The following is a 129,379-nucleotide window of genomic DNA, read 5'->3' as shown; positions in this document are numbered from 1 at the left end:
CATAATCAAGCAAGCCGGTTTCTTCGCTATTTTCTCTTCCTCAAATATACCTCCATTATACTCCTTTGGATATCTTGTGTTCAGAACCATCAATGCCCTTTCCAGCCATAGTTCCATATGATCCTCTTCATGCTTCAGTAATTCCCCACCAACCCTCTCTCTCTTTTTCGCGAAGGAACAACGATCTTAACCAACGACAATCCGAAGGAAAATATTAAATCAATCCCTCTCTCCTACCTACGTACTGGAAGGAAGGTCATTCCAGAATCTACTATGTCCTGGAAGCTACAAACGCGCCCCTAACGTGCCAAACCTGGGAACTAGTACCTCTGGTATGTGAATTCCAGTAGCCAGCGCCAGTTGCCCTTATCTACGTGCCAATGTGGGATTTCTGCACGTTTTTGTCAACATTGGTAATCACTGGGACTAAATGAGGCATGTCCCGACAGTTTTATGATAATAGAGCTGGGCATAAGTCCGGCGGAATCTTTATGTCGAGATAATCAAGGGTCGCCGAGGTAGGTAGATTCGAGAATAATGCAAACCAGGTAGATAAAAAAATGAAAAAAAAATGAAATATATCTATTAGGTGGCCAGGTAGAATATTCTGGTTTGAGATTGAAGACAGATGCCACTGGAGCAATATTTAAAATTATGAATGCTTAATCTACGAAATGCTTTCATCTGTCCTTATGTTTTATTAAGCTTAGGCATCACTGAAGAATTTATACCGGAATGGTGAGAATTTGTAGGGGAATGATATAGCAGAAATGTTTATAACAGTTTCATTACTTAACAACTAATAAATGCGACCGGTAATACTCACAAATATACAGTATATGTTGATAGTGAAAGAAGGTATGTGAATTAGTAGTTTGAGATGCCAAAGAAGGCTCATTAATATATGGTTTTACTGTAGTCACAAAGTCAACGTTCGTTTTGCCTGATGCAGTTATAAGCGTTTCAGGTACTGCAAATTGCAGTAGTGATCTGTGATTTTTACTTGCTCAGAGAAATAGGATTAAATCTCCACAAATTGTGTTTGTGATTGTGTAAAATTTTTATTTAAGCATGGACGAAATTATTTCACATCAAAGCAAACCTAATATAAGATATCCAGTTTAAAGATGTAAAGACATTTTTACGGACAACCAGGATTTTCGTGCGACGGAGAGAGAGAGAGAGAGAGAGAGAGAGAGAGAGAGAGAGAGAGAGAGAGAGAGAGAGAGAGAATCAAGCTGCATCTCTGATAGAAATAGATAATAATATGAATGCAAAACAATTTTTATCAGTCATTCAAATATATCCAAGGAAAATGTTGAATTACGGAAATATAAGATATATGAACTTTTATCAATTTAAAGAGAAGTCTGAAGTTCAAAATATACTATCGAACAAGTAAGGACCTTTAAAAGATTTCACATTAATTGTCGTATCATAAAATGTGTAGGAGTTTGTTTATTCAAACCTTTTCCGTGTTTAAATACTAGCAGAAATTGATAGGAGGGGATTCATAGCGCTGGCAGATGTTCCAAGGACAGAATAAGCTTAGTGTTGTCATATTTAGAAGTCGACTTACTCTTATGCTGTATAGATGGCGTTGGTTTAGCTCGCATAAGCAAGCGAGTGTCGTTGGAATTTTGAAATTGACTGTACAATGTTTTATTATTATTATTATTATTATTATTATTATTATTATTATTATTATTATTATTATTATTATTATTATTCGTCGGAGTTCCGATAAGTTTTGAAATTAACTGTACAATGCATTATTATTATTATTATTATTATTATTATTATTATTATTATTATTATTATTATTATTATTATTATTATTGGTCCGATGAATGAAGAAATTGGTTTTATACCACCGTTTGACGTTGAATCTAGAGATTATGAAGTTTATTCCATTTTCAGATTACTCATATTATTATTATTATTATTATTATTATTATTATTATTATTATTATTATTATTATTATTATTATTATTATTACTTGCTAAGCTACAACCCTAGTTGGAAAAGCAGGATGCTATAATCCTAGGGGCTCTAACATGGAAAATAGCCCAGTGAGGAAAGGAAATAAGGAAATATAAAATGTTTTAAGAACAGTACGTTGCATTTTATTCTGCATTTTAGCAATGCCAGTGATATATATATTGCCTTACAGCCAAAGGGACATTCTCAATCTATGTTTTTTTTTCTTTTTTTTTTCTTGTACTGTAACTCTAATTTACTTTGATTTCATCCATTGCTTAAATGTTCGTCTCTTGCATATTAAGGACTTACGTAAACTGACTGTAATATATTGATTACAATGCAAAATGAAAAGAATATTCCATGATTGATAAAAACAGTTGATTTATAACCGAAGAAAAAGTTATTGTTCATTTTACTAGTAAAAGAAGCAAGTTGGTTGTTGTACCCTATAAATTCTCATCATTCCGGTATAAATTCTTCAGTGATGCCTAAGCTTCATAAAACATAAGGACAGATGAAAGCATTTCGCAGATTAAGCATTCATCTTTTTAAATATTGCTCCAGTGGCATCTGTCTTCAATTCTTTTTTTAGAATGATTTGTTGTTAATTTTTTTCTCATCGTTTATTTATTTCCTCGTTTCCTTTCCTCACTGAGCTGTAGCTTGGCTAGTAGTAGTAATAATAATAATAATAATAATAATAATAATAATAATAATAATAATAATAATAATAATAATAATAATAATAATAATAATAATAATAATAATAATAGTAGTAGTAGTAGTAGTAATAATAATAATAATAATAATAATAATAATAATAATAATGACAACGACAACGACAACGATAATAATAATGATAATAATAATAATACGTAAAACAATAGCTACTCATGTCGAATTAAAATCGATACACATAGAGCGCGGTTTCTGTAAATTGAAAATGCACTTAAAACTTCAACCTCCCCGCACACTAGAAACTATTATTAGTCGCAAGATAGGCAGCCAACTTTTTTCCCATATCACTGTAGTTTCCCTAAGTAAGAGAATGATATCGTTGACTGAATAAACACACAAGATCTAATCCTATTTTTTCATACTCGCTTCGCCATTGCCCATTGTTAAGCAATCCATTCTTGCGCGAAGAAAGAAATAAACCAGAATGATTATTCCGGATTGTCAAAACGTTTCTACCTTTTTGTTAAGGTTTCAGAAACATGCAGACATCGTATCGTTAAATACACGAAGAGAGAAAAAATTAAGAGGGAAAGGATTTTATTATTTCGATGTTTTTGTGTCGACATCAGTTCTAGACAATCTGATGATTTTTTGGCTCCTTAGGGTGTTTGAGCATCCATTCAGAGGCTTCTTGTCATAATTTTGTATACCGCCAGCCCCAAATAATCATGTTTATCTCTTGGTAGTCGATATCTTTTATCTATTGTCGACTTTAGTACTGAGAGAAGTAGAATCTGTTTGTATTTTTTCTTTTCCTTTTATTTGCAATTTCACGCATCGAAGAGCAAAGCTGAAATCTAGGACTGAAAATTAATATGAGTAAAGCTGAAATGTAGGACTGAAAGTAAATATAAGTAAAACTGAAATGTAGGACTGAAAATGAATGTGAGTAAAGACGAAGTATAGGACTGAAAATAAATATAAGTAAAGCTGAAATGTAGGACTAAAAGTAAATATAAGTAAAACTGAAATGTAGGACTGAAAATGAATGTGAGTAAAGATGAAGTATATGAATGAAAATAAATATGAGTAAAGCTGAAATGTAGGACTGAAAATGAATTTGAGTAAACTAAGATAATGTTTAATGAAATTGCAGAGACAGCAAATAAGAGTTATGGACGAACCTCTAGAGATTGTTAATGATTAATCTGTCAAATTATTTGGATAAAAATATTGGACTCTTTGAAATGAGAAAGAACGCAGGATTCTTAAAAGTAGAAAAGGGCTTTGTTGTTGAATTCTAGAAAATTTTCTTTCCTATCATTATATTTTTAGTTGCCAGTTGAAGCTACCTTTACACAAGAAGGCAAAGTAACCCCTGATTATATACTGTACATAGATACATATATATAACCTAAGCCTACTTATAAATTCACCTTCGTTTAATATTAAGTGATTAGCTAAAAGTGATCTTAGTATGAAAAATCTTTTCATTTTACCTTTCCACAAGCAACTCATGAATAATCCTAAAGCGAAAACTTTTAATGTGTATTTATAAATAGTACTATGAAGAATGTAGGCTATTAATTAGAAATTCACCTCTACTAAACAATGCATATATTTGAGATTTCATGCAATCAGTATAATCTCAGAAATGTCGGACAGACTGAAAAAGCTCTCGGAAAAAAAATATTGAAACAACATGAATATGTTCGAACAAGAAACAGAGCAAGTAGTTTATTTTAGCTTCAGATTTATTGTAATCACACTATCAATTGGAAAGGGTAATGGAGATTCTATATTTTAATGACAACAAAACACAATATTGTAGAATTCTGTATTATTAAGAAAAAATTATGTATTATTCAACAACTGCCCAGGGATGCATAACTTGACTAACTGCATATAATGTATTCAGACAATTATTATTATTATTATTATTATTATTATTATTATTGTTATTATTATTATTATTATTAATGATTATTATTTATTTATTATTATTATTATTATTATTATTATTATTATTATTATTATTATTATTATTTTGTAGGTAGTAGGTTGGCCAGGGCACCAGCCGCCCGTTGAGGTACTACTGCTAGAGAGTTAGGGAGTCCTTTGACTGGCCAGACAGTACCATATTGGATCCTTCTCTCTGGTTACGGTTCTTTCCCTTTGCCTACACAGACACCGAATAGTCTGGCCTATTCTTTACAGATTCTCCTCTGTCCTCATACACCTGACAACACTGAGATTACTAAACAATTCTTCACCCAAGGGGTTAACTACGGCAATGTAATTGTTCAGTGGCTACTTTCCTCTTGGTAAGGGTAGAAAAGACTCTTTAGCTATGGTAAGCAGCTCTTCTAGGAGAAGGACACTCCAAAATCAAACTATTGTTCTCTAGTCTTGGGTAGTGCTATAGCCTCTGTACCATGGCCTTCCACTGTCTTGGGTTAGAGTTCTCTTGCTTGAGGGTACACTCAGGCACACTGTTGTATCTAGTTTCTCTTTCTCTTGTTTTGTTGAAGTTTTTATTGTTTATATAGGAAATATTTATTTTAATGTTACTATTCTTAAAATATTTTATTTTTCCTTGTTTCTTTTCCTCACTGAGCTATTTTCCCTGTTGGGGCCCCTGGGCTTATAGCATCCTGCTTTTCCAACTAGGGTTGTAGTTTAGCATTTAATAATAATAATAATAATAATAATAATAATAATAATATTATTATTATTATTATTATTATTAATTACTAATTATTATTATTATTATTATTATTATTATTATTATTATTATTATTATTATTATTATTACTTGCCAACCTACAACCCTAGTTGGGAAAACAGGATGTTATAAACCCGAAGACTCCAACAGGGAAAGTAGCCCAGCAATAGAGGGAAAAAGATAAACTATATAGGCTATAAGAAGTAAAGCATAACAATATGAAATATCCTAATATTAGTAACAACGTTAAAATAAACATATAGATAAACAATGAAGAGAGAAATAGTGTGCAGGAGAACTCTAACCCAAGACAGTGGAAGACCATTCATACTATAAATGTATTAGCTGTGTATTAGTTTTCACGATTTTGTATGCTTTCTTTGAGATTTTGGAGTTTCTAAGAAGCATAGATTTAATCAATAGAATTTGAATTTTTATTCAGAGCAGCCAATTTTATCTAATCTACTTTTCTTATCACTTAAATTTCCTTTTGTATATCAACTATATTATTGGTAAGAGTCCAGAATTTTCTTAAGTCTTTAGAAATTCTGTATATATATATATATATATATATATATATATATATATATATATATATATATATATATATATATATATATATATATATATTTTATATATATATATATATATATGTATATATATACATACATATATATATATATATATATATATATATATATATATATATATATATATACATATATATGTGTGTGTGTGTTCGTATACAGAGAGAAAGAAAGAGGCACTCGAAAGTGTGTGTATGAGAGAGAGAGAGAGAGAGAGAGAGAGAGAGAGAGAGAGAGAGAGAGAGAGAGAGAGAGAGAGAGAGAGAGAGAGAGAGAGAGAGAGAGAGAGAGTACTCAAAATTTATCATCAACAACTCTCAACAAATATAGGCCTACTCATTAATCTTTTTGACATGAGGCTGTTAGCACCGTGACCTACTGCAGTCAAATGCCGTCCCAATTAAAAAATCACTGCAGAGATTAATAGATCAATTTTTAGCAGTGAACCGGGTTCAAAGATATACAGTCTCATCACCACTCTCTCGTGGGATCGATCTCAGAATTAGGAAGTACGGAGTACATAGTCCAGCACAAACTGAACGTAACTGCACCGCAAGTGTGTCTATGTTTGTTTGTTTGTTTGTGTGTTTACCTCATATATATAAATGTGTTAGAAAAGAACAAAAAAAAAATATTATTTATAATGAGTTAATTTAACATTTAGTTCAACCTTTAACTAGAGAGAGGAAGAGGTGGGTCGGTAGTGGGTGGAATGGGAGAATTATAATAATTACAGACATAACCAAGGTCAGCATATTGTTCTTTTTATTTATTTCTAACCCACATTTTCCCCTGCTTCTACTTAAAATTGAATGTGTTTTTTTGCATTTTATGTGTGTTCTGTCCGAGCAACACTGCGTCATGAGAGTTTGTAGTAATTATGTAGTTATCCCTTAAAATAAAAAACCTTCAAGACAAAGAATATTTATTTATAGAAAGTGTAAACAAACCGTGAGAAGTTTTGGGGTAACTAAAGTAAATTATTATTTTGCTGTAGATTACAATACTGTAATTGTTTTTACTATAATTCAAAAGGCGATTTTTCAAACTGTTACACGATATCATTTCATGGCTTTTAATTTTCAAAAGACGATTTTATAATTTTATAAGATCCTTATAGATGCAATGATGTTTGGTTTGGTAATAATGAAATAAAGCTTTTGACTTTAGCAGAACGATAAATTTCCTGAACTTTTCATGTTATTTTCTAACACCTTTGCATATGTTTAATCAATCTATATTTTAGTGTGTGTCTGTCAAGCGGAAAATTTTGTCTTCTATTAATTTCCTTCTCAACTTTCATCACTTTTTGCCATATTAAGTATTGTATATTCAACAGATGAATCTTAAAATTATTATTATTATTATTATTATTATTATTATTATTATTATTATTATTATTATTATTATTATTATTATTATTATTATTATTATTATTATTATTATTATTATTATTATTATTATAATCTAAGCTACCACCCTAGCTGGAAAAGCAAGATGCTATAAGCCCAAGGGGAAATGAAACAAGGAAATAAATAAACTACAAGAGAAGTAATGGACAATCAAAATAAAATATTCTAAAACCTGTAACAACATTAAATTTGATCTTTCATATATAAAATATAAACGCTTAAAAAACAAAAGGAACAGAAATATGATAGAATAGTGTGTTCAAGTGTACCTTCAAGCAAGATAACTCTAACCCAAGACAGTGGAAGGCCATGGTACAGAGGCTATGGCACTACTCAAGACTAGAGAACAATGGTTTGATTTTGGAGTGTCCTTCTAGAAGAGCTGCTTACCATAGCTAAAGAGTCTCTTCCACCCCTACCAAGAATAAAGTTGCCACTGAACAATTACATTGCAGTAGTTAACCCCTTGGGTGAAGAATTGTTTGGTCATGTCAGTGTTGTCAGGTGTATGAGTACATATGAGAATGTGGAAAGAATAGGCCAGACTATTCGGTGTACGCGTAGGCAAAGGAAAAATGAGCCGTAACGAGAGATGGGTATCCAACTTGTACTATATGGCCAGTCAAAGGCCCCAATAACTCTATAGTGGTAGTATCTCGATGGGTGACTGATGCCCTAGCCAACCTACTACCTCTGGTCCAGTTGATAACCACCCAATTTTCATATTGGTAGTATCTCGATGGGTAACTGATGCCCTAGCCAACCTACTACCTCTGGTCCAGTTGATAACCACCCAATTTTCATATTGGTAGTATCTCGATGGGTAACTGATGCCCTAGCCAACCTACTACCTCTGGTCCAGTTGATAACCACCCAATTTTCATATTGGTAGTATCTCGATGGGTAACTGATGCCCTAGCCAACCTACTACCTCTGGTCCAGTTGATAACCACCCAATTTTCATATTGGTAGTATCTCGATGGGTAACTGATGCCCTAGCCAACCTACTACCTCTGGTCCAGTTGATAACCACCCAATTTTCATATTGGTAGTATCTCGATGGGCAACTGATGCCCTAGCCAACCTACTACCTCTAGTCCAGTTGATAACCACCCAATTTTCATATTGGTAGTATCTCGATGGGCAACTGATGCCCTAGCCAACCTACTACCTCTAGTCCACTTGATAACCACCCAATTTCCATAACTCATATTACTGTATATGTATGCTGAAGACAATCATCTGATCACTTGTTTGCAATTTGACCTTAAAGGCCTTGGAGCATATGATGGCCTTTTTACAATCTCCAATGCAGTACAGAAATCCCACAATTGTGGTCGGAAATTTCGTATGATTAACCTTGATTTTAGTGCTGCCTTTGACCGTGCTAATCATGAGGCCCTTGTTTTCAAATCAAACATTTGGGAGTAGGTGGGTCACTTCGTAGAATCCTTATTAATTTTAATTAATAGACTGTAAAGAGTTGTTGTTAATGGGCACCATAGTGTAGGAATGTGATTTCTGGTGTTCCTCGTGTGATGTGTGGTTTGGTCTAGAGAACAAGCTCGTTGCATATGCAGATGATGCTACTGTTTGCAACAATTCCATCTCCCGGATGTATATCTAGGGTTGATGAATCCCTTGATAGAGATCTATCTAAAACGAGTGCATGGTGAAAATTATAAGGAATGAAGTTAAATACTAACAAAACTCAAAATATGATTGTAAGTAGGTCGAGAACAGTGGCTCTTCAACATCTAGATCTCTGCATTGATAATTTTTCTTTAATTCTATACAACTTTAAAATTTCAGGTGTGATTCTTGGTTACAAATTTTCTTTAGATGAACACATTCGGTCTGTTTCTTATTCAATTGTGCAAGAAATGGGATAGATTAGAAAGTCTTTTTAATTTTTCGATGATCAATCTATTCTGAAGTGTTTTAATTCTTTCAGTCTGCCTTTTTCGGATATTGTTTCCCTGTGTGGTCTTCAGCTGATGAACTCGTTATATTTTTTAGACCAGAACTTACGGTCTCATAAATTTCTCATTCCTGGTCTAGATATTAATCTCTGGCACCGCCGTTCAGTTAGTGCATTATGCCCGTTGCATAAGATTTTCTACAATTCTCACCGTTCTTTGCATTCAAGTATTGTCAGACTGTACAATCCTGTACGTAGTACTCACGGTCCAGATACAATTGACCTTTGTAGTACTGTACTAGGTACGCGTATGCAGTTAGTTCATTCTAATAACCATGTCTTCTTCATTATAAGGCTCAATACCACACAGTGTTCTAGAAGTTTTATCCCTGCTGTGATTAGATTATGGAATGATCTTCCTAATTGGACAATTGAATATGTGTAGCCAAAGAAGTTACAAATTATAGCGAATGCCTTTTTTAAAAAACAGGCTAACATGTCCCTCTTCATAATTTATAGATGACAGCTCTATTTTAACGTTATTACGGATCTTTAAATATTTTTATATCAATTATTCGTTACTTTTCATCTAGTTTATTTATTTACTTATTTCCTTTCCTCACAATTCTATTTTCCCTGTTGGATACCTTGGGCTTCCAGCATCCTGCTTTTCCAACTAGTGTTGTAGCTTAACAACAACAACAACAATAACAACAACAGCAATAATAATAATAATAATAATAATAATAATAATAATAATAATAATAATAATAATAATAATAATGGTGATGATAATAATCCCTGGTATTCTCTAAACAACCGTTCACTCTTAACCCTATCCATACGTTGCCTCTCATCTGTGATTTCCACATCGTCTAAAACCCTGTTGTTTTTCTTTTTTTCTTTTCCTATATCTCTTTAACTTCTTCCTTAATATGCTCTAATGGCATGTTATCTTACATTTTCAACCCTTGTATCCTTGAATTCTACCATTTCATCCTCTAGGGACTATCGCATATCTGTGGACAACTTCATGATCACAGTCTCACAGAAAGCAATTGAGCTCCAACAACCATACGAAGAAGATAGCTCACAAACAGTTGGAAAATTCCTTTTTTTGTGAAAATAATATTGAAAATAAGAAAAGTGTACTACAACAAATGTGAATGAAAAGAGAAAAACTAGTGAAAATAAGGAAAACACAAAACTAAAAGACACAGAGGTGCCGTTGCATAGCGATGCCTCAACGTGTGAATCTAATCTGATCTGCAGATGTAAACAAAGTTGAGATTACAGACGCCATTTGTCGGTAAATTGAGGCCACATCAACCATTAGTTTTGGGCAAAGAACCTTATTTGATATTAATGCCACGACTTGTTATCAACGTAAAAGAGTGTGACAGGTAATGAAATGACAAATTAAGTTTGGTATACGTTGGAAATGTGTTCATTGCTAAAGATAAGAACGCAAGACAGTCCTGTATTCCGAAGTTTAGAATGTAATTTTCGAAGATTATGGCTTTCATTTCAGTCCTAATTTAGTAGTTTTACAAATGGCCAAACTCGTTCAAAACAATGAATCATTTAGGGAGAAGCGAGTTTTCTAAGTCAACTTCGTTGGGGCAGATAAAACAAACAGAAAATGAGGAAATATAACAATGGGGGTGTGTATGTATGATGACGGTTGACTAAAAATACGGCAATGTAAGGGGGTGTGTCACAGGGGGCCATTAGCCTCTACGTTAGGTAAGTAGGTAAGGGCACAGCTTGTAGGTTATGTTAGGGGGGGAAAGTTTATGTTAGTTTGTATCCATATTTTATGCTCGCTAGAGGAACTGCCCGCTGATATACAAAGGTTCCGAAAATAAAGTATCATATTACCAATAGTCATTTTGTTGGTAATTTTGTAGTGAATTACATGGCAATGTAACCTAGGAAAAAAAACTACTGTTTCTAATAGAAAAAATTACGATTTCTTCAAAAATGACACTCGTTTCCATCGCAAACGAATAGTTTCAGAAATATATATACATCTATATCCTACGATAATGGGGGACCCCCAGTGGGAACTCGGGGTTTTGGGTGGGGAAAACATACTGGGGAAACAAAATATAATTGTTTTCCTATAGTAAATAACGTGAATTAAGCGAATTTGATGTTCATTTCAATCGGAAACAAACAGATTAACCAATTCGGATAACTTTGAGATGCACGGTGTCACTTCTCTTACGAACGAACGATAACATTAGCAACGTTACCAATAATACACAGTGTTACCAACGATGACGAATGGTACACAGAGTTACCAACGGCACGATGACATTACTAAAGATAGTAATGATAGATATTTCCATATATTAAATGATTTCTCCATATAAGTTTTACTCAATATATAAAAAGTACAAAAATGGCACAGAACCTAACAAACCCACCTAACCTAGCCTAGTAGTATGACAGGTCACAAAATAACATTTGATCTACATCGGACGTTGGCAGTACTGGTTACTGTATTTTTTCATGCCACAATCTTTGTAACGGCGCCTCCAAAGTTTATCCAGATATACTGTTTTGTATTTTCCTCCGGTTATTATAATTTCAAGAAGGTAATGTATAGAGAAGAAAAAGCTTGTTTTACGTTTATATATCGATTCCCCAGTATGTTTTCCCCACCCAAAACCCCGAGTTCCCACTGGTGGTCCCCCATTATTGGAGGATATAGATGTATATATATTTCTGAAACTATTAATTTGCGACGGGAACGAATGTCATTTTCGAAGAGAGCGTAATTTTTTCGATTAGAAACAGTAGTTTTTTTCCTAGGTTACATTGCCATGTAATTCACTACAATGAAACCGTTTTGTTTACCTTAGTCTGAAATATAACATGAAGCTAGCTTCAAGATTAAGAAATAGGATTTAACGTTACTTTCCCAGGAATGAAGCTGGTTGGAAAGCAAACAGAGGGTTGAGACTAGTCTTAGGGTAAGCTAATGATATGGAAGGGGGTGTATGTATGATAACAGACATGCCCATATTTCCTTTTTTCATACCTGTCACTAATAATAAGGCAGTCTAAGGGGGGGGGGGTCGTTATCCCCACCGTTAGGTAATTAGGTAAGGACATGGCTTGTATGTTGAGTTAGGTGTTCTATACATGTGTTCCTGTCCATCATTATACAAAGGAAGGGTTGTATGTATTATTATGTCTAACTTAGAATACAACAGTGTAAAGGGGGTCGCTGGGGGACGTTAGGTAAGTAAGTAAGGACACGGCTTACAGGTTAGGTTAGGGGGGAAAGTTAGGTCAGTTGACGTTCATTTCTAATGAACGTGTCAGGAACTGACCGCTGATATACAAAGGCTCCCAAAGGATCATGTGGCAGTCTAAGTGGGGGTCGCAAGTAGGTAAGGATGTGGCTCCTAAGTTGGGTTAGGTGGGAAACCTTTGAATAGGTGGTGTTCTTATGTTTGTTTCACTTTTAAAATGTGACTTTTCAATCATAACTTTTGAAATTTAACATCAGGTCTGTCACTACGAACTACAAAGGCTTCGTATCATATAATTACCCTTATTTTCTAGCCAAATACATGAACCATATATTTTTCCTACTCGTTATCTTGTGTTTTATTCATTTCTGACCACAATTATTGGGGCAAACCACCCGTTTGTAAGTTTTTGGACTCCCTTATTTAAAGATAATTAATGGGGGACCCCATTGGCAGTAATAGTGGTCATAAATGCAAAATAAACATAAGATAACAAGTTTGAAAAATATATGGTTCATGTAAGTGGCTTAAAATTAAAGTACTGTATTACAATTATGTACGATTCACTAAACGTCCTTCTAATGCATTTTGCTCCACCGAGGTACTGCTCCTATATACTGGCAACTCATATGCTGAGCTGCACTCACCTGCCCTGTTGGTTGTTATTTTTTTGGCCATTATTTCAGGGATATTTTTAAAGAATTCTAAGGGTTTTTGCTACGGCGGGGCTCTCTTTGCTCGAAAAAAAAAACATCACTGCTCCTATGCTTTGGCAAGCAGTAGCCTACATATTGAGCTGCACTCACAAGCCCTGTGGATCATTATTTCAGGATTTAATTTTTACTCAACCATAAGTATCTATAGCTATACTCAGAATGGAGAGCTTTTTCATCCTAATAAATTGCAGATAGAGATGAAATTGCATTTAATTTCAAAATAGGTTGTACTTCCTTTAAGTTCCCTTTTGGAGACGTCTTTATGTGATGGTGGTGAAACTAAAAGTGAAGGGGAGGGTTAAAAAAAAAAATGGCTGGTATAGAACAACATCCAGAAACTTATTCATAAATATTTGATAGCGAATTTCAGTCCTGCTTATAATTATATTAACCCAAGTAACTCACAAGTAAAATAGATTTGATAAGTAATAAGAAAGTCTATGCTTATCCCAATGAATTACATTCACCCTTATTATACTATAATTGGAGCCATTGTATAATGATGGACAGTTCCTCCAGTATGCATAGGAAGCGGAATTGTTCTAAAACTAACACAAACCCTACACTATTCTTCTTTTGGCAAAGCTGGAAGACTAGCCATTAAGACTTTTAAGCGAGGTGACAACCCTCGAAGCCGCTATTTAGTAGGGGGGGGGGGGGGGGGGTTAGTGAGGTGTTGTGGGGGCTGCCGTGTAGGGAAGTCTTGTTTGACGTTCTGAAGCTGGGGCCCCAGAGAAGGCCTTCTCCGGCATCCTTCGACGTGATGTCTTCTATTTTAGGGCAGTGTCATCAACACCCTTGCTGTTGCGAGGCCCATCTCCCACCTTCTCCTGCCCCTACAAATCCAGTGCGCCAACAAGACCAGAGCACACACACTCCTCCCCAACGCAGACCTTCTGCCAATGACGAGACCGCTCGCCATCACAGGATCTCCTTATCCTTCAGGGAGCGTAGTCCTCTGTGCGTGTCTAGACATTTGCCTTTGCCCTCTGTCAGGAAACAGAGCTCCACCTCTTGGGATTGACGATCATATCGCCACTTTCCTGCTTGTGACCTCCGCTCCATCTCTTACGATTAGGACCCGAAGAGTGTGGGTCTGTCTCCAACGATGACATGAAGGCCCCGCATGCGGCACCTTCATGCCCTGGACAGATTCGCATGATAAAGGCAATTGCAAGAGAAAACACGCACACCTGAAAAGAGAAAGCAGAATTGAAAAAGTCTAATGACAGTCAGGAGGAGAGCGGGCACGTCCGATCTCTACGGAGCCAAAAGGAAAAGTGACATCTCTCACTGCTGTGAGAGTACATACAGTATAGAGGCAGCTGGGTACCCCCAGGCGGCAGGGCTGCCACCTCGTAATTAAGGGATTTTGACAAAGGAAAAATCTATTTCTGGGGAGAGACCTGTGGCGCCCGGTGAAAAGAGTGAAAAGAGTCCTTCTTATATATCTTTTCTGATAAAACCTTCCAATTATACCAGAGAAAGATAAAAGCATGGAATGCTGGGGTTACAACCCTCGCGCGAGCACCTTTTGGGTGTCGTGTATAAAGCAAAGGCGCGTGAAATCCACTATTCACAGGTTGTCTTCCATTTAGTTAATTCCTTCGTCAAAGGGATGGGCCGATACAAAGGCCCTAGCCAACCACCAGTGCCACACCACCCACGCCACGACGCGAGCGCCATCTGAACATCATCCTTCTTTTTGGGACTGGTTAGTTTGGAATTGTTTTGTGGTGCTCTCGACCTTTTTTATCATTCGTGGATTTATTTCGTCATGTCCGAAGCTCCATCTTCACACATTCCAATGTTAAGTACCATAGTTTGTTTGGACAGCTTTTTATAGTACCGGGCTTTTGTTTTATATCCAGTATAGTTTGTTTTATTATTCCCGTCTGGCCCTTCACGGCGGCCATTGTTTGTTCACTTGTTTGTGAATTCTTCTTTGTCTGCCCGTTTAGTACTCTGTCACTTAGGTTCTTGGTTAAGTCCCTGGCCTTATGCCTTTAGAACCGTTATTATTTTTGTGTTATTGTGCTCATGGTACTTTTTGCTAGCAAGTCCAGCCTACGAACGAGATAGCGATCTACCAGCTACGCTCAAAGATAATCCACATAAATAACTCCAGGTTTGTATTAGTTAGGAAAAAATATATAAATTATCTCTGAATTTGTCATTTTTGTTAAGTTTTCCCCCTGAACAGGTAGTCTTTGTTGTGAAACATCGGATTCTTAATTCCCTCCTAATCTCCTATAGTCCGAGAAAAGATCCTGGGAGAGTTAAGTTATTTCCTAGGGTTCTTTCTCAAGGTCTGTGTCTTTTCAAGGTTTACTCCCCACCTCATCCTTCCCACAAACCCTAGGCTGGAACTTCAGGATGGTATTTTGGGCCATGTGGAGAAATGGGCTAATCCCCTCTTCTCCCTCACACTCCCGCTAGTCTCTCACACAGGATGCGTCATTTTTCTCACAGCCTGGTTAGCATAGCTGAACTTACTCTTATTTAAAAGGATTCGGGTTTGTATAGTTAGGAAAGATACAAATTGCTAAAATTTGTAGTTTTCCCAAAGGAAAGAATAGTTATCAGTGAAACTATGGTTGTAAAATACTGTAATTCTTATGAAATGGAATGAGTATTAGGTTTTTCCAAATTATATTTCTTATATTCCTTTTCATTTTATGTTGTGTTCAAATTCATGTTAAATTATATTATGTCTTTTCAGGATCAGCTGCAAAACATTATAAAACTAAAGAAGTAACAAAGAAGTCACAGCTAGATTCAGTTCTTAATGAAGTACGTCACTGAAAAATGATTAAAGAATTCACTGGCTATTACTTTTACAAGTACAGTAATGTTTTTAATGAATGGTACAAGTTGTATTCTAATGAAATGAGTATCCAAATTATCTTATGAAAGGGGGCCTTTATGTCTGATAATGAAGAATACAGTGTTAACCGAGTACGTTTTAAGGTCATATGTGAACTAGTGATTTTGAGCAACCTCAATCATAAGAAAAATTTGAAGAAACTTCCCACCAAACAGGATGATGATGATTTAGTGAAAAGTGCTTGAAAAGTAGTAGCCTTTCAAGATTCGGAGAAGATATGAAAAATCATTAAGAAGCTCCAAAGATGTATAAGGTGAGGACAAATGTATACATAATGAATTTTATTTGTGTAAAAAACAGGACAAAGAAAAAAATAAAAAAAATTCAGAAAGAATGAATATGGCCGAAGAAGATATTTCTCACAAGCGTAAAAGCTAAATAGAGGGGAATGAAAATTCTTCCGTTATAATTGTAAGCGCTTCTTGGTACAGTACATCTCTTTGTTTTACATTTGCCATAGCTGTCATGTAATGATTATGAATATAAATTATAAGATTTTCTCTGCTTGTTTATAGTTGTAGTCAGTTGGGTTGCACTGGCTCTTGTGAAAGGAAAGTTACAGCAGAACTTTAAGAGCTAGTTATTCTACTGGCCATGCTGATATGTTAACAGATTTCAAGCATAGAGATAGTGGCTGTACTGTTTTACAGTATATTCCTACGCATATGCAACACTTTAGTCCTTCAGTAGCGCTGGAGCGACGATTGAATCATTAAGACAGTAGTAGGTAATAACAGATGGTGGTAGGGGGAAGCTCTGCCATCCTGCCTGTCACACAATAGCCTCTTATGTCTTTGGCTGCAACTTGTATAGGTGTTACTGTTGCACTGCTCTTTAGTCTGTTGAATCTTTATACAGGACATTCATTTGTGATAGATGTCTGATACTCTCACTTGTATGTGGAAGCACACAGAAAGGTAAGCAAGTGAAGTCAATTTTGTTCCCATAAGGATATAATCCTTCAAAACCCCGTATGTTGTTTACATTTAGTTTCGTACGTGGTCGGTAACAGCATGAGCTGAGGATTCAAGGAGTTGGTTACGTGGGGTTAACGATTCTTTGTGGCCCATTGGTCCCCTACATGGTCAGTAACAGCATGAGCCAAGGGTTCAAGGAGCTCGAGTGCTCTCTTTTCACATTCGACAATGGACTAAGTCATCTGTCTTTCTTCTTTCCCTAGGTGCTTTGGTACCTCCAGAAGAGAAGATATCACCTCTACATACTGTTACTGAGGACAGTATTGTTAACTGCCACACCAGGCTTTCGAACACTGATCCCAGTCGACCACACAAGCATTTTGGTGCCTACCATTGTTTCCAAGACATGAGTTGAGGTTGTTCATAGCCTAATTTGTCATTTAACTCTTGATAATATTTTCCCAAGAAGGAAATAAACTCGTAAAGGGTTGACGAGTATTTAGTCTTAACACCTACTGGCTACAGAAACAATACTGTCCCTGTTGTTGCTCTAAGGATTGGATAGACGCTGAACTTCTCTACTACCTCTTAGAAGGGTAATGTCGAGGTAGCGATAGAAGGGGGTAACGTGTATTGGTACTCGTTCATTCAATGTGTGGTATTCCTCAAGGACCCTGATCTTTCTAGGAAGATCACGGCCAAGCCTCTAGTGTTGCCCATGTGATTCTGATTCAGCTTGGGTTTGAGGAAGGTCCTGGCCTTCTACAAATCCAGCAATGACCACCACCAGCTTCTTCCTCTTGAAGGGTTTAGATACTGCTCCACCCATTCTTACTCTTCTAGGCTTTGTCCAAAGAGGTGTTAAGAGAAAGAAGAAAGGTGGGACCAATAGCCTACAGAGGTAAGTTCCCTTGCTGTCAGTAAGGGGATGCCTAGTCTTGCACATTCCCTCCCTCTTCCATCCAAATCTGTTCATACCTACCTTCCAGATTCCACCTCTGGACATATGAAAGGTGTAGAATAATCCTGGAAATCTACGCCTGAAGTCTTGTACAACTTTCTCCAGTCTTCTTTCATCAGGACATCCCAAGTCATTGAAGGAACTTAGCACTAGTCTAACCTCATCTCGGCTGAATCAGTCCTGTTCAGTAGAAACTTTTATTCCATACTCATCTTCAAGAGGGGAAGACTTCGTACTTTGGATGACTCAAGGAATTTGTAGTGCATGCAGGCCTTTAGTTGTTTTGAAAGTGCCTCTTTTGTTGCTCAGGTGTTTTCATGAGTGTCCACCTAAATGTTAAACTTGGGCAGCTGGAAATGACCTCTTCGAAGCATCTTCATGATGAGTTTGAGACTGCAGTAATCCCTTACTACATCATTGGTTACCTATTGCACCCTCAGTACATAGTTTTTTTCTGGCTAATACACACAAATTTATATCATGGACTCTTTGAGTATATTGCAGGTTTCTGCGGCTGATTGATTCTAAGTCGAATATTTGTGTATCAACGGCCACAAAAATAGCCATTTTGGATTGCACGCAGACCTTTTCAGGTATTTTAATATGTACATGTAAAAGGTCTTTGTTCCGTCAATTAATACAAACCAACGCTATTTATAGGGGTATTACTTTTGGTGAAGCTGAAAGAGGAGTCATTAGATTTTTAGTGAGGGTTAACCACCCACATGCTAGTTAGTGGGGTTGTGGGGGTCATAACTACACACCTGGGCTGTGAGCCTCACTTTACTTTTGGCTCAGGTGGAAATCGGATGTTACCGCTCTTCTCCCTCAACAATTATTGACTTGCCTTTTGTAATATTTGTTTTGTTTTATCTTTTCAGTGTGTGTGTGCTTCTTGGCCATTGTTATGTGGACCTGCCCAGGACCTGAGGACCGCTCCTGTGGGACTTTCATGTCCTCTGTGGACACTGATCTTCACCAGTTATGTCCCACTTGTAGAGGGTAACGGTGCGATAGTGATAACATCTGTCCTGAATGCTGGGAGTGGTCCGCCTACCCCAGTGGGAAAGGTTTGGGTGCTGACGGAAGAAGGCGGCTAAAAGAGATTCGTTGCCTTCAGGGTCTTCCTCGAAGTCGAAGAATTCCAAGGCTTCTTCTTCCACCCCCTGACCTTCCTCCGAAGCTCCTGTTTGGCAGGTTCCTCCGGGGAACTATCTAATAGTAGCTCAGGCCATTTAACGCCAGGAAAACCCCAGTCCTTGAGAGACGTTCCTGCTTCCCCTAGCGAAGCGACCCCGCCTCTCCCCCCGGGTTAATCCTTATATTTCTGTGATGTTTTTCAGGTGTGGCCGTCCCTTGGCTTGACCGAACTCTCTTCGAAGAAGGGGCTGTTGCAGCTCCTTCCTCTCGGTGCTGAAAGGTAACAATCTTCCTCCTTACAAGGTGGATTCGTCACCCTTGGTGAGTGTAGACCTTCGCACATTGGTCTCCAACTACTCATCAGTCCCCGTCGACACTTCGTTCGCCAGGGACTCTTCGTTGCTCTCCGTTCGCTAGCTCGCCAATCCCCTAAACGATCGAAAGTATCACGCGTAACAAATGTTTGTAACCCCCTTTTTGTTGTCATGTGAACGATCTCTGCCTGCTGGCTTGGCTTTGGAATACACGCTACCTCAGCTTCCATCGGCGACGGAGTTCTGTTGCCCTCTCATATCTGTTGACGAGGACTTTTTGCTGTCTCCTCTTTGTTCTTACAGATTGTGTGGGAAAGCTACAGCCAGGAGACCAGTAATATCCGCTTGGTAACAGAACGGACTCCTACCTCGACACCCCTAGGAAAGATTGCATCTACCCTAGGACGCCAAAGGACCATGTCTTGAGAGTTTACCACACCTAGATTTAGTTCGAGGAGAGGCAGGAACTCTGCCTGGTTTCCAAGCCTTTAGAGGAAACCGTTTTGCTTTCTGCAGGCAAGAAACAAAGGGAGGACCCTCCAAAGTCTTCATTCCTGGAAGTCTTTTTTCCTCTAAGGAAGGAATCTAAAGACTTGAAGACCCTTCTGAAGTTATCAGCCCCAAGACCAATGCAGCCTTGCCCTGGTCTCATGGTCTGAAGAGTGCCTGTCGAAAGGCGATCACACAAATCACCAGCTCCTCCAGCTCCCTTCAGGCAGGATCATCTTCAAAATTCCTCCCTTTGCCATTTGTGCAGCAGAGGAAGTACTATGAGGTCTTCAATGAGCCTCATCTGGCACTTCCTCTTCACCACTAAAGAGGAATTGACCATTTGGAACTCTCTGGAAAGATTTCTGGTCTACAAGTCTCATTTTCCGCGGCCGAGATCCTCAACCAGGAAATGTTGGCGAAGTATGCCTCGCCGGCTACTTCGTGGCTGGACCTCTGATTAGTGTTGGTGGGACACCTGATAAAGACTGAGGACTGGTTCAAGGAGAACTCCAGGACGGCGGAGGAAACCTTTCTGCAGTCGGGAACTCGAACCATTGATTTCCTTGCTCACAAAGTTGTGAACTTGTGGGCAAACACCATCCTTAGGCGAAGGGGCTCGATAACAGAAAGGTTTCACCGACAAGTCCCACAAAACGAAGTGACGAGACTTAGGAACTCCTCTGTTGAGGGTTCTTCCTTGTTTGACCCAGAAGCTGTTGATCGGGCTGCAGATAGATGGAAGAAGTCCACCCAGGACTCTCTCCTCCATAGAGCCTTGACATCCAGGCCCTATAGACCACCTTCTCCGCAGAAGAAACAGCCGCAGAAACTGCCAATGAGCAAAACAGCAGCCAACCAATCATCGAAGGTGTCTAAGAAGCATTTTCCTGCTAAGAGGAAAGGTTCCAAGTCCTCTTGCGGAGGGAAAATCGTAAAGGAGACGGCCGAGGCCACAACCGCTAGGATGGGCAATCCTCCCACTTGTCCATCAGTGGGGGATGCCTGCATCACAGCTGTCAGAGGTCGATACAGCTTGGGGTCAAACCTTGGACAGTCTCCGTGATTTGTTCAGGGTATTGCGTCCTGTTCACACAATCTCTCCCTCCACGGACCAAAGAGTCAGTTCCATCGAGCTCCTGTGCAAAGTGATCCACAAAGGAGCTGGCCCTCCAGGCCAAAATCCAGACCATGTTTGAGAAGGGCACTCTCTAAGAGGTTCTTGACTACTCCCCAGGCTTCTTCAGTTGACTCTTTCATGGGGAAAAGGTTTCTGGAGGCTGGATCAGTCATCGACCTCTCAGCTCGGAACAAGTTTGTCAAACAAACTCCGGTCAGCATGGAGAAGGCAGACACGGTCAGAAAAGCAGTAAGACCACAGGACTTCATGCGTACACAGGACCTAAAGGACACAGATTTTCAGATTTCAATCCATCCATCTTCATGGAAGTATCTGAGAATCATACTAGACAACAAGAAATACCAGTTCAAGGTGCTGTGCTTTGGTCTTTTTACAGCACCTTAGGTCTTCACTAGAGTGTTCACTCAGTGTCGTCTTGGGCTCACAGAATCGTCATCCGTCTCCTATGCTATCTGGATGACTGGCTGATTCTAGCAGACTCGGTGGCGACCCTTTTTCAACACCGAGACATACTTCTGAGGTTTTTCCAAGATTTGGGGATCATGGTATATGTCAAGAAGTTATCGCTGCTTCCCTCTCAATATGTTTAGGTATAATAATTCTCCAGAAAGTCTTCCCATCGGACGACAGGACAGTATGGCTGAGGAAGGTTGTAAGACCATTCCTCAGATGAGAAGAACTCCCAGCCCAGAGATGGTTGTCTCCTCCAGTACCTATCATCCTTGGCCCGTCTAATTCCCAATGGCCACCTAAGGATACTTATCTCTCCAACGGCGGCTAAAGTCCAGATGGAATCAGGCCATCGATTCCCCGAACATTCTAGTCCCTATGGGACAAAGAAAAGATGGACCTCGAATAGTGGGTGGCAGACGAAAATCTACTCAGGGTGTTGCCCTTCTCGTTCTCCCCCAGGACTTGATGCTCTTTTCAGATATATCAAAAGAATGGTGGGGGTCCCACATGTTGCACCACACGACCTCAGGCCTATGGTCAGAGTTCGAAAAGTACCAGCACAGTTTCTTTGAGTTAAAGGCTGCCTACCTGGCCATTCAACAGTTCCAACAGTTCCTGGCAGGCCACTCACTGATGCTGATGTGGGACAACACCACAGTAGGGGCTTAATCAACAAACAAGGAGGTACGTTTTTGCAGCCCCTATCCTATCCGACAGTTGAGATCCAGAGATGGGCAGAAGACAACTCGGTGACCCTATCAGCTCGCTTCATTCCAGGCAAGAGGAATGTGCTCGCGGACAATCTGAACAAGGTGACTCAGATAGTGGGCTCCGAGTGGTCTTAGAATCATCTAGTAGCCAACAAAGTCCTGACTTTGTGGGGTTCCCTGACTGTGGACCTGTTTGCAAAATCCCTGAATATCAGACAACTGCTGTAATGCTCCCCAGTTCCGGTTCCCAAGGCTTTTTGGCAAGATGCATTCCAACAACCGTGGGACAATATTGTTTATGCCTTTCCCCCATTCTGTGTGATTGGTGAGTATTCAACAAGACCAGAACATCCGTCATTCTCTCGATGACCCTCATAACTCTGTTATGGCATCATGTAGAATAGTTTTGCGACCTTCTGCAGCTCCTTAGAGCTTCCAAAAGAGCTCCCTCCACGACACGATCTACTCAGACAACCACATGCCAGCATCTTCCACAAAGCTGTAGCTTAGCTACGACTTCATTTTGGAGACTATCCATCACCTCCTCACTCAGAGAGGATTTTCACAACAAGTTTTAAGGCGGATGGCTGCACATATGCGAAGATCATCAGCTTCAGTCTACCATACAAATTGTAATGTCTGTTGTGGTGTGGCTGCACATCTGCGAAGATCTTCAGCTTCAGTCTACCATACAAAGTAGAATGTCTGCTGTGGTATGGCTGCATATCTGCGAAGATTATCAGCTTCAGTCTACCATACAAAGTGGAATGTCTTCTGTGGTTGGTGTCATGGAAAGGGTATCTCTCCCCTCGATGCCACTATTCCAGCAATAGCAAAGTTTCGACAGTAAAAGGTTACCGCTCAGCCTTGAGTCTGGCCTTTAAGCTGAAAGTAGATATTTCCTCTTTGCTGGAACTTTCTCTCCTCATACAAAGTTATGAACTTACCTGTCCCTAATCGGAAGTGAGACCTCTTCCATAGAATGTGTTTTGGGTCCTTCAGTCACTGAAGAGTCCTCCCCACCAACTATTAAGCCGGGCAACAGATCACCACCTCACTCTGAAGTTGGTGATCCTACTTGGCTTCAGGTCACTTAGTGAACTTCATGGTCTCTCTTATGACATTGCTCATTCAAGGGGATGGGGAGAGGTAAGCCTCAGCTTCGTCCCTGAGTTTGTTGCAAAGACTTAGAATCCTGGGGGAGCGGATCCTAGATTCGATTCCGTCCAGATAACGAGTCTCCATTCTGCAACCGATGACCCAGGTCAAGTGGTACTATGCCCAGTAGGGAGTTTGAGGTATTACCTCAAAAGGACATCTGCAGCTCGCCCCCTGGTGCCAGTACACTTTGTCAGTGTTGGGAAGGTCAAGAGGAGGATCACGAAAAACTCCATCTCTGCCTGGATTTACAAGGTCATTCACCTGGCACTGAATCCTGATCCTCCTCCGACACGTCGACCCAGAGCACATGGCGTCAGGGGCATTGCTACGTCCATGGCATTCTAACTAAACTACTCTGAGGCGCAGGTTCTTGAAGCAGGTGTGTGGAAGCGTGAGACAACCTTCACCACCCACTACCTGCATGATTTAACCCACAGGAACATGGAAACTTTTTCTATTGGTCCTGTGGTGGCTGCACAACAACTGGTTTAATACCTCAAGCTCCTTTATGGACAAGTAGCAGGAGGTTGAGGGCATATTTTATCTGGGATTAGTCTGAATGAATGATTAAGAATGACTGGCTCCTTCTTTTCTTCATCCTTCCCTCTTTTTGGGAAATCTGTACCCAAGGTCCTCAGCAAAGCTGACCTCAACCAACTACAGGTAAACCATTGTTCCCTTGTGTAACCTGGTATTGTGTCAATACTGTCACGTCCCCATACCCTATCAAGGGAGTTATTGGGTACAGTATGTCTTGGTGACCTGTGAAGATTCTTATGACTCAGAAGTATTCTTTTATCGACAGTCACATTGCTAGTATCACGAACACAGCTTGTATAGGCCGCGGACCATGCTTAGCTCAGTTTTATCGATGTGTAGGGTTTCCACCTATTATGTCCTAAACACACAAAGAGGAATCCCCTCGTCAAAGCCAAAAAGTCAGATTGGGAAGGACTTTCACCCTCCTAAAGGGTAAGTCAACCCCTATAAATAGCGTTGGTTTGTGTTTAGTGACGGAACAAAGGACAAATTTGGAAGTAATTTGTATTTTTCGTAACGATACAAACCTGTAGCTATTTATACAGATTGGCCCGTCAGCACCAGTTCCCCTTGAAGTCCTACCTCCAAGCAAAGTAAGGCTCCCAACTCAGATGTGTGAGTGAGAGGGGTAGTTATTAAAACCCACCATCCCGCTAACTAGCGGGTGGGTGGTTAACCCTTACTAAGATCTAATGGGTCGTCTTTCAGCTTTGCCAAAAGTGATACCCCTATAAATAGCTACAGGTTTATATTTTTAGGAAAAATAAAAGTTACTTCCAAATATGCCATGTTCCATTGCTAGACAAAATATTATGCTATTTGGAAGCTTCTTTATAAAAGTGTTGTAACATTAGGCTGGCCTTGAACTTGCCAGTCACTCATTACATGCAGTATATGATAAAAAGGCTTTGTTCCTTCACAGATAAAAACCCTTTGCTATTCATAGGGATATTACTTTTGGTGAAGCTGAAAGACAAGCCATGATAATTTAGTGAGGGAATACTACCCCAACCGCTATTTAGTGGGTGCGGTTTTGGGGGTAGCCCAGCTACCCTGCTCTCTTGCACACCTGAGTTAAACAACCTCTTTGCTCTCTGGCTTGTTAGAGGACAGCCACACTGCCGCTCTCTCCCGCATTTTGACTTGCCTTGATATTAATCATTTTCTCTTTTCCTTGTAGATTGTGTGTGTGTTTGGATTCCCATGTGTATTTTCCCTTGTTCAGTAGGCCGCTCTTCTGGTACCTTCATGTCTGCTGTAGAGACGGATCCCCACCTACTCTCCATCCTGGCGGGTCCACCTTTGTATCAGGGACGACACTTGTGATGAGTGTAGGAATGGTCTGCCTCCCAGTTGGAGTGGTTCGTGCTACGGAAGAGAAGTCCAAGCATGATTCTTCATCTTCGGGGTCTTCCTCGAAGTTGAAGAAACCCCGGTCTTCTTTTTCTACTCCCCAATCTCTTTCTAAAGCTGCTCCTCCACCAGTCTTTCCTGAGGAAGGCCGCATAGCAGCACAGGCCTGGTTACTCCAGGTCAACCTCGTGGGTCAGGGGATGGTGCTGACTCCCCTAGTGAGTCAGCCATACCCCTTACCTTTCCTCAGGGAGCGCCTGCTTTATGACTGATCTTTTATCTTTTTGGCCCTCAATTGGCCCTGGTGGCCCCCCTTTGAAGGATGTTCTCTTTGGATTCTTTCAGTTGGGGGTGGAGAGGAGGTGGGTTTCTTATTTCTTTTCAGAGGTTGAGCCTCCTTCTGTGGGCGCCAGCGCTGCAACCAGTTGGTCGGACTTTTGGTCCCCCGTGACCGACGCCGAGGATGTTGTTGATCCACCAGGGACGGCGGCAGAACATAGTCCTAGGCCGGGTTTCCCTTCGGGGGAACACGTCTCTCGTCCGCGAGAGTTGCTAGTGGGCAGTGACTCTGTTGCGCTTATGCTTCTCCTCCAAGGGTGGAGGTAGACCGTTGCCTTGCGTAGTTCGCCTTCGGGTGAGCGTTCCTTCCCCCTGGGGGTGGCAGTTCTCAAGCTGGAGCATTCTTCCTCTCGGGCAGATTCTGCTGTACATTCCATACGATGGATCGTCTGGTGGAGGAGTTTGTGACCCCTCTCCATACTGGGCATGTTCCTCCTCGTGCTGTTGGGAGACGTCTCTTTGGGCCTTCGGGCTCTGGTTATGTTGACCCTTCGGGAGTCTCCGGACGGTCGTGCACAGGGCTTACGAGACCAAGGACCTTCGCATTCTCGTCATGCTGAGCCTTCGGGCTCTTGTGACGCTGGGGGACCTTTGGGTCCTGGACGCGCTGAACCTTTGAGTTCTCGAGACATGGATTGGTGGTTACGCTGAGCCTGTTGGCTTTTGTGCCACCAGTCATGCGAAGACTTCAGTTTCTCGTGACAGGGAGATGCTGGTCTACCATTGCATTGATCCCTTGGGATCTCGCAACCCTGGTTACAATGAGCCTTTGGGCTCTCGTGCCACCCGCCACGCTGAGCCTTCGGGCTCTCGTGGCAGGGAGACTTCGGTCTCCCGTTCCATTGATCCTCTGGGTTCACGCAACCCCGGTTATGCTGAGCCTTCGGGCTCTCATTCCGGATGTAATATTGAGCCTTTGGGCTCTCGTAACTGGGAGTCCTGTCTCCTGTTATGCCGATCCTTCGGGTTCTTGTGACACTGTTTTCGTTGAGCCTTCGGGCTCTCAGTTCATGCTAGACCAGAAGCATTACAAGTTAAAGGTGCTGTGTATCGGTCTCTCCACAGCACCTCAGGTGTTCACGAGGGTCTTCACCCTTGTGTCATCATGGGCTCACAGATTTGGCGTCTGTCTCTGAAGATACTTGGATGACTGGCTGATTCTGGCAGACTCGGCAGCAACCCTTCTTCGCCACTGAGACGAGCTTCTAAGTTCTTGCCAAGATCTGGGGATCATGGTAAACCTCGAGAAGTCTCATCTGTTTTCCTCTCAGAAACTGGTATACTGTATCGGAGCATGCTATTAGGCACCGTAAGGCACAAAGTATTTCCATCAGATGAAAGGATTCAGAGGCTGAATTAGGTAGCACGGCCCTTCCTCAGACGAGAACTCCCAGCACTGAGCTGGCTACGCCTGCTCGGTCACCTTTCCTCTCTGGCCCGTCTAGTTCCCAACAGTCGCCTCTGGACGAAATCTATCCAGTGGCGTCTTAAATCCCAATGGAATCATTCCACCGATTCCAGGGATTTCCTAGTCCACATGTGACAAGAGGAATGTACAGACCTCAGATGGTGGATGCAACGGGGTCAATCTTCTCGTTCCTCCCCAGGAATTGATTCTCTTTTCAGATGCGTCAAAAGAAGGGTAGGGGGCTGCACATGCTGCACCACAACATCTCCAGCAATGGTCTGAATCCGAAAGGTCCATCCATCCATATACCAAAGGCACTTCCCCCAATTTTGGGGGGTAACCGACATCAACAAGAAACAAAACAAAAAAGGGGACCTCTACTCTCTACGTTCCTCCAGCCTAACCAGGGACTCAGCCGAGTTCAGCTGGTACTGCTAGGGTGCCACAGCCCAACCCTACTGCTGCTACCTCCGCGGTCATCTAAGGCACCGGAGGAAGCAGCAGGGCCTACCGGAACTGCGTCACAATCGCTCGCCATTCATTCCTATTTCTAGCACGCTCTCTTGCCTCTCTCACATCTATCCTCCTATCACCCAGAGCTTTCTTCACACCATCCATCCACCCAAACCTTGGCCTTCCTCTTGTACTTCTCCCATCAACTCTTGCATTCATCACCTTCTTTAGCAGACAGCCATTTTCCATTCTCTCAACATGGCCAAACCACCTCAACACATTCATATCCACTCTAGCCGCTAACTCATTTCTTACACCCGTTCTCACCCTCACCACTTCGTTCCTAACCCTATCAACTCGAGATACACCAGCCATACTCCTCAGACACTTCATCTCAAACACATTCAATTTCTGTCTCCATCACTTTCATTCCCCACAACTCCGATCCATACATCACAGTTGGTACAATCACTTTCTCATATAGAACTCTCTTTACATTCATGCCCAACCCTCTATTTTTTACTACTCCCTTAACTGCCCCCAACACTTTGCAACCTTCATTGACTCTCTGACGTACATCTGCTTCCACTCCATCATTTGCTGCAACAACAGACCCCAAGTACTTAAACTGATCCACCTCCTCAAGTAACTCTCCATTCAACATGACATTCAACCTTGCACCACCTTCCCTTCTCGTACATCTCATAACCTTACTCTTACCCACATTAACTTTCAACTTCCTTCTCTCACACACCCTTCCAAATTCTGTCACTAGTCGGTCAAGCTTCTCTTCTGTGTCTGCTACCAGTACAGTATCATCCGCAAACAACAACTGATTTACCTCCCATTCATGATCATTCTCGCCTACCAGTTTTAATCCTCGTCCAAGCACTCGAGCATTCACCTCTCTCACCACTCCATCAACATACAAGTTAAACAACCACGGCGACATCACACATCCCTGTCTCAGCCCCACTCTCACTGGAAACCAATCGCTCACTTCATTTCCTATTCTAACACATGCTTTACTACCTTTGTAGAAACTTTTCACTGCTTGCAACAACCTTCCACCAACTCCATATAACCTCATCACATTCCACATTGCTTCCCTATCAACTCTATCATATGCTTTCTCCAGATCCATAAACGCAACATACACCTTACCTTTTGCTAAATATTTCTCGCATATCTGCCTAACTGTAAAAATCTGATTCATACAACCCCTACCTCTTCTAAAACCACCCTGTACTTCCAAGATTGCATTCTCTGTTTTATCCTTAATCCTATTAATCAGTACTCTACCATACACTTTTCCAACTACACTCAACAAACTAATACCTCTTGAATTACAACACTCATGCACATCTCCCTTACCCTTATATAGTGGTACAATACATGCACAGACCCAATCTACTGGTACCATTGACAATACAAAACACACATTAAACAATCTCACCAACCATTCAAGTACAGTCACACCCCCTTCCTTCAACATCTCAGCTTTCACACCATCCATACCAGATGCTTTTCCTACTCTCGTTTCATCTAGTGCTCTGCTCACTTCCTCTATTGTAATCTCTCTCTCATTCTCATCTCCCATCACTGGCACCTCAACACCTGGAACAGCAATTATATCTGCCTCCCTATCATCCTCAACATTCAGCAAACTTTCAAAATATTCCGCCCACCTTTTCCTTGCCTCCTCTCCTTTTAACAACCTTCCATTTCCATCTTTCACTGTCTCTTCAATTCTTGCGCCGGCCTTCCTTACTCTCTTCACTTCTTTCCAAAACTTCTTATTCTCTTCAAATGACTGACCCAGTCCCTGACCCCACCTCAGGTCAGCTGCCCTCTTTGCCTCACGTACCTTGCGCTTTACTTCCACCTTTTTCTCTCTATATTTTTCATACTTCTCTATACTATTACTCTGCAGCCATTCTTCAAAAGCCCTCTTTTTCTCTTCCACTTTTACCTTCACTCCTTCATTCCACCATTCACTGCCCGTCCTCATGCTGCCTCCAACAACCTTCTTGCCTCATACATCACTTGCAATCCCAACAAAATCTCTTGGAGATGAAGGGAGCCTTCCTTGCCCTCAAACAGTTCCACCAGTTCCTGACGAGGCACTCCGTGGTATTGATGAGCGACAATACCATGTTAGTAGCTTACTTAAATAATCAAGGCAGTACCTTTTTGCAGCTGCTGTGCCATTTAGCAGTAGAGATACTCAGATGGGCCAAAGACAACTTGGTGACCCTATCGGCTCGCTTCATTCCAGGCAAGTGGAATGAGCTAGCAGACATTCTGAACAGAGCTGCTCAGATAGTGGGCTCCGAGTGGTCTTTGAATCATCTTACAGCCAACAAAGTTCAGACTTTCTGGCGTTCTCCGACTGTGGATCTGTTCGCAACGGCCCTGAACATCAAGTTCCCGTTGTATCGCTCCCCAGTCCAGGATCCCCAAGCTCTGGCAAGATGCATTCCAGCACCGGTTGGAGAACCTAGACGTGAACGTGTTCCCCCAGTTTCGTCTGTTGAGAAAGGTCTTCAACCAGGTCCGAGTAAGCAAGAACTTACGAGTGACTAATAGCTCCGCTATGACATCATACAAAATGGTTCCTGGCCCTTTTGCAACTCCTCATGGAGGTTTCGAGAGAACTCCATCCACGTCACAATCTACTCAACAACCAAATGGCCAACATTTACCACAAAGACGTAGCTTCGCTTCAATTTCACGCCTGGAGACTGTCTAGCACCTTCTTACACAGAGAGGCTTTTTGCAACGAGTTGCAAGAAGAATGGCTGGACACCTTAAATGCGCCACAGCGTTAGTCTACCAGGCGAAGTGGTCAGTTTTCAGTGGGTGGTGTCGGGAAGGGGTATCTCTCCCCTCGATGTCACTGTTCCAACCGTGGCAGTTTCTTGTACACTTTTGGAAAGAAATGGTTCTCTTGGTTTTGTCAGTCACAGGCTATTGCTCAGCCTTGAGTCTCGCCTTTAAACTGAAAGGAGTGGATATTTTCTCCTCGGAACTTTCCTTACTCATACAGAGATTACTTGCCCACAGTTGGAAAGTAGACCTCCTCCTAGGAACGTGGTTCAGGTTCTTCAGTCTCTGAAGGGTCCTCATTTCAAACCATTACTCCAAGCAACAGATCGCCACCTCACTCTGAAAACGGTGTTCCTACCGAGGCCAAGAGAGTTAGTGATTTGCATGGTCTATCTTCCGACGTCTCCCACTCTAGGAGATGGGGAGAAGTAATTCTCGGTTTCGTCCCTGAGTTCATTCCTAACTCAAAATCTGGGTGTGCTGGACCCTAGTTTTGGCCCAGTCCGGATAGAGTCTTCGTTCTGTAACCGAAGATCCAGACCAACTGGTACTTTGCCCAGTGAGGAGCCTGAGGTTTTACCTTAAAGGAACGGCAGCAGCTTGCCCCCATGTGTCAGCACTGTTTGTTAGCATGGGGAAGGTCAAGAGGAGAATCACAAGGAATACCATTTCCTCCTAGATTCGGAAGGTAATTGAGTTTGCTCTAAATCTAGACCATCCTCCTTCCAAACGATCTAGATTTCATGATGTCCTGGGCTTTGCAACGTCCCTAGCATTAAAAAAGAACTACATTACTCTGGCGCAGGTACTACAAGCGGGCGTGTGGAAGTGTCAAACGACCTTCACCGCCCACTACCTGCAAGACGTAACCCACAGGAACATGGATACGTTTTCCATTGGTCCTTTGGTGGCTGCACAATAAGTGGTCCAAACAACTCAAGCTCCTTGGTGGACAAGGGTTGCTAGTTTCACGAACACACAAGCTTCTGCAGGCTGCTAATAGTGTAAAGCACTTTATTTTAGCGACGTTAGGGTTCCTGCCACTTCAATTCCATATCAAAATAGAAAAGGACCCCGGGTCATTACCAAGGCCAGTCGGTAAGGACTTCCTCCCTCCAAGAGTGAGTCACCCCTATGAATAGCAAAAGGTTTATATTGGTGCAGGAACAAATGACATTTGCAAATAATTTTATTTTTCCTAACATGAAAACCTGGAGCTATTTATACAAATTGGCCTGCCACCCTGTCCCCCAAGAAGTCTGCTAATAAGCAAAGTGGATTAATAATATTAATAATAATAATTATATTAATATTAATAGTGTAATATTATTAATTTGTTCCGTAACCGAAATACAAACCACGCTATTTACAAAGGGTATTACTTTTCGCGTAGCTGAAATGGCGAGCCATTAGAATTTAACGAGGGTGTATTACCCCCGCGCTAGTTAGCGGGGGGGTAGGGGAATGGTAGCTAGCTACCCCTCCTCCCCCCTCACACACAGGTGAATACTCACTTTAACTTTTGGCTCGGACTGTGACAGACGTCTCTGTCTTGGTCCTCGCTTGGCAGCCATTGTCTGTTTTGTCTTTACTTAATCGCTTAATTTTCTTTTACTCAATATATATGTAAACATGTTTTCATGTTTGTATATATATTTGAGTATAGAAATAAGTAAGTTTCCTTTTCAGATGTGTGTGTATAGTGTATGATATCTACGTGGAGGCCTCGGCAGTTAGGCCACCACGGCGTATTTTATGGGTGGCGATCGAGTTTGACTTATGTCTTTCTCTCTCTCTCTCTCTCTTGAGGTTGTTCACCCTTTTACTACGTGTTACTACGCCCTTGTAGCCTAGCTTCCTTTCCGTGTGGGGGGTTGCTACGCCGTACGTTTGTATCAATTAGTTATGAATCTAATTGTAGTTGTTTTTTGTTTTTCAGCTTCTAGAACGATTCCTTTCGGGGTTTTCGTTCTTTCTTCAGTGTTCATTCATTTTTAAAATTCTTGTTCCTTTCCCTCGGGATTCCTCTTCGGAGCCTTCCCGGGGGAATGAATGTGTACTAATATTATTTGTTTTATTTTTTTACAGTTACCGATCTAGTTCGTTTCTGTAATATAGCAACGGTGTGAGCTGTCTGGTTGAGTCCTGGGGATTCGGCTGTTGCTGCCTCCCCCCTTGTATTTTTGTCAGGGGCGTGTCTCCTTCTACTGGTAGTACTCCCGTGTCGACGGACAGCTCTCCAGTTCTTTTTAGAACAGTCAGGAGGCTTGCCTCCTTGGGCGGATAACTTTCCTTCCGAGGGAAGTTTTTCCTGTCCAGGCTTGAGTTTTTCCCCTTTTGGGGGGTTCTTTTGCCTTTTTTTTCGTGCGACTATGCTCTTGGTGCTGAGCGGTCGCACCTGCAGTTTCGCTCAAGGGGCTGGGCAACTGCAGGAGCTCCTCTTCGGAGGATTGCTCCTTTTAGGTCACTGGCTGACCAGTCTCTTCCACGAAGTGTTTCTCTTTCGTTCGCGAGAGAGTACACTCATAGAGACTCCTCTTCGGAGGTTTCTTCTGTTGCGGTTGGCCTCCCTCGCCGTAAGGCCCACCGTCGGCCTCGTCGTAAGGGCCTCTCATCTCCCTATAAGGATGCTTGAGGCGTCTTTTTGGATCTTCGTTTGCAGCCTACAACTCCTTTTTCTCGATCTTCCGCCTTGGTGCAGATGGACAGCAGTCTGATCTCGTCTTCCCGACGGACAACGGTCTGCCCGACGGACAGCGGTCCTCCGACGGACATCAGTCTCCCGGTGGACAACGATCCCTACGGGGCAAAGGGTTGCCCCCATGGGGGTTCTTCCCTTGCGTGTCAGGGTTTCCCTGCGCGCCCTTCTGCTCATCAGCGCTCTCCTGTTCGTCAGCGCTTTCAAGATGATCTTCCCTGCGGTTCCTGTTGGTTCCTGTTACGCGCCCTGTGCGCCCACGTTCGCCCTCGCGATCTAGAACTTCGGTTCAGGTCGTGGTCAAGGACTCTTCTTCTTTGCGCAGGCTTCCACGCTTAGCCTTCTGCTCGTCAGCGATCATCAGCTCGTCAGCGATCATCAGCTCGTCAGCGATCATCAGCTCGCCAGCGATCATTAGCTCGTCAGCGATCATCAGCCCGCCAGCGATCATCAGCTCGCCAGCGATCTCCGGATCGCTCACGTGTGTTACAGCCGGCACGCCAACGTTCTCCAACACTTCTGAAGGAACATGGTTCGCCAGCTACTATCTCACCTGCGCATGCTGATCGCCATCGCGCGACCCTCAACTGCGGATGCTGATCGCCATCGCGCGACCCTCAACTGCGGATGCTGATCGCCATCGCACAACCCTCAACTGCGGATGCTGATCGCCATCGCGCGACCCTCAACTGCGGATGCTGATCGCCATCGCGCGACCCTCAACTACGGATGCTGATCACCATCGCGCGACCCTCACCTGCGGATGCTGATCGCCATCGCGCGACCCTCACCTGCGGATGCTGATCGCCATCGCGCGACCCTCAACTGCGGATGCTGATCGCCATCGCACGACCCTCAACTGCGGATGCTGATCGCCATCGCGCGACCACACACCTGCGGATGCTGATCACCATCGCTCAAACCTGCGCATGCTGATCACCATCGCGCGACCCTCAACTGCGTATACTGTTCACCATCACGCGATCGCCCACCTGCAGATGCTGATCGCCATCGCGCGACCCTGGCATGCTGACCACCATCACGCGACCCTGCGCATACTGATCACCATTGCGCGACCCTGCGCATGCTGATCACTGCTCGCGATCGCTCACCTTCGCATACTGCTCGCCATCGCACGATCGCTCACCTGCGCATACTGCTCGCCATCGCACGATCGCTCACCTGCGCATACTGCTCGACCATCGCGTCGGCATATCACAACGCGCCATCGCCAACCTGCGCGTTAGCGCTCACCAGCTCACCACCGATCGCTTGTTGATCCATATCGCCAGCAGTCCTCCTCGCCCACGTGGCAGCGCGTTTCCTCGCCATCGCGCTAACGCTTGCGTTCGCCGCCTCGGACTCGCTCTCATCCACCTGCCCACCCTCACGACCGCTCGCCTGCGCGCCCACTCGACCGCGCGACCACTTGCCCGTGCAACCGCGCGACCGCTTGCCCGTGCAACCGCGCGACCGCTCGTCCGTGCAACCGTGCGACCGCTCGCCCGTGCAACCGCGCGACCGCTCGCCCGTGCAACCGCGCGACCGCTCGCCTGCGCGCCCACACGCCCACGTGCCTGCACTTCTACGCTCATGCTCTCCAATGTTCGCCCACGCGCGAACCAACGGTTTTTTTCCATCGCACAGACGGATGGTGTTCCGTCGCGCGAACCTACAGTGTTTCTTCGCACAAATGTCGGCTTATTTCTTGCAGTATCCATTGCTCGTCTATGGGTTATCGCCCGCCGACCACCAGGAATTCCCGTCGCGCGAGCTCCAGGGCAATTGCGACCACGATTCCCAATGGGGCTTTCCGTTCGAGATTTCTCCATCGGACAAGGGGTGACTGCTTACCTCTTCCTCTGGGAGCTTACCAGGTTCTTTCCCTCCTCGGTTACGGCCCGAGGTTTGGTTCAAGGAAGCTACAGGAAGATCAAGGGTACTTTCCTCCTCTCGAGCTCAGGCACCTTGGCCTTTCGTCGTTAAGTATCTAACTTGCGGACAAGCTCGATGTTGTACCATCTGGACGCACTGACTGAGGGCTTCCTTCGGGTGTCTCATCTGTGGAGGTCGACGACCTCAGACACCCTTCCATCCTTGAGAAGAGTTTGTTTGTGCCCAAGGACAGAGTGTTTGTGCCCAAGGACAGAGACTTAGACAGCTGCTGTGCGGAGTAAATCGACTTCCGGTTTCACTCCTCCAAGGCGCTTTCTTCCAGACTCTGCAGGTCTCCAGCGCCTTTTCTTTCAACCACGTCGGCCTAAGTTATCGGCTACGACAACTGGGACAAGGTGTCCAATTGCAGTTTTCTTCTGTCAGGAACAGATGGCACGGGAGACTCCCCCGGGGGGGCATAGTCCTAAAAGGACTTCACGAACTCTAGGATTGCAGGTTTTTCGCTGGGAGGATGCTTAAGGTTACTCATCCGTATGACAGCTTCCTGATGCCCATTCCCGCATATTCTCTGTGAGTAGCCAAGGATATCGCGCCTGCCGTCTCTGTCAGCGAATTCAGTGTCTCTGAACCTCTATGCCATAGCGTCAGCAGAGTTGCCCGGTTGGGCAGAATGATCCATACCTTAGGCGAAGGTCTTCCTTAGGATCATCGACGGCTTCACCCCCGGCCCCCTCAGTCGATCCTTTCTTGTAAGGAAGGATCTGAGAGGGGATGTCCATAGTCGACCTCTCAGCCCCGATCAAGTTTGTCGAACAAACTTCGGCCAGCAGAATCGATCAGACTGGTAACGAGGCGACAGGACTCCTTAAACCCTGGATCGGAAGGACGGGTACTTTCAGTTTCCATTCCATCCATCTTCCAGGGTGCTCGTCGAATTCAGCCTAGACTGCAAGTATTCCTGCTTATGATGCAGTGTGGCTATCCCGCCGTGGCATAGCAGGTTTGTTTCCCCAGAGAACTCTCCCTGCCTTCCTCTTGGCCGCTCAGGTGCAGGCTTCCGCCTCCTCTGCTGTTTGGAGGGCTGGTCAACTCCGGTAGGCTCGGGTTTCGACCTTCTTCAGCGCCGGGACAAGCTTCCGGATGCTTACCATGAGTGTGGGCTCATGGTATTTTGCTTGGAGCCTTCTCTTCCTCTGCCTCAACATCTGGAGTATCTGGCCATGATATTGAGTCAACCGCCTTACCACATTGGAAACCCCGCTTCTTGTCCATCCAGCGAGGTTAAGCAACGTCAGTACTTGGATGGGTGACCACCTGGGGACGCCAGATTCTGTTACCACATCCTCCGAGCCTTCCTTTCGGTTGACTGTGGCAAGATTGAGGAGAGTCGCAGTACCTGTTCTCAGTCAAGCAGAGCTTTCAGCCCTACCTTGGAACGTTTCCTAGTTCTTCTTTCCTCATTGACCCGTCTATAGTCCGAACGGTCGCCTCAGGATAAGTTCCATGTGGGGCGATCCAAGTTCCGGTGGCTTCAGGCAATGTTTAACCGGACTCCCTGGCCCTATGGGACCAGCGGAACTATTAGACCTGCAATGGGTGTTGACCTATGGAGCCTCTTGATGGTAGTGGATATTCTCGTCCTTTCCCCACATTCTGGATGCTGTTCTCGGACTCGTCAAAGGAAAGGGGGGGAGGGGGCATGTTCCGGTCCAGGCCTATGGTCAAGACCTGAAGGATACCTCTCCATCATTCAGGCAGGCTTAGGGGCCTTAGTCTGTCCCCTCTTCAGATCCTACAGCTCCTGCCGAGTCTCCCCGTTGCGCGTCGACTTCATTCTAACCAGCAGGGGACGTATTTTCACACCTTCACATCTTGCAGTAGAGATACCGGGATGATTGAGATTCTCTCAATACCACCATCGGCTCTCTCATTCCAGGCAGGGGAATGTTTCTCTCAGACTATCCGAGCAGAGCCTCATAGAGAGAGTGTACCTAGGGGTCTTTGACCTTGGGTAACCAGCAAGTGCTGGTCTGGGGGACCTGATCGCGACAGCTTGGAACCTCAAGCTTCCGCTAGTCTTCCCCCCAGTCTCAGACCCTGAGACACTGGCAAGATGCATTCCGGTGATGGTGGGACAACTTCGACGCCTGCGTCTTCCCCCCTTTTTGTCTGCGGACAATGGGCCTCAACAAGACCAGGTTGTCTGTCAACCTTTCAATGGGAGAGCTCCACTGGGACTACGCGCAGAACGGTTTCTGGACCCTCTGCTTCCCCTGACGGAACTCCCGGGAGAGCTTCTCCCACGGAGCAGACTACTCAAGCAACCACACTGCGACATCTCTCCCGAACCGGGGCGTCGCTTCGGCTTCATGCCTGGATACACTACGCTTCCTCCTCTAGAAGAGACAACCCGCTACAGTCGCGTCATCTGCGATAGTCATCCACAGGGGTCTCCCAGGCAAAGTGAAGAGTCTAAGGTGGTTGGTGCCGTGGGAGATATACCTTGAGGCCTCTTCTCCAGCAATAACGGTCTTATTGCCTTTCGGCGGGAGGAAACTCCCTTCCGCTCTCGGCAATGAAGCCTGTCGCTCAGCCTTTCCCTGACCTTCAGGCTTAAAGGAATAACTTTTTCCTGCCCGCTGGATCTATCCTCGCTCATGCGAAGCTACGATCGTCCCTGCCCTAGTCGGAGGAAGACCTCCAACTTGGAGCATGGCTCGGACTTTTAGTCCTTTAAGAGATCTTCTCAAGACCCTTTTACGACAGGCCTCGGATTGTATTCCGCCTTGGGTCTTCTGCTCACTCTGGCCACGGCCAGTGGGTAAGCAATCTTCTTGGTCTCTTACTACTCCCCCCTTTCTAAGGAAGAGGGGAAGGCGAAATTCAGGCTCGCTCCTGAGTTGTTGGCTAAACTCAGAATCTGAGGGTCCCGGCCCTTCGGTACGATTCATTCAAGATTTCGAGTCTCCATTCTGTGTCTGATGTCCCAAGACCTTCTCTTTCTTGCCAGTAAGGAATCGAGAGGTTAGCGCTGGGAACAGCTGCAGTTTGTCCTCAGTTGCAGCCGATTTGGGAACACAAGAAGGATATGGGGGGAGAGTCACCAGTATACCTCTTCAGCCCGGACTCAAGGACATTCATCTCGTCCTGTCTTCAGACCCTCCCCCGTCACGTCGCCCTACAGCACGATGTTGGATACATCGCAGCGTCCCTCGCCTTCGAGTAATACTACTCTGTGACGCAGGTGCTACAAGCTGGAGTCTGGAAGCGTCTGATGAACTTCGCAGCCCGCTTCCTGCAGGGCGTGACCCACAGGAGTCTCGATACGTTTTCTATCGCTCTGTGGTGGCTACACAACAGCTGGTCTAACCTCAGGCTCCCTTTTGGACAGGTAGCAGAAGGTTGAGGGCATTGTTATCAGGTTTTAGTCTGCATGAACGAAAGAAGTATGTCTGGCCCTTACTTCTTCTTCATCATCCCCTCTACGGGGAAGCAGCATCCTGGTCTCTGCATAGCTGACCTCGAACCTCTGCAGGTAAACCATGCTTCCTTATGTTCCGAGTATTGAATCAATACTGTCGCGTCCCCCATACCCTGACGAGGTGGTATTGGGAACGTCCTAACCCAGAGTTCCTTCTGGAACTCCAGGTCAACTGCCTAGGATGAGTCACACTTCTTCCTTCACACACAAGCTTACATAGGCCACATGGTTCCTTGCGGAGCAAGGAACTTGTGAGGTGCAGGGACTCCTTTTCTCGAGTGCGACTCACTCGGATTCTGAGTCCCCGGGTAAAGCCAAAGCCAGTATGGCTGGGGACTTTCCACCCTTCCTAAGGGATAAGTCACCCTTTGTAAATAGCGTGGTTTGTATTTCGGTTACGGAACAAATGACAAATTCGAAGATAATTTGTATTTTTCCTAACCATACAAACCTTAGCTATTTACACATATTTGCCCGCCAGCCCTGTCCCCCAAGACAAGTCCTACCTCTAAGTGAAAGTGAGTATTCACGTGTGTGTGAGGGGGAGGAGGGGTAGCTAGCTACCACTCCCCTACCCCCCCCCCCCCCGCTAACTAGCGCGGGGGTAATCTGTACACCCTCGTTAAATTCTAATGGCTCGCCATTTCAGCTACGCGAAAAGTAATACCCTTTGTAAATAGCCAAGGTTTGTATGGTTAGGAAAAATACAAATTATCTTCGAATTTGTCATATTATTGATATGAGTGAGCGAGGTAGCCGCTAACTAACGGTTGGGGTAGTTTATCTCTATCAAAAATTATCATGGCTCGTCTTTCACCATCGCCGAAAGTAATACCCCTACAGTATTAATAGCTCCAGGTTTGTATGTAAGGAAAAATATAAATTACTTACAAATTTGTAATTTTTCTATAGAAAATTTTGGGGTTCACCCTTTACATGGGGTCATCCTTTACACGAGGACAAACGGTAACTTGTTGTAGAACCCCGAGGAAGGGTTTAAGATCTATTTTGTCACATCCTTCTCTAAAAGTTTCACAATTCTTAGTTACAGTAACTTAGTTTTTCCTGTATCGGTAAGATAACTTGAATACAGAGCCGGTTTCTTCAATAAAAACGGGTTGGTAGTTGGTGGTATTCGGTAGCTGCTCTGACCACAGCCAATGCTCTAATTTCTAAGCGTCCAATTGTTTAGGTTGAACATCCTCTTTTGAGGTGTATGGTGTCTTTTGATATCAGTGTTATTCATTAAATGTGTGATCACCCCCTCCCCCTTCAAGGAAGTCCTGGTTGCAGTCAAAGTGCTTGGGATCACTGGTGGACCAACGTATATACGGGGCTGCCTCTTAGCGGCCCGCCAGTGAACTTCCAGCTGGTAAGTTTACACCTCGAATAAGATATCAACTGCCATGTTCCAACATTTACTGTATTTCTACTCCTATATTAAAGGACTCAGGTTTGTATTATAAGGGAAAATGCAAATAGTTTTAAAATTTGTCATTTTATTATAAATCATTCTGACTATTATATTGGTGAAATTTTTTTGTTTTATCATTCTTACAGAAAAATAATGTTAATGGTTCGAGACAAGATTTACCTTCTAAGGCATCTAGGAAAAAGGACCATGAAAGATCAAACTCGAAATCAGAAAGAATCCTCGATTCAATTTTGCACCAGTTGGAAAGCCTTCCTTCTCCCCCACTCAGAAAAACTGCAATTATGAGGAAGGTATGTTCAATTTTTTTACCCTATGTGAGTTTTAAGTATTTTTTTATTGTTTGTTCCGTAACTGGAATATAAATTATAGGGGTATTACTTTCGGCAAAGCTGAAAGGACAAGCTATTACAATTTAGCGAGGATTTAACTACCCATCCACCAGTTAGCGGGATAGGGGGTTAGTCAGCAAAACCCCTCACTCACACACCTGTGACTGAGCCCCACTTTGCATTTGGCTTGGGTGGAGAATGGTTGTCACACTCCTCCGCCTCTCCATTTTGGAGTGCCATTAACTTTTTTTTTTTCTTTCTTTTCAGTGTGTGTTTGTGTGCTGTGTTTCTTCTACGGCCGTGCGAACTTGTACTGGATCAGAGCGCCGCACCTGCAGGAAGTTTATATTTGCTGTGGAGACGGACCCCCACAGTCTTTGCCCTGTCTGCAGAGGACAACGCTGCGTCGTAAACAACAAATGCAATGAGTGTCGGGAGTGGTCTGCCTCCCAGTGGGAAAGGTATGGGCGTAAACAGAAGAAGAAGTCTAAGTGGGATTCTTCTCCTTTGAAGGGTGCTTTGAAGCAGAAAAAAACCCAAAGCTTCTTCCTCCACCTCTCAGCCTTCCTCCAAAGCTCCTATTCGTACAGCTTCTTCCGGGAGGCCGATAATTACTAGAGTGGACCATTTAACTCTTGGCCAACCTCGGCCCTCGAGAGACAGTGCTTCCTCCTCTAGTGGGGTTGCCCCGTCTCTCCCCTGAGCGAGGCCGTGTCTCTTTTCTCCCTTGTTACAGATGTGGCCGTTGTTGCGTTTTCCCGGTGCTCCTTCCAAGGAGGTGTTGCTGTAGTTTTGCACTGGGGTGCTGATCTTCAGCTTGCTTCAGCGTCAGACGTTGACCACATGTCTGTTGTCGATGATGTTGTTTCGGAGAGCTTGTCTGCTCCCCTGCCAGCTACTCCTATGACTACGTCTTCTTCTCCATCTCCCGCCGCCAAGGTCTGCGCTTCTTCCCCTCACGAACATCTTTTGGGGTGGGGTGGGGGGGGGGGCGGCAAAGTCCAAGGCACGTCTCTCTGATGAGTATTTCCCTTTCCAGTAGAGGGTCTCACATAAACTCCTCTTCGGAGGCCTTCTGACGATCAGCTTGCTGATCCCACGGTTGTACATAGTCGTGTTGTAGAAGTTTGCGGACTGTGGCCAGTTGAAGCACGCAGACTGGCTAGTGTCCTGGTGGTACAGAGTGCCCAGTTCTCTTGACTGTTTACCTTTTGCCCAGATTTCTGGGTATTACATCATTTTCTCATTTTGTGTAGTGAATGTTGGAGTGTAGTCAGCATTCGGACACTAGGCAGTCTGCGTGCTACATCTGGTCATAGTCCGCAAACCTCTACATAGTTTTTGGTGCCCAGACCCGGGAAACACCTACCTTTTAGTCGTGGCATCTTCATCGACCAAGGGCCGAAAGGCTAAGAAGAGCCTAAGTCGAGATGTGGAGGGGCTCATCTCGATTGTCAGTAACCTGGCAATTGAGGTGAAGTCCCTGACACTTCAGGTGGCAGTGCTAAAGAGCGTTGTGCTGTCACCAACATGCCACATTGCCACTGGGGTCACAACCATAGTCACACCATCACCACCAGTGCTCCTTCTACATCCCCGGCTTGGCCGAATGTCAATGGTCTGGTAATCCTTGCAACAGGAGCGAGGCCAGTGATTGGAGGTCTCCAGCCCCCTCCAGGGTTCTCACTGTTACTCCCACCTGTACCAGGCTTCTGGGAGTCTCCTGTGTGGAGTGGATCTCTTGCCTCTTTGCCTTTTAGGTCAACCAACCCTTTTAGTCCACCAGAGACTTCCAGCAAGTGAACAAGGGGTGCAGATCTTGGTTGACCAAGCAATGTCCGGCAGACTGGAAAGGGCTCCAGCAGCTACAGCTGAGGTAGTCCTAGCCAAGACAGAGGCCATCCCAAAGCACAGGCGCCAGGCCAAGGAAAAGAGCAGACCAGCTATACCAGAAATGACGCCTTCGTAACAGGAATCTACCGGTGAAGATTTTGGGAGGGAGACTTCTGGGGATAGCTCCAGCTCCTGTCCCAGAGTCAGCTCAGCCGACAATGTCTCCAACGATCATGTCCGTTCCCTCCTGTCAGATCGCCGGCTGTCTGACCTGCTCAAGGCCCTTGATTCTTGGGAGAGCCCCAAGACTGGAATCTTCCAGCTAGAAACTGGCCAGAGTTTTTTGCCCAATTCCCGAGATGGGTAGAAGTCCACTCGATCTCACTATAAGCTCGCTTTATTACAGGCAAGAGGAATGTGCTCGCTGACAATTTGAGCAGAGCATCACAAATAGTGGGTTCTTAATGGTCTTTGGATCATCTAGTAGCCAACAAAGTCCTGACTTTGTGGAGTTCTCCAATTGCGGACCTGTTCGGAACGGCCCTGAACTTCAGACTCCCGTTGTACTGCTCCCCAGTCTCAGATCCCAAGGTGCTCTGGCAAGATGCATTCCAACAACGATGGCACAACATCGATGTATACACATTCTCACTGTTTTGTCTAATGAGAAGAGTACTCAACAAGAAAAGAACATCAGTCAATCTTTCAATGACCCTCATACCTCCGCTATGGCAACACGCAGAATGGTTCCCGGACTTTCTGCCGCTCCTTAGAGAGCCACCAAGAGAATTTCCTCTACGACATAATCTACTCAGACAACCACATGTCAACATCTCCCACAAGGCAGTAGCTTCGCTACGTCTTCACGCCTGGAGACTATCCAGCATCTCACTCAGAGAGGATTTTTGCAACCTATGGCTGGATACCTGTGAAGGTAATCAGCTTCATTCTACCAGGCGAAGGGGAACGTCTTCTGTGGTAGGTGTCGTGGAAGGGGTCTCGATTCACTCGATGCCACTATTCTAGCAATAGCGAAGTTTCTCTGTATTTGCGGGAAGAGATGTGCCTTTCAGTTTTGGTGGTTAAAGGCTATCGCTCAGCCTTAAGTCTCGCCTTTAACCTGTTAAACTGAAAGGAATGGACATATCCTCATCACAAGAACTTTCCCTCCTCAAACAAAGTTATGAACTCGCCAGTCAGAAGTCAGAAGTGAGACCTCCCCCATGGAGCGTGGCTCGAGTTCTTCGGTCCCTAAAAAGACCTCCATATGAACCATTACATCAGGCAACAGATCGCCACCTGACTTGGAAGACAGTGTTCCTGCTCGCCTTGGCCTCAGCCAAACGAGTAAGTGAACTTCATGGTCTCTTATATGACATCTCCCATTCAAGGGGATGGGGAGAGGTAAGCTTCAGCTTTGTCCCTGAGTTTGTTGCAAAGACTCGGAATCTGGATGTTTTGGGTCCTAGATTCGAATCTTTCCGGATAAAGAGTCTCCGCTCTGTAACTAACGACCCAGATCATCTGTTACTATGCCCAGTAAGGTAGTGGGTGGTAGGTACCCCAATCACTCACACACCTGGCTTAAGAACCAACATTACTTTTGTCTCATGTAGAGAGTGGACGTTACTGCTCTTCCCCCTCTCCAGTTATTAACTTGCTATTACTAATTGCTTTTGTTGTTTTTCTTTCCAGTGTGTGTGCTCTCTTCTTGGTCACTTTCATGAGGACCTGCCCATGACCTGAGGGCCGCTTTTGCGTGAATTTCATGTCGTCCGTTGATACGGACCCGCATCTGGTTTGTCTTGCATAGCGTGGGCAACGTTGTGACCAGGACAACACCTACCCTGAATGCCGGGAATGGTCTGCCTCCCAGTGGGAGAAGTTTGGGAAACGGCATAAGAAGTCCAAAAGGGATTCTTCACCTTCGGGGTTTTCTTCAAAGTCAAAGAAAGCCAAGGATTCTTTTTCTACCCCTGCCTGCACCCGAAGCGCCTGTTCTGTCAGTTTCCCTTTCGGAGCCGTCGAATAGGAGCGTAGACTAATTGACTCTAGGTCAATCTTCTTTCTCGATGGACAGTATTGCTTCCCCTAGCGAAGCGGTCCCGCCTCTTCCCCCTAGTGAGACCTGTTCTTTTTCTGTTGTGTTTAAGGCCTGTCCGTCCCTTGGTTTGACCGGCTCCCCCTTTAAAGAAGGCGCTTTTTGAGCTCCTTCAACTCTGTGCAGAGAGGAAGCGGACACCGACTTCCTCGGAGATGGATCCCTTATTGTTGCTGAGTGTGGGCTCGTGATCCTGAGGTGCTGTAGACTGTGCTTCCCCCCTTGCTGAGCCAACTCTTCCATCGTGGGCGGAGCAAAGTTCATGGCAGGTCTCCTGTGGATGGGCATCTCTCTCATCCTATTATTACTATTATTATTACTTGCTAAGCTACAACCCAATATGGAAAACTAGGATGCTATGAGCCCAGGGGATCCAACAGGGAAAATAGGAAAGGAAGCTAGGAAAAATAGAACATTTTAAGAACAGCAATAACACCAAAACAAATTTGTTCCGAACTGAAATACAAACCACGCTATTTAATATGGGTAATTACTTTCGGCGTAGCTGAAACGACGAGCCATTAGAATTTTAACGAGGGTTTACTACCCCACCGCTAGTTAGCGGGGGTTAGGGAGGGTAGCTTGCTACCCTCCCCCCTCACACATCTGTGTGGTAAGTTCACTTTGCTATCGGCTCGGGTGCTAGACGGACGTGTCCGCTGTCACCCTCGCCTACACGACAGTCATTATTAATCTTTATTTGCTTTTTTTTTTTTCTAGAGTGTTGTGAAGTTGGCCTCTACAATGCGGAAGTGTCCTGGGTTGCCTGACTGCCCTTGTGGGACCTTCATGTCGTCAATAGACACCGACCCGCACACCTTATGCCCTTATTGTAGGGGTCAACGGTGTGATAGTGGTAATGTATGTATTGAATGTAGGGAGTGGTCTACCTCACAGTGGGAGAGGTTTTCCCGGCGCCGGAAGAAGTCCAAACGGGATATTTCTCCTTCAAAGGTTTCTTTGAAAAAGGAAAATCCTAAGGACTCTTCTTCCGTGGCCCAACCTCCTCCGAAGCTCCCACTCGATCGGCTTCTCTTGAGAGGCCGTCGAGTGGTAGCGTAGGCCGTAATGTTGTTGACCTATCTCGGGGTTTGGGAGAGGGAGTTGCCTCCCATAGCGAGGCAGCTCCTCCTCCTCCCCCGGGGGAGGATTTAATTGTTTCTCCTAATGTGAATGTGAATAATAATGATCTTTTACAGCTTTGGGTTTCTTTGGGCCTTCAGGGCTCGCCCTCCAAGGAAGCCCTGTTTGACATGATCAGGTTGGGAGCAGCTGTCAAAGAGTCACCGGCGGTAGCAGAGGTTGACCCTCTGTCTATCGTCGAGGCTGTTGTGGCAGAGGCTTCCAGTGTGAGTGTTCAAACCTCTGCTCCTATTGTAGCTGAAGGCTTAGCTCCCCCCTCCGAACATCTTTCGAGGGAGGAACTTAAGTCCAACGCGCGCTAGGGATATTTCCCCTGCGCGCACACGCCCTTACGGGCCCTTCGGGATCCTATGGCTACACACCGTCTGAGGTCCTGGAACACGTACCTGCGCGCCAACGCGCCCCTTCACCTGCGCACCCACGCGCCCATGAGCGCCTTCTTCTGTGCGCCATCGCTCGCCCACGCGCTAACGCGCGCCCTCTCCCACGCGTCAATGCTCGCCTGCGCGCCATCGCTCGCCCGCGCGCCCTCGCCATCGCCTTCGCGTACGAGCGATCGCCCACTCCCGAACCAGGCAATAACCTATCGCGCAAACGCCAGCGCGATTCACAGCGCGTTCCCACACGAGAGCCTGCAGGACAACGCGCGGTCAGGTCGTCCTCATCGCGTTCCCCCCCCCGTAAGCGCAGGACAGCGCGCTCAACGGAGGGAGGGAAATCTCCGGACAGGTCCAGGAACGTTTCTTCTACAGCTTCTTCTTTTCAGGCAGACCCTGTTGTAGTTTCCACTCCTAGGGATCTTACGATCCCCTTCCCTCCAGAGGGTGTCTCTGACAGTGCTGCTGTCAGTCGGTAGCCCTGGTTTGGGCCCTTGATCAGAGCGGTTGCGCAGGCTTTCAAGCCTGCTTTCTCTGAACTAGGCCTCAAATCAGCGGCAATCTCGGCCCCCCTGAAGAGGAAGAGAGGAGTGGACGACGTGGTAACTTCTCCTAGGGCGAAACTGGCTCCTCGGAAGTCTTTGAGGAAGGCTCCCTCCCCCCCTAGACTTTCTCTCCCTCCCCTGTGAACGAGGATTTCCCGTCCTCGAGATTCACGTGAGGTTAGGCGTTCTCCCATCGCACCAATGGGAGAAACCCCACCTCGCGCTGAGAAGTCTTCCCGGGTGGAGGTGGAGAAGAGCCCCCACCATCTTTGTTGGAATCCTGCATCCCTCCCAGGAGGGAGTCGAAGGACTCCAAGACAATTCCGAAATCTTCTTCGAGGATCAGACCAGAGCCAGCTAAGCCCGCAGAGAACGTCCACGAGTCCCCCCAAGAAGAGCCTTTGGGGACTGGAGATTTTGCTGCTAGTCCATCAGGAGGAGAGCCGCAAGAGTCGGAACATGCCTTCTGGCAAGTTCTGACTCTGATGAGGAACCTTAATGGATTCGCGGATCCAGAGATTCCTCCTCAAGAGGGCAAGGACACGTTTCTGGACCGAGTCTTTGGTACCCCGAGGCCCCCTAAAGCCAGCGCGGCTTTGCCTTGGTCCCAGGCGGTTAAGAGTGCCAGAGATAAGGTCGAGAGCCAGCTCTCCGAGCTTGCCTCCTCCAGCCGTTCCAGTGCCAAACTCCTCCCACCTCGTGTCCACCAGAGGAGGTACTTTGTGATCATGGAGGAGTCCTGTATAGCTCTTCCCCTCCACCACTCGGTGGAAGAGCTCTCCAGGGGAGTCCCTCTTGAGAGAGACTCCAACCGGCCAGTGTCGTTCTCGGCCTCGGAGATCCTCAACCAGGAGAAAGTAGCGAAGTGTGCCATGCAGGCAACTTCGTGGCTGGATATCTGGCTAGGGTCTCTTGGCATCCTGATACGATCCAAAGACTTGTCTAAGGAGAGTATCAGGAAGGCCTTGGAGACCTTCCTTCTTTCAGGCACTTGTACCATCGAGTTTCTAGCCCACCAAGCCTCGAACTTGTGGGCTAATTCTATCCTGAAACGCCGAGATGCGGTGTCTTAAAGATTTAACTCGAAGGTCCCCAGCACTGAGGTCAGTAGGCTCAGACATTCCTCCCTATTGGGGGGGTAGTCTGTTTGAGCCGAAAGATGTAGAGCAAACGGCTGAGAGGTGGAGGAAGTCCAACCAGGACTCCCTCCTCCATAGGGCTTTAACATCAAAGCTCTATAAACCTCCAGCACCTCAACAACCTCGCCCTACAAAGACGACGAAACCACCAGTAGCAGCAAAGGCAATGGTGTCCAAGCAGCCCTTTCCTGTCAAAGACAAGAAAGGCAAAAAGTCCTCCAGGGGAGGGAAAAATCCTAGGGGGAGTGGCCGAGGCCGCAAGCACTAGGATTGGCAATCCCCCTGCATGTCCACCGGTGGGTGGATGCCTTCAAAGATAAGCAGACAGGTGGCAGCAACTTGGGGCCGATTCCTGGACGATCTCCGTGATCAGTCGAGGATATCGCGTCCCGTTCATAACATCTCTAGACAGCGAATCCAGTGTCGTTGAGCTCTCTTGCCATGGGATCGGCAAGGGGGTAAGCCCTTCGGGCAGAAGTCGAGACCATGTTGAAGAAGGGCGCTCTCCAAGAGGTCGTCGACGGGTCCCCAGGCTTCTTCAGTCGACTCTTTCTTGTAAAGAAGGTGTCTGAAGGCTGCAGACCAGTCATCGACCTCTCAGCTCTGAACAGGTTTGTCAAGCAGACCCCGTTCAGCATGGAGACGGCAGACACGGTCAGACTCGCAGTGAGACCGCGAGACTTCATGTGTACACTGGATCTGAAGGACGCGTACTTCCAGATCCCAATCCATCCGTCTTCAAGGAGGTACTTAAGATTCAGCCTAGACAACAAGATCTACCAGTTCAAGGTGCTGTGTTTCGGTCTCTCCACAGCACCTCAGGTGTTCACCAGTGTTCACCCTGATATCTTCGTTGGCACACAGGATCGGCATCTGTCTCCTCCGTTATCTGGACGACTGGCTGATCCTAGCAGACTCGGAGTCAACCCTTCTTCGACACCGAGACAAACTTCTGGGACTTTGCCAAGATCTAGGGATCATGGTAAATCTCGAGAAGTCTTCTCTGCTTCCTACCCAAGGACTGGTATATCTAGGCATGATATTGGACACCAATCTCCACAGAGCCTTCCTATCAGACGACAGGATAGCAAGGCTGAGGAAGGTCATAAGTCCTTTCCTCAGATGAGACGAACTCCCAGCTCAATTGTGGTTACGTCTCCTCGGCCATCTCTCATCCTTGGCCCGTCTAGTTCCCAACGGTCGTCTCAGAATGAGATCTCTGCAATGGCGACTCAAGTCTCGGTGGAGTCAAGGACACGATTCCCCGGACGTCTTGATCCCTATGGGTCTCGCGGAACGGACGGACCTTCAGTGGTGGGTGGCAGATGAGAACCTACGAAAGGGAGTGGATCTTCTCGTTCTCCCCCCGGATTTGATGCTGTTTTCGGACGCCTCAAAGAAAGGGTGGGGGGCCCACGTTCTGCACCCCAGGACCTCAGGCTTGTGGTTAGAATCAGAAAAGTGCCTCCATATAAATCTGCTAGAGATGAAGGCTGTATTTCTGGCCCTTCAACAGTTCCAACAGCACCTGGCGGGTCACTCTGTGGTGATGATGAGTGACAACACCACAGTAGTGGCTTACATCAACAAGCAGGGAGATACCTTTTCAGAACAGCTATCCCATCTTGCAATAGAGATACTGAGATGGACCGAAGTCCACTCGATTCCACTATCAGCTCGCTTCATTCCAGGCAAAAGGAATGTGCTCGCCGACAGTCTGAGCAGAGCGTCTCAGATAGTGAGTACCGAGTGGTCTTTGGATCATCAAGTAGCCAACAAAGTCCTGACTTTGTGGGGTTCCCCGACTGTGGATCTGTTCGCGACAGCGTTGAACTTCAAACTGTTGCTGTACTGCTCCCCAGTCCTGGATTCCAAGGCTCTGGCAAGATGCTTAACAGCTGGTTTAAACCTCAGGCTCCTTAATGGACAAGTAGCAGAGGGTTGAGGGCATTGTTACCCAATTTTAGTCTGCATGAAAGAAAAGGTATGTCTGGCCCGTATTCTTTTCTTCATCCTCCCCTCTCTTGGGGAAAGCAGCATCCTGGGTTCTCTGCACAGCTGACCTCAAACCACTGCAGGTAAACCGTGTTCCCTTGTGTTCCTAGTATTAAGTTAATACTGTCGCGTCCCCATACCCTGACGAGGTGGTATTGGGGGAGTCCTAGCCTAAAGTTTCCATCTAAAGAACTTCAGGTCAACTTCCTAGAACGAGTCACACATATTCCTTCACACACAGCTTATGTAGGCCGCAGCCCTTGCATAGCAAGGTGCGAGCGAGGTGCAGGGACTCTTTATTGTTGAGTGCTGACACACTCAGATAATGAGTCCCCGGGCAAAAGCCAAAAGCCAGTATGGCTGGGACTTATTCCTCCCTTCCTAAGGGTTGAGTCACCCATATTAAATAGCGTGGTTTGTATTTCAGTTACGGAACAAATGACAAATTCGGAAATAATTTGTATTTTTCCTAACTATACAAACCTTAGCTATTTAATCAAACTTGCCCGCCAGCCCTGTCCCCCGTGAAGTCCTACCTCTAAGCAAAGTGAACTCACCACACAGGTGTGTGAGGGGGGAGGGTAGCAAGCTACCCTCCCTACCCCCCGCTAACTAGCGGTGGGGTAGTATTAGCGGGGGTTAGTAAACCCTCGTTAAAATTCTAATGGCTCGTCCTTTCAGCTACGCCGAAAGTAATTACCCCTATTAAATAGCTAAGGTTTGTATAGTTAGGAAAAATACAAATTATCTCCGAATTTGTCATATTTCTTATATGAACTATAAAAACTTTAAAAAAAACAAAAGGAAGAGAAACCAGATAGAACAGTGTGTCCTCTGAGTGCACCCTCAAGCAAGAGAACTCTAACCCAAGACTGTGGAAGACCATGGTACAGAGGCTTTGGCACTACCTAAGACCAGAGAACAATGGTTTGATTTTGGAGTGTCCTTATCCCAGAAGAGCTGCTTACCATAGCTAAAGAGTCTCCTACCCTTTCCAAGAACAATTATGGTGCAGTAGTTAACCCCTTGAGAGAAGAAGAATTTTTTTGTAATCTCAGTGTTTTCAGGTGTATGAGGACAGATGCAAATCTGTAAGGAATAGGCCAGACTATTCGGTGTATGTGTAGGCAAAGGGAAAGTGAACCGTAACCAGAGAGAAAGATCTAATTTAGTACTGTCTGGCCAGTCAAAGGACCCCATAACTCTCTAGTGGTAGTATCTTGATGGGTGGCTGGTGGCCTGGCCAACCTACTGCCTAGAGTGAGATTACCCCTAGAGACCCCGATCCAGAGGTCTTCCAGAGGTCTTTTTGTTGAGCAGTCTTCCCCTTCAGAAGATCTTCGCCGTCCTCATTGAGCTAGCAGAGTGCGTGATCCTCTGTGTCGTTTCAGAGGCTCTCCTTCGCCTCCAGCTAAGAGATGTCTCTTTGGCTCACCTCCTTCACCCGTCGGACGATCCCTCTCGGAGGATCGTCACTCGCCAGGAGCTCTCCGCTCGCCCACTCCTCACCACTCATCTCCTCGGCTGCAGATCTCTCCTAGAGATTGCCTTCATGACGAATCTCATCAGCGTTGCCAACTGCCTTCCGGTTCCCAACGCTCATTTGCCTGATCGAACTCTTCCCAAACTCACTGTTCACCCGCCTTTTGGCATTTGCCTGTCCACCATCACTCTCTGACCTCTCGCCACCTAACAGCTGTCCGTGGTTTGCCAACTGCCATAGAATATCCGGATTCTCGGAGTGCTCGCCGAACATCCACAGCTTGTGGTTCGCCGACTGTTCTCAGTCCTTCAGCTTCTCGCCAACCGCCGGCTGTCCATCATTCTTCGGCTTCTCGCCGATCGCCAACGGTTCGCAATTCACCAGCTATTCATCATTCTCTGATAGCTCGTCTTTCACGAACGTCTTGCTGATTTACTCCTACTAAGCATTTGGTTGTTACCCATCATTCTCTTTTTGCTCGGCGCTCGCCAGCAGCTCGTCATTTGAAAGCTGCTTGTCGCTCACCAGCCTTGCTTAGTTCTCCTGTGACTCGCTGCTTGCCAGTTCCCAGGCGTTCGCCAATCAGCCATCGTTTGCCAGAACACCATCGTTCACCAGTCAGCCATCGTTTGCCAGAACACCATCGTTCACCAGTCAGCCATCGTTTGCCAGAACACCATCGTTCACCAGTCAGCCATCGTTTGCCAGAACACCATCGTTCACCAGACCGTTGGCAATCTTCTGTAGATCAGAAACAGTCGTCTAGACATTCTCCTCGTTTGTCAGGGCATCGGCACTTGCCAATCTGCCTTTTGCCAGCACCTCGTAGAGGTTCTTCTTGTTCTCGGGCCCACAAGCACCAACCATCAGAGTCAGATCGCTGTTCGCCTGTTGAGTGTAAATCTGTCCCACAGATCGACCCGTGATCACCTCGAGCTCCTTGATGGACAAGTGGCAGAGGACTTAGGGGAAAGGTCACCCTGGATTATTCCGAATGAAGGATTAGGAATGACTGGCTCCTTTTTATTCTTCATCTTCCCCTCTCTTGGGGAATCAGCACCCTGGGTCCTCTGCAAAGCTGACTTCAACCACCTGCAGGTAAACCTTCGTTCCCTTGTGTAACCTGGTGTTGTTCCAATACTGTTGCATCCCCATACCCTAACGAGGGGTTATTGGGTATGTCTTGGTAATCTCTGAAGATTCTTATGATTTGGAAGTACTCTTACCTAGACAGTCAAATTGCTAGTATCCCGAGCACACAGCTTGTGTGTGTTTGGACCATGCATAGCACTGTTTTAGCAAGGAGTAGGGTTTCCACCAATTATGTGCAAAACACATAAAGGGAAAACCCCAGGTCAAAGCCAAAAAGCCAGTTAGAAAGGATTTTCACCCTCCTAAAGGGTAAGTCTTCCCCTATAAATAGTGTTTTTTTGTATTTGGTGATGGAACAAATGGCAAATTTGGAAGTAATTTATATTTTTCCTGACGATACAAACTTATAGCTATTTATACAGACTGGCTCGCCCGCACCAGTCCCCCTTGAAGTTCAATCTCCAAGCAAAGTGGGTTTCAACCCAGGTGTGTGAATGAGCGGGGTAGCTACTAAACCCCCCCTTCCCTACTAATTAGCGGGTGGGTGGTTCACCCTCGTTTAAAATCTAATGGCTCGTCTTTCAGCTTCGCCGAAAGTAATATCCCCTATAACTAGCTTCAGGTTTGTATCGTTAGGCAAAATTTGTCATTTTGATTTTGCTGTGTAAAGAGTTTTAATCTAGTGTTAAGTTTGTATAAATGGTACCAAATATATCATACTTTTTAGAATTCTGATAGAGCACCCTTATATACTCAACAGAGTTTTTCAGTATTAACTCTCATTTTATTAGATGTTTTGTTTTGGGTAGTAAATTTGCTTTGATTTATTCTGACCACATTCTGATAGCTTTCTTTAAATCCATGTTTATTGTAGCTCACTATTATGTCTTAAAACCAAATATGGTTTATTAGAAGGCCCATGGTCATATAAGAAAAATATTTTCTGTATAGTAATACCCAGCCTCAAGTCATTTTGTGGTTCCAAGAGACCCATGGTAAGTAGGTTTTTGACGTAGTCAAATTTTTGCCATATGAATTGTAGTATACATTCCCTATACACATACTCAACACAATCAATTTCTTAAAACCTGCTATCATTTTATAAAAACTAGATACTTTCATTAATAAGCTACCACATTAAAATGTTATTTTCATTAGTAAAATAAATTTTTGAATATACTTACCCGATAATCATGTAGCTGTCGGTACGGACGGGATACGCCAGAGATCGCTATACAAGAGGGGGGTGTACTCACCAGCGCCACCTGTGGCCAGGTACTGCAGTACTTCTTGTTGACACCACCTCAATTTTTCCTCGGTCCACTGGTTCTCTATGGGGAGGAAGGGTGGGTCAATTAAATCATGATTATCGGGTAAGTATATTCAAAAATTTATTTTACTAATGAAAATAACATTTTTCAATATTAATCTTACCCGATAATCATGTAGCTGATTCACACCCAGGGAGGTGGGTGAAAACCAGTGTACATGTTAATCAAGAAGCTAAGTATCCCGTATTTCATATTATCAGTTATTCAAAATAACAATGAAATTATAAGTACCTGGTAAGGAAGTCGACTTGAACCATTACTCTGCCTTTAATAAGTTCGTCTTCCTTACTGAGCGCAGCGTTCCTCTTAGGAGGCTGAACAACTCTAAGGTGCTGAAGTATAAAGGGCTGCACCCCATACTAAAGGACCTCTACACAACCTCTAACCTAGGCGCTTCTCAAGAACGAATTGACCACCCGCCAAATCAACTAGGATGCGGAAGGCTTCTTAGCCTACCGTAACAACCCAAAAACAACAATAAAAGCATTCAAGAGAAAGGTTAAAAAAGGTTATGGGATTAAGGGAATGTAGTGGCTGAGCCCTCACCTACTACTGCACTCGCTGCTACGAATGGTCCCAGGGTGTAGCAGTTCTCGTAAAGAGACTGGACATCTTTGAGATAAAATGATGCAAACACTGACTTGCTCCTCCAATAGGTTGCATCCATAATACTCTGCAGAGAACGGTTCTGTTTGAAGGCCATCGAAGTAGCTACAGCTCTCACTTCGTGTGTCCGTACCTTCAGCAAAGCAAGGTCTTCATCCTTCATGTGAGAATGAGCTTCTCTAATCAGAAGCCTTATGTAATACGAAACTGCGTTTTTGGACATAGGCATCGAAGGTTTCTTAATGGCACACCATAAGGCCTCTGATTGTCCTCGTATAGGTTTTGACCTTTTAAGATAATACTTTAGAGCTCTGACAGGGCAAAGAACTCTCTCTAGCTCGTTACCCACCATGTTGGAAAGGCTAGGAATTTCGAACGATCTAGGCCAAGGACGTGAAGGAAGTTCATTTTTTGCCAAAAACCCGAGCTGTAAGGAACATGTAGCTGTTTCGGATGTGAATCCTATGTTCCTGCTGAAGGCGTGAACCTCACTAACTCTTTTGGCTGTTGCAAGGCAGACGAGGAAAAGAGTTTTGAGAGTAAGGTCTTTGAAAGAGGCTGACTGGAGAGGTTCAAATCTAGGAGACATAAGGAACCTTAAGACTACGTCTAGATTCCAGCCTGGAGTGGACAAGCGACGTTCTTTAGAGGTCTCGAAAGACTTAAGGATGTCCTGTAGATCTTTGTTGGAGGAAAGATCCAAGCCTCTGTGGCGGAAAACTGTTGCCAACATACTTCTGTACCCTTTGATCGTAGGAGCCGAAAGAGATCTAACATTCCTAAGATGTAACAGGAAGTCAGCAACTTGGGTTACAGAGGTACTGGTAGAGGAAACTGCATTGGCTCTGCACCAGCTTCGGAAGACTTCCCACTTGGATTGGTAGACTCTGCGAGTGGATATCCTCCTTGCTCTGGCAATCGCTCTGGCTGCCTCCTTCGAAAAACCTCTAGCTCTAGAGAGTCTTTCGATAGTCTGAAGGCAGTCAGACGAAGAGCGTGGAGGCTTGGGTGTACCTTCTTTACGTGAGGTTGACGTAGAAGGTCCACTCTTAGAGGGAGAGTCCTGGGAACGTCGACCAGCCATTGCAGTACCTCTGTGAACCATTCTCTTGCAGGCCAAAGGGGAGCAACCAACGTCAGCCGTGTCCCTTCGTGAGAGACGAACTTCTGAATAACTCTGTTGATGATCTTGAACGGCGGGAATGCATATAGATCGAGATGAGACCAATCCAGCAGAAAAGCATCCACGTGAACTGCTGCCGGGTCTGGGATTGGGGAACAGTACAATGGGAGCCTCTTGGTCATCGAGGTAGCGAACAGATCTATCGTTGGCTGACCCCACAAGGTCCAAAGTCTGTTGCACACGTTCTTGTGAAGGGTCCATTCTGTGGGGATGACTTGACCCTTCCTGCTGAGGCGATCTGCCGAGACATTCATATTGCCCTGAATGAATCTCGTTACCAGCGTGAGGTTTCGACTTCTTGACCAAATGAGGAGGTCCCTTGCTATCTCGTACAGCTTCCTCGAATGAGTCCCTCCCTGCTTGGAGATGTACGCCAAGGCTGTGGTGTTGTCGGAGTTCACCTCCACCACCTTGTTTAGCAGGAGGGACTTGAAGTTCATTAAGGCCAGATGTACTGCCAACAACTCCTTGCAATTGATGTGAAGCGTTTCCTGTTCCTTGTTCCATGTTCCCGAGCATTCCTGTCCGTCCAAGGTCGCGCCCCAGCCCGAGTCTGATGCGTCCGAATAGAGATGAAGATTGGGGGTCTGAACAGCTAACGAGAGACCCTCCTTGAGAAGGATGTTGCTCTTCCACCACATGAGAGTAGTCTTCATCTCTTTGGTAACAGGAATAGAGACCGCTTCGAGCGTCATATTCTTGTCCCAGTGAGCTGCTAGATGGTATTGAAGGGGGCGGAGGTGGAGTCTCCCTAACTCGGTGAACAGGGCTAACGATGACAGGGTCCCTGTTAGACTCATCCACTGTCTCACCGAGCATCTGTTCCTCTTCAGCATGCTCAGTATGCACTCTAGGGCTTGGTTGATTCTTGGGGCCGACGGAAAAGCCCGAAAAGCTTGACTCCGAATCTCCATTCCCAGGTAAACGATGGTTTGGGAAGGAATAAGCTGGGACTTCTCTAAGTTGACCAAAAGACCCAGTTCCTTGGTCAAGTCCAAAGTCCATCTGAGACTCTCCAGACAGCGACGACTTGTGGGGGCTCTTAACAGCCAGTCGTCTAAATAAAGGGAGGCTCTGATGTCCGCCAAGTGGAGGAATTTCGCAATATTCCTCATCAGTCGCGTAAACACCATAGGTGCCGTGCTTAGGCCAAAACACAGGGCTTGGAATTGGTACACAACCTTTCCAAAAACGAATCTCAGAAAAGGTTGGGAGTCTGGATGAATGGGGACGTGAAAGTAGGCGTCTTTCAGATCCAACGAGACCATCCAGTCCTCCTGCCTGACCGCTGCTAGGACCGACTTCGTCGTCTCCATAGTGAACGTCTGCTTGGTGACATAAGCATTGAGCGCACTGACGTCCAGCACCGGTCTCCAACCTCCTGTCTTCTTGGCCACCAGGAAGAGACGGTTGTAGAAGCCCGGGGATTGATGATCCCGGACTATCACCACTGCCTCCTTCTGTAACAGGAGCGACACCTCTTGATGTAACGCTAGCCTCTTGTCCTTTTCCTTGTAGTTGGGAGAGAGGTTGATGGGAGAAGTGGTCAGAGGGGGATTGCGGCAGAATGGTATCCTGTAACCCTCCCTTAGCCACTTGACAGACTGGGCGTCTGCACCTCTTCTTTCCCAAGCTTGCCAGAAGATCTTGAGTCTGGCTCCTACAGCTGTCTGGAGAGGAGGAGAGTCAATGTTTGCTTTTCGAAGACTTGGTACCTTTCTTGGACCTGCCCCTGTGACCGTCTGGGCGGGTACCTCCTCGGCTGGGGGCTCTGCCACGAAAGGGCGGAATAAATCTGGTAGCAGGAGTATCAGCCACTGGGGTGCGGTAAGTTCTAGGAACTGAAGGTGCAACCTTAGCCTTCCGTGCTGAAGAGGCCACGAGGTCATGCGTGTCCTTCTGTATAAGAGCCGCAGACAATTCCTTGATAAGATCCTCAGGAAACAGGAACTTAGAAAGAGGAGCAAAAAGTAACTGTGACCTTTGGCAAGAGGTGATACCAGTGGAAAGGAAGGAGCAAAGTTGTTCCCTTTTCTTGAGGACTCCCGATACAAACATAGAGGCAAGTTCGCCGGAACCATCGCGAATTGCTTTGTCCATACAGGACATGATCAGCATGGCCGAGTCTTTGTCAGAAGGGGCAGTCTTCTTGCTCAAGGCCCCCAGGCACCAGTCGAGGAAATTAAAAATTTCAAAGGCGCGAAAGACTCCCTTTAAGAAGTGGTCCAGGTCAGAAAAGGTCCAGCAGACCTTAGAGCGTCTCATAGCCGACCTTCGTGGAGAGTCAACCAAACTTGAGAAGTCAGCCTGGGCAGAGGCAGGGACCCCCAAGCCTGGTTCCTCTCCCGTGGCATACCAGACGCCCGCCTTAGAAGTCAGCTTAGGAGGAGGAAACATAAAAGACGTCTTTCCCAGTTGCTGCTTGGACTGCAACCAATCCCCTAACATTCTCAAAGCTCTCTTTGATGATCTAGCGAAGACGAGCTTAGTGTAGGCAGACTTAACAGGTTGCATGCCTAGAGAGAATTCGGATGGAGGAGAGCGAGGGGTAGCAGAAACAAAGTGATCAGGGTATAACTCTCTGAACAGAGCCAGGACCTTGCGAAAGTCAATGGAGGGTGGCAATGACTTGGGTTCCTCCACATCAGATGAAGGATCATCCAGGTGAGCAGCTTCATCCTCAGAAACCTCATCACCTGAGGGTTGAGAAGCGAGAGGTAAAGTGAAAGCGGTATGCTGAATGGCTGAATCCTGAAGAGCGGGTGCATGCGCACTTGCGGATTCATCCTCAAGTCTCTGCTGAAGAGGATGAGGGCTGGTAATGACAAAGTCATGAGACTGGGATGAAGGAGGTTCTGCGGAGGTCTGAGGAGCAAGCGTGGTGAGAGGCGACTGTTGTAAAGCATGAGGCTCATGCTGCATAGACTGCGGTTCAAGTTGAATGGGAAGAGGCTCAAGCTGAGGAGAAAGTGGTTGCTGCATGCGTTGAGGTGGCTGTCTCATAGCATGAGGTTCCTGCCTCAAGAGTTGCGCTTGCCTCAAGGGTTGAGGTGGCTGCGCAGAGAGAGGCTCTTGTCTCACGAGTTGAGGTTCTTGAGGTGCTTGCCTCGAGAGTTGAGGTTCTCGCCTCGAGGAAAGTGGAGGTGGCTGCCGCGAGAGTTGAGGTGGCTGCCTCAAGGATGGTAGAGGTTGTCGTACCTCAAGAGGTTGCTGCCTCGAGGATGGTTGTAACGCAAGAGGCTCCTGCCTCAAGGGTAGGGGAGGTTGCTGTAAAGCATAAGGCTCCTGCCCCCAGTGTTGAGGAGGTTGCCGCGTGGCAAGAGGCTCCTGCCTCAAGGAAAGTGGGGGTTGCTGCACAGCGCTGGTATCTGGCAACTCCCAATGCGGCAGCTCACGCATGGAGGTAGCTTGAGGAACCTCAACATCATACGTCTGGCAGGTTGGACTGCGCAGAGGAGGAGGAGCGCTCGCAGGAGGAGGTGTATTAACCTTCTCTGCCTGAAACTCCTGCATCAACACCGCAAGCTGCGACTGCATATTCTGCAGCATAGCCATCTTAGGATCAACAGAAGTTGAGGTCTGTTGAGGCATAGCTTTAACAGAAGTTGAGGTCTGTTGAGGCATCGCCTTACCTCTCTTAGGAGGCGTGCAGTCATCCGATGACTGCGGCGAGTCCGAGCTAGCCCAGTGGCTACACCTGGGCTGTTGGACTCGCGCGGTCTGGACTTTACGCTTAAGAGGCCTTGAGACCTGAGTCCAGCGTTTTCTCCTGGAAAAATCTTCTGCAGACGAGGAAATTAAGGGCTCAATCGTCTGAGAGTGGAAGTGACGATCTCTATAAGATACGCCCGCAACCACTGAGGATACTACTGTGCGCCGATCAAGGCCTGCCGAACCCTTTTGCCCTTCGACATTGCTTCTCCCCTGGGCTTGGGAGCTTGCAAGAGGTCCCGGACTGGGAGGACGACTGGCACGCACAGAAGTATCCTCATGCGCAACACTGACACTGACACTAGGCACAGCACTGGCACTACCACTTCCCACTGCACTTTTCACTTTAAGTTCCTTGACGTCTGCCAAGAGGAACTTGTGGTCACTCACTACCGACTCCACCTTATCACCTAAAGCCTGAATGGCACGTAAAACATCCGACATATCAGGCTGAGCACTAATAATAGGTTCGGGGGTAGCCACTACAGGGGGAGGAAAAGGATGAGGATCATGGGGGGAGGAATAAAGCAAAGAGCGAGCAGAACTCCTCCTAACTCTCTCCCTCTCTAACTTAGTCGTATATTTGAGGAATTGAATAAAATCAAATTCCGAAAGACCGGCACATTCCTCACATCGATCTTCCAACTGGCAGGATTTTCCCCTACAGTCGGAACAAACGGTGTGAGGATCAACCGAGGCCTTCGGAAGACGCCTAACACAAGTGCTAACTCTACATCGTCTTTGGGTAGGAGCTTGTGAATGGTCGGATATCTTGAATCAGAGAACAGTCAAGGGGGGTTTCCAAATTAAAGCAAAGATCGTTATACCATTAATCAAAATTAATCCAAAAGCTATCTAAGCTAAGGGAAAAGCTTCCTGTATAGCGAAAGCTGAAATCTCAGAGCAATACTTCACCAAAACCGTGAACAAAGACTCCAAAATTATAAGCGTATCCATGTAGGTCTTGCCGGAAGCACGACAGAGGAAAAATTGAGGTGGTGTCAACAAGAAGTACTGCAGTACCTGGCCACAGGTGGCGCTGGTGAGTACACCCCCCTCTTGTATAGCGATCGCTGGCGTATCCCGTCCGCAGAATTCTGTCGGGCAACGGAGTTGACAGCTACATGATTATCGGGTAAGATTAATATTGAAAATACAGTATTGTACTGTACAGTTGGGTTCTTAATTATTATTGTATAACATGGAGATACACGTGAGGTGGAGTAAATTCGACATAACTAAAATTTTATTTTTGTTTGTTCCTACACGAATAAAAACCTTTTTCCCTTTAATAAGAGTATCAGCTGGAAACTCTGCTGTTTAAATTTTATAAGTAGGTTTCAGCAGTCACCAGTAGGTAGCAGAAAACACCCTTGCCTGTTAACTGAGCAGCCACCTTTTCAAATGGCAGATAGTACAGACGTAATCCCGGATCCCTCAACTGGATGAAAATCTGAAGACTGAATCTACTTTCCTGAAGATTCTGTCCTTAAGGAGGCAGATCTACAGCCTGGGAGAGGCTATAAGAGCACCAGTAAAAGATGGAAAACGTCCATTGACAGGCTCTTCGGAGCACCACAAGGTTTCAGACCCTCCTTTCAGCTTCCTAAGTCAGAACTTTGGTGCAGACGTAATAGTTCGTCCTTTACCTAAACCAGATGGGTCTCCAAAGAAAAAGGCAAGCCTTCTGGCTAATGTGTGTGACAGTAAAGTCGGCCACACACATAAAGGACTGGCAGCGGGGTTGTCCCACTGGACTGGATGGTCGCTCCAGTCAGGTAAAGAGTAACCCATACAAGCTAGTGACTTGCCAGCAAGGTCCTGGGCAAACGCTGACCTGTGGCCAAGAGTCGTCATCACATGGTGGCTTTATTAACATATATGGGAATTAAATAATTAACACTATTTTCATCTTCTGTGTAATTAGATGGTTATGTTTCGTACAGTTTTGATTTTTCTGGGTTTCTCGGATGGTGTCTCTTTTCCTGGGCTTGTAATAAAAGGATCAGCATGTCTAAAAGATTAAAGTCATAAAGAGCCTATGAAATTCTATAATTCCATTCCCCTCCTTGTTTTTCCAAACTTCCATTGGGGTACCTTTTATTCATTCGTATCCGCATTTAATGGCTTCACAAATAAGTGCAAAAAGATTAAGTTCTTTAACAAATCATCAGAAAACCTTGAAGTCATTACCAGTGAAAATGAAAGCTCATGGTATTAGAGCAGTAGCTATTAGTTTAAATTTTACTTGGAATTTATCCTTGGATCAGGTTTTAAATGCAGAACATTGGTGTTTTATTTAGATATTTCCTAAATGTTATTTGAGAAAAGTCATGTTTGAATTGGTAATTGGTGTAACTTTTGAGGGAAGTAATTTTCAATAGAGTTTTAGTTTCAAGATTATAGGTTAAAAAAGAATATTTTAAGTAGTTTTTTCAACATTCTGATACAGTACAGTATACTGTATTTACCAGATTTGGGGCCTGTTTTAGATTCATAGAATTTTTTTTAAATTATAGGTCTTTAGCTGAACTAATTTTGATACCTAAACGTCAGTTTTACAACAACCTTCCTATTTGTGGCTGCTTAAAACTGTGCCTCATTCCTGTGTTCCTATTTCTTGCAGGTGTCATGGTGCTGCAAGACCTGTAACATTTCATTTAGCCAGAATAAGAAATTTTCCTGGCAGGACTTGTAGCCATACAGTATTTCTATATTTACTTTCGAAAAGTAATCATATCCTGCCCTCATTCCTACTTTAGATAAGGTGACTGAGCGGTCGCACCGGTTAGGTATTAAGTGAAGAGCGAAGTGAATGCAACTAACTTTATTTGGACGGAGCATGAGTATATATACAACCTGTTCCAGTCAAGAATGGCACAAAAAATCAAACTCAATGAAATAAGCATATACAGGCATAAACCAGTTAGCAGTGTGAGGGGAGAGCGATAACAACAGTATAAGAAAATAAAGAAATACCATTACAGTATATGAGCGCGTGTTATATCAGTGTGGTGTATTACACATTATGTGGATCGTCAGGACTTTACTAGTCTGAATCATATTCTGAGTTATTGTACTTTCTTTGCACTCGTTGTTCTCCATTTTCTAATCGGGACATACTAGGTGGGTTGTGGTAAACCAGTGGCAGGGAAAGTTTTACTATTTTTCATGCCTATTCTGAGGCCTTGAAGCTGGCACTTATGAATTATTAGTATTACATAGCTTTCAAATGTAGATATGGAATTAGAAGGTTTTATCCTAACTCTTTGCTGTGTTCATTTACAAATATCTTACCATGTCTTTCCTTCTTGATCTAGTGTTTATGAAGTTTGAAAGTTTGGCTTCTCCAAACGAAGGGTAATATATGTCAATCTCAACTGGGTGAAGTTGTATTAAATGTAGTAACTGATTAGTATTAGGCTAATGAAGGTGTTTACTCCTATTTTAGCTGACCTACTCACAAGTTTACCGGTATTTTAATGTGAATGTACATTGAAGTTTTATTGCTTGGAAAACATTGAAGATGGCATCCATCAGAGCACCTCCCACAAAAGAAAAATTTCAATGCTGTACTGTATATGAAAAATTTGAAGGTTGTATTCTTCCGATATTTTCATATTCCTTAGATATCCTTCCTTGAGATGTCTCTTATTTAGCGGAATGTATTGTAATAATTTATGAAAATTTTAGATATTGATGATTTGTAACATATTGCCTAATTTGACTTTTCATGTTTTTTCTTTTTAGGTTAGTTGTAGCAGCAACTGGAAGAATTTCAAGCGAGTTGTAATTGTAAGCGATGGCCGCATTGAATTTGATAAAGATATCATGGAAATGAAATCACAGTATGAAATTCAAGTATTCAACAAATCCCAACTGGTTCTAGATGATCTTGTTAACTTTACCAAAGAAAAAATCGATTTCAGTGTACCTATAGAAACACTGATGATATGTTGTGTTGGTTCTTATGACCTTATAAGTTTAGAAGATGATGAGACTTGTCAATATCTCTCTAATCATAAGCCTTTCAAGCAGATAAGTTTGAAGAATCCCAATGATAAAGACATACTAGGAAAACTCATTAAAAAAACAAAAGAGCAAAAGAAAAAATTGCAGAAATTGCTTGGCTCAGAATCAGACGTTTATTTTACAACAATTGATTATGTAAAACTTGTAAAATTCCATGAAAACCAGTTGAAGTTACATGACAGAAAATCTATTCATGAACTTGCATTGCGGTTTGATAAAGAAGTCTTGATGGAAATGGAAAGCAGACTAGACAGGGTCATAAAGTCCTATAATAAATATAATCTGGAAAATAACCTCACGGCTCTTCCTCTTGAAATAAAGGCTTATCTAAAGAAGCCAGTTGGAAATGGTAAATCCCATTTATCTAGTTCTGAGGTTGGGTTGGTTTTGAGTTCAGATATGTGTCTTGAAATATCACGTTCCTTTGTTACAGATATAAAAATATTTTTAAAGAAGAGGAGTCGATACAAGAAAGTTGTTTTTGTTGGTGACTCAAGGTTAGAGCATGTAAGAAAGGCATGGCCATCAGATATCCGCTACAACTGTAAGATTATAACGGATAATGATCTTACTTTAAGTAATTTGTCAAATGCAGAAGATCCTATCATGAAGGAAATTTGTTCTTCTGAGGACTCGTTAATTGTCATTTCCCCAGGAGTGAAGGATCTCTGCAAATTGGTATCCAATCCAGAATGCAAGAATCATAAAAAATTGGAGATTTTTGTGCCTTACTTTACAGGGAGTAAAATGAAAAATCCTAATAGAATTATAAATAAAATGATTGAGCTGTCTGTATATATGTGCAGAATTTTGAAGCATATCGATAAGCTCACATTAAATTGTGATGTACTTTTCACTGATATGTATGACTTTGATCTATTATCTTATCAAGAATATGTAACTCTTCTTCACCATAAAGAAGAAAATCACAACATTAAGACTCCAATAATTGATATAAAGGAAGACTATCCTGGGAAATTAAAAGATATTTTGAGTATAATCCAATTTTATAATGTGATATGTCAGTCAATATCTCATAGATATTCCTTCAAATTAAGAAGCTTTCCAACTTGGATCCCTGGTAAAGCAGTTGGTGAAGGAAATGCTCAAGTCATCGCAAAGTCTGTGTTGTATGATGGTGTACACCCTTCTTCATCAGTGGCGGCAGAAATGGCTGAACGATTTAAATTGTTTGCAGATGAGGCCTTGAAACTTGGGACAGTAAATTGCAGGTCTCCAAATGTCAATGTACTTGCATGCATTATCGCTGAAGCCAGTGCAAAATTCATTATCGAAAAAGTTGATAATATTGGCTATACTTCCAAGGAGTACAGGAAAGAAGACAAACATGGTGAGAACGAACAAACTGCAAATGATAGAAGAGGTACGCATGGATCTAAAAGCTTTTCTGGTTCATCACACATCTCAAAACGAAGGTATTGTTACGAAATCATGAATTGTTTGTAACTTCATTTCTACTATGCATTATGTATTTTGTAAAACTTTATTTAACATCTAGAAAGTCCCATTAGTTAAGTTTTATGTTAGATGAAGGCATTCTTGAATCCTCATATGAGAGTATTTTTATGCAGGTAAAATGTACCATAACTGCTATTTGTTCCGTACCTGAATACAAACCACGCTATTTACATTGGGTAATTACTTCGGCGCAGCCGATGACGAGCCATAAAGTTTTAACAAGGGTTTCCTACTCCACCCCTAGTATGGGGGGGGGGGGGTCGCTTGCTACCCCTCCACCCTCACACACACTGGTAATTCGTCCACTTTACTTTTGGCTCAGAGAGACGACAGACCTGTCAGCGCTCTCCTCTCTTTTGACTGCCATAATTTTTTGTTTGCTTTTTCTTTCAGTGTTTGTGTGTGAAGTTGGCCTCTATTATCATCATGCGCACTTGCCCTGGACTTCCCGGCCGCCCTTGTGGGACCTTTATGTCGGCCGTGGAAACAGATCCGCACTACTTATGCCCTCAGTGTAGGGGCCAACGGTGTGATAGTGCTAATATGTGTATTGAGTGTAGGGAGTGGTCTACCTCCCAGTGCGAGAGGTTTGACCGGCGACGTAAGAAGAAGGCTAAAAGGGATCGTTCTCCTTCCGAGGTTTCTCAGGAGAGAGAAAATCCTAGGTCTTCTTCTTCCGCCGCCCATTCCTCCTCCGAAGCTCCCGCTCGGGCGGCCTCTTCCGAGAGGCCGGCGAGTGGTAGCGTAGACTGTAATGTTGATGTTGTTGACCGATCCCGTGGTAAGGGAGAGGCTGCTGCCTACCATAGCGAGGCGGCTGCCCCTTCCCCCTCGGAGGAAGTCTTTATGTCTAACAATGATCTTTTTCAACTTTGGGCTTCCTTGGGGCTACAGGGTTCGCCTTCCAAGGACTGTATGGCATATTAACCGCGTTGGAGAAGGAGGGTAATTTTACAATTTTTAGTGATGCAAGGAGTGTCCTTCAAGCTATGGAAGTTTTTAATTCTAATAACCCTCTAGTTTTAAAGATTTTAGAATGGCTCTTCATTATTGGACGAAGAGGTATAACAGTTCAATTTTGTTGGGTTCCAACACATGTAGGTGTGTCCGGGAATGAGAAGGCAGATTCACTGGCTAAGGAGGCTGCATCCGAGTTGCTGCTAAGAAGGTATCCCATTCCCTGTAATGATTTCTTACCTGACATCAAGAAATTGGTTTGCAATAAATGGCAACAGCAATGGGATAGTCAAGATGGCAATAAAATGCGAGAGATAACAAATGACATATCTCCTTGGAGGTATAATATGATGCCCCGAAAATGGGAGACGTCTCTTTGTCGTCTCCGTATTGGTCACACTCGGTTGACACACGAGTTTCTGCTAAAGGGCCAACAGCAACCGTATTGTGACGACTGTTTAGTACCTCTAACAGTAAGGCATTTGTTGACCGAATGCCCTAATTATAACAACTTAAGGAATAGACATTTGTTTGAGGCTCGAGGTGAGGGTGGCAGGTTCATCCTTGCCAAGATTCTTGGAAATGATGTGTCCTACCATGCAAGTGGCATTTTTAAATTTATTTCAGAAGCAGGTCTTCTGAAAAATATTTAACTTTTATGACATTCAACTTTTATGATTTTAATTGAATACTCTTTAATTTTTTATTTTATTTTATTTTTTTATTTTGTATACATAAATTAAATGTTACCGGCGTCAATGACCTCAGATGTCAGGATGCCTGAAAACTTTAAATCAGTCAATCAAACGGGGTGCGGCCGCCGAACAATCGTCAACTACAGCGGAGATAGATCCTCTGTCTGTAGTTGACGTAGTTGTTTCGGAAACATCCCATGGATATGTCCAAACACCTGTTCCTGTGGCTGAGGTAGCTGAAGGCTCTGTCTCACCCTGCGAACACACTTTGAAGGAGGAGCTGAGTCCTACGGTCTCTCCTTCCACTGAGATTCCCTCTCGGGGGAGTTCTCTGGTAGGGACGCCTCTTCGGAGACCCCATGATGGTCGGCTTGCTGATCCAACGGCCCCTCGTAGGCGTATAAGGCGGAAGGCTCGCCCTCCCCTTCGCCGTAGAGGTCTTCCTTCTCCCTTTAAAGGAGTTAAGAAGCGCCTCTTCAGCTCGTCGTCCCCACAATCCTCTGTGGAGGAGACAACTCGCCGCTCTCCTATCCTGCCAGCTACCACCCTAGACCTCTCCGGGGATCGTTCGCGATCCCCTTTGGGACAAGGGTCTCCTCAACCATCTACATCTACGGCTGCTGATGCGCTTTACGCGCCCCCTGAGTCTGCCACTGCGCAGTCTCCAGGCCCTTCGGGGTCTCAGGGACTTGAGCGCAAAACTGAGCCTCTCGTCTCTAAGCGTAAGGCTCTGCCTGCGCCCGTTGCTTTTGTTCCTGATGTTGCTGATAAAGCGCTTCGGCGCTCACCGTTAGGCATTCGCGTCTCTGATCCTGTTAAGCGCCAGGGTTCCCCTGCGCGCCCACGCCCATCGACAGCTGTTCCTGATGCAGCGCGCAAGCGCTCAAAGGCGCCCACGCATCCACCTTTACCAGCGCTGCCGCGTCCCCCAGTTCCTGTTACATCACGCGCGGTCCCAAAGGTTCCTGAGTCGGCACACAGGCGCCCACAGATTCCTGCGAACTCGTTGCGCTACAGGGGGGAAAAACGCGGCGCGCGTTCACCCCCAGTTCCTGTTACACCGCGCGCGGTCCAACAGGTTTCAGAGTTGGCGCACAGGCGCCCACAGGTTCCTGCGGACTCGTCGCGTCCTATGGGGGGAAAGAGCGACGCGCGTTCGCCCCCGGTTCCTGTTACATCGCGCGCGGTCCAAAAGTTTCCAGAGTCGGCGCACAGGCGCCCACTGGTTCCTGCGGACTCGTCGCGCCCTACGGGGGAAAAGCGCGACGCGCGTTCGCGCGCGATTCCATCCTCAGCGCTCACGCGCTCTCCAACGCACCCAGGTGTCGCCTTGGAATCATCGCGCTCACCCAAAGAGGTTCGCGCTGTAAAGGAGGTTCGCGATGCGTGTTCACGCGCAGTTCCTGTTCCAGCTCCCACGCGTTCTCGAAGTGATCACGTGTCGCACCGACTCAGCACGTTGCTCCAGAGATGGCTAAGTCAGCGCACAGGCTTTCATGGCCCCCTCTGGAACCGCGCGAGTTTGCTGCCGACACTATCGCGCGCGACGTTCATCTGTCGTGTCCAGTTCCAGCTACGCGCCCTGTGCCTGTGTTCAAGGCAACTGTGGGCGCTCCAAAACTCCATCACGCTGTTCGCAACACGCGACCTCCGAAACAGCGATCTCCGGAGCGACCTGTTCCGGATGCACGCTATGCGCGCCGACAATCACCAGCGGGGTTAGTGACCTCGCAGGCGAATAGAGCGGTCCTTCCCGACCGTCGCCCACAGGTCTCTCGCGACCCTGCTACAGTACTATCGCCCTCGCGGCGAGTTCTTCTAGATACGCCTACAGGCGCCCCTGTCATCTCGCGCCAATCTGTGTCTCACCAGGTCGCTGCGCGCTCGCGCATTCGGCCAGTTCCTGAACTAGTTCCTGATCGCCATACGCTGACACCGTCACCCACGCGCTCTCGCGGCCTCATTCCGGCTCGCACTCACAGATCTCCAAGGCCTGACCGCGGCATTGATCCATCTGCGCGCCATCGCTCCCTCGCACCCGCCCCCACTCACGCGGGTGTCGCGTGCGCGATTTTCCAGCATCGCCCGCCCACGCGGGTGCACTCGCGATTTGGCTCGTGCTCACGATTTTTCAGCTTCGCACTACGCTGACGCGCGCGACCCTGTTCCGGGCCCGGTTCACGAGCCCCAGCGCGACCACCTGCAGGCGGATTCTTCCTTGTCGCGCTCCCCTCCCCGCAAGCGCGACCACCTGCAGGCGGATTCTTCCTTGTCGCGCTCCCCTCCCCGCAAACGCAGACCAGAGCGCTCGCCAGAAGGGGAGGCGCTCCCCGGGAAGGTTTAGGGATTCTTCTTTTTCAGCCCAGAAGGTGAACCCTCGTTTGTTGACTCCTCCGAGGGGTCCATCGATCCCCTTCCCTTCAGAGGGAGTGTCTGACAGCGCCGCTGTTAGTCAACAGCCGTGGTTCGATACCCTCCTCAGAGCTCTTGTGCGGGTGATTAAGCCAGCCACCTCTGACTCAGGTCACGACCGAGCGGCAGTTTCCTTCCCCCTGAAGAGGAAGAGAGGAGTCTCCCGTGGAACCTCCTCCGAGACCTAGGCTGTCCCCTCGCAGATCCTTAGGCAAGGTTCCTACTCCACCTCAGACCTTCTCGCCCTCCCCTGCGGAGGAGGAATACCCCTCCTCAGGGGAATCGGTCGAACAGGAGGACTTCCCCATCGCACCAATGGAGGAAATTCATCCCCCTCCCGAGAGGTCTCCTCGTCTTGAGGTGGAGAAGGACCTGCCCCCTTCGCTTTAGGAGTCAGACAGGAGCAGCCTAGGGCGGTCGAGGATGCCCACGTGTCCCCCCAGGAAGAGCCCTTGGGGACAGGAGACTTCGCTGCAAGTCCATCGGGAGGCGAGCGCCAGGAGTCAGAACCTGCATTCTGGCAAGTCCTGACCCTCATGAGAAGTCTAAACGGGATCCCAGATCCTGAGGTCCCTCCTCGTGAAGGGAGGGACACAGTTCCGGATCGTATCTATGGCACTCAAAAGCCATCTAGGGCCAGTGCAGCTCTGCCCTGGTCTCAGGGGATGAAGAGTGCCAGAGATAAGATCGAGGGACAACTCGCGGAGCTTGCCTCCTCCAGCAGGTCAAGTGCCGGGAATAAGCTCCTCCCTCCTCCTCGAGTCCATCAGAGGAGGTATTTTGAGATCCTTGAGGAGTCTTCTCTGAGTCTTCCCCTACACCACTCTGTGGAAGCTCTCACAAGGAGAGTCTCTCTTGAGAGACTCTCCAACCGGCACGTGTCCTTCTCGGCCACTGAGATCCAGAGTCAGGAGAAGGTCATTAAGTGCGCCATGCAGGCCGCTTCATGGCTAGACATCTGGCTGGGGTCTCTGGGCATCCTGGTGCGGTCCGAGGATCTCTCCAAGGAAAGCACCAGGAAAGCGCTGGAGACCTTCCTCCTCTCGGGCACTCGGACCATCGAGTTCCTGTCCCACCAGGTCGCGAGCTTGTGGGCCAACACGATCCTCAAGCGTCGGGATGCGGTGGCTGAGAGGATTCACCATAAGGTCCCCAGCGCCGAGACTAGTAGGCTCAGACACACTTCCGTCCTCAGCAAGAGTCTGTTTAAGCCTAAGGACGTGGAGCTCACTGCCGAGAGGTGGAGGAAGTCCAATCAGGATTCCCTCATCCATAGGGCCCTGACATCAAGGCCCTACAAGCCTCCGGCAGTACAGCAGCCCCGCCCTGCCAGGGACATGAAAAAGACAACCGTAGCAGTGAAGCCCAAGGTGTCTAAGCCCTTTCCTGCCAAGGGCAGAAGGGGCAAGAAGTCCTCCACGGGAAGCGAGAACCCTAGAGGTACCGGCCGAGGCTAGAAACGCTAGGGGTGGCAATCCCCCTGCATGTCCACCAGTGGGGGGATGCCTTCAGAGTTGCGCAGCAAGGTGGCAGCAACTCGGGGCGGATACCTTGACGATCTCTGTGATCTCTCAAGGGTATCGCGTCCCGTTAACGGCCTTTCTACCTCCCCTGACAGCGGATCCAGTGTCGTTGAGCTCTCTTGCCATGGGGTCGGCAAAAGGGCAGGCCCTTCGGGCCGAAGTCCAGACCATGTTGGAGAAGAACGCGCTCCAGGAGGTCGTGGACGGGTCCCCAGGCTTCTACAGTCGACTCTGTCTTGTGAAAAAGGCGTCTGGAGGCTGGAGACCAGTCATCGATCTCTCGACCCTGAACGGGTTTGTCAAACAGACTCCGTTCAGCATGGAGACAGCGGACACGGTCAGGCTTGCAGTGAGACCACGAGATTTCATGTGCACACTGGATCTGAAGGACTCGTACTTCCAGATCCCGATCCACCCGTCTTCAAGGAAGTACCTCAGATTTTGCCTAGATCACAAGATCTACCAGTTCAAGGTGTTGTGTTTCGGTCTCTCCAGAGCACCTCAGGTGTTCACCAGAGTCTTCACCATCATCTCTTCATGGGGGCACAGGATCGGCATCCGTCTCGTTTGTTACCTGGACGACTGGCTGGTCCTGGCAGACTCGGAGGTATCCCTTCTCCGCCATCGAGACAAGCTCCTCGAGGTTTGCCGGGATCTGGGGATTGTGGTAAACCTCGAGAAGTCTTCTCTGCAGCCCTCAGAGACTGGTATATCTAGGCATAATCATAGACACCAATCTCCACAAAGCCTTCCCATCAGACGAAAGGATAGCAAGGCTGAGGAAGGTCGCGAGACCTTTCCTCACTTGAGAAGAACTCCCAGCCCAATCGTGGCTTCGTCTCCTCGGCCACCTCTCCTCTCTAGCCCGTCTCGTCCCCAACAGTCGCCTCAGGATGAGATCCCTTCAGTGGCGACTGAAGTCCCGGTGGAGTCAAGGACTCGACTCCCCGGGCATCTTGATCCCTATGGGATCTGCGGAACGGTCGGACCTGGAGTGGTGGATGGCAGACGAGAACCTACGAAAGGGAGTGGATCTTCTCGTCTCCTCCCCAGATTTGATGTTGTTTTCGGACGCATCAAACAAGGGGTGGGGGGCCCACGTTCTGAACCACAAGGCCTCCGGCCTGTGGTCAGAATCAGCAAAGTACCTTCACATAAACCTGCTGGAGATGAAGGCTGTTTTCCTGGGCCTTCAAAAGTTCCACCAAGTCCTGGCGGGTCACTCCGTAGTGGTGATGAGCGACAACACCACGGTGGTGGCTTACATCAACAAGCAGGGAGGTACCTTTTCGGAACTGCTGTCCCATCTTGCAGTAGAGATCCTAAGATGGTCCGAGGTCCACTCGATATCACTTATGGCTCGCTTCATTCCAGGCAAGAGGAATGTGCTCGCCGACAGTCTGAGCAGAGCGACGCAGATAGTGAGTACCGAGTGGTCTTTGGATCCTCAGATAGCCAACAAAGTCCTGACTTTGTGGGGTTCCCTGACTGTGGACCTGTTCGCTACGGCGTTGAACACCAAGCTTCCGCTGTACTGCTCCCCAGTCCCGGACCCAAGGCCCTTTGGCAGGATGCCTTCCAACAATGGTGGGACAACGTCGACGTGCACGCCTTTCCCCCGTTCTGTCTGATGAGGAGGGTCCTCAACAAGACCAGAACATCGGTCAATCTCTCGATGACCTTGATAGCTCCGCTATGGCATCACGCAGAGTGGTTTCCGGACCTTCTGCAGCTCCTCACGGAGATCCCGAGGGAATTCCCTCCACGTCACGAGCTACTCAAACAACCACACTCCAACATCTTCCACAAAGCCGTAGCTTCGCTTCGACTTCACGCCTGGAGACTATCCAGCACCTCCTCAAAGAGAGAGGATTTTCGCAACAAGTTGTGGAAAGGATGTCTGGCCACCTGCGCAGGTCATCCGCAGGAGTCTACCAGGCGAAGTGGCGAGTTTTCTGTGGTTGGTGCCGTGTAAGGGGTATCTCTCCCCTCGATGCCACTTTACCAGCAATAGCGGAGTTCCTTGTGTATCTGCGGGAAGAAATGCGCTTTTCAGTCTCGGCAGTGAAAGGCTATCGCTCAGCTCAGCCTTAAGTTTTGCCTTCAGGCTCAAAGGAATGGACATTTCCTCCTCGCTGGAACTGTCTCTGCTCATACGGAGTTATGAACTTACCTGTCCTCAGTCGGAAGTGAGACCTCCTCCTTGGAACGTGGTTCGGGTCCTCAGGTCTCTTAAGAGGCCTCCCTACGAACCACTACGCCAGGCTTCAGATCGCCACCTTACCTGGAAGACGGTATTCCTGCTAGCTTTGGCCTCGGCCAAGCGAGTCAGCGAACTACATGGTCTCTCCTACGACATCGCCCATTCAAGGGGATGGGGGGAGGTAACGTTCAGGTTCGTCCCTGAGTTTGTTGCTAAGACGAACCCGGGAGTGCAGGACCCTAGGTTCGACTCTTTCCAGGTCTCGAGTCTTCGTTCTGTAACAGAAGACCCAGACCATCTCCTACTGTGCCCAGTCAGGAGTCTGAGGTTGTATCTGAAGAGAACAGCTGCAGTCTGGCCCCAGGTGCGAGCCTTGTTTGTTAGCAACGGGGCAATGAAGAAGAGGGTCACCAGAAACACCATCTCGGCCTGGATCCGCAAGGTAATCCACCTGGCCTTGAGATCTGACCCTCCCCCGTCACGGCGCCCTAGGGCGCATGATGTCAGGTGCGTGGCTGCGTCCCTGGCCTTCAAGAAGAACTTTTCTGTGACGCAGGTCCTGCAAGCTGGAGTCTGGAAGCGTTAGACTACCTTCACGGCCCACTACCTGCAAGACATGACACACAGGAGGCTCAATACGTTTTCTATCGGCCCTGTTGTGGCTGCACAACAGCTGGTCTAACCTCAGGCTCCTAACTGGACAAGTAGCAGAAGGTTGAGGGCATTGTTACCCGGTTTTAGTCTGTGTGAATGAAAAAATCTCTAGCCCTTTTCTTTTCTTCATCCTCTCCTCCCTTGGAGAAAAACAGCATCCGGGGTCCTTTGCACAGCTGACCTCGAACCTCTGCAGGTAAGCCATGCTTCCTTGTGTTCCTAGTATTGACTTGTAATACTGTCATGTCCCCATACCCTGACGAGGTGGTATTCGGTAGTCCTAGCCTAGATTTCCTTATTAAGGACTCCAGGTCAACTTCCTAGGACGTGTCACTGCTCACCTTCACACACAACTTACGTAGGCCGCAGCAGTCCTTGACTGCCTGCGAGGTGCAGGGACCCCAACCCCCAGAGTTGCTTCATGAACTCCGGTTCGGGGCCCCTCGGGCAAGCCAAAGCCAGTATGGCAGGGGACTTACCTCCCTTCCTAAGGGTTGAGTCACCCCATGTAAATAGCGTGGTTTGTATTCAGTTACGGAACAAATGACAAATTCGTAGATAATTTGTATTTTTCCTTACGATACAAACCTAGCTATTTACAGTTATATGCCCGCCAGCCCTGTCCCCCAAGATAAGTCCTACCTCTAAGTAAAGTGGACAAATTACTGGTGTGTGTGAGGGTGGAGGGGTAGCAAGCTTCTTCTTCTTCTTCTTCTTCCCCCCCCCCCCCCCCCCCCCCGCTAACTAGCGGTGTAGTAGGAAACCCTCGTTAAAACTTTGTGGCTCGTCATCGGCTGCGCCGAAGAAATTACCCCATGTAAATAGCTAGGCTTGTATCGTTAGGAAAAATACAAATTATCTACAAATTTGTCATATCATCAATTATTTTCAGCTTAGTTTGTATTTTATGGGTTATGAGCTAAGATAACTTAATGTTACATTGTTGGGGTTAAAGTACTGTGTGGCATCCAATATCTTTCCTGTGAAAGGCTACCGCAGGGAATCTAATACTACATAGATACCAGAGAAATATTTATTAACCTACAATAGGACTAGTGTATCAACGTAACGTGCAAAGCATGGACTCTGTGTATAAGAGAGAGACTCAAATTCATGCACATTAGAACTCGACACAGCACTTCAGTTGCTGGAATTCATCTGCTATGAATGACTTTATTACTAAATAATCTGCCTCCTAGTATTAAGATTTGATAACTTTTTCTAAATGGTTTCATAAATTTAGATTCACATTATATTTTACCCGGGTTAGACTTTAATGTACCGTTTTACACAACTGTAGGGTTAGTGTAAACTGGGAAATTTTCTTGCCAGTTTTGGTTTTGCAGTTTTCTCTGTAAAAGTTGTAATGCAACAATAAAACTACCACAAATATTTCAGGGAATTTTACCAACTTGCCCACAAAAAATAGACAACAAATGAACCATAAGCAACATAGATGACAACATATTTAAATACAGTAAAAAAAAAAATTTACTATATTTATTATTTACACCTATTAAAATTTATAATACAGTATACAAAAGTATGCAATGTTAACAAACAACACCCAAATCCTGTTTAAACATGTCAATCACCAAAATTACTTAGTTGTTTTAGATTTTACATTGTTACAAAGATCAAGAGAGTTATTGATTAACCATAATCTCCATAGCTACAAAAGTGCCTTTAATGAGTTCGCATCCCTCGGCTACTGTTCTCATAATAGAAAAATGTTAGCATGATTCTATAAGGCTACAGTACCTGTAAGGCTTGATGCACTAATTATAAAATGAGTGTAAATGATAGGTCGTGAAGTGGTTAAACAGGTTTAGGTCTAATGGTGAAACAGTACAATTAGGAAAAAGGAATTTAATTTTTTAATGGGACACTTGAAAATTGCAAATTTAAATCAGCGCAAAAGGGATTTTGACAAAGGAAAAATCTATTTCTGGGCGAGGGACCTGTGTCGCTCCGTGAAATGCTCCTTATAGCACCATTTCTAAGGTATAAATACTGCTAAATATACTAGAGAAAAAAGTTGCATGGAATGCCAGGAATAAACTCGTCTCGCTCACCCTTATAGAGTGTCGGTATAGTAACTGGGGCATGTTAGAACCACTACCAGAGGTCCCTTACCAATTAGTCTTCGCCTTCCTCAACATCCCCCGATACTACGAGGTGCTGTTCTATATCCGACCACTGCCCGCTACTTCGAGGTGCCGTTCTATATCCGACCACTGTTCGCTACTACGAGGTGCCGTTCTATATCCGACCACTGCCCGCTACTACGAGGTGCCGTTCTATATCCGACCACTGTCCGCTACTACGAGGTGCCGTTCTATATCCGACCACTGCCCGCTACTACGAGGTGCCGTTCTATATCCGACCACTGTCCGCTACTACGAGGTGCCGTTCTATATCCGACCACTGCCCGCTACTACGAGGTGCCGTTCTATATCCGACCACTGTCCGCTACTACGAGGTGCCGTTCTATATCCGACCACTGCCCGCTACTACGAGGTGCCGTTCTATATCCGACCACTGTCCGCTACTACGAGGTGCCGTTCTATATCCGACCACTGCGCGCTACTACGAGGTGCCGTTCTATATCCGACCACTGTCCGCTACTACGAGGTGCCGTTCTATATCAGACCACTGGCCGCTACTACGAGGTGCCGTTCTATATCCGACCACTGCCCGCTACTACGACTACCGCCCCCCTGCCCCCCCCACCCCTGCCACTACCCACGCTTCTTCCCTCATTCCTTTTCTAGCACCGTGATATCCACACGCGTTTGTTTTCGTAGCTTCTTTGTTTCTGTGTTTTGAAGATGTCTGACGTTTTGGAGATCCCTACTCCCAAGTTAAGTATTGTAATAATCTGTTTTGATAATTCTAGGTAGCGACACACGTTAAATTAATAATATTGTTAATTTTAGCCTCAGCAGCATTGTGTGAGGCCTTCCTTTATGGACATATTCGGCAGCCATTTTGGTGTCGCTACCTCCGAGAGCTCTTTGTTGTTTACGACTTTCAATTAGTTCCTCATACTAATTGTCTCATTTATTTAGCTCTAGACATCTTAATGTTGAGAAATTGTGAAATAAAAACTGCATGAAAATTTCCCAGTTTACAGTATGGAATAGAAAGTAAAATTAGTCTTATGGTCAATCTGTAACTATGTTTTGGCTAGCATAATTATTAGTACAGTTATGAGTAACTGCAAATATTTTACAAGCATATATGTAAGATATATCCTTGAATTGAGTTTGTATTGAATTATTCCTGGGTAGTTCTAACATGGGAGAGATTATGCTAGAAGGTGGAATTCTTCAGGTTATTGGGCTATATCATAGCATTTTTATAACTTAGTATGCATAACCAAATAATTGATACATAATTTACAAGTTATAACCTATTGATTAGATAGTATTCTCACCTACATGACCGTATCAGAATACTAAAATAATCGTCAGTGGGGTTTCCCCCTGTTCTTGCCCTTTTGGATTTATGGCAATGGATAAGAGGGATCTCAGGGACCCTATCGATACAATTTACCAATTTAAGGAGATTGGGTTTGTGAAAAAGGGATCTTAGTGTAACAGGCCTCTTTCCAAATCTTAGACTTTAGATATGAGGATGACCTAGTGCAGGGTTCTTTAGATGAGGCTTCAGTCTTTTTGAAGAAGTACCCTTCAGGAGACATTGCATTGACTACTTTGCTGTCCAATTCAGGATTTCGTTAAGCAAGTTAACGGTCTTGATAGGATAGCCTCTGCTTTATCATGGTCGAGAATCATAACCTCCTTTGATTCCCTTTTCCTGACCTTGGTTCATCCTTCAGTCTAACGAAACAGTTAGGGAAAGCATCAAAGCTTGGCCAAAACTGGATTTTGTCCAAAGGAACAGCACCCATCTTCTCCAGGATGTAGAGTTTGCCGTTTAAAATCGGCATCAGCTCCGCTAACCTCCAGGGATTGGTTTTGGAGCATGTCGGAAGGTCTTGATCCATGGGTCGTTTGTACGACCCCTGAGGAGCGACAAGTGGAGCTTTACAAGGCTCTACATTGCATTTCGCTTCCTGCTTTGCACTCTGTTTGCACAAGTTTTTTACTAGATTCCTCACTTGGGCCCATAACTGGTCCATTCCATCTAATAGAGGGATAGAAGGCGGAGATATCAATGTCGCTGGCTCTAGAGCCGGTATGGACGGAGACAATTCCAACCTGACATTCTCCCCTTCTTCCCGTGGGCGCTTTCTGCCCTCTTTCCCAAAGGTTATCTGGCCGTCAGGAGATGTACCTCGTGTCTGGGGTACCACTATTTCCTTACTTGCTGTTGGAAATAGTAACCTACGCATCTTGTCATTAGGCAGGTAAGTTCCTGGAGAGATTTTCCGAAAGCCTCTCACCCAGTTGTGTAGCTTGAAACAAGCTGCATCCCTAGTCTCTACCGACTTGGGATTCTTGAAACTTTCGGACAATAAGGTCCGACGTACTTTGCCAGCCTGCGGGTTCCAATAATGCAGGGGTCCGGAAATAATATTGCAGGGGCCATGAAACCTGCATGCATTATGTCCGTAAAAACACTTACTCTTAGTTTTGCAGAAGACTGCAACACATGATATATGGTGTTCCTCCTGTAAAGAAGGAAAACAGAATGAGTACACAATTGATTATCTCACTGATAACCAATATATCAAAAGTCGTATCTTAACAGAATAGCTTAGGATAGCAAGCTATAAAGGGATAGTAAGAGACACATACTTGTGTATCTCGTGCAAGCAAATGCTGATACCTCCCCTCAGTATTAAATGTGAGGAATTCCCTTATCAAAGGGACTCCAACTAAAAAGGGGGTTTCTAACCCCCTAGGGATAGAGAAGTGTGTACTTCACTGTCCCTTTCATTCTAAATACTGTGGGGTAAGGATGACTGATTTCTCAATCAGTTTAATGAAGAAACACTATTCCTTCAATAAAAGAGCGGCACCAGCATAAGCTCGCACGAGGGTACCCAAATTATGTTAGAAATAACTACTGTATAATCGTACTGTAGTTTTCTATTTGCAGTATGCACTATATTGCAAATTACTGACTACTGTATAATTATATATAGTGTGATCCAGCCAATATGCTGCCTTTATGGCAAGTATCTGACTGCACGGTCCAGCTGGCATGATGCCAACTGGACTGGGGAAAATTAAAGACACATATTTGTATATCCCACCCAACCTATTTTCTGCGACCTCCCTTACAAAATTAAATCAGAGTTTCCTGATCATGGAGACTCGACGATAAGGGCTCTGCCCTTTAAGGGCTAGGAGTGTAACCTCCAGTCCTTAAAAATTTTAATATTGCAGGGTAATCTGAAGACTGATTTCTAATCAGAATATTGAAGAAATTAAATTCTTTCAATATGAGATTGGGTTCCACAAATATTTGGGTAGGATACTCAAAATATATTGGAAAATACTACTATTATAATATATACAGTAGCTTTCTATTTGCAGTATATCCTATACTGCAAATATACTAACTATCTGTATAAACATATACTGTAGTTCCGCCGGCATGTTGTCAGCATAGCTAGCTATTGCCGGCACATCTAGCCTGCTAGCTAAAAGAGAGAGAGATAGCATGGTGAAAAGGCTACCTAATACTGTGTATATATACAGTAAATATGGATGTAAAAGTCTAATTTTACTACATTTCTCCAGAAAGAAGGTTCAGATGGAAGGGGAGAATGTAACATTCAAGCTTCCATCCAGCTACAGTACTGTCGCCGGCAAGGTCCTGTCTATACCCTGCCGGCCGGCAGTATCAGTACAGTTGGCGTGCTGCCGGTTGAGTCGGCACCAATCTGTGCCGGGGTGGCAGCAGCCACTGTTGCTAGCAGTCCAAGGGAGAACTGAAGAACCTTTGGTAACAGAAGGGACTTCCCACTCACAGCCAACATGGCTACCAGCTGCCCTGGCTGCCTGCCAGCAGCCACCATGACTGCTGGCCGACAGCAGTCATGGCTGCCAGCCAGCAGTTGTCATTACTGCCGGCCGGCAGCTGTCATGACTGCCGGCCGGCAGTTGTCATGGCTGCCTGTCACTGAAAATAGCTACTGGCTGTCGGACAACGGCTGAAGAGAGGGAGTCTGGTCGATCCTGGCAACCCACTGGCAACAGTAAGGTTGCATGGATTCGCCAACATAAAGGGATAGAAGGGAAAGGAAAAGAGGGTCATGTAAAAGGTACAACAGGAGCCGGCCGTATAGCCTGTCCTGCCTCATCTAACAAAACTCCGTTCCTGTATTAGAACTATCCCAAGTGGCTAAAGAATTCTATTCCTTAGCCTAGGGTTAGATTAATACAATAAAGAGGTTGGTAGCACCCTCGCCACCACCTCTAAACGGTAAGGAAACGGGGTTCTAGTGCCAGTGTCCCCTAAGCAGTAGAAGAATTCTATTCTTCAGCTTAGGGTCAACCAACACAGGACTAGTCTGCTAGGCCACAGGGAGAAGGTATCATTTCGTACAGACCCTTCAGGAGTGGCCTAGGGAGGTCTAGCCTCCTATGTCGGCAGCCTAACCTAGCAAAAGAATTCTATTCACTTTGCTAGTCAGCTACCGACCACAGACTAAATACTCTGAGATTCTGGCCAAAACCAAAAAACCTACATCTGCGGTTACAGGGGAAGGGCAGAAAAAACCGTAGGATAGTCATGCCTGAATTAAAAATTCGAGGCAGATCCACTAAGGTTGTAGCCTAAAGCTAAACTCAGAGGGAAGAGGGATTACCCTTAAATCTCCTTTTTTGGAGACATGTAATGTTTCATCCAATTCTAAGAGATAACTATCTCTGCATGAATTGAAATCACAATACCCGAGGGTAACCGGGGAAATATCTAAACGTATAATAAAACCCTAGGTTAGGTTACCTAGGCGAGACGAGATCTCGGTTACCTCACTCACCGAAACTCTAACTATACGGTCGACATAGAAAGGAAAATTATGCACATTATAAATATCTTTACAAGTATAATTTGCCTAAATAGCTTACATAATTAAATAATTAATTAATGCTATTTAAAAACCGGGAAGTCGTTCTACTAACTAAATAACATATGCCTAACGAACGACAGCGCCCATAGCACCTCCGCTATAGGCTTAGCTTCTAAACACAATAAATTACTCTTATTTCACTGTGAAACAGGAGCTAAAAATTATTTATTGTAAAGACCCAATACTCAACTTTCCGAAGGCGAAAGAAGTTGGAGAATGCATAATAAAAATCCTTGCAAATCGATCGAAAAGTTAGATCAACAGGGAATACCACTGAGCGAAATCGCTACGAAATTAGGAATGTCCGCCATCTTGGGAATAGCGCTGTGGTGGTGGTCAATAGTAGTACGAGAACGGGGGTAACCTTGATACGGCCCTCCTTCTATTCTGTCATGTCCCCCTCGAAGCGTAAACGCTATTAGGGGTGCAGATTGCTATGTGGCGTGTCAAGAATGCGTCCTCTGATATTATACGATATCCTTGAAAGAAATTTTAAGGATATTAGCTCCAGGAGTTAGAATTCTGGGACCTGAAGGTTTAATTCTCTGGGAATATCACTGTAGTAACATATATCCCTTAGGAAGCTACTTTAGGAACTTCCATCAGGACGACATGGCTTGAGCCCAAAAAAAGCATTTGAGACCTATAGAGAGGTAGTCCAGAGAGAAGTAATAAGTCAGCCAAGTCCTTCAGGAGAAGCAAAATCACAATCCAATATCCTTCAGTCAACCCCTATAAGGTAAGAGTAAGACATGTTAGTTTTTCTTACCCACAGAAACATGTGCATGTATTGTATATCCTGTTTGGTTGTAGATAGTTGGCATTGGGGGTTCTTGAGTCTACTTATTAATGCTCTGATAACAGTTCTTGGAAATCCCACAGCACATCAACCCAAAAAATGGGTTTTGACGAAGGAAAATCCTATTTTTGGGGAGATGTTGTATGGTCTCCAGGACCCTCCCTCCCTTCCTAGCCTTAAGCATGAGAGATGGGTAATTTTTCATTTGGGATTTCCTGGATAGCAGTTGGATGCTAGTTGATGCACTTTTAGCCTAGTAGTCAGCTGGGATGAGGGTTCCTTTTTATGAGGGGTATAGCGTAGTAGTGACGTTACTCATAACCGACAAATTCCAGAAAGTGAATGCTGTGTTGAGTTCTAATGTATCTAAACTCGAGGGTCTCCTGTATACACACCGACTTTGTGCTTTGCATATTTATCCTAGAGCAGAGTAGTCAATATTGCCTCTCTATTTTTGTTGTATTGGATTCTCTGTTCTAGCCTTTTACAAGAAAGTCTTTGGAGAGCACACAGCACCTCCGCAAAAATAGGGTTTTCCTTCGTTAAACCCCTTTCCAGCTTCATGTTCTTATCAAAGTAAAAACACAGCTAAGTAATTTTTTGTAATTGTGTAATTTTTTTGAAAGGAAATCTATGTTTTGTTAACAAAGCATCATGTATATCGTTGCCTCATTTGTCAGTCTCCTCAAAGCCTAGACATTTCATACCAAAACTAGAAGATTGTCTGCAAGCAGATGCTCCCCCTTCAGACCTCTTGTCCCACGAAGGTAAGAGCCGTACCTCTAGTGTAGTATAGCCATGACTACGAGATGCAAGTGTGGTCAGGAGTAGGGTTATTGTATGTAGACAGTAATAGGATTGTATGAAATAAAAAATCTTTAGTTCCTACACAAATACAAACCCTCATCTTTTAATAGGAGTATGATTACAGCAAAGCTGGAAACTCTCCTGTTAGAATTTATAACAAGGCGTCAGTAGTTACTGGTGGGTGGCAGGGAACCCTTGCCCCCATGCCAGCTTAACTGATAGCCACGTTGACTCTATCCACCGAGTAATACAGACATAGTCTTGGTTTGATCAAACTCAGTTGTATTTATTCTTTTTCATTATTTTTTTAAATGGCTGCGTGATTGTTGTAATGGAGAAACCACGTGGTGTAGTCCTGCCTACTTTGACGAACAGGTCGGTCATGACTATGTGCTGTCATCCCACTGTAAGGAGTGTAGGAAATGGCTGCCCTTGCATGGGCTATAGTACGGCAAGAGTAGGAAGAAGTCAAAGCAAGATTCTTCTCCTTTGGGGTCTTCCCCAAAGTGGAAGATATCTGCTGGAGCTCTCTTCTGTCCCTCTGGTACTCGAGCTTCTGAACCTTTTCAGTCTCCCTCCAGCAGAATTATGAAGAAGAGTGACAACTACGTACATTTAGGGCAAGCTCCGAGTTAGGGGGCATTACCTGCATCCCCCGAGAGTGGCTGGTAATCCTGTTGTTTCTGTTCTCGATTTGAACCCGATATTGTACAGTACACCTGTACTGTATTTTCAGATGACGACGCTGCTAAATTAAAGGTAAATCTGTGTGCGGTTAAGAAAGGACCACTTAGTAATGACTAAATTGATATGCCATCTTTCAAAGAAAAGAACACAAGAACTGTAATAATATTTAGAAGAATTTGTAAAACAAATTCCCAGGATAGGTTCTGTCTTCAGAAGGACCTGCAGCAGGTCCTTCATACCCATCTTGATGGATTAACATAACCCTCAGGCATATATGAAGGGTCAGCAGATGGTCCTTTTGTGTTTGGCTTTTGAAGTAGCATCTTCTCCGTCATGTCCTTCAGAGGGATATCAAGTATATCCATCTTATATATGTAAGACTTCTTTAGGGTTTCTCTCTGAATATATCATACCTGTGTCCATGTATATAGACAAGGATGCAATTGATCAACAGTTCAGAATTGGGACTAAATTGGTTGCATTCCAAAAACTTACTTCTGTTGGTGAGTTCTTGATAACTCACAAGCCATTGAATGTTAAGACCTCACAGTCCTCCAAAGAATCCATTAAGGAAAGAAAAGAACAAAGATAAAACCAAAATATCAGAGGTTTTCTAGCAGACCACTAGAGAGGGGCCTGTCCAGAAGTCAGAAAATAATTTTTCCAATTTTACAGTGGAGTGTTCAAGAACATGAAGCCATGTATGAAGAACTTTAATTAATGATTCACAAAATCTCATGTCCTTTTTCACTTACATTTCTCAGAGTCCTCCTTCTCTCTTTATTAATGGTAATGTGATCTATTTGAATTTTGTAATTTGCCATGTATAATTGTGGATGACCATGTGCTGGAAAAGAGTACTGTACCTCTAATGTCAAGATTGTTTGCTGAACAGAAATTTATGAAATGTGCTCTATTCTCATTTGCAACTAAACGAAGACCTTCGACACCCATCGCATTTTCTATCCCTTGATTATTCCTTCCAACTTTAGCATTGAAGTTTCGAATCACAATTTTCATATCTCTTTTGGATCTCGTCTATTACACTGCATTTCTTCATAGTACAGTATTCATCTTTTCTTTCTTAAGGGGAATCATTTGTTAATGTTTACAAAAATTTTTATTTAAAAATAGTTTCAACGGTAGTTCATATTCATTCCACGTTAGTGTTCGCTAAACAATGTCTTGAAGAATCCTGGTTTCTATAATTATTAAGATAGCTGGGCTCTAGGTTGTATAATGACTGCTGGTGATGTGGTCTTTAAACTTTTTCTATGTTCATTTATAATTTTATTATTTTTTAGATATCTGGTAGAAAAACAATCTGGAGTCCTACTTTTCAAGGGTAGTTTGTTACTGTTAATCTAGAGACTAGTTGAGTTTAGAATCTTATTTATTTTATACTGATTACTAATTCTATAATTTTCCTATCCCTTTTCCTTCACTGGCATCCCACCTCCTCCAGTTTGTGGGAATCAGCAATATGAATATCAGGGGAGGTTCATAGTAATAATCAGAATGTTTTATTTCTATTCTCACCATATGTTCATATACATACCCACCCTCCTCCCCACTGACTTTTAATGTCAAGAGGATAGGGAAGGATTCGACTTTGAAACTGAAATAACAGAAAGGCCCTGGCGATTCACTTCTTACTCTTAACCAGGAGTGTGTCTTCTTACTTTACTAGTGGTGTAAGTTTATTGAAAGGAAAGGAAATGGGAATTTTTATTTTAATTTAGTGATAAACGTCAATAAATCAAGTGTCTGGAGAAAAGCAACATGAACATCAGGTTAGTATAGAAATTACAAATTTTATTAAAATTCAATTTTTGGAGGAAACTAAAGAAAGAAGCAGAGAAATCTACACTAAGTCCTACTCTATTGTCAAGATATCAACCAGAATGTAACATGCTGTAGGGGTCAGTAATGCCCTAGTTGAATATTTTGAAGGCGTCTAAAAGATCAGATGTCTCCAGGTCACAAAACAACAATTGAGAAGGAATCCTTCAACCTTCCATTTACCAAGAGTAGAGTTTATTGTAGCCTTGTCAAATAGCAGTGAGGCAGCCCTTTGTACTGACATTTGAATTATCATTAGTATTACCAAAATTGTCATTATTAGCATCATAATTAGCATTTTTAATGACAAAAGCTAACCCAGAGAAACTAGCCATTATTTTAGACTTTAGTGAGCCAGTCATAGATAATATGTTAGCAAGTAGTCACTAGCCAATAGCACTGATGTGTTGTTTGTGCTGAATATTGGTAAAAATAGTGAACACCAGAAGAAAAATATGAACAGGTATTCAAAGTTGTATCCCATATTCATGGCAAAGGACTTTTTAGTTGATATTCCAGTTGTAATTCGAAAATTTATCTTTGGTGAAATTTATAACCGTGGTTATTGTTATTGTGTTGATTACCTTTTGGTTTTGCTTATTTTGATGATATTGAGCTTTAAAATAAGTAAAGAATAGTGGAAAGAAAATTGTTCCCATACTAACAAACCTTCCGTTATTTATTTGGATTATCTTTCAGCGAAACTGGAAGGTAACCATTAGACTTAAAGTGCGAGGTGACAACCCTTCCTAACCATTTGAGCGGGTAGGCTGGGGGTGGCTGGTTGGTACTCAGCCATCTCTATATATACTCTAACAACTGTTAGATACTTTTTTTTTTTTTTTTTTTTTTTTTTTTTTTTTTTTTTTTTATTTGCTCGGTAGAGAGTGGACGTCTCCTCTATCCTCCCAAGGCTGTCATTATACATCTTTAATCACTTTTTCTTTTCAGGTGTGCGTGCTTTCTTCAGAATGCCTTTATGTGGACCTGTCTAAGGTGCGAGGGTGCTGCGTGCGGTACCTACATGTCATCGCAGGATACCGACCCGCACTCTGTGTCCTCCGTGTAGAAGGCATCGTTGTGAGCAGGGTTCGCCCTGTGCAGAGTGTAGGGAGTGGCCTGTCTACAATAGGAGGAATATGGATGGCGTAGAAAGAAAAAGGCTAAGCGCGATCTTTCTCCCTCAAGGACGAGGAAAGCGCGATCTTTCTACCTCAAGGACGAGGAAAACGCGATCTTTCTCCCTCAAGGACGAGGAAAGCACGTTCTTCTTCTCATACCCCCCAAATCTCTTTCAAAAGCTCCTTCTCATTCACGCTTTCCCGAGGGACGATCAAGCAAGAGAGCAGACCGTCTAACTCCTTAGCAACACCGGGGTACTGGGGGGGTTAGTTGCTTCCCCTAGATGAGCAACTTCACCTCCAGCCACCGGGGAGCCATTTTCCCGTGCAGATGTGTTGCAGGTATGGCTGACCTTAGGGGTTTCTTTGCCCCCTTGAAAGAAGAACTTGTGCCAAGAAGGACCATTCTCTAGAGCCTTCAACATCTCACACTTTGGAGCTTTGCGAAGTCCATCTGTCTCCCTCTCCTGGACCTTCCACATGTGGACGAGGCTATCGCTCGCGTTCACCCCTCTTTCCAACGGCATTCTGCTGACGACGATCCTACTCGCCATCCTGGGACTTCATCGTCATGTAACCTCCAGCCTTTTGTGTCTTCCCACAGGAAACCTTCGGTTGTAGGTAGTGATCTTCCAGAGACCAGCACTCCTTCCACCAGTGGCACGCAGGGACGAGCTTTTCCATCTTCTCATCCTTCGGGACACCCTTTTCCTGATCGTCGTTCACGACAATCTGAAGATCGTAGGTCATCACGATCTGAACGCTCTTCGGCTAGAAGGGATTCTTGCGCTAGAGCTTCACGCTCACGAAACAATTGGTAGTAGGTTGGCCAGGGCACCAGCCATCCTTAGAGATACTACCAGTAGAGAATTATGGGGTCTTTTGACTGACTAGACAGTACTACATTGGATCCTTCTCTCTGGTTACGGTTCATTTTCCCTTTGCTTACACACACACACCGAATAGTCCGGCTTATTCTTTACATATTCTCTATCCTCATACACCTGAGAACACTAAGATTAACAAATAATTCTCCTTCACCCAAGGGGTTACTGCTCTGTAATTATTCAGTGGCCACTTTCCTCTTGGTAAGGGTAGAAGAGACTCTTTGGCTATGGTAAGCAGCTCTTCTAGGAGAATGACACTCCAAAATCAAACTATTGTTCTCTATTCTTAGGTAGTGCCATAGCATCTGTACCATGGTCTTCCACTGTCTTGGGTTAGAGCTCTCTTGCTTGAGAGTACACTCAGGCACACTATTCTATGTTATTTCTCTTCCTCTTATTTTGTTAAAGTTTTTATAGTTTATGGAGGTGATATTTATTTTAATGTTGTTACTCTTAAAATATTTAATTTTTCCCTGTTTCCTTTCGTCACTGCGCTATTTTCCCTGTAGGAGCCCCTGGGCTTATAGCATTCTGCTTTTCCAACTAGGGTTGTAGTTTAGCAAGTAATAATAATAATAATAGCAATGCTCTCCTCGAAGGCGTTCCTCGTCAGGAGGAGAAGGCTCGCGATCGCGCTCAGCACGTTCACGAGTATTCCAGTCTAGACCTAGGTCCAGATGCTCGTGTTCTAGATAGCGACGATTTAGATCATGAGGATGACGCTCGTGCTTGTAAGGACGAAGCTCCCGTTCATGAGGGCGACGTTCACGCTCACGAGAGTACCATTCACAAGAATAACGTTCACGTTTGCGAGGCCGACGTTCACGTTCGCAAGGTGAACGCTCACTTTCGCAAGTTAGGCATTCATGATGGTCACGCCATTCTCAAATGAGAGCTAGAAGGTCCTATCATGAACGGTATGTTCACGATTTTGAACCGCTCATTCGCAATCAAGGTAGGCATTCCTGCATTCTATCAGCGCGTAGCCCCTCAACCCTTCCTTCTAAAAGACCACGGACCGAACCTGATCATGAGACTGACCGTCCCTCAGACAGGCGTCCAGCTAAACCTTCTGTGCCTTTTACCTCCTGAGATGTTCTAGAAAAACATTCACGTATGTAACGCTCGGAAATGCGTCCCGATGTGACGCGTTCTCCAATGCTTAGAGTTGCCCCTACTCAGAGGTTTTCTCTACCGAATTCGTCGGGCGTAGGTGCTTCTTTGCAGCAGCAGGAATGTGCTATACCTTCTTCTTCTAGTATGACTCCTAGGGTTCATGTTGCTAGCACTTCTGCTTGTAAATCGCGCCCGTTGTTACACGAAACTCGCGATTTTGCACGCAATTCCCGCGAATTTGCGCACGAATCAGCGATTTCTGCGAGCAATTCATGAGCAGAGGTTTCGGAACTGCAAGCAAGTGTGGTATCAACACCTCCGCCTCCAGCTTCTACCACATCCAGCAGCAGGCCTATACCCTTTCCAGAGGGTTTTAAGGAGCCTTCTAATAGGTTTGCTAATGTCTATTAGCCCGGATCATTCTTCTTGTCTGCGAAGGAACATATTCTGCTGCCACAAAGACTCTCCCCTACATCTATGCAGACTCCCTCTAGAGCTCCCCTAGGGGACATTCTCTTCTTGGACCTTCAAGAGAAGCCCATGGCTTTCCTAAAGGTTCTGAGCTTTCTGCATTGGTAAGCACCTTCCTCTTTACCCTGCAGAAGTTTTTGGGTGTGGTTCCTCCACCGTCACAGCCTTCGACTGCTCCAGTCAGAGCTACTCCAAGAATTCCCTTGGAGTTCTCTTCTAGTTCGTCTTTTGGGAGTCTCGACCCTAGAATAAGACCAACGTTAGACAAGGCATGGAGATCACCTTCATCTCGATCTCGTGCCGAGGATTCTCTTCCTTCTTCAACCTGCCTTTTACTCCAGTTAAGGCAAGGGAAACCATGACTTAAGAGGCATAAGAGAAGGATGAGAGGTGTAACGCCACCTCATGCCGATGTCATCCACCCTAGGACAAGTAGGGACATGGCTATCCCAGGGAGATAGCTGTCCATCCCTTCAACCCTCAAGAATTTGAGGTAGTGCCTCTGGACCAGCGTCCGATTTCTTTACCTCCTCCTGAGGAAGAGACTTCAGCTCCCTTTGTCAAAGCTTCGTCTGCCGGTGTCTTGAAGCCCTCGCAAATTCCCCCTCTTAACACCGTGGAGGAATGTCCTGTGCGAAGGGAGTCTAAGAACACTAAGACTATGGTAAACCAAAGAATGCTGCGTCAAGAGAGCTCATTTGGCTGAGGCACAGAGAAGTTCCCCTGTGACGGATCCCTCAATTGATACCGTTGACGACCCTGACCTACCCCAAGCTCAGAGCAAAAGAGACGTGAGTCGGAACATACCTTTTGGCAGGTCCTCTCTTGCATGAGGGTCATCAATAGACTGTCAATTCCTAGTACCACCACCCAGGAGGGTAAGGATATGGATCTCGATGAAATCTTCGAGACCCAGAAGCCTCCTAGAACTAGTGCAGCTTTGCCCTAGTCTAAAGGCTCGATGGCTGCCTAAAGGAAGGCTATCGCCTAGATAACTGGAACTTCTAATTTCTTGAGGGCAGTTTCCTACTCTCAGTCTCTACCACTTCCTTTTGTCCTTCAAGGGAAGTACTCCAAGATCGAAGGGGAACCCCATTCAACCATGTCCCTCGACCCTTCAGTGGAATCTCCAACGAAGGGTCTTCCGGCTCAAACCCTCTCATCTCTGAGGGCCTCCCTCTCAGCAGTTGAGCTCATTTATATAGAGAGAGGCATGAAGTACGTCATGCAGGCGGCTTCGTGGCTCAACCTATGGTTAGGATCCTTGGGCTTTATGGTACGCTCCCATGATTTTTCTAAGGAGTCTTCCAGGGAGTTCTTGGAGTCTTTAACCCTGGACAGGTATACTGGGTCGTACGCGACCTCTACAGCATGTTCAAAACCTGTTTTTTCCCCATAAATCATCAGCTGTCTCGAATATGGAAGTGATCGACCTGCAAGGGGTGACTAGTCTAGATGCCATTGTCTGCTTTAGGACTGATTTTCGTCTAAGTTCCCTCCTTCCCCGTTTTGTTACCCCCCCCCAGGGGTCGACCTCGACCCAGAAATACCTTTATAGGGGTAAGTGATCAAACAGTAAAGTTATTACATATTTATAAATTGTCGAACAGTGTTGATACTTGTTTGGTTCTTTATAGTTGGAAAGTGTGGGTGGATGGTGTGTCTACCACTTGCATGACATTGGTTTTGGCTTAGATGCCATATATTGCCATGAGGTCCATTTTCCCTCAAATGCTAATTTCTGATTTTTTTTTTTATTTTTTGCAAATTTCTGATTTTTTCTATTTATTTTGAATTTATCTTCAATAATGGCCAGCAGACAGTATTCCCTCGGCATGGATGTCATCAACTCACTTCTAATGGAGTTAAAAAGAGATGTTGATGATAATATGGAGCTTTCAACCTCATGTGTTTGATATTTATTTCTCTGATAATTTTTCCTTCGTATTTGTCAATATTTTTCTTATGTGTATTAGGTACTTGAAATTGATTTATATAGTGTTTTATTATTATTATTATTATTATTATTATTATCATCATCATTATTATTATAGATCATAGTTTATGTATATATAATAATTTGATATTATTTTACTTTTTATTGGTCAGCAGTTTCTTATTTTGATTTCATTTTACTTTGATTGGCTACCGATTTGCTATTTGATATCCTTTTACTTTTATTAGTTACTAATTCTATTTTCTCTTGCTGTAAGTATGGTATCAATTTTGTGTTAGTCACATCAAGCTTCCTGAAAGGACTCACTGTCATAGCTGCCCACCTAAGACTGACCACATGACAAACACCACTTGTTTGAGGAGCAGGAAGCCTGTTTGTCTATAGCTTCAAACTGTCTTGTTTCTGAACTGTACCTGATAGTTATAGCTAGGTTAAATCATGAAACTTTCTTTTTTTACTACTTGTTTGTATAAATACGGAAATTTTAATCTTTACAAAATAGATATCACCCATTTTTTTATCTAAAATTTATTTCAAAGAATTTAAATTTTATATGATAAAAATAATTGTCAAACATCAGAAAGCCATCATATCAGTTTTATTCCAATCCACTAATAATTAGATAAATAAATAATACCTTGAAATTGACATACCCATTCTTCATTTCAAGTGGTAGATTGGGCTGTATGGGTTGTTGCGGTCTGTGGCCATTTTGTTGATATACCCGAAAGGTAAGTTGGCATATCTCTATATATTCTTGTTCTGTATAGAATTCGTGATATTTCTGTATATTTTAATGCATAAATATCATATTTTATTGGAGATACAATGATTTTCATAAGAAATTTACATTGTGAAACTAGGCCGTCAAAAAATGACCTTTAGATTTCGCCCCTGATATAACAGTAAATTACATCTTAGTGCACATTTTATTATGTATTTCTGTTCTAGGATAATATGAGTTTATTCTATAAAAAAATTAGCCTCTTCCTATTTCATTTGGGTACCCAAAAAAATTCATGAAATTCGGACAATTTTTTTGGGCCAAAAAAAGTTACCCTTTTTTTCTCATTTCAGATCTTGACTTCTATGGGTCCAACTCATTTCCAGCAATTACACGCTGTTGCTTTGCCATCTAAAAAGGTGTCCCTAAAGGGATTTATGTTTATATCTATATTTCTATTTTTTGTGAATATTTATGTCAAGTCTTTTTTTTTTGTATACTTAAATTTTTAATATATTTCCAATAAATAGTTATTTTGTAGATGGGTATCATTTATATTTTCAGTAGTTTTTAGCATTCTTTGAAGTATTTTTAGCAAGTCAAACAATACAGATTGATGCATAACTAAATTTTTCCTGAATTTTTTTTGGAGTCGGGGTCGCGCGCGACCGAGTATACCCTTAAAGGGGTGTCCGAGTAGCGTACCTATCCAGGGTTAATATTGTCTTGAGTTCTTATCGCACCACATCGTCAACTTGTGGGCGAACGCTATACTGAAGAGAAGGGATACCGTCGTCGGGAAATTCCATAAACAGGTGCTGATGGAGGAAGTCTCCCGGTTGAGGAGTTCCACCCTTAATGGTTTTTCCCTTTTCATTCCAGAGGAGATTGAGAGGGCTGCTGAACGATGGACTAAAATCGTTGAATGATTCTCCCCTCCATAAGGTTATGACATCAAGGCTCTATGGAAGACCTTCCCAGTCTTTCGCAGTCAGCAAGCACCTTCTCATCTCTCAACCTCTAGGTTCTCAAGACCTACTAAGATGTCTAAGCAGCCCTTTCAGTCCAAAGGCCAGAAATGAAACAAGTAATTTAGAGGAAAGAAGAGAGCGAAGGGCAGTAGCCAAGGTGGTCACTCCGACTAAGAATGGCATTCCTCTTCACCTACCACCTATGGGAGAATGCCTACAGCACCTCTGGCAGAGGTGGCAGTTCCATGGGGCAGATCCCTGGACGGTCCAAGTGATCGCTCTAGGGTATCGTGCCCCATTCATTCAATCTCTCCCTCCTCTGACTCTGGATCCAGTGCATCTAAGCTTCTATGCGAAGGGATCCGCAAAGGAGCTGGCCCTCAGGGCTGAAGTCCAGACCATACTGCAGAAGGGCGCTCTCCAAGAAGTTGTGAAGGGGTCACCAGGCTTTTACAGTCTAATTTTTCCAGTGAAAAAGGTGATTGGAAGCTGGAGACCAGTCATCAGTCTCTCCCCTCTGAACAAGTTTGTTCAACTGACTCAGTTCATTGTGGAAACGGCAGACACGGTCATTCAGGCGGTTCGACCAAGGGACTTCATGTGTACACTGGATCTAAAGGACGCATACTTCCAGATCACAAGCCATCCGTCTTCAAGGAAGTATCTAGGGTTCATACACAAGGACAAAATATACCAGTTCAAGGTTCTATGCTTCGGTTTTGCAACAGCTTCTCAGGTCTTTACTAGAGTGTTCGCCCTAGTCTCATCATGGGCTCTCAGGAACGGCATTTGTCTCCTCATAACTGGATGACTGGCTAATCCTGGCAGACTTGGAGACGGCCCTGTTTAGTCACCGAAACATGCTTCTCGAGTTTTGTCAGGATCTGGGGTCCTGATAAGTCTCGAAAAGTCATCACTGCTACCTTCTCTAAGACTAGTATACCTCCGTATGATAATAGACACAGTCTAACAGAAAGTCTTCCCATCAGACGAAAGAGTACACAGACTGAGAGAAGGGGCTTCACGCTTCCTCAGAAAGGAAGTTCTTCCAGCCTCTCGTTGGTTGAGTCTGTTAGGTCACCTAGCCTCTCTCCTCCGTCTGGCTCTAAACAGTCGCCTCAGGATAAGACCCCTGCAATGGCAGCTAAAGTCCGTGTGGAACCAACACTCAGATCCACCGAACACTCAAGTTCCCATTACTCAGGAACAGTTAACGGACTTGAGTTGGTGGATGGCAGACGAAAACATTTGCAGGGGTCAGGATCTTCTCGTCCCTCCTCCGGACTTGATGCTCTTCACAGTTGCACCAAAGAAGGGTGGGCGGCTCACTTGCTGCATCACACGATCTCCGGCCTTTGGTCAGAGTCAGAAAGATACCAACACATAAACCTCCTAGAGATGAGAGTAGCATACCTAGCTCTTCATCAGTTATAACAGTTGCTGGCAAGTCACTCTGTGGTGTTGATGAACGACAATACCACAGTAGTGGCTTACATAAAGAAACAAGGCAGTACCTTTTCGCAGCCTCTATGCCATCTTGCATTAAAGATCCTCAGGTGGTCAGAAGAACATTCGGTGTTCCTATTGGCTCGCTTCATTCCATGCAAGAGGAATGTGCTTGCGAACAATCTGAGCAGAGCGACTCAGATAGTGGGTTCCGAATGGTCTTTGAATCATCAGATAGCCAACAAAGTCCTGACTTTGTGGGATTTCCCGACTGTAGACCTGTCGCAACCTCTCTGTTACAGCAAGCTTCCGCTGTACTGTTCTCCAGTCCCAAACCCTCAGGCTGTATGACAGGATGCATTTCAACAACGGTAGGACAACATCGACGTGCATACCTTTCCCCTGTTCTGTCTGACGAAAAGACTGCACAACAAGACCAGAGTATCCAAAGATCTGAGGAGGACCCTTGTAGCTCCAATTTCTAGTAAATCTACTACCAGAGGTTCCTCCACGACTAGATCTACTCAAACAACTACACGCGAACATCTTTCACAGAGCTGTGCAGTCGCTTCAACTTCACGCCTGGAGACTATCCAGTGTCTCTTCTCTCAGAAAGGCTTTTCATGACAAGTTGTGGAGAGATTATCCGGCTACTCGCATAAGTCCTCGGCCTCAGTCTACCAGGCAAAATGGAGAGTCTTCTGTGGTTGATGTTGTGGAAGCAATATTTCTCCTCTCGATGCCTCTATACCATATACCAGTAATTAAGGAGTTCCTTGTATACCTTCGGGAGGAAAAGCTTCTTTCAGTCTCGGCAGTGAAAGGCTATTGCTCTGCCTTGAGCCTCGCCTTTAAGCTGAAAGTAGTTGACATTTACTCTTCATTGGAACTTTCTCTACTCAAACGGTGTTATGAGATCACTTGCTTTCAGTCAAAGATCAGGCCTCTTCTTTAGAATGTGGTTCGCGTATTAGGATCCCCAAAAGAACCTCCTTACAAACCATTATGCCATGCAGCTGATCGAAATTTCCCTTTGAAGACGGCATTCCTGCTCGCTTTAGCCTCGGCAAAGAGAGTTGGTGAACTTCCTGGCTTCTTGTCTGACATCACCCATTCAAGGGGATGGGGGGAAGTGACTCTTAGCTTCATCCCTGAGTTTATTGCTAAGACTCAAAATCCGCGGGTACTGGACCCTAGATTCGGACCCTTTCAGATTGGGAGTGTCTGTTCTCTAACTAATGACCCAGATCAGTTTTTACTATGCTCAGTGAGGAGTTTGAGATACTATCTTAAATGCACTGTAGCAACATGGCCCCTACTAACACCTATCTTAAATGCACTGTAGCAACATGGCCCCTATTAACACCTCTGTTTGTTAGCTCAGCTAGGGTAAAGAGGAGGATCACTAAGAACACTGTCTCCTCCTGGATTTGCCAGGTGATCGAAAGAGCCTTGGCTCCTGATCCTCCTCCAGCTCGACGACCTAGAGCTCATGATATCAGGGGCATTAGTACGTCCTTGGCATTTAAACACAACTTTTCCATGTTGCTAGTACTACAAATGGGTGTGTGGAAGAGACAAAATACCTTCACAGCCCATTATCTAAAAGATGTGACCGACAGGAGTCTTGATACTTTTACTATCTGTCCTGTGGTGGCTGCTTAACAAGGGGTTTAAGAATGCCTCAGGCTCCTTGATGGGCAAGTAGCAGTAGGTTTAGGGCATTGGTTACCCTAGTTGAGACTGGGATGAATGAGTAAGAGTATGTGTGGCTTTTCCTTTCTTCATCTTCCCCTCCCTTGTGGTACAGCACCATGGTCCCTCTGCAAGCTGGCTTCAACCTCTGCAGGTAATTATCACTTCCCTTGTGTAGCCTAGTACAGGTAGGCCATCACTAATCCGGCAACTTTGGGACCGGCAGGGTGCCGGATTATCCATATATTCCAGGTAATCGTCGACTTACGACCAAGATACGCGTCGTAAGTCGAAAAAAAATTAAGTTTTCTTAGATTTATTATGATGCGTCATGATTCGGCAATCATCTAAGTCATATTTTATCAATATTTTCTTACTGTATATTATTTTATTCTCTTGTTTAATAGGATATCATATGCTTCATTAAAGCATTTTTGTATTCTATTTTTCAACTTTGGAAGAATTTTAAACATCAAAAATTTATGATTCCTACAATGTATTTCAGTTTTATAAATGCCAGGAATTTGGTCATACTGCCGAAAATTGTAGCAAGACTCAGGTATGTGCCAAGTGTAGCCAGGATCATCAAACCACGGATTGTACTGTAAATACGTTAAAGTGTCATAACTGCACAGTGAGGAATTACAATGATACGAATCATAAGACATATGATGATAACTGTAAAGTATACAAGGAGGAGCTTACCAGGATAAAAAATAGAACCGATCATGGTCTGATAAATATTCAATCGGTGGGGAATAAAACCATAAAGATTAGAAATCTTATTAACGAAATGGAATTAGATTTATGCTTATTAACGGAAATGTGGTTGCAGGGAAATATTAGTGATAACTCAAAGATTCAGGAGATGACGCCGTGTACTCACGATTTCTACCACGTACCAAGAAAGGACAAAACTGGAGGAGGAGTGGGTGTCTTTGTGTCGAAAACCTTCTCTAGGGTTTCTATCATGAATGAGATAGTATTTGAAACGTTTGAATATATCTGTTTAAAACTGACAAGAAACAATAAGGTATTGAATATAATATCATCATATAGACCACCAGGGAGTAATATGAGGAAATTCATCGAAGAATTTAGTATTCTTGTGGGTGTGGTGGACGATATTAAAAATACATTAATTGGTGGTGACTTTAATTGTTGGGTAGATGATGAAAATGATAATAAGGCTAAAGAACTCAAGGAAGTATTTGAGATGTTTAATTTAATAAACAGTGTTTTGGTATCAACGTCAGTAGGTGGTCATACACTCGACTTGGTCATATGTGAAAAAGACTCAGACCTAATAAAAAACCTTGAAGTGGAACCAGACTTTGAGATCTCAAAAACACACAAACTCATCACTTTTGATGTTAATATAAATTACACCAGAGTATTGAAAAAATGGATCACATATAGGGAACGGGAAAATTTTGATGCTGAGAATTTTATTGAAGCTAGTGTAGCGCAAATGTCTTGTGTGAACACACAATGTGAACATATGGTAGATAGAGAATGTGTTGGGTGTTATACCAAGAAATACAACGACAATTTTGGAAAAATGTACGATACCATGTGTTCCATAAAGAACAAACAAATAGTTGTACGTGAAAATGTTAGATGGTATAATAGTGAGCTATTAAAGGCAAAAAGACACAGACGTAAGATGGAAGGTAGATGGAAAAGAGCCCAATCCTCACAAGCCAGAAATCTATATAATAAGGCCAGAAATGACTATAACATCCTGTTAGAAAAAACAAAAAGAAAATTCTACAACGGCGAATGTAGAAAAACCAATAATATGAAGGGCTTTCACAAACAAATCTTGATGATTTGATGGGATTAAAGAAAAAATATGTCTTGCCTGACATTGTTTGTGCAGAGAGCTTTGCTATATTCTTCAATGAAAAAATTGATAAAATCTTTAGAGGTTTCCCCCAAAATCACTTGGAAGGACAGTCAGCTATGCCAGTGAAGGAGGGAAAGAAGTTAATAAAATTTAAGGAAATAAATATGTGCGACTTGTTAAAGGTTATGAGAGAGATGAAGAATACATATTGTGGAAACGACCCTTTCCCAAACAGTTCAATAAGTGAAGCTCCAAACAAGCAAGTTGTATATAATATTTACCTGAACTTAATTAACCTAAGTATATCACAATCCTATTTTCCTAGCTGTGAAAAAACCGCGTTGATCAAACCAATTTACAAAGAAAAAGGTGATGTAAACGAGCCAAATTCATATAGGCCCATTTCAAATTTATCCTACATGTCAAAGCTTATTGAAAAAGTCATAAGTGAGCAATTATGGGCGCATATTGATGAGTTAGAGGTATTCCCGGAATTGAAAAAGTCATAAGTGAGCAATTATGAGCGCATATTGATGAGTTAGAGGTATTCCCGGAAAATCAATCGGCCTACAGAGCTAATCATTCTACAGAAACTACCTTATGCTCAATAATGAATGATATGATAGGTCTTGATGAGGGAAAGTGTGGAATTTTGATTATGTTAGATCTTAGTGCGGCTTTTGACACTGTTGTGCACGAGTACTGACTTGACGACTTAAAGTCTATTGGAGTGACTGAGGAAGCGCTGAAATTTTTGCGAAGTTACTTAGTGAACAGGAAGACTATTGTAGAAGTTTCTGGAAACCGATCCAATGAGAGAATTCTTATGAAGGGTGTACCACAGGGTAGTGTTCTGGGCCCTATCTTGTTTAACATATATACTATCGAGCTATCACACATCTTGAAAAAACAAAAAGTGGGCTTTAAACTATATGCAGATGATACTCAGTTTTACCTCTCAATTTCAACAACACAAGATACAGAGAAGAAAATTGATGAGATAATGACTGAAATAAAACATGGATGCAGAGGAAAAAGCTCAAATTAAATGATGATAAAACAGAATGTATGTTCTTTGGCACAAAGGTGGCTTTGAAGAAATACCAGTTAATTCAAAGTATAAAAATTGGTGATGCTGATGTTGGGATTGTGCCTGTTGTGAAAAATTTGGGTGTACTGATAGATTGTCATTTGTCAATGAGGGACCAAATTGTGAACACATTGAAAGTGTGTAACTATCACCTGAGAAACATAGCATTTATTAGAAAATATTTAACAGAGGGCAGTACAAAAATTTTAGTGATGAGTCATGTAATATCAAGGCTTGATTATTGCAATTCTCTGTACTACAAATTGCCCAATACACTAAGAAAGCTTCAAAATGTGCAAAACCGGGCGGCTAGACTGATAAAAGGCATTAAACTAAGGGAGAGAATAACTTCTGCATTGATCGATCTACATTGGTTACCTGTTAAGGCAAGAATTGAATTTAAAATGTGCTTGTTGACTCACAAAGCACTTACAAGTGATAAGCCTAAATATCTTCGTGATTGCTTGGTCCCCTACCCTGAAGCTACCAGCGCCGCTGTAAGAGTTAGACATGCTGATGACCCACATAGACTATTCAAAATTACTGTGAATCATGCAATAGGAGGAAGAACGTTCAGTTATGCTGCACCGAGACTCTTTAACGACCTTCCACTCGATGTCAAGAATAGCAATAATGTGGCAGCTTTCAAGAAAAACCTGAAGACTTATCTTTTTAGAAAGTGTTATAATAGTGACCTGAAAACTATCAAGCCTGAATACAAACGCTAGCGAAATAACTGATAACGATACAGAGCAAAATATTAACTGGAAAGAAATTATTTTTTCACACACCAAGGCCCCCCTGAACAGACCTTTAGTGTGTGATGGAGGGCGAGAAATAAACCCGTAAAATTAGAAGTAAAAGTAAGAATTATTTAATATTTTGTTTACCTTTGGTTATGATCAGCTGATCTGAAGTTCCCTCTACCATATCAAAAGATTGCTCACATACGAGTGGCGTAATTTTTTTTTATATATATTTTCTTAATTTATTCAAAATATCTTCATGATAAATATTATATGAGCACTAATATTTTACAGGATATCACAGTTTTCATACAGTTCTTTTATAGCCCTTATTATTAGTTATGCGAATACGTTCTTGCTCTCTCTTTGTGCATGTGTGTGTGACAATGTGTGTGCGGGCGTGTTCATTTTTATAGCTTCACACAATCTCTCTCTCTCTCTCTCTCTCTCTCTCTCTCTCTCTCTCTCTCTCTCTCTCTCTCTCTCTCTCTCTCTCGAGTTTTAAGTATACAACAAAAGCTAGCATATGCACTGATGGTTTTGTAATTCACCAGTCATCTAATTCAGGAGATATGACCCAAATTCAATCAAATTTGACTTGATTTTCGACCTAATATCAGAATGTTGTCTTATGCTCGGAAATGTATGGTATATTTCTGCTTGTATAATGTACAGCTAGACTGTTTTCAACAATATTTGCTAAATACATTAAAAACTTTGCCTAAATCTGACCTGCTGAAATGAGGGTGCATCTTATATTTGTTTACGTTGGAAATAGTGCTGCCAACTGGCCAGTAGCAAAAATAATTGAGAAACAGTGCCCCCAACCAAGCGGTCAGTAGTGAAAATAATGCTGGATAACCAATGTTTCCAGATTACAGAATGCCGGATTAGTGATGGTCAACCTGTATAGTTCATAAATTTATATACTGTCCATGTCCCCCCTTTTTTTTTTGCAAGGTAAGCAATGGGAAATTTCTTGCTATTCCTGCATAAACTCGGAATGTGTTCATAATAGATGAGAAACTCTCATTACATTTGATTGCTCAGGCCGGTATTATACACGCTTTGTATATTTTAGGGATGTGTTTAAAGTTTTCCCTAGACCACAGCCATATACTGTATCAGATAAGACTGGGTCAATGTCCATGCCAGAATTAGGACTGTCACCCACCTAAGAGTGAGTCATCCAAATAAATAATGGAAGGTTTGTTTGTATGGGAACAAATGACAAATTCGGAGATGATTTGTATTTTTCCCTAAGTAATACAAACCTGTAGTTATTTATGTAAATTGGCCCACCATCACCTGTACCCCAGAAGTCCTGCCTGCAGTCAAAAGTGACGTAGCTCACAGCCATGAGAGTATATATACAGTAGAGGTGGCTGAGTACCCCCCACCACCCCCGGCCTACTCGCTCAAGCGGTTAGGCAGTGTTACCATCTCGCACTTTAAGTTTACTGGCTACCTTCCAGCTTTGCCGAAAGATGATCCGTTTAATAACTACAGGTTTGTAATAGTTATGGAAAAATACAAGTTATCTTCTAATTTGTCATATTTAAAAAATGTTTCCTAACCTTCCCATGTATATTTTTTTTTATTATGGTACTTTACAGTAACATTGATCCCAGTCGTCTTGCTATATGTGAAAAGGCTGTTTATTTATGAACTGTATTATATTTAGGTCAACTCATTATGGTATAGGAAGTAATGAAAACATAGTAACAGTCTCATTACTTAGTTTTTTTGGATACCTGTGCCGAAACATGATGTATGATTCTGTAATAAGTTATTACTTTTTCAGGCATCCAGAACAACGATCATCAAGTACCAAGGTGTCAGAAAGTCAGTGTATTTCAAACTTGCTGGATCACCCCTTATCTGATGTAAGTGATAAAGAAACTTTTTATGATAGTGAAAATTCTGAATCTTCAGTTCGAGATTCAGTACGAGAAAACCATGGAAGATATATTCAGCATTTAAAATCAGCTGGTGGAACCAAGAGAAAAAATTTCAAGCATAAGAATTTTGGAAAATCCCTACCATATCATAAAGGACATAAGCAAACGTCACCAGTATTACATGATAAGCGCTTTTCGCTTTCCTTTTCAACTGGTGGTAGGAGCAGCACATCTTCCTTATCTCCACCACCAAGTTCGAGGTATTACGTGAGAGGTGTGTCGTATCCAGCTCATGAAAATCACTCCCGAGGTGCGTCATATCCAGCTCAAGAAAATCACTCCAGAGCTTATGATTTAGCTAGTAGATGTAAAAATTCAAAAATGTCAGGTAAAGGAATTTATTCAAGGTCTCCATCTGTTAGTGAGAAATTTTATCCAAGAGCATCACATTCTAGATCACCTTCACCACGAGAAAAAAGTCCAGAAACTATAGCTTTAATGTCTTTACGAGATGTACACAATAAAGAGTGTGAAGTATATAGAAAACAGCCTAATGCCCATCCTGATTATGATAAAGAATTTAGAATGTACAGAGACAAGAAATTTAAATGCATTATTGAAATAGGAGGTGACCCTATTACTTATGACATAAAAAAGGATTGGGAAGAATTTTGGAAGACCCGTTTAGAACAGCTGTTGGAATTTACTTGGACAAGTAGGCGAGATAAATGTCTAGAAATGCTTCACCAGTCAAAGACATCAAAAAGCAATTTTCCTATGTCGACAGAGCAACAGCCAAAGAAGCTTAGAAGAAAGATTTATAAATCAAGAAGTCGTTCATCTTCACGTGAGAGAAAGTCAAGAAATTTAGAAAGAAAGATTTATAAATCAAGAAGTCGTTCATCTTCACGTGAGAGAAAGTCAAGAAATTTAGAAAGAAAGATTTATAAATCAAGAAGTCGTTCATCTTCACGTGAGAGAAAGTCAAGAAATTTAGAAAGAAAGATTTATAAATCAAGAAGTCGATCATCTTCACGTGACAGACACTCAAGAAGTTTAGAGTTTACCACAAAACGAAAAATGAATAGGTCAGTAAGCAGGTCTTATTCACCTGAAAGGGAAGTATACAAGCCCAAAAATTTTGTAAAACAGAAGAAACATAAGACAAGAAGTCGATCCGTCTCATGGGAAAATGAGTCTCGTTCGTTTTCAAGGGAGAGGGATATACAGAAAGAGAAGGAATTTATTAAAAAGCGGAAGAGGAAGAGGTCAAGAAGTAATTCCTCTTCAGTGGGAAGTGATGAGCATTCAGGAGAGGAGGAAGAACAGAAATGGAAGATATCAAAAAGAAGGTCATCTTCAATAAGAAATGAAAGAGCTTCACAAAAACAAAAAGACCTTGTTACTAAGCATAAAAGGAAGCTATCAAGGAGATCATCTTCAGAGGAAAGTGAAAGTCAGTTAGAAGACAAAAGGGAGTTCAGTGTAAAGCTAACCAGGGATATATCAAAAAGGGCATCAGCTAGAGAGAGGAAAATTGGACAGAAGGGACTAAGCATTTCCAGTTCAATTAATAGAAGTGATAATGACCATTCATTTGAAAGTGATGAAAGCACCGAGTGTAGAAAAGACAAAAAGAAATGTTTACCAGAGGCATCCAGTTTATTGAATAGACATTCTCAGAATGGGGCAGAAACAAATCAAGATATGTCCGAGATTAATTATAATATAAAGGATGAGGAGTTTAGGAGATTGCAAAGCTTATTGAACAATGAGCAGGTCCAAAATTTATTTAAACAAAATAGGGAGGCTTCTTTAGATGTGTTAAGAAATTGTAGTTTGAGCGATTTTTTGGAAAAAGAGTTCTCAAAAGAATCAAAAACCTGTGAGAAGAGTAATGATGGTGAAATGGCTGGAGAGAGTATAGTTTCAAAGCCTGAGAACATTGCCAAGGATTCTTCAGAGCTATCATTTTATTCTAGTAATAGAAATGAAAGTAGTTTGGGCAATTTTTCTGAAGGAGAGTTCATAAAAAAATTGAAAACCTTTAAGGAGGGCAGTGACAATGAAATGGCTGGAAAGAGCATAGTTTCAAAGCCTAAGAACATTGCCAATGATTCTTCAGAGCTCTTATTTCATTTTAAGAACAGGAATAATGCAACTTCTTCTGAACAGCACCTTTTAAAAGCATATCCATTTCAAGATCAAAAGACAGTTTTCTTACCAGAAACTTTGGAAAAAATTAGAGCTGGTAGTTCTAGTACAAAAAGTGATATCTTAACTTTAAGAGCTTCATCCTCAGGTAGGAGTGTGTTGCCCTATGCAAGTGAGGGAGAATCAGCTGATGAAGTTACATCAACAACCCCATCTTTTGGACCAGATATGTTAGAGGATGTTATTGAAGTGCTTGAGATACTAGTGAGGTTAGGAGACCGTCTAGGTGTTTTGAAGAATCCACTAAAGTCAATTTATGAGAAAGCATTACTTTACAAATCAATGGGCTTTGAGAGCTCTAAGTTACTGAGTGAAAAAGACTCAAAAACCCTACTAAGCTTCATTAGTAATAAGTTGAATAAACTGGTTGAAGAGGAAGATCTAAGTGTTATTCAGCGTGTAATAATACAGGAAGCGAGTGAGAGGTTACACAATATTTTAAAGGCATCAGGACCAGATTTGGAAATTTCGTTGATCGCTGAGAAATGCTTAGGAAGAAATGATGCAGATACTTTTGCTTATATTCAAAGTCAGTTTTTTGAAAATGGGATGCATTTGGCATCTCAGGAGCGATTGAAAGCAGTTTATGTTAATGTCCAGTCTGAGAAATCAAAGCTTCTTAATAATATTCTGAAGCAGAGTACCAATACTCCTATAAACAGTCCTAGCTCTAAGATTAAAAATCTCCATACCCAAAGCAAGGAAATGTCATTTGAATATGAATTGTCTGCACAATTACCCTTTCAGCACAGTTGGTCTTCAGAAGACTCGCAAGTAAGTAGATGTATTGGTAATCGTAGTTCCTTACTTGGGGATAGTGTAAATAAAGAGACAATTACCGACATATCATCACGAAGGGAGTTTGAAGATTCCAGACAAAAAGTGAAAGAGAATCCTGCAGAAGCTGAAAGTTATAAGTTTTCATCACAAAGAACATCTATTGATTTTCCCGCTGAACGACGGAGGAACAGTGAAAGCTTAGTGACTGATGGTGGCTTCACATCTGAAGAATATGAAGAGTTTTCTACAAATAAAGAACAAGATATCCCATCAAATAGAAGATATAAAGATTCACCAGAAAGAGAATTTGGAAAATATTCATCTGAAGGATTCATGAATAACATGCTATCAGGAAAATGGTTTAAAGAATTATCTTCTAAAGTGGAAGCTAAAGTATTCCCATCAAAAAAATATTGAGAATTCCCTTCAGAATTATTAATTACCCTCCAGATTTTCATAGATTTCAAAATTTCCGAGGTAATCGTGAAGACAGTTGAAATAGCCTGTCTTCAGTGTCTGCCAAGAATGATGATAGAGTAGATATTGCTTCTTCCAATCATTATTCAGAAAATGGTAGTGGCTCAATGAATATTTGCCCTCCAATAGGTTACTTTGGTCTATTGTTGCTCTTATTTATTAAGGTTTCTAATATTGACACTAAACACAGCTGTCAACCTTCATCTTTTAATCTTGACTTCAGATACAAGAGAAGAAAAAGTTCCAGAAAAATTCTTGGGATCTTCACAGAAAACCCCAATTGGGTTGATTATTCTTAAACTGAAAAACCAACGATTGAGTTTAGATTCTCTCAGTTACTCGATGGATAATAGAAACTTGTGGTGCTTTTTTCCTTTCTGTATGAGTATTAATATTAAACTTGTACATTGTACGTGTTGGTGATACTTTAAACTTTTTGTATATTTTTCATTGTTTAATATCACTTGTAAATAGTATGAGCTGAAAAGGGTTCTATATAATTCTTTGTGGATGTTTATTTTTGTATTCTTTAAATTATATGACTTGTAGGTATTTTAGTACCTGTAGTACATGTTTGGCTTACGCAAAGTACTTTGGGGAATTGTTTTTCACTGCAGTTTGTACAGATTTCAATGCTTTAATGTTGAGTATTGGTACAATCTAGAAGCCAATATAATAATCATGAACCTTGTAGAGTCATTTTCCAGGGCAGTTGAAGATTTATTATTAATGTCATTGGACCTGAAGGAAAGTTTAAAAGTCAACAGCTCTGGTGTGATAGTTCCATACCAATAAAAGTACAAATTTTAACCTTATATTCACGTTACATAAATGCATATCTTTACTCTACATGTGGCATAATGCCATTCAGATGAGAAGCATAATTTCTCAAGAACAGAGTAATCAACTAGTGAAAGTGTCGGTCTTATCTGGTGAGTATTCTGTTTTGAGGATTACATTACAAATATCATAACTTAGCTTGGTAAGCTGGAAGACCAGTAAGGAAAAGCAATAGGAATAACTGCGATGAGGGAACTCTCAGTATTGTAATGAGCTTGTATTTGTAGAACAGGATTTGTGTTAGATTTTGCTTTAACTACTCATGCAAAGTTATTTATCATGTATACATATGATTTCTAGAATGATTTATTCTCCCTTTTCATTAAGTTGAATAAATAAGTCAGATTTCATCTTCAGTTTTCACATTTTCTTGATTCCAGGGGCAACTTGATGAATCTTATGGTTACTGTGTATTCAAAGGCCCCCTTTTCCAATATTTTTGTTGCCTCTTTGCTCTATTATCTATATCCTACTTTCTCTTTAATTGCACTAATGCCCTTACTTTAATAGGTAGCTAATTAAACTCAATAATGATGTTTATAATTTTATCTTCAAAGGAGTTATTTATTATTAATCTGGCTGTCTTGTTAATTAAACCTAGTGACTGAAATAATTTGGTTCGATTTTGTTGATTAATTTGGTCTAGTCTTGTGACGACAATTTTTTTCTTTCAACCATTTGTAACGGTATTTTTTTTATGAAAACTATTTTTCTTTGAAGGTAATTCTATCACATTAGATTTGGTAGTTGATCTGTCATCTTTTTCAATCATTTTCCGGTCACCCAATTCTTTTTTCTTCATTATTGATATTCCATACGTTGATTATATCTTCAATGGACCATCACCTGGTTAACCTTTAACCATCTGTAAAAATGCAAACTTTATATTTTTTTGTATAATTCATAATGATTTTGTTGTTTGAAAAATAGGTAAAATCAGTCCTAAGATGCCACCTTGAAGCTCTCTGCATGGCAGGATCTGTATACCTACTTGAAAGTGAAAACCTATAACCTCAAGAATTTTAAGATATTGACAGATTCCAAAATTTTTTGCTTTTTACTTGTGCTACAGGAAAATGAGATTTCTGATAAATTCATCACCAGACTTGATTTCATGAAGCCACCATTAAAAGAGTATTTTGCTAGTAAGGTCTGAAGACATTTGAAGGGCAATATCGTGTTAAGGGGTATGGTGAAAAATGTCATGTCCTCGTGGAGGTGGTGTTTTTGGATGTTTTACGTGTCCTTCTCTTCTCATGAATTTCAGCCGAGTCAACTTACTATACACTTCTAGGGACAAAGACCATTTGATTACCTTGTCTTTAGGCTTTTACCCAGTATATACTGTACTGACTCTAGTTCCGCGTGGCAAGTAGTAGCCTGCTAGAATTTAGTTTGGGAGCATATTGCTACTTGTGCTTTACTCAACTAGGTTACTCAGATATAATTTGTTAAGTATATTTTGAACAGTGTAAGATCATATGTATTTATTTTTCAATAAATACAATAATTGGATATTTAAGCAATTTGCCACGCATTTTTTGTTTTTCATTACCAGGCATATATTTCATCAATTGCTCTAATTTTTAATTTTGTCTCAGTTGTAGTATACAGTATTAGTGGTACAATACTTCTGAAAATAACCAATGGCGAATGCTATATGTAGCCCATGGTATTCTGCTAATTTAATACTTTGCAAAGATTTAATTGAATTATTTTCTATTGACTTTTCCATTATAATATTTTATATCGGAGCCACCTTTGCTAAAATAATTCAAATTTTGATATCAGATTGCCATTATACAAAACATACTTAATTTTTGGTTTATAACTTATTACATTATTATAATTTACATATCGATAGCAGATTGATCATTTGCACATCATCCTATGCCTCCTGTTGGTTTGGACTTTATTACTTTGATGATCATCACCTGCTATTCATAGTGCTTAAACTATTTGAAGCTAGTGCTTCTCAACAATAAAACTTGAAAAACCACCCATCTGCACTAACTTTTTGATATTTGACTTTCCTGCTATGTCAGATTTCACATCTTTTGGAGAGGGATCTGCCTGACCCCCCTTCCGCTCCCTGAGGGGCGTGTGCCTTATTGCCTCTACCATTACATCGACAAATTGAGCTAATAGAATTTTTCTGTGTCCATACTATTTGGGATATATAGACCTTATTGTTAAGTGTATAGTTTGTCATACTGCATTGATTTGAGTTTAAGGATGTATCAGATTGGTCTTTGAAGTTTGCTAAAGCACATTTTGGTACATACATATACCAAGGCACCTCTCCCAATTTTGGGGGCTAGCCGACATCACTCAAATGAAAAAAGGGGACCTTTCCTCTCTATGTTCCTCCCAGCCTGACAAGGAACTCAACCGAGTTCGGCTGGTACTGCTAGGGTGCAAGAGCCCACTCTCCCCTGTTATCCACCACAGATGAAACTTCATAACGCTGAATCCCCTACTGCTGCTACTGGTGAAAAGAACAATTCAAATATTGACATCTAATGAACTATTTACTTACCATCCTAAGCTTCTTGCTGGTTTGATCCTTATTATGATAATTCAAATACTGATAGCAAACTGCTTATTAACATTACTCGAAGCCTCCTATTGGTTTGAGCTTTACAGAAATGTTTTAAATTGTACAATAGTTCAAATATTGATTGCTGGTTATCTATTTATATGTCATCCTTGTTGGTCCAATGACATAAATTGTGATGCCTAGGTCAATTTATTTTTTCCTTTTGACTGCTGTATTTGGTCATTATTTTTCTTTTACATACTTAGCTTATGTTCATGTTTCTGTTCTATAAATTCATTTATTCTCAATTGTAGAGATTTGGTTCATATTTCCATTGGAATAAATGGAGGATATTCATAGGTTATCTTAATTATGTAATTAATACTCTGATTTTTTTTTTTTTGTTATATTAACACATGTTTCCTCTATAGTGATATGGCTCATATTTTTTTAGGGAAACCAAAGACATTGTCAAAATTATAGTTATTGGTTAAGTGCTGTAAATTAACCAGTGTGTAACCCTTGTGGGAATAAAATGTATATACTGTATTGATGTGTATCAGTATTAACTGTTTTATTATCCCATAAAATGAAATGGGTTTTAAATTCGTCTGTTTGAACCATTTTTTTTTCTTTTTTTATACAAAATAATGAGATAAGTTTGTATTTCAGTAGTAAGACAGCTTGTGAAATCTTCGGTAAGTGGACTAACTGACTGTAAACTTATTCTGTATTTCATGACCAGATGGCATTGTGTTAGTTTAACAATGTTGGATGGAACCTCAATCTGACTGTATTAAGCTTGTAATGTACTTTAGCTCCCAAATGTAACGTTAAAAAATGTAGTGTATAAGCTGACACTGCACAGCCATACATGACCTTGTATAGTATTATTCTTTATTATCTGATGTAATATTAATTCCTCTTTCATATTATGTAGATTTATATGATGCGGCTGTGATTTCATGATACGTAATTTATTCATTCATTAGTTAATGGTAACTGTGCCCTTTGTTGTTACTGTGCTTTCCAAGATCCATTACAGCACAATATAGTATGTGGTAGTGGGTTACATTGCTTAATAAAAAGGTTTAAATATTACTGAACATTTATCATATGCTGGTATGTGTGTTGAATACCGATAGGTGTCTGGAGTCATACGAACCCTTCTAACTGCATAATATTACACGTACAAGTGTAAAGTTTTTGCTTATTGTTTTTAGTGCTATTTGCTATACGAGTATGCATACAATATGTGACCTAATAAGGTTAGTGGTAAAGATAAGCCAAAAAGAAAGATTTTGAAAACAAGGTGATTTAGAAGAGATTATCATAGAGGGGGGGGGGGGGTGTGCTCGTGTCTGTGATCTAACTAGGATGCCTTCCACTTAAACTTACAACAGGCAAAGTAAGATTCACTTTTCATTTATTTATTGTATGTTTTTGTGTGAATTTTATGTATGTATGTACTGTGAACTTGGTGTAAAAATTACTTACAATAATGTATTTAATTGGACTGCAACAGATTAATCCTATGTACAATATTTCTTATGAGGAAAATTAACTCCGTATTTGAGCAAATTGGTGTTCAAGTGGTATTATGGAAGGAAGTCCAATCTCAGGAGTGCCCCTGTATGCATGCATCCGTCGATGAATACATTGCCTTTATTCTTTGTCTGTGTGTGTCCACAAATTTGAGTACTAGTACCAGCATAATGATCGCAGTTGATTTACAGTACTGTATTTTGTCAACAATATGCCAAGCCTCTGCTAGTTTTCACGTAAACTTATCTGCCACAACACCGATCATTTGTGTAACATACTGTATTTGAATATTTGTTAGATGTCGTAACTGTCCCAACTTTATACGTTCTGCTCTTAGCTATTCATAACATAAAGTGAACTTGTATCTAAGGTTTCCTTTTTGGATACTTGTTTGAATTAGCAGGGTATGTTGTATGTACAATAAAAAATTCTTGTATTGTGTACTGTGCATTATAAAAAGGGAAGGGATCATGGCGGTGCAGCCAAAATCAAGAACTGATCATAAGTGAGTAAAAGCCTACCAGAGCATTTGTTCCTACACGAATGCATGTCTTTGTCCTTTAATATGAATGTGCTCTCAATGAAGCAGGAACTTGGCTGTTAAGATTATAATGAGATGGTGGACTGGTGGTAGTTTTTGACATGTGGTCAGTAAGCACCGTCCACCCTTCAGACCACTGAGTTTCCTCTTTGTTTTCAACCACCGAGTAGTACAGAAATACTTCCAGCATCTATATCTGGCAATTTCAAACTTTTATTCTTTGTTTTAGATATATTGGCAGATCGTGTGCGAGGAATTTTAGGAAGCAGGAAAGGATATGCAGTGGTTCCCTGATAACTGCAGCTGTGTGTGAGTTTTCTGTGCAAACCTGCCGACAACCACATTCTTGGAGATCAAGAATGTGGACGACATTTCTGTTTGCTGTTTATTTTTGTGCCTGTGCGGCCTTGTGATGACGACAAAAGCATAATTGTAAGGAGGTTGGCATTCCTTAGACATTGCTGCCCTCTGTTGGAGGGTCTTCCTGCCACTGAGTGTGAAGGGGACTGGTGTTGCCTGTATTTCCTTCTGTCTTCCTGATTCTGATTGTGGTGTCACCTCATAGAGTTCCTGTGTTCTCTTTCCCTGTGAGTGTTGAAAGTTTCTTGTCTCTACTTCATCTTTATTGGTGTTTTCACTGTAGCTTCTGGAAGGGGAGCAAGTAGATGTCTTCAAAGAAGGTCATAAGGATTTATCGATTGACGTTACACACGCTTACCCTCCTCTCGGTAGTAACCTTATATATCTATTTGTTATAAATTTTAACTTCTGAGTTACAGCTTAGCAAAAAGCATACTCCTATTAAACAACTCATTTTTATAGTTAGGAAAATACAAATTACTTTAAAAATCTTTGATATGTTTATCCTTTTTTTTTTTTTTTTTTTTTACTTTGGTGTATTTGTTTGTCATCAACTGTAAGGTACAGTATAAGTATTTCATCCTATTTGACACTTTAAATTACATTACTCTGTACTTTATATACTTTATTAGTTGCTTGTGTTTGATGAGACTTTATCTTAATATGAGACTTATGTTGGTAAATTACATTTCAAGTGAGACATTTTGATTGCTAAATTTCACTATTTATTAGTTTATTTCAAGGAATTTTTTAAAGTACTCTCGCTTTCTGCGTTTTTATATATCAGAGCATTGCTATGGAGTCCATAGGTTTTATCTACTTGATGTATTTTCATACCATAGATTAAGTAAATTGCCTTGTTAGTTTTAAGGTTTGTCTTCGTTAACATAGGCTAGGATTTAACACTTGTAGAATTACACCTTTCTCAAAGTTGCATAAAATCCCCTTTTGGAACTATTAGGTTGTTTTCTAACGGACTTCAAGTAATATTTTAGAGGAGGAACCTTCAGAAATAATAATTATGACTGGAGATAATCATTAAGCTTGTAGTAGATGTGGTCACCATGTACAGCGCGTGGATTTTTCATGTACGTTACAATACTTGTTGCTGTGTTTGTAGCAACTGTTTGCTTCTGATTGTATTTCAGAGCCACAATGTTAGTAATTAACCACAGAATGTGCCATGTATGCAACAAGGTAATTTTGGATGAGTGGGATGTTGTCTTGAAATTTGTTAGATAGATAAATATTAATGAATGTAAGGCTACTAGGGTCTAGGGGACCTGAAAATTACATTTTAAATACCTGTGCATTTAATCCCTGAACACAACTGATAAGGATTGATCTTGGCATCCTTATGTTTCTATAACTTCAACAGTTCGTGATACTGAATGGCCTCCCGGGCCCCAGCAGTATTCCATAGGACCAAATTCGTGAATCCTTAAAATGAGACACTAATAAAACAAAGATTTCAGGAAAATGGTATTGTGACTGTCTCAAAAATTCTTTTGAAATCCTGAAAATTGAAAGACTTGGACCCACTGAGAGGCCTCAGCTCAACTGTATTGCTTCCTTTCATCCCTTCCTATTTGTATAACTTTTTTCCCAGTTTTCACCTCTTAAATTGAGAACAAAACTCATAGGAGAGCTTTCATGATAATCCAGAAATATGACTCATTGTTCTTATTAGATTTTTTTTCCTAATCTGCAAAGTGGGTCAGAGCAGGAAAGGTTTACAAACCATTAACTTTAAGATTATCTCGTGGTCTTCCTGTTTTATCAAATTTGGAAGTAAAGGAGGCCCTTTCATGGTCTCTGCACTGCCAGATTTCATGTCTTGTGAAAGTAATGGGTTTAAAAAGATGAGACTCTTTGTTAAATAAGCATTGTCTATATTTCAGTTATTACCGCTGATTTCATACATTTTTAATTTCAAATGTAAATCCTATTGTCATTCATCATTTTCTAAGAAAAATAGTACTGTATCTTTGTAGCAAAGTTCATCCTATGAAATATTGATTTATTTTCACACCTTTAGTTTGTACAATTTTTATCAAATGATTCTAGGAAATTTAATTTTCCATGAGCTCTGATTACTTTTCAAGAAATGATATATAGTACTGTACTATTTCATAATTTTTATTTCAGGCGCAAAGTTTTTTTTATTCATTATATTGCAAGAAAGAATACAATACTCTAGGGGGTTAGTGGTATCAGCGCACGGAAGGAATTATAGGTACTGGAGGGTCTGCCCCCACTTTTTTATATTTCTTTATTTCTGCTCTTACAAATTTTTATTCATCGTCCTGTCAACTTCTTGAACATTTACTCCATGACGTTGAATAAAATTAAACCTTGATGCTCAGTGTCAGTGGTGTTGTCAGGCCACTATAAGTCGTCATCAAAATATGCAGTATTTTCTTATTTCTTCATGAACATATATGAACCCTCGTCCTTTAATAGGAGTGTTTTCAGTATTGCTAGAACTCAGTTATTAGTCAGTAGTTACTGACGGGGAAGCTTCGCCCCTCGCCATCACACCAGGTAACCACTTTGTTTTTAACTGCCGGATAATACATACATACTTCTAGCATCTTCAACTGGCAGCTTTAAATTTTTTTTTTTCAGATAATTTGCTTGGAAGATCATTGTGTATGAGGGATATTAAGGTTTTGTGTCTCAATACAGTAACTGTAACTGGCGATAGTTGTCGTTGCAGCTTGCTTATACTGTACCCACAGACTTCTGCCTGTTAGAAAGCATTTCTGTTTGCTGTTTATTCCCTGGCAAGTGTGGCTTGGTGATGTCAATGTAACCCTGATGGAGTTGGCTTTCCTTGGATTTCATTGTGCTCTGTCAGAGCGTCGAAGGAGCGATGGGGCTACACACCACAGTTTTTAGACCACCTTGGGTTCAATGAAAAGAATTACCTGCACATCAACCAGGTGGAAATGAAAGTAGCTTTTCTGGTACTGCAATCAATCCAACAGTGTCTGTTTGGCCACTCGGTAGTGTTGATGAGCAACAACACTACTGTATTGGCATACATTAAAGAGCAAGGTAGTACTGTCATGGCATCTCTCGAAAGTATATGTACTCTTAGTTGCTGAAGAATACAGTGGATTAGACAGCAAGGTCCATTCTGAACAAAAATAAACTAATCGCCAAAACCTCAGGTGTCAGGGACAAGTCATAGGTGCAGAGTGGTCCCTTCATCATCTTGTGGCAAAGAAACTTTTAACATGGGGCTCGCCGTCCATCTACATGTTCACCACTCACTTCAATAAGAACTTCCGGTGCCTGTTCCCGAGTACCATACTCAATTGTGGTCCTGGAGAATGCCATTCAACACCCATTGGACAACACCGACATCTACACTTTCTGCCTGATTCATAGGTTTATCAACAAGTACTGACTACCTCAAATTTAGAGTAGCCCTATCCATTGGCCATACTTACTTTTCCAGCTCTACCTGGGGAGGTGTCGTGTCACAACATCCCTGTCACCTCACGGTTGGAGACTATCCAGCATTTCCTCCAAGTGAAAGGCTTTTCGTGATGCATTGCACAGGATATGTATGGATATCTCGGTAGATCCTCTGCCAATGTGTATCAGGTAAAGTGAGCCATCTTCTGCAATTGGCATCATAGAAGGTATACTTCTCTGGCTGGAGTCTTTCTGTAGTTAATAGAAGGTTTGCGTCTTATCTTTTCCAGAGAAGCTCCTCTTAATCTCAGTGGCCAAAGGCTGTTGCTTAGCCTTGGGCAAAGTCTTTAGAATGAAGGTCTTAAATCTCCCTCTTAATGGGAGTTGTCGATGCTTTTGAAGAACTTTGAGCAGTATAGTCTTCCAAGAGAATTTAAATCACCTTCGTGGGATGTCACCATAGTAAATTTGTCCCTCAAGAGGGCCCCCTACAAACCTTTGTGTCAAGTACCAGATAGATAGCTGACCCTTAAAGACAGTTTTCCTCCTTGCATTGGCCTCGGAGAAGCATGTTGGTGAACTTCACAGCATTTCAAGTGGACACACCCTGTCGGACCATAGCTACAAAACTTTTTCGTTAGTATAGGTAAGCTCAAGATCTCCATGAATACCATATCCTTCTAGCTTTTAGAAGAGATTAGGAGATCATATCCTCCTCCAGCTGACTATCCTGTAGAACCACCTCAAGTGCACTTCTGCAAAGTCAGAGGGATTAGACCTATATTAGCCTTCAAGACCTGTCAGTAAGTCAAGTATTGAAGGCTGAAGTTTGGAAACCCCAGACAACCTCTGCATAAGTGTACCCACAAGTCCTTGAATACATTTTCACTGGGACTTGTTGGAGCTGCTCAGCAGCTTATACTGTATAGTGAACCTAGGTCATTCATAAGACAAAAAGCATCTCATCTAAGATAGCAGTCGTGATGTAAGCCTAGGATGAGAGGTAAGTGTGTCTGGATCTTCTTCCACTTTTCTTTCACCTATTTTGGAGTGTAGCGGTTGTGCCGTTATTTGCTGGATCAGAGATTGAAGCAATTAAGCTTGCCTACCAAGCAGTTTTCCTATGAGTAGATATAGTAGTATCTCTCTCATCCTCCTTACGAGGGGTAGAATGTACACGAATGGGAACAACCCACTTTTAGTCGACTAGACTTTTCAGACATAATCCTTTTAAGATAGAAGTTCTCTCGGTGACTGGAGTCAACACTTTCGCACCTTCTCAGGTCAAAGGGTTCAACAATCTGGGATTTTAAACGTGTAGGAACAAATCACAAATTTTAAAATCAGTTTTTATTTTTCTTTATTATAAAAACCTGGGTCCTTTAAATCCTTCCAGTTATACACAGTCCTGCTAAAGGACTCAGGTTTGTATAGTTAGGAAAAATAAACATTAATTTTTAAATTATATGTTTTCAGCTCCTTTGAAATATTAATTTATTACTACAGTACACTACATCTTTTTTTTTTTTACTGCAATTTTTATTAAATGATTATATGAATTTATTTTTCATCAGTTTTTACTGCCTTTCAAGAAATTATTTAATGTTTTTTCCATTGGCTCTTAAAATCAGTTTCTATATCTTTTCATGAGGTTTTACTATATAATATGCTCCTCCTTTTTAAAGCATATTATGACGAATATCCTTGCTATTTTACTTAGATTTTTGCAATGTAGTTTTTTTTTACCAAGATATTTTCAATATGAATCTTATTTTATTCTAATAAATATTTTGTGTGATAATTTTGCAAACGTTGGTTATCTTATTAGTCTTCCATAAAATTTTCCCCTTGATCCTTTAATTTTTCATGCTTCCGGCCTTTGCAGCAGTGACCATGTAATGTAACTAATGTTTTTTTTATATTATTGATGATTTTATCAACAATTAACATAGCTTTTAGCTGATTAGTTTTCCTTACATTTTTTCCTTACAGATCCTGTCATATTGATCCTATCATTTTCTGTGTGCCTTTCTTGATATAGAGGGTAAGTACACTATCCAATATTTTATAAAATTTTTGTTTCAATTTTGAAACAAGAAGTAAGGAAAGAAAAAGAAAAGTTTTAGAGAATCCTAATATTTGAAGTGTGAATGGGGTACTTAGGTTTAACAGTGGTAATTAATTGCTTGCTAGATTCATGTTACCAGTACAAAAATTGCATTGAATAATAAAACTATTTTTGTTCCTATGAATATACAAAAAATTTTTCCGTTAATATAGGGAATGTCTAAAGTGGCATTGGAATGTTTGTTGAAATTGTTAGAGGTAGTTAGTGAGGGGGTTTGAGTGTAGGTAAGTAGCCCCACCCACTTTCCTGTCAAAGGCTCCCCATTTTTGTCTTCGGTCACAATATGTAGGTCCTATGGGCGTACTGTTGTGTCCTGTCTAAGGCTTTTTAATCGTTTTCTTATACATTTTAGATTGAATGGTTGATTTTGGTTGTGTGTTAATGATTAAACTAAGCAGGAATTTGCATAAGGGTGAAAGGATGGACTCTAATTTATTTATGACTAAACCAACGATAGACAGACAATAACTCTGCACTTTAGAACCATGATTGTTTGAAATTTTTTCCACTTGCTGAGTGTAGATCGTGGACTCCCATAATGGTTGCGCGTATTCTTTTACACATTTAGAATATTTGCAAAGTATATAAAGTGTTATATCAATGAAATACTTTGTATTTACATAAAGAGTAAAAAAGGGATTTTGACGAAGGAAAAATCTATTTCTGGGCGAGAGACCTGTGCCGCCCAGTGAAATGCTCCTTAAGCACCATTTCAAAGGAATATAACTGCTAATATTACCAGAGAAAAAATGTAAAGGAATGCTAGGTTGAACTAGCTCGCTCACCTAATGGTGTCGGTATAGACTGGGGCGAAATACCAGAGGTCTCGTACCATTTAGATTTCTCCTCTTCGAAATCCCCCAATAGTGAGGTGCCGTTCAACCTCCCCTGCCTCGCAGACCAGTACTACTAACTCAACCCACGCTTGCCCATCACTCCTTACAGCACCCTTAAGTTTGGGGTCTGAACAGGGGGGGAGCAAATAGGGTGGGTTCACTGGGCGGCACAGGTCTCTCGCCCAGAAATAGATTTTTCCTTCGTCAAAATCCCTTTTCTGGGCTCAATCCCTGTGCCGCGCAGTGAAATAGTACCAGAGAAAACGAACCCAAACTTTATTAACTATACGGGAACGAATAAAAATCAACATAACAAACAGTGGTTTAATCAAAAGTTAACGTAGAAGACGGACGTCTTTAATAACATCAGCATGATAAGGTATAATATCCCAGGAAGGGAAGACAAAAGAACATTAACTTAAAACAAAACCAATTAAGGTCAAACACTGGAACAAATTACATACACTTGAACACTAAAGAAATACAGTTCGTATGGAAGAATAAATTGAACAATGATAATAAAATGGCAATGTTACGAACTAGGAACACCCATGGGTGTGATACAACAAACCGAACTCAGGTAGGAACTGTAAGTGAGGCAGGTAAGAGGAAGAAGGTGGAAGATATAGGATTCAGGGATTAGTTAGAAGGAATTTGTCCGGGGGATACCACGCTCCCTGCAGCTACGGTAGCGAGTTGAAGGGCCTCTAATTGTTTAAGATAGTGCCGCTTGAACACTGAGGGGGATTTCCATCCGGTATATTTAGAGATATCTGTAAAGTTCATATGATGGAAAAAATTTATTGAGGTCGCTACCGCCTGAATGTCGTGGACGTGAGGAAAAGACTCTGGATTGGCCTGTTTAATAAAATACAAGATCTGTTGTCTGATCCCTTTCAAAGTTATAGTCCCTCCCCGCTCCCTGATGAACAAGGGTCCCGAGGTCTTATAGGAAGTCCTTGATAGAAAGGACTTTAGAGTGGTAACCGGGCATAGGGAAGGATCCTGAAGGAGAGGGATGATTTTCCAGGAGGACCATCTATTCTGAGGGTCTTCATTTTTGGCCAAGAAGACCTTGTCTGGGGAGAGGAGGACCTCTCCTGACGGAAGGAACTCTATGTGGCCTGGATCCCTTGATAAGGCAGCTAATTCCGAAATCCTGGCACCAGATGCCAAACTCACGAGAAAGAGAGTTTTCCTGAGTAGAGGGATATACTCACATGAATCGTTGACGGTTTCTGACGCTAGTTTAAGAACATCATTGAGAAACCAGGAAATCGGGCTAGGACGAGAAGATGGTCTCAGTCTGGCACAGGCTCTTGGGATCGAAGCTAGCAATGAATCTGTTAGATCTATATTAAAGCCGATTAGAAAAAACTTCTTCAAGGCAGACTTGATGGTAGTAATAGTGTTGGCTGCTAAGCCCGACTCAAACAAGGTTCTGAAAAAGGTTACCGTTAGGTTTAGTGTCATAAAGTCAGTACTAGAATCTTTCAAAAACTTAGCTAGTTTTTTGACCGCTGAGTCATATTGACGAAGAGTGGAGTCTCTCTTGTCAGATTCTAAAAATAAAGTATTCTGGGGGTCTATGTTAGCCCCTTTGTGTGCCGCAAACTTCATGAAGTCCATAAAGTTAGGGTGGTCTGAATGTTTGAGGAAGCGAACACAGTGCACGTTTGTACTATCTGGGTCAAAGTCGGGTTGGGAATCTGGTGAGGGTGGAGATTCAGCTCCAGTAAAAGAGGAAACCAATTGCTCTTGGGCCAATTGGGGGCCACCAGGGCTACTTGACCTTTGAAGGTTCGAAGTTTGTCCAGCACTTTCATCAGTAGGTTCACCGGTGGGAAAAGGTAAATCCTTTCCCAGGCGTTCCAGTCGAGAGACATGGCATCCGTGGCGTAAGCCCGAGGGTCCAGGTTGGGGGCCACATAACATTTCAGCTTGTGGTTGGATTCCGTCGCGAAGAGGTCTACCTGGAGATCCGGCACTTGGAAGAGGATCCATTGAAAGGATTTGCGATCTAGTGACCATTCTGACTCCAACGGTACCGTCCTGGAGAGTGCGTCTGCCACAACGTTCCGAACTCCAGCCAGATGAACGGCGGATAGGTGCCATTGGTTTGAGGCCGCCAGGGAGAAGATTGCCACCATCACGTGATTGATGGGACCTGACTTGGAGCCCCCTCTGTTTAGACAACGGACTATGACTTCGTTGTCGAGGACTATCCTCAGATGTTGTTTCTTGGCCGGGGAAAGACGTTTCAAGGTTAGTAAGACAGCCATGGCCTCCAGGACGTTTATGTGAAATTGCTGGAACATTGTAGACCAAAGGCCCTGAACTTTCCTGTGTTGGGAGTAGCCTCCCCAACCTGATAGGGAGGCATCCGTGTGGATGACTATCCTTGGAGGGGGGTACTGCAACGGAACCGATTTTGATAGGCTCTTGGCGGTTGTCCATGGGAGAAGCCTCTTCCGAAGAATGGGAGGAAGGCGTGTCTTCTTGTCCCGACGTTTGGTGTTCGCTCTGGAGCGCCAAACTCGGTTGATGTCTTTCAATTTCGCTTTCAGAAGGAGGTCTGTCACTGAAGCGAATTGTAGGGACCCTAGAATCCTCTCCTGGTTCCTTCTGGAAGTTACCTTTTCCCCGAGAAAGCGTTTGGTATTTTTCGCCATCTCTATCCTCTTGGACCTGGGGAGACATAGAGTGTGAGAACGTAGGTCCCACCGTAATCCCAGCCACTGAAATTTGGTCTTTGGTGTCAGACGAGACTTTCCGAAGTTTATCTGGAATCCCAGAAACTGAAGATATTGGATCACCTTGTTTGTTGCCTTGAGACAATCCTCGACGTTGTCTGACCAGATTAGCCAATCGTCCAGGTATGCGACGACTTGGATTCCGTGGGATCGGAGTTCCTGAATGACCGATTCCGCCAGTTTCGTGAAGATTCTGGGCGCGATGTTGAGCCCGAAAGGCATCACTTTGAACGTGTAAGCCTTGTCGTCCAGTCTGAATCCTAGGAATGGGCGGAAGTGTCTCGCTATTGGAACGTGATAGTAAGCATCGGTAAGATCGATGGAGGTGGTGACGGCCCCACGGGGAAGCAAGGTTCGCACCTGCGAGACGGTAAGCATGTGAAACCTGTCGCATTGAATGGACAAGTTTAGTCGAGACAGATCGAGGATGACCCTTCGGCTGTCGGAGTCTTTCTTCGGAACGCTGAATAAGCGACCTTGAAACTTCAGATATTTCGTTTCCTTGATCGCGTTCTTGCGAAGAAGATCTTGGGTAAACAAAAGTAGGTCCGGTGTCGAGGGTTGATGGAATCTGTTCGGTGGAGGAGGCCCTTCTATCCAACTCCACCCCAGGCCCTTGGAGATTATGCTGAAGGCCCAAGGACTGAATTTCCAGCGACTCCGGAACACATAAAGTCTCCCTCCTACCTGAAGACCGTCAGTAGTTGGAGGTTTTACCGCCTCGGCCACCACGTGACCCTTTTCCACGGGAGAAATATCTCCCTTTGCTTCTGTTCTGAAAAGAACCCCTCGAACCGGGGCCCCTGCCTCGTTGGTATCCTTGGGAGGAAAACCGGGACTCATAGACCGGGTTATAAACAGGAGAGGTAAACGAGTTCGATTTAACTTAGCCGGTGATTATAATAGCTGCAACTCTGTTGCTCGACAGAAAACTCTAAGGTAAAATTCGCCAGCTATCGCTACACAGGTTGCGGGTGTGCCCAACAGCGCCATCTGTCGTCCAGATACCCAGTACTCAATGTAAACAAAGAACTCAATTTTCTCTCTGTCGTGCTCCCGACAAGACGTGCTTATTCGCTGTTGCTAAACTGGATTTGTTTTCACAACCAATTGGTGAAGTACACTATTCTAGTTTTGAGCTTTCGCTGTGCAGGCTTTCTCTTCGCAATTCCTTGAACTCTTTTTGATTACGGATTCTTTGTTGATGACTTTGATAGTTTTTGAATTCCCCTTTGACCAATTCAAAATGGCTGACCCTTCACAAGTCCCAAAATTTAGGAAGTGTAATGCTAGGGACTGTTCAAGGCGTCTTCCGAAGGCCTCTATCGACCCTCACACTGTTTGTTCCAATTGTCGGGATAAAACCTGTCAATTGGAAGATCGATGTGAGGAGTGCGTTGGGCTTTCGGAATTCGATTTTATCGAATTCCAAAAATATACACGTAGGCTAGAGAGAGATAGAGTTAGGAGAAGTTCCTCTCGTTCTATTGACATTTCCTCTCCTCATGCCCCACAACCTATTCCTTCCCCTGTAGTGGTTGCTCCTAATCCCCCTTCTGGCACTCAGGAACCTTCGATGGCTGATATGATGCGTGCCATCCAAGCTCTGGGTGAGAGAGTTGAGTCCCTGGCTAGTGACCGTAATCAGCTCATGGCGGATGTGAAGGAGCTGAAGTGTAAAAGTGCAGTGGGAAGTGTTAAAGTGAGTGATAGTGTTGTGGATAGTGCTGCGCTTGAGGGTTCGTCTGTTCGTGCCTGTCGTCCTCCTAGTCCGGGACCTCTTGCAAGCTCCCAAGTCCAGGGGAGAAGCAATGTCGTACGACAAATGGGTTCGAGAGGCTTTAATCTGCGAACAGACGTTCCCTCCGTGGTATTGGGCGTATCTACCCAAGATCGCCCCTGCCTAACAAAGACGAGAGAGCCCTTTTATACCTCGTCTGCGGAAGAGGTTTCTCGCAAGAAACCATGGACCAAGGTCTCACGACCGTTAAAGCGCAAGTCGGTCCCTTCCGCGCAAGTCCAACGGCCCAGCTGTAGCCACTGGGTCAGTTCGGACTCGCTGCAGTCATCCGATGACTGCTCACCTCCTAAGAGAGGCAAAGCGGTACCGCTTCAGACAGTTACACCGTCTGTCGCCGCACCTGCTCCTGTAGACCCTAAGTGGTCTTTACTGAAAGGCATGCAGTCGCAACTAACGTCGATTATGCAGGACTTTCGTGCGGAGAAGGTTGCTGCCGCACCAGTAGCTAGTGCAGCTCCTTGCCTACAACCACCCACACGATCGGTTGTGCGTCCTGGGGACGCTGAGGTAATCTTCTCACGCACTCCAGCTGAGAGAGTTCCGCCACCCATGCGTTCCAGTGTGATCTGCCAGCCGCATGTTGACGTTCAGCGACGCACGGAAGTATCCGTTGACGTCCGTGAGGTTCAACAACCGTCAGAGTTGTTTTGTTTTGACGCGGTGCGTCAACCTCCGCAACCCAGTGTGGTTGCCACTGCGCACCCACATCAGTCTAGACAGTCTGGAGTAGACGCTGTGCGTCCCCGCGCTGCTATGGTTGTTGCCAGCTCACAGACTGGGCAACAGTTCCATGACGTTGCGTCCGGCTCAGTCACGCATGCACCCGTGCGACCGGACTCAGCTATCCAGCCGTTACCCACTCCGTTGCCGCCTCCTCATCAATACTCGGATGAGGGACTTTCTGATGATGATGGTGCTGCACACGTAGATGAACCGCATTCAGAACTGGACGAGCCTAAGTCTACGCAACACTCTTTGGACTTTAGGAAAGTTTTGGCCTTGTTCAAAGAGATGTTTCCGGACCAGTTTGTGTCTGTGGCTCCGCGTTCTCCTCCGTCAGAGTTTGTGTTAGGCATGCCGTCAACCACCCCTGCCTTTACTAGACTCGTCCTCGCACGCTCGTCCAAGAGAGCTTTGCGGGTGTTAGGAGAATGGCTGCAGTCCAAAAAGAGTTTAGGGAAGACAGCTTTTACGTTTCCCCCTGCTAGACTCTCTTCTAGATCGAGCGTCTGGTATGCCACGGGAGAAGTTCTCGGCTTGGGAGTTCCTGCCTCTGCCCAGGGCGACTTCTCAAGCCTCGTAGACTCTCCCCGCCGCCTAGCCATGAGACGCTCAAAGATATGTTGGTCATCTTCGGACCTGGACCACCTTTTGAAAGGTATCTATAGAGCCTTCGAGGTTTTTAACTTCCTAGACTGGTGTCTAGGAGCTCTTAGTAGAAAGATCTCTCCGATGGAGAAGGAGACTTCATTGCTCATTATGTCCTGCATGGACAAGGCCGTACGTGATGGGTCTAATGAGCTTTCTGCATCTTTCGTGTCCGGAGTCCTTAAGAAGCGTGAAAACCTATGCTCATTCCTTTCAGCTGGAGTTACACCATGCCAGAGATCCGAACTTCTGTTTGCTCCTCTTTCCAAGTGCCTTTTTCCAGAGGACCTGATTAAGGAGATTGCCGCTTCTTTGATACAGAAGGATACTCACGATCTTGTTGCGTCCTCTGCTCGCAAAGCCACCCCTTTGCCTACCTTGTCAGCTAGACCAAGGATGGACACTCCAGCGTCCCGTTTTATTCCGCCCTTTCGTGGCAGAGCCTCCAGCAGAGGAGGTGCTCGTGCCGAAGGGAGACGTGGAAAGAAGAAAGGAACCAAGTCCTTTAAGGGCAGAGTCTGACTGCCAGCTTCTTCAGACAGCAGTGGGAGCCAGACTCAAGAACTTCTGGCAGACCTGGGAAAAGAGAGGCGCAGATGCACAATCTGTGAAGTTGCTCAGAGAGGGGTACAAGATCCCGTTTGTACGAAAACCCCCTCTAGCAACTTCTCCCATCGATCTCTCCCCCAGGTACAGAGAGGAAGACAAGAGACGAGCATTGAAACAGGAAGTGTCTCTCTTACTAGAGAAGGGAGCGGTAGTCAAAGTCCTGGACCATCAAACCCCGGGATTCTACAACCGTCTCTTCTTGGTGTCAAAGAAGACAGGAGGGTGGAGGCCGGTGCTAGACGTCAGTGCGCTGAATGTCTTTGTCACAAAGCAGACGTTCTCCATGGAGACCACAAAGTCGGTTCTAGCAGCGGTCAGAAGGGAAGACTGGATGGTCTCGTTAGACCTAAGGGACACCTACTTCCACGTCCCCATCCACCCGGACTCCCAACCTTGTCTAAGATTCGTTTTCGAAAAGGTTGTCTACCAGTTTCAAGCCCTGTGCTTTGGCCTAAGCACAGCTCCTCTTGTGTTTACGAGGCTGATGAGGAATGTAGCCAAATTCCTTCATTTAGCGGACATCCGAGCCTCCCTCTATTTGGACGACTGGCTTCTCAGAGCTTCTTCCAGTCGTCGCTGTCTGAAGGATCTAAAGTGGACTCTAGATCTGACCAAGGAATTGGGTCTCCTTGTCAATATGGAAAAGTCACAAGTGGTCCCATCCCAAGCTATTGTATATTTAGGGATGGAGATTCACAGTCTAGCTTTTCGGGCTTTTCCGTCGGCCCCCAGAACAAGCCAAGCCCAGTTATGCATCCAGAACATGCTGAAGAAGGAACGATGTTCAGTCAGGAAGTGGATGAGTCTGATAGGGACGCTATCATCCCTGGAACAGTTCGTGTCATTAGGAAGACTACACCTCCGTCCTCTTCAATATCACCTAGCATTTCACTGGAAAAAGGACAAGACGCTAGAAGCGGTCTCGATCCCCGTTTCCGAGAAGATGAAGTCTTGCCTGACATGGTGGAAGGACAGTATCAGCCTCAGAGAGGGTCTGCCCCTGGCTGTTCAGACTCCCAACCACGTTCTCTTCTCGGGCGCATCGGACGTAGGCTGGGGCGCGACATTAGACGGTCGGGAATGCTCGGGAATATGGAACTCGAGTCAAAGGACAATGCATATCAACTGCAAGGAGCTACTGGCAGTACATCTGGCCTTGAAAAGCTTCAAGTCTCTCCTTCAAGGCAAAGTGGTGGAGGTGAACACGGACAACACCACGGCTTTGGCGTACATCTCCAAGCAAGGAGGGACCCACTCACTGACGTTGTACGAGATCGCAAGGGACCTCCTCACCTGGTCAAAAGGTCTAAACATTTCGCTAGTAACGAGGTTCATCCAAGGCAACTTGAATGTCATGGCAGATTGTCTCAGTCGGAAGGGACAAATCATTCCAACAGAATGGACCCTCCACAAGGATGTATGCAAGAGACTTTGGGCCACCTGGGGCCAGCCAACCATAGATCTCTTCGCAACCTCGATGACCAAGAGGCTCCCAATATATTGCTCACCAATCCCGGACCCAGCAGCAGTTCATATAGATGCCTTTCTCCTAGATTGGTCACATCTAGACCTATATGCATTCCCTCCGTTCAAGATTGTCAACAAGGTACTGCAGAAGTTCGCCTCTCACGAAGGGACAAGGTTGACGCTAGTTGCTCCCCTCTGGCCCGCGAGAGAATGGTTCACCGAGGTACTTCGATGGCTAGTAGACGTTCCCAGAACACTTCCCCTAAGGGTGGACCTTCTACGTCAGCCACACGTAAAGAAGGTACACCAAGGCCTCCACGCTCTTCGTCTGACTGCCTTCAGACTATCGAAAGACTCTCGAGAGCTAGAGGCTTTTCGAAGGAGGCAGCCAGAGCGATTGCTAGAGCAAGGAGAACATCCACCCTTAGAGTCTACCAATCGAAGTGGGAAATCTTCCGAAACTGGTACAAGTCAGTATCTGTATCCTCGACCAGTACCTCTGTAACCCAAATAGCTGACTTCCTCTTATACCTGAGGAAAGAACGATCTCTTTCAGCTCCCACTATCAAGGGTTATAGAAGCATGTTGGCATCAGTCTTCCGTCACAGAGGCTTAGATCTGTCCAACAATAAAGATCTACAGGACCTCCTTAAGTCTTTTGAGACCACGAAGGAGCGTCGTTTGGTTACACCTGGTTGGAATTTAGACGTGGTACTAAGATTCCTCATGTCAGACAGGTTCGAGCCGCTACAATCAGCCTCCCTAAAAGATCTCACCTTAAAGACTCTTTTCCTGGTATGCTTAGCCACAGCTAAAAGAGTCAGTGAGATTCATGCCTTCAGCAAGAACATCGGATTTTCATCTGAAACGGCTACATGTTCTCTACAACTTGGTTTTCTAGCCAAAAACGAGCTGCCTTCTCGACCTTGGCTGAAATCATTTGATATTCCAAGCTTATCGAATATGGTTGGAAATGAACTAGAAAGAGTCTTATGCCCTGTGAGAGCTCTTAAGTTCTATTTAAAACGAACTAAACCTTTACGAGGCCTGTCTGAAGCTTTATGGTGTTCAGTTAAGAAACCATCTTTGCCTATGTCAAAGAATGCTTTATCCTATTTTATCAGACTGTTAATACGAGAAGCTCATTCCCATCTGAGTGAGGAAGACCAAGCTTTGCTGAAGGTAAGGACACACGAAGTTAGAGCTGTCGCAACTTCCGTGGCCTTTAAACAAAATAGATCTCTGCGAAGTATAATGGACGCAACCTATTGGAGAAGCAAGTCAGTGTTCGCGTCTTTTTATCTTAAGGATGTCCAGTCTCTTTACGAGGACTGCTACACTCTGGGACCATTCGTAGCAGCGAGTGCAGTAGTGGGTGAGGGCTCAACCACTACAATTCCCTAATTCCATAACCTTTTTAATCTTTCTCTTGAAATGTTTTTATTGTTGTTTTTGGGTTGTCCGGAAGGCTAAGAAGCCTTTCCCATCCTGGTTGATTTGGCGGGTGGTCAAAGTCATTTCTTGAGAAGCGCCTAGATTAGGGGTTTTGATGAGGTCCTGTTGTATGGGTTGCAACCCTTGATACTTCAGATCCTAGGGGTCGATCAGCATCCTAAGAGGATCGCGAGGCTCCGTAAGGAAGACGTACTTAAAAAGGCAGAGTAATTGTTCAAGTCGACTTCCTTACCAGGTACCTATTTATTTTGTTTTTGTTATTTTGATAACTTCTAAAATGAAATGAAAATTCTTAGCTCATAATAATGTAAACATATTTTGCTGGTCTCTACCCACCCCCCTGGGTGTGAATCAGCTATTATAATCACCGGCTAAGTTAAATATTGAAAAATTTTATTATTATAATAAAATAAATTTTTGAATATACTTACCCGGTGATTATAAATTAAAGGACCCTCCCTTCCTCCCCAATAGAGACGCAGTGGGACGAGGAGAAAATTGAGTTCTTTGTTTACATTGAGTACTGGGTATCTGGACGACAGATGGCGCTGTTGGGCACACCCGCAACCTGTGTAGCGATCGCTGGCGAATTTTACCTTAGAGTTTTCTGTCGAGCAACAGAGTTGCAGCTATTATAATCACCGGGTAAGTATATTCAAAAATTTATTTTATTATAAAAATAACATGTTTATGAAATTATGCTATTCTTGTAAATACCACTTTCTACACTTTTTTTCATTTTTGAAACAACTTAATTCAATTTTTCCATATTTGTATATATTTGGGGGATATTTTAGGTAGGAATTGATGTTATCTACCTGTAAATTTAGCAGAAAATGAAATACTAAACGTGAAAAGTTCACTACAGGCACAGTGCATATATTATCACGCTGTGAGTTTTGAAAAAACGCGAGAAAGTCTTTTTTTGATTTAGTGTTATTATTAACGTGTATAGAACTTTTATAAACTACGTTTAAGCAACGTGTCAATAGAAAGCCATTCTTTTCCGGTAAAGAGTAAAAATGTAATTTTTTTTTTTTATTATTACAGTATTTTTCTAAATACCATTTTTAAATATTTAACTTAGCCGGTGAATATATAATAGCTGCTGTTCAGCGGCTCGACAGAAAACACACTCAAAAACTCGCGAGCGATCGCTATGAAGGTTGCGGGTGTGCCCACCAGCGCCAACTATCGGCCAAATACCACTCTTGCATGTAAACAAACCCTTCATTTCTTCTCTGTCGACCTTGACGACAAGACATATCAATACTCGCTGTATAACCTGGAGTTTTTCTCAACATATTTGGTGAAGTACTTCATTTTGGTTTGAGCTTTCGCAGTGCAGGTGTTTTTCCTCAACTTAAACTCTTGAACTCTTTATTGAACAGATTTAATTGTTGATGACTTGGATTGTTTTTTGGACTTTCTTTGACTAATTCAAAATGGCTGACCCTTCACAAGTACCTAGATTTCGTAAGTGTAATGCTAGGGACTGTAATAGGCGTCTTCCTAAGGCATCTCTCGACCCACATACTGTGTGTTCCAATTGTCGGGGTAAAACCTGTCAATTGGGAGATCGGTGTGAGGAATGCGTGGGCCTTTCGGAATTCGATTGGCTCGAATACGATAAGTATGCACGTAGGCTAGAGAGAGATAGGGTAAGGAGGAGTTCCTCTAGGTCAGTAGATTTTTCCTCTCCACATGCCCCTGAACCTAATCCTTCCCCTGTAGTGGTTGTACCTAACCCCCCTTCTGGCACTCAGGAACCATCTATGCAAGACATGTTACGTGCTATTCATGCCTTGGGGGAAAGAGTTGAAGCGTTAGCAACTGATCGTAATCAACTCATGGCTGACGTTAAAGAGCTTAAGTATCAGAGTGCCACAGCGGAAAATAGTGGGAAAGTGATTAGTGCGCAAAGTGTTGTGAACAGTGTTGCGACCGAGGGTTCGTCTGTTCGTGCCTGTCGTTCACCTAGTCCGAGACCTCTTGCAAGCTCCCAAGCCCAGGGGAGAAGTAATGTCGTACGACTTATGGGTTCGAGAGGCCTTGATCAGCGAACAGACGTTCCCTCTATGGTATCAGGCATATCTCACCAAGATCGCCCCTACCATAAGACGAGAGAGCCCATTTTCTCCTCGTCTTCCGAAGGCTTTTCGCATAAGAAACCGTGGAGCAAGGTTTCTAGGCCACTTAAGCGAAAGTCGGTCCCTTCAGGACAGGTCCAGCGTCCTGGATGTAGTCATTGGGACAGTTCTGACCCATTGCAGTCATCGGATGACTGCTCGCCGCCTAAGCAGCAACGTTACACAGGCTCAGAAAGTCTTGGTGTAGGCAAGGTTGTGCCGTCTCAGACGTTAACCCCGTCGTTTACCGCACCCATTCCCGTGGACCCTAAATGGGTTATACTGCAGGACATGCAGACTAAGCTCGCCTCCCTTGTGGAAGACTATTCTGCCGATAAGGTTCCCGTTGAGCCTAGCCGTTTATCTCATCGAGATCCTGGCCTTCAGCCGCCCAAACGAACCTTTGTGCGTCCTGTTGACGTTGGCGTAGCCAAGTCACGTCAGTCACGTTATGTAGAGCCTCACTCGATGCGGTCTCGTGTGGATTTTCAGCCGCATTTGGACGTTAGGCCACTTACTAATGCTCCTGTTGACGTTCAGGACATTCGCCAACCATCGGAGTTGTCTTGTTTTGACGCTGAGCGTCTACCACCGCAGTCTAAAGTTGTTTTGACTGCTCAGACTAGGCAGTCAAAACAGTCTCGAGTGGACGCCGTGCGTCCTCACGCACCTGTTGTTGTTGACAGTTCACAGACTGTCAAGCAGTTACATGACGTTGCGTCCTGGTCCGCTACTAATGCACCAGTGCGTGTGGACGCTGCGTGTCAAGCATTGCCAACCCCTTTGCCTGTTTCTCAGCAGTTGTCAGATGAGGATCCTTCAGATGAGGACGTTGCTGACCCTCAACCTGAGGATCATCATTCGGATGTAGACGAACCCAGAACAGTTCCTCCATCAATGGACTTTAAGAAAGTCATGTTAATTTTTAAGGAGTTGTTTCCCGATCACTTCGTCGCTGTTGCTCCTCGTTCGCCGCCGTCTGAGTTTGTTCTAGGCGTACCTGCTGACATGCCAGCCTTTACAAAACTTGTGCTCTCTCGCTCATCCAAGAGAGCTTTACGGCTTTTAGGCGACTGGTTGGAAACCAAGAGGAGTTTGGGGAAGACGGCCTTTGCCTTCCCGCCGTCTAAACTCTCGTCTAGATCGAGCGTCTGGTATGCCACGGGAGAAGTTCTCGGCTTGGGAGTCCCTGCCTCTGCCCAGGGCGACTTCTCAAGCCTTGTAGACTCTCCCTGCCGCCTAGCCATGAGACGCTCGAAGATTAGTTGGTCCTCCTCGGACCTTGACCATCTGCTGAAAGGCATTTATAGAGCCTTTGAAGTGTTCAACTTCCTTGACTGGTGTTTGGGAGCCTTAAGTAGGAAAATCTCATCGGCTGATAGAGATGTCTCCTTACTTATTATGTCCTGCATGGATAAAGCCATCCGCGATGGTTCCAATGAGCTCTCCTCCTCTTTTACGTCGGGAGTCCTAAAGAAGCGAGAGTCCCTTTGCTCTTTTCTGTCGGCAGGAGTTACTCCCTGTCAGAGATCTGAACTGCTCTTTGCTCCCTTATCTAAGTTTTTGTTCCCGCAACAATTGGTTAAGGACATAGCTTCTTCACTCGTGCAGAAGGACACCCATGACTTGGTTGCGTCCTCTGCTCGCAAAGGGACTCCTTCGACATCCTTTTCTGCAAGACCTAGGATGGACACCCCGGCGTCCAGATTTATTCCGCCCTTTCGTGGCAGAGCTCCCAGCAGGGGAAGTACTCGTGCCAAGGGAAAGAGAGGAAAGAAGAGAGGAGCCAAGTCCTCACGTGGCAGAGTCTGACTGCCCGCAGCCTCAGACAGCAGTAGGAGCCAGACTCAAGAACTTCTGGCAAGCCTGGGAGAAGAGGGGCGCAGACCAACAATCTGTGAGGTTGCTCAGAGAGGGGTACAAAATTCCATTTTTACGCAAACCTCTTCTAGCGACTTCCCCCATCGACCTCTCTCCCAGGTACCGAGAGGAGTCAAAGAGACAAGCCCTGAAACTAGAAGTGTCTCTTTTGCTAGAGAAGGGAGCGGTGGTGAAAGTCTCGGACCTTCAATCACCGGGGTTTTACAACCGTCTCTTCCTAGTACCGAAGAAGACAGGAGGTTGGAGACCGGTGCTAGACGTCAGTGCACTCAACGTCTTTGTTACGAAGACAAAGTTCACCATGGAGACCACGAAATCAGTCTTAGCAGCGGTCAGAAAGGGAGACTGGATGG

The 129,379-nt window shown here is 43.8% G+C and overlaps 1 protein-coding gene across 2 annotated transcripts; it reads left to right on the top strand.

Moving 5' to 3' along the window:
* The first annotated feature begins 10,399 nt into the window (after positions 1-10,399).
* LOC137653636 (uncharacterized) lies at positions 10,400-107,268 on the top strand. 2 transcript variants are annotated; one of them, XM_068387209.1, is made up of 5 exons: positions 10,400-10,710; positions 16,012-16,429; positions 40,020-40,184; positions 62,513-64,230; positions 99,781-107,268. In XM_068387209.1, exons 2-5 carry the CDS (start codon positions 16,421-16,423, stop codon positions 103,286-103,288), a joined length of 5,400 nt encoding a protein of 1,799 aa, XP_068243310.1. In that variant the 5' UTR covers positions 10,400-10,710; positions 16,012-16,420; the 3' UTR covers positions 103,289-107,268. The 2 variants fall into 2 exon arrangements, with proteins under 2 accessions (XP_068243310.1, XP_068243311.1); XM_068387210.1 differs by lacking the exons at positions 10,400-10,710; positions 16,012-16,429 and adding an exon at positions 16,472-16,587.
* Positions 107,269-129,379: the final 22,111 nt, after the last annotated feature.

The sequence above is a fragment of the Palaemon carinicauda genome, chromosome 14, assembly GCF_036898095.1.
Source record: "Palaemon carinicauda isolate YSFRI2023 chromosome 14, ASM3689809v2, whole genome shotgun sequence".
Lineage (NCBI taxonomy): Eukaryota > Metazoa > Arthropoda > Malacostraca > Decapoda > Palaemonidae > Palaemon > Palaemon carinicauda.
Note: the sequence above shows the minus strand (reverse complement) of the source record. Positions and strands in the feature narration are given on the sequence as shown.

Excerpts from the sequence above, each read along its gene's own strand:
- LOC137653636 (XM_068387209.1), top strand. Across the intron at positions 40,185-62,512 it reads AAACTGCAATTATGAGGAAG|GTTAGTTGTAGCAGCAACTG; the intron begins GTATGTTCAATT and ends TTTTCTTTTTAG. Across the intron at positions 64,231-99,780 it reads TCACACATCTCAAAACGAAG|GCATCCAGAACAACGATCAT; the intron begins GTATTGTTACGA and ends TTACTTTTTCAG.